This window comes from Danio aesculapii, chromosome 7 (assembly GCF_903798145.1).
Source record: "Danio aesculapii chromosome 7, fDanAes4.1, whole genome shotgun sequence".
Taxonomy (NCBI): Eukaryota; Metazoa; Chordata; class Actinopteri; order Cypriniformes; family Danionidae; genus Danio; species Danio aesculapii.
The window spans coordinates 27,820,274-27,964,452 of record NC_079441.1 but is presented as its reverse complement, the minus strand read 5'-3'; the positions used below and the strand labels follow the sequence as shown (position 1 = coordinate 27,964,452).

General features: G+C 37.2%; 8 protein-coding genes across 8 annotated transcripts; 6 read left to right on the top strand and 2 right to left on the bottom strand.

The window, feature by feature from the left end:
- The first annotated feature begins 30,115 nt into the window (after positions 1 to 30,115).
- LOC130232806 (aurora kinase-like) lies at positions 30,116 to 33,168 on the top strand. Its single transcript, XM_056462792.1, has 10 exons — positions 30,116 to 30,440; positions 30,571 to 30,762; positions 30,935 to 31,066; positions 31,279 to 31,470; positions 31,626 to 31,717; positions 31,924 to 31,974; positions 32,135 to 32,513; positions 32,614 to 32,790; positions 32,934 to 33,044; positions 33,113 to 33,168. The coding sequence occupies exons 1-10, from the start codon at positions 30,116 to 30,118 to the stop codon at positions 33,166 to 33,168; spliced, it is 1,707 nt and encodes a 568-aa protein (XP_056318767.1).
- A 25,949-nt stretch (positions 33,169 to 59,117) lies between these two features.
- LOC130232804 (serine/threonine-protein kinase pim-1-like) lies at positions 59,118 to 61,868 on the top strand. The gene is made up of 9 exons (XM_056462789.1): positions 59,118 to 59,442; positions 59,577 to 59,738; positions 59,958 to 60,149; positions 60,305 to 60,396; positions 60,603 to 60,653; positions 60,813 to 61,191; positions 61,292 to 61,468; positions 61,611 to 61,699; positions 61,787 to 61,868. Exons 1-9 carry the CDS (start codon positions 59,118 to 59,120, stop codon positions 61,859 to 61,861), a joined length of 1,542 nt encoding a protein of 513 aa, XP_056318764.1. The 3' UTR covers positions 61,862 to 61,868.
- Positions 61,869 to 63,848: 1,980 nt separating this feature from the next.
- On the top strand, positions 63,849 to 67,779 carry gtf2a2 (general transcription factor IIA, 2). The gene is made up of 4 exons (XM_056462830.1): positions 63,849 to 64,027; positions 64,632 to 64,736; positions 67,225 to 67,351; positions 67,449 to 67,779. The coding sequence occupies exons 1-4, from the start codon at positions 63,956 to 63,958 to the stop codon at positions 67,472 to 67,474; spliced, it is 330 nt and encodes a 109-aa protein (XP_056318805.1). The 5' UTR covers positions 63,849 to 63,955; the 3' UTR covers positions 67,475 to 67,779.
- A 9,865-nt stretch (positions 67,780 to 77,644) lies between these two features.
- LOC130232847 (transient receptor potential cation channel subfamily M member 1-like) lies at positions 77,645 to 82,308 on the top strand. The gene is made up of 6 exons (XM_056462829.1): positions 77,645 to 77,707; positions 77,845 to 78,058; positions 80,705 to 80,829; positions 81,320 to 81,491; positions 81,790 to 81,964; positions 82,155 to 82,308. The coding sequence occupies exons 1-6, from the start codon at positions 77,645 to 77,647 to the stop codon at positions 82,306 to 82,308; spliced, it is 903 nt and encodes a 300-aa protein (XP_056318804.1).
- An 836-nt stretch (positions 82,309 to 83,144) lies between these two features.
- trpm1a (transient receptor potential cation channel, subfamily M, member 1a) lies at positions 83,145 to 102,303 on the top strand. Its single transcript, XM_056462787.1, has 16 exons — positions 83,145 to 83,172; positions 83,570 to 83,670; positions 84,800 to 84,973; positions 85,785 to 85,919; positions 87,726 to 87,755; positions 87,908 to 88,200; positions 89,681 to 89,909; positions 89,999 to 90,130; positions 91,809 to 91,946; positions 92,028 to 92,156; positions 93,417 to 93,668; positions 94,609 to 94,783; positions 97,871 to 98,015; positions 98,107 to 98,309; positions 98,402 to 98,534; positions 101,088 to 102,303. The coding sequence occupies exons 1-16, from the start codon at positions 83,145 to 83,147 to the stop codon at positions 102,301 to 102,303; spliced, it is 3,513 nt and encodes a 1,170-aa protein (XP_056318762.1).
- A 3,262-nt stretch (positions 102,304 to 105,565) lies between these two features.
- Positions 105,566 to 114,294, bottom strand: rab8b (RAB8B, member RAS oncogene family). The gene is made up of 8 exons (XM_056461521.1): positions 114,023 to 114,294; positions 110,288 to 110,348; positions 109,494 to 109,554; positions 108,848 to 108,925; positions 108,674 to 108,763; positions 108,193 to 108,258; positions 108,061 to 108,111; positions 105,566 to 107,933 (listed from the first exon to the last, which is right to left on the bottom strand). Exons 1-8 carry the CDS (start codon positions 114,144 to 114,146, stop codon positions 107,838 to 107,840), a joined length of 627 nt encoding a protein of 208 aa, XP_056317496.1. The 5' UTR covers positions 114,147 to 114,294; the 3' UTR covers positions 105,566 to 107,837.
- A 2,493-nt stretch (positions 114,295 to 116,787) lies between these two features.
- sh2d7 (SH2 domain containing 7) lies at positions 116,788 to 121,448 on the bottom strand. Its single transcript, XM_056461520.1, has 6 exons — positions 121,189 to 121,448; positions 120,741 to 120,830; positions 120,214 to 120,397; positions 118,685 to 118,876; positions 118,004 to 118,597; positions 116,788 to 117,294 (listed from the first exon to the last, which is right to left on the bottom strand). The coding sequence occupies exons 1-6, from the start codon at positions 121,389 to 121,391 to the stop codon at positions 117,253 to 117,255; spliced, it is 1,305 nt and encodes a 434-aa protein (XP_056317495.1). The 5' UTR covers positions 121,392 to 121,448; the 3' UTR covers positions 116,788 to 117,252.
- On the top strand, positions 120,919 to 139,366 carry dapk2a (death-associated protein kinase 2a). Its single transcript, XM_056461519.1, has 11 exons — positions 120,919 to 121,302; positions 122,851 to 122,980; positions 123,801 to 123,868; positions 125,142 to 125,363; positions 128,130 to 128,268; positions 128,449 to 128,578; positions 134,942 to 134,990; positions 135,086 to 135,112; positions 135,204 to 135,356; positions 135,480 to 135,525; positions 137,254 to 139,366. Exons 3-11 carry the CDS (start codon positions 123,807 to 123,809, stop codon positions 137,878 to 137,880), a joined length of 1,455 nt encoding a protein of 484 aa, XP_056317494.1. The 5' UTR covers positions 120,919 to 121,302; positions 122,851 to 122,980; positions 123,801 to 123,806; the 3' UTR covers positions 137,881 to 139,366.
- The last annotated feature ends 4,813 nt before the right edge of the window (positions 139,367 to 144,179 follow it).

Genomic DNA, 144,179 nt, shown 5'->3' with positions numbered 1-144,179 from the left:
ATAAAAGCGCAATGCGATAAGAGCTGGAGTAAACATTTAAAACGCCTAAAACAGGGCTTATTTACAGTGTATCAGAGTGACTCTTGAGGAGGATCACGTATTTTTAAAATTAACTCGTTAAATATTTTTGTAATGAATGAATTCAGTTAATGGCTTTAAACAAACGTGTTTTTATGTAATAAAGTAATTATGGACTAAGTTAATTCTAATTCGAGGTAATTGTAATGAGGAGAGTTATTAAAGTACATTGGGCTGCATTAAGTTGTTAATATTTGAATAGCATTGTCAGTATGAGAGTATAATTAATTCTTAATTAAATTCCTAAATAAAATAAATTGTACATAATAAGACTGTAGTGTATCAGCTTGTTCTGGCGTTATAACAGATTGAATCGTGTAGTGATAAGAACTGTCATAATTTGGCTGAAGAAAGATTAAATTAGAGAAAGAGCTTACAAAATAGATTTAAAAATTGGGTTTTTAATTGTATTTATTTATTTTTTTACTTTTTTATTTTGGCAAACTAATGTTTCTGAATAAATTGTATGACAAAAAAGACACATCAATGCAATCTCTTAGTAACAATACTATAAGTAGTTTTATGTTTTTAGAATTTACAAATAAAGAAAAAAAAATAGTTTCATTTCTGGTTTCCCCAAAAATAAGTTCATACTTTATAAGTACTAATAAACAGCCAGTATCTTAACAAGCATAATAAACCAGTGGTTTATAGGAATTGGTTCTTAAAGTAAAGTATTATCAAAAATTCTATACAAAACCACAGATGCCAATATAGAACCTTTGATGGTTGTTTTTTGTTTTATATTGTCATTCGGTGTAAATGATTAAAAACAAAAAAACATAATTCTAACTTGTACTTAATAAAACATATAAATTGATTTGTGATTATATGACAATTTATAAGTTTAGAAATCATTTTTTGCTAACTTAAAAAACCTCTTGCTGACAAACGCATGGATAAAATTGTTATGAAATTGTGTATTAAGAATAAAGAATTTAAACTTTGATTAATTTGTATTTAAGATCTTTTAATTCATCGTCAAATGATTTTTTTCTAAATACATTTAGGTGTTAACTATTGTTACACTAACTTTTATGTAAGTTTTTTGTGTTTTTTAAATCAAGGTATGATGTATTATTTTGCTCAATAAATAAATAAATAAATACATGAAATAAAATATATTGTTTTAAAGCTGGTATACATTTTTTTTCATCCTGACATAAATAACAGTTCATTTCTATAGCACAGAACTGTCAATTTATCAGAAATACTGTTATTCTTACACTGCAGATTGTTGTTCTGTAGGTGAGTCCTGACTAGTTGCTGTAATGCTGAGCAGATCTTGACTCTTCATAAACTCTAAATGACCTGTGATTGTCACCCCAAGTTCATTTGTTAAACATATGATCTTATTAGTATTGAGTAATTTACTTTTGAATTCTTGTATTTCAACACCTTTTAACAGAACCTCCAGATTAGGAATTCAACAACAACATAGAAACAGAGCAATTGATAAAGAATGGAGTAGCCAGGGTGCTGGCTGAAAATATACGGTGTCGTCAGAGAGCTGTATTTACAAGCCAGTCTCATCTATCAGACACAAATGGGTCACACGTTCGCTATTAGACTAAATATCATTCATCACGGCATACAGCATCAACCTGCTCCCAGTCTTACCCTCTGCTGTAGTGGTCAAGGGTTAACAGCACCAAACACACGCATACACACACACACACACACACACACAGGCACTCCATCAGAAGCAGTTAGGCTGGAGAATGCTTAATTCCCTCCTGTAGCCTCCTACACCTTTCCAAATGTAATGACAACAACAAAAGTAATGCAGTCATGTACAATATCAGATTGTACAATATCAAACCTATAACAGAGAGATACACATTATTGCACATGCATTTAGATTAAAAGTATAACGTTATTTATTTTAGTATAAAATGTAAAATAAAATTGATGTGTACATCACATTGTGATGTCACATCTTTTGCCTGTAGATGTTTACATGAAACATTTGGGGTCCGTAAGACTTGTTGTTTTAGTATATTCTAATTAAGACTGTATTTATTTGTTTAAAAATGTTAGTTATTTCTGTGATGTAACAACTGTGACTTTTAATTAACCTGATGCGACGTTGCTGAATAAAACCATTATTTCTGTAAAAAAAAACATAAGTAAACTTACAGATTTAAAACTCATGGTGGTAAGCATGTCCGTTATAAAACCTTGTTTATTACTTCTGTGTTCTGTTTTAACAAAGTACAGTTTATAATTAATGTAATTAGAGTACACAAAAAAATGCTGGGCTGGAAAATAACCCAACCCTAACCCAGGCGCTGGGTAACTATGGGACAGAACACGTGCTTGGGTTGTTTTGACCCAAGTGCTGGGTTTACTCATTTAGCCCAGAATGATGGGGTTGTTTATTTGACCTAACCAGTGGGTTAGGTTAACCAAGTTGCTGGGTTAAATATGACTTGAACATTGGGTTATTTGTTGTCTCATCCCTTGCTAGCTTTATATTTTCCAATAATACTAATAACAGTAAATAACATTCACAAATTAATGCAACATTAATATTTTTTTTAATAATTACACAACACAAAATGCTGCAGTAAAATTCAGTTTAATTAGAATTCACACTCTTATATTTTTGACTGGGTTCAACCGTCACACATTTTTATCCATCCCATACAGATATATAAAATCATATCAAACACTCAAAAATGGATTATTGCCACATGAGATTGAGTCCAGACAAAGAACAATAAATATGACAAAAAAATGTAAATTGCAAACAGAAAAAAAAACTGTTGCTTAAAAATTTCACATGTAAAAACGTGTCTATCCATATGCTGGAGAAATCTCCATCTGGGGTGTCATTGCCTCATCAGGAATCACTGGTCTCGGCATCTTGTTGTTGTTTTTCCACCGTGTTGGACCCCACCTGCTAATAACACCAAAACTTTTTGCATTAAAACTATCAATTATCAGTATGATCAGTAGTTTCACATTTGTTCATATCTGAATTTGTTCATGATAAATACAGTGCATCCACATTTTTTATGGTACAGCCTTATTCTAAAATGTATGAAACTAATGTATTTCCTCAAAACTCTACACACAATAGCCCATAATGACAATGTGAGAAAAGATTTTTTGAAATTGCTGCAAATTTATTAAAAATAAAAACCTGAAAAGTCACATGTACATGCGTATTCCCAGCCTTTGCTCAATACTTTGTTGATGCACCTTTGGCGGCAATTACAGCCTCAAGTCTTTTTGAATATGATGCCACAAGCTTGGCACACCCGTCTTTGGGAATTTTTGGCCATTCCTCTTTGCAATAACTCTCAAGCTCTATGAGGTTGAATGGGAAGCGATGGTGTACAGCCATTTTCAGATCTCTGGGCTCTGGCTAGGCCACTCAAGGATATTCACAGAGTTGTTGTAAAGCCCCAGTCTGAGGTCAAGAGCACCCTGAAGCAGGCTTTCATTCAGGATGTCTCCGTACATTGCTGCATTCATCTTTCTCTCTATACTTACTAGTCTTCCAGTTCCTGCTGCTGAAAAAAAATCCCCACAGCATGATGCTGCCACCACCATGCTTCACTGTAGGGATAGTATTAGCCTGGTGATGAGCAGTGCCTGGTTTTCTCCAAATGTAACGCCTGGCATTCACTCCAAAGAGTTCAATTTAAGTCTCATCAGACCAGAGAATTTTGTTTCTTATGGTCTGAGATTCCTTCAGATGCCTTTTGGCAAATTCCAGGCGGGGAGTGACTTCCGTCTGGCCACTCTACTATACAGGCCTGATTGGTGGATTGCTGCACAGATGGTTGTTCTTCTGTAAGGTTCTCTTCTCTCCACAGAAAAACGCTGGCGCTCAGACAGAGTGACCATCGGGTTATTGATCATGTCCCTGACTAAGGCCCTTCTCCCCCAATCACTCAGCTTAGATGGGCGGCCAGCTCTAGGAAGAGTCCTGGTGGTTCCAAACTTTTTCCACATACAGATGATGGAGGCCACTGTGCTTATTGGAACTTTTAGAGCAGCAGAAATTTTTCTGTAACTTTCCCAGCCTTGTGCCTCGAGACAATCCTGTCTCGGAGGTCTACAGACAATTCCTTTGTCTTCATTCTTGGTTTGTGCTTTGACATGTACTGTCAGCCCTGTGACCTTATATAGACAGGTGTATGCCTTTTCAAATCATGCCCAATCAGCTGAATTTACCATAGCTGAACTCCAATTAAGCTGCTGAAATATCTCAAGAATGATCAGTCAAAACAGAATGTACCTGAGCTCAATTTAGAGCTTCACGGCAAAGGCTGTGAATACTTATATACATGTGATTTTTCAGGTTTTGTATTGTTTTTTTAATAATATCAAAAAATCTTTTTTACATTGTCATTATGGGGTATTGTGTGTAGAATTTTGAGGAAATAAATGAATTGAATCAATTTTGGAATAAGGCTGTAACATAAAACAAATGTGGATAAAGTGAAGCGCTATGAATACTTTTCCGGATGCACTGTATGTTTTTGGAGATCTCCACAAATAAAAAAAAATGAATATCATGAACAAGTTCTTAATTTTTTTTCAATGAATTTGAAAAAAGCAATCTTTTCTTGTTACAATTTACAGCTTATGAAAATAAAAAATTCAGTTTCTTAAAAACCTAGAATGGAATAGAAGCATGGGCAACCCAACTGTTTGCTGTACCCCAGACAACCCAGCTGTTTTAACCCTGCCCAATTGTCCCAAAAATGAGTTAACATAATTAACCCTGCATTTTTAGAGTGTAGCTTCCATCAGAAGTATATGTCCAAAAATGTAGGTTTTATGATTGCAAAATTGTATTTCTGTTGCCAAGTCTGTGGATGTTTTGCCATTAAAATGAAAGCCCCAATTTTCTTCAAGAACAGAAGCGAATGTTATTGTAATTAGATTGTAAAGTGTATTATTGACCTCTCAGCCTCTTATTTCTCTCTTAAGAGTCACAGAACATGATATTGATGTTTGTTTATTAATGCTCAAACGCGTCTGCTTAGCGGTGTGTGTTTCTGAGTGAATGTGGCTTTGCTGTGCGACAGAAGAGCATGTGAGTGGCTCTGAAGTGTGATGGTGGATGATGAGCATGTTTGATGCAGAGATGCAGCTCTCTCTACTCTTCTCTGCATCTCTCAGTGGTAATGAGAGCTGAAGACGTGGTTCACCCTCTCAAATGCTGAGATAATGCGTGACCGTGCACAGGTAGTTCATTACAAAGAGATGTATTGCACTTATGATGTGTTGTTCAGATCTTTTTTAAAAATAAAACTAAAACACATATTTTGAATTTTACATTTTTTAATATGCAGTTGAAGACTAAATTATTTCTTATAATTTTTTTTTCTTTTAGTTTGGCATTTAAATAGTTTTTAAATACTTTTCAAGCCAATATTATTAGCCTCTTAAGAATTTTTTCTTAATTGGCTACATTACAAACCACATTTGTCCAATGATTTTCCTAAATATAGTTAAACAAGTTAACCTATAGTTAACCCTTTAAATTGCACTTTAGGCTAATATTAATATTGCCTAATTATATACACTCACAGGCCACTTTATTAGGTATTTCAGAAACTGCTAGTCTACTGGGATTTTCACACACAAGGGTTTACAGAGAATGGTCTGAAAAAAAGAAAATATCTAGTGAGTGGTAGTTCTGTGGGCACAAATGCCTTGTTGATGCCAGAGGTCAGAGAAGAGTGGCCAGACTGGTTTAAACTGATAGAAAGGCACAGTAACTCAAATAACCACTCGTTACAACCGAGGTATGCAGAAGAGCATCTCTGAACACACAACACGTCCAACCTTGAGGTGGATGGGGTACAGCAGCTGAAAACCACAACAGGTGCCACTACTGTCAATTAAGAACAGGAAACTGAGGCTTAAATTTGGCACAGTTTCACCAAAATTGGACAATAGAAGATTGGAAAAACGTTGCCTGGTCTGATGGGTCTCAATTTCTGCTGCAATATTCGGATGGTATATAGGGTCAGAATTTGGCATCAACAACATGAAAGCATTGATCCATCTTGGTGTGGGAGACATTTTCTTGGCACACTTTGCAACATGGATGTGCAGCCAACAAATCTGCAGCCACTGTGCGATGCTGTCATGTCAATATGGACCAAAATCTCTGAGGAATTTTTCCAGTACTTTGTTGAATCTATGCCACAAAGGTTTAAGGCAGTTCTGAAGGCAAAAGGGGGTCCAACCTGGTACAAGTAAGGTGTACCTAATAAAGTGGCCGGTGACTGTACATGTGTTTTTTTTTTTTTTTTTTGCCAACACTGCAAAGTTTACTTATATAAAGTTGTATACTTTTTAATCATGGAATTTCAAACATGTATTAGGAAATACAGACATACAGTGTGTGGTTATGAAGAAGTTGACCTGCAGAAGCTCTGAGATCTTTCATTTTGTTGATTGTCTCCTCCCTTCTAGACTCAGAGGGCATCGTGAATATTCATCATTGCTTTAATTGCCTTGTGAATTAGATGATGAGCAATGTTTTGGGTGGTTCTCATATTCAGACAGCATCACTCTGATCAAAGAGCCAAGTGTGTCTTGCTCATTAATATGCTAATGAGACGCCTCTTTCAGAAAGTATAGTGGGAGGAGCTAGTCTAATGAAGAGGAGTCAGCGTAGCAGCCCTTTCACTTACACTTGCATATTCATTACAGTAAATGCACTCTGCTGGTGTGGTAATGCCCTGTTAATTTATTCAAATTTATCAGAGCAGATTTCAGATTTATTGGAACACTTGTAAAATAGACCACTTTAATTATGGGGCGTCTCAGATAAACCACTCATCTTGATGTGCGTTTGAATCATTGTCAGAGTAAAAAGCTTTTTCCTGTTTTTTGTTTTGATCAATAGTATAAAATATAATAATATAATATAAATCTATTACTATTTTAATTAAATAATATAACATTAATCTTGGGTGGCACTGTGGCTCAGTGGTTAGCACTGTTGCCTCACAGCAAGAAGGTTGCTGGTTCAAGTCCCGGCTGGGACAGTTGGTATTTCTGTGTGGAGTTTGCATGTTCTCCTCGTGTTTGCGGGGGTTTCCTCCGGGTGCTTCGATTTCCGCCACAGTCCAAAGGCATGCACTAGGTGAACTGAATAAGCTAGATTTGTCATAGTGTATGGGTGTTTCCCAATACTGGGCATCCACTGAAAGAAATGAATGAATGGATATTAATCTTAATACTCCATATGGTAAATTAGTATTTTAGAATCGTCTTCTTTTTTTTCTGTGGTTGGTAATGTTTACTGAACTGTAGCACCTTATAGGTTTACTTGATTATACATCACTTTTTGAAAAGTTATTAATTTGCACCCCCAATAAAAACAAAATAATTTTGATTATAAAATTAAGCATATAAATATCGCCTTACTATCTTTCCAATTTTACAAATTGAAATATAGCAAACTGATAAAAATAAGACAGAAATGCTTTTTTCTTGGGGGTGGGGGTGGGTTTAAATAAAATAAATATTTCAGTTAATATTAAACAAGTAATGTAGTACATAAATAACAATGATAGGTGTTTCATACTTTTTAAATATTTAGAATGAATTATTTAATACAAATAAATATAACTTAGGGCAGCACGGTGGCGCAGTGGGAAGCATAATCGCCTCACAGCAAGAAGGTTGCTGGTTCGAGTCCCGGCTGGGTCAGTTGGCATTTCTGTGTGAAGTTTGCATGTTCTCCCCATATTCGCGTGCGTTTCCTCCGGGTGCTCCAGTTTCCCCCACAGTACAAAGACATGTAGTATAGGTGAATTGGGTAAGCTAAAATTGTCCGTAGTCTATATGTGTGAATGAGTGTGTATGGATGTTTTCCAGTAATGGGTTGCAGCTCGAAGGGCATCCGCTGCATAAAACAAATGCTGGATAAGTTGGCTGTTCATTTTGCTGTGGTGACCCCAGATTAATAAAGGGACTAAGCCGGAAAGAAAAAGAATGAATGAAAATATAACTTAAAAATAGATATATGAGCAATATCATACGAGTAGCAGTGCGATATGGTTGTATATCAGCCAAGTGCCTTAGTGTCCCACCAGTGACGATATGCAGCCAAATCACACTGCTACGAGTGTGATATTGCGTTTATACAACAGTTCGACGGCATTATTGTGTGTATAAAAAAACAAAATCAAACGCGGAGAGTCTAAAAATCTTTTTGTGTGAGGAACTACTTTCTTCCACCATTCATTCACATCAGCAGCTGGCATCAGAACAGCAGAAACCGTTGCTACTTCACCAATGTAACTTTAGAGCTAGTATTTGAATGATTCTCTAGCATAATGTCTAAAATGAAGACAAAACAGGTGATTTTGCTTTTAAGATTATAAGGCTGAATGGCATGAAATGCCATTAGTCTACAGAGATTTCCCAGTATTTTTCTGTTGCAATCAGGAGATCACAATAATTAATCCTGAAAAAGCGCCTAACACATGCGGGCATTTCTTCTTTTTTTCTTTTTACTGATCTAGTCTGCAGTAACGAAAACGGGAGATGCATTAACAACCAAAAAGTAACATAGGGTTATACAAAGAGTGGCCAACACAAAATACATATGTTCCTGATATGTGAGTCCCACATTACACTCAATACACCACAATTATATGGTATAAATACTGTCTCTCAGAAATTGTAAATATTTAAAATACTATCCTTATAAATAAACTGCATAATTGCAATCTAAACAACTATTCTCTACTAAAAAGCCTCAAAATTACATTAGGGGATCCGACAGCTGCAATATTTGTCAAACTATAGAGTGTCCTCTGCTTGTCGCTGTATGTGGATGGAATAATACACAAGGGTGAAGTGTTAAGTGGCTGTAGGAGTGCTGTATTTCGTAGAATATTGCACGGCTATCAGCCAATCAGATTCAAGAATCAGACAGAACTGTTGTATAAATATCATTATGCATCACAATATTAAAACTAATTTTAATCAATTATGATAATACTAATATGCTTTTTTATTTATTATTAATATTTTAGATTTGTAGTATTGGAACGGCACCTCAAGTGAATTTCCAAAAAACACACATTGTAAATATAAAAGACTGTAAATAGATTGGCGTCACAGTGGCTCAGTGGGTAGCGTGATCGCCTCACAGCAAGAAGGTTGCTGGTTCCAGCCCCGGCTGGGTCAGTTGGCATTTCTGTGTGGAGTTTGCATGTTCTTCCCGTGTTCGCCTGGGTTTCCTCCGGGTGCTCCAGTACCCCACAGTCCAAAGACATGTGCTATAGGTGAATTGAGTAAGTTAAATTGTCCGTAGTGTATGTGGGTGAATGCAAGGGTGTATGGGTGACCCCTGATTAATAAAGGGACTAACCCAAAAAGAATATGAATGAATGTAAATAGATATTTTTTGGTTTTTGTATTTCATTTTTGGTTCTAAAATAATATTTTCAAACATCTGTGATCGGAATATAAAAGATGTGTGTTCTGATGAGCAAAGGTTTCTTAAGTACACACATAAATACAATCTCTCCATCATTCTCACTCTCTCTCTCTTTCACACACACACCACCCTCTCTCCACCTGCCATATTAGCAGGGTGGATTTATGACATCGTTATCTTAAAGTATTAGATATGCAGGGACAGAGCATGACTTTTATTAATTAGATTAATCTAGAGCTCTCACTCAGAGCGTGATTAACTCTGCAAAGCTCACAGAAACAGATATGTCCCCTTGCTGAGGCTCTGACATGAGTGTCACCAGATGACCTCTACATTCGTACTATCACTGTACAAACCTGCATCTTACTAAAGGTTTATCTTCAACAGTTAGGGGTTGCATTGATAGCATTTTTTCATAATTGGTCTGATTCTGATACCTAAAATTCTGAGTACTGGCCATAGCAGTCTGAAATATGTGATGTATTTTCGTCTACACACATTTAGCTTAATTTTAGTTACCAGAATTACTTTTTTTTTGTTTTATTTTTTGTCATTTTAGTATGTTTTCTTTCTCATTTTAGTTAGTATTTTTGATCATTTTTATTTTAGGTTTTCTTTATTTCTTTAAAATAAATTTGAAAACCAAATATATTTCCTTGAAAAAATAGCCTAAATAAAGTACATTTTTTATTAATTATCCATGTTTGTACTGTGCTGAAAATGATCAGAATAAATAAGTAAATACATTTTTTAAAAATTTAAATTTTTTAATTGAAAAATTATTTGTATTAAATAAACACTATAAAATGAAAAGAAGCTTGTTTTAGATGTTTTGCTGAGATTTAGATGACAAAAAAAGCAAGACTTAAATATATATCAGTGTGTAAAACTATCAAAATAAGAATTCAGTAGCTACAAGACACTGGATCCAAACACTGCACAAGTTAAGCCCCGCCTCTGTAGACATAATGGGTGGAGCTGTACCTGCTCCATTTCAGCTTCATTAAAGAGTATATTCAGCTACATATAAAGAGTTCTTCTCAAGGACATTCATCGAGTTGTTGTGAAGCCACTCCATTGATATTTTGGTGGTGTGCTTTGGGTCATTGTCCTGCTGGAAGATGAACCGTCGCCCCAGTCTGAGGTCAAGAGCACTCTGAAGCAGGTTTTCATTCAGGATGTCTCTGTACATTGCTGCATTCATCTTTTCCTCTATCCTCACTAGTCTTCCAGTTCTTGCTGCTGAAAGCATCCCCACAGCATGATGCTGTCACCACCGTGCTTCACTGTAGGGATGGTATTAGCCTGGTGATGAGCGGTGTCTGGTTTTCTCCAAAGTAATGCCTGGCATTCACTCCAGTTTTAGTATCATCAGACAAGAGAATTTAGTTTCTTAGGGTCTGAGAGTCCTTCAGATGCCTTTTGGCAAATTCCAGGTGAGGATTGGCTTCCGTCTGGCCACTCTACCACACAGGCCTGATTGGTGGATTGCTGCACAGATGGTTGTCCTTATGTAAGGTTCTCCTCTCTCGACAGAAGAACGCTGGAGCTCAGACAGAGGGATCATCGGGTTATTGATCTCCTCCCTGACTAAGGCCCTTCTCCCCCAATCACTCAGCTTAGATGGCCGGCCTCTGTGCTCATAGGAACATTCAGAGCAGCAGAAAATTTTCTGTAACCTTCCCCAGCCTTGTGCAAAACATCAGATCTGGATCTGATTTAATACTACATATGAAAGTGGCACAAATCTGAAGTGAAATGATCAGATTCCATATGGTTTGGGCTGTTTGCACTGTCAAATCAAAAATCAGATTTGCGCCACATTTGATTGCAGTGTGAACGTAGCCATCCACCTTTGTTGATATAATAGCGGAGCATAGAACCACAGAGTTTAGAGCCTCTTGACTTAGTCCAACTTCACCTCCATTGCATAGTAAGCGGGGCTAACAAGTGGAGTTACTTTAGCTCCACTATAGACCTAATGTATGGAGCTTGAAAAAAGTTATCTTTTGGTTTGCTGGATGTAAAGGTTTGCCTGTGGCTATTTAGGAAACACCCTTTAAACCAAAACGTTATAGATGTCTTTAAAACAGGACCAATCCCTGTTCCTGGAGATCTACCTTCCTGCAGATTTCAGTTGCATCCCATATCAAACACACCTGTCTGTAAATATCAAGTGCTGTTCAGGTCCTTATTAATTGGTTCAGGTGTGTTTGGTCAGGGTTGGAGCTGAACTCTGCAGGAAGGTAGATCTCTAGGAACAGGGTTGAGCACCCCTTTACAACGACTTAGCGCGTATTCACACTGTGCCATCCGAAGCATGCCCAGGCCCGTTTCCCAGCTCGTTTGTGAAGTGTGAGTGCTCTGAGTTGGGCTGAGGCACGGTTCATTCAGATGGCTGGCCCTGGGCTGGTTATGCTAGAGCGCGGTTCACTTAGGCTTTGGTGCTGTACGCTTGTAGTGTGAGTGCAAAGCACGCCTGAGCCAGAAACTGAAAATGAGACGTGACATTTAAGGGACATATAAATATAAATTTATTAATCATTCTTACTGTTCATTGAACGCAAACTGTCATAGATTATTAAAGACACAAACCCCTCACTGCACGACAGCTGTACCTTTAATAAACCTCCTAATACCTGCAGCATGAGGACTTTATGGTTGTTTATGAGCGTCAAAAGTGGCTGATCTGTTCGGCGAAATATTTGACTGCGTGTCACTGCATCCCAAAAGACTAAAACGATATAACTAAAGAAATCTCCACTGTGCTGAGCGAGAGCGCTTACTGAACAGCGCATCATCGATGACGGAAGCGTTCTCAGGCATAAATGCAATGTGAGTGCAGGCCGTCGGGGGAGACGGGAGGGGGGACAAGCGTGCTTTGGCCCGGTTCAAGGCAAATGTACATAGTGTGAGTACGCCCTTAAAAGCAACATGGATAGACAGCACAATCCACTGCATAATGAAAAGTTTAATTCGTAACATTTTAGTCTCTAATTTGTATGAATTCGTACAATCTCATTCATATAATTTAGTCCTATTTGCTCATCCCTCAATGATGGTTGGGTTTAGGGGTGGGGTTGGGTGCCACGCCATCCTTTTTATAATTGTACATATTCGTACCACTGAACTTGTATGAATTCTTATGAATTAGCCACTAAACTGACAAAACGTAATATAGTTATGTTTCCTAGTGAGATCAGGCTGGATATTAATATACTAGATAGATATAAAGTAGATATTTATATAATAATCAGATTGGTGTTAAATTTACACTGAATGTCTTGCTGATTTAATAGTAATGTTTGCAGATCTGAAGAACTTCAGTCAAAGAAAAAAACACTTCTTTTGTCCTATACAACTTCGTATTCATCAAAAATAACTGTAATCACTGTATCACACATGGTACAAAAGCAGGCATAAGCACATAACAGACGTAGTTCATTCTTTATCATAATCATGCTGTCTGCATGAAATTGCTTGAGCGACAGAAGCAGTCCACAGTGGAGCCGCAGAGAGAGAGAAGCAGAGAGCCGAGGTGATGGATACACAGCTGTGAACAGGAATAAGTGCGTTTGTGTGCTTGATCAAGACGTGAGAGTGGCGAGAGGTGGAGAACTGAAGCTGATTAAAGGAGGGAGAAGCTCCACTCCATCTTGTCTTGTGTCTTGCGTGTCTTATGATATCTTATCATTAGTTCCCCTGACAGTGATTTAGCAGCTACTATTCTATCTCATTGCCAGGGAACAGTGTTTAAAAGTAACCTTCTTTTAATAATCCTGGCCATTTATCACCTCTGCTACTGTCATGAGTCAAGTGGATTGGTGGTAGTCGGATCCTAGTTTTGTGGTGATTTTTAGGCCTTAAGGTCTCAGAGGGATTAGCGTTAGTCACGAGGACCGCAGGGAAGAAGAATCCATGAAAAATCCAGTTGATCAGATGATGAATAAGGCTAACTCATGGCATACAGACAAACACCAACAAACAAGTGCAATAATTCTGTTGGTGTCTGTGGCTGTTGGTCAGAGTTTGTTTTTACCTACTGAACATGTAGTTGGTGTTGGTTGAATTGTTAAATGTCTGAGCTATGTGATGTGATTTTCCAACAAATGGCAACATTCTAAGCACTACCAACAACTTTTTTGTTGTTTCTTGTGTGGTGTGAATTGGCATTTACACACAAAATTTGCTGCTTGTTTAAACTACCTAAATAAAATGAGCTGAATCAACACCATTCCTATGTTTTTTGGGGGACAACTTAATTGTTTTATGTTCAGTCCACTTAAATCTATAAAAACTATTAAGTGAACTTAATTGATTTGTGTTGGGACAACATGAAACAATCATGTAGAACCCAGCATTTTTAGTGTATGGTTATGGCTGATGTCCTTAACTCAACTCATTAAAAAAAATGCTCAAGACCACATTTTATTTGACAAGCCTTGCAGCATAGACTGAATAAAATGCAGATTTTTAAAAATGGAGGTGAGGTTATCACCTATAAAGGCCCGTGCACACCGAGACATTTTTTGCTAGTGTTTTCCGTCGACGTTTAATCCGTCGTGACTAAATAAAGGGCGTCAATGTGATCGTGCACACCAACGCGCAAAACGGCAGGCGTAAAAGCGTCATTTTTTAAAAACCGCCTCACGCTCGTTTTTTGTTTTTACACGCCGTGTCAAAACCTTCTCCACAAATCAGACTGGCACTTGTGTTCACTTGAACGGAGCTGCTGAAGTTACAGTAAACAGCACTTGGAGGCGCTCAAGAGCAAAACTGTCAAAGTGAGCTCACATTGAAGAAAATGCCCAGAGGCGATATGAACGTGGAGCTGCTAATTGCTCTGGTGAACAATAATAATTTCTTCATCGCTAGAGCTGGAGCTGCTACATTAACCATCCATAACAACAAAGAGAATAGAATCACCAAGAGGCGATAGTCTAGTGCGATTTGGGAAACAGCCACTAGATGGCGTGGCGGCCATTTTGGAATGAAAATTCTAATAGAACAACAGCATATTGTAAGTCTGTATAACTATTAAAAGTGCTGATGATTGTGATAGTAAGTGTTGTATTGTAGTCTTTCAGGTTGTATCTCAGCTTTAATGCATTTTTAAAATAAATAAATAAAAAACAAAGCAGCTGTTTGCCATCGCAACAGCAATATGATCCAATCGATGGCCGATCGCTTTCACTCCAAAATGGTGGAATCGCGGGGCTGTTGCTGGGCGCTGCTGTAGCATGTCAACTTTGTCGTCGTCTTCTGTGTTACAAGCGGGTGTCAGAAGCTTAAAGTTGTGTACACCATCTAACGTCAAGGAGTGATTTTGCATACTCTTCTGCTCGACGGCAGTGAAAATCGATTGGGTTTGAATCCGGAAAAATCTTGGAAAAACGCTGACGTTAAACGCAATCGAAAAGTGTCCCAGTGTGTACGAGCTTTAACTCCCTGAGTATTGAGTATCCATCCCTAATTCACCAAACCCTACGTTATCAGAATATAATAAGAAGGTTTCTCTAAAATGCAGTGAAAATGGCTGTATGAGAGTTCCCTTTCAGTTCAGTAACTTCAACATTATGTTGAACAACATTAGCGCCAGATGACCAATCACTCTAAAGAGTAAGAAAAGGGGCCAATCGATGCCTATGATTGGCAAAGAAGCTCCTTTATAGGTGTGGCTGCTTATAATCAGCTTAGTATATTAGTAGCATCCTTCAAGGAATAAGAGTTATGAGAGTAACCGAGACGTTACCTTTCAGGATGGAGACTCCAACATTATGTTTAAGAACATTATGGTCATCTGGTGATTCCCCATAATGTTGGAGCTTTCTTCTTCAGCAAATAAGGGTTATGAATAGGCCCACACGGTCTCTGCGCACGCAAAAATCCACAGATTTCCACAGATTTTTAGCCCATCATTTATGTATTAACTTGTGTAAATGTATGTACATTTATATTTATTCAGTTTTTTAATTAATTTCAATAATATTATTGTGATGTAATAATAGTAATATAAAAATGTTCATATGATTTATTTACAGTTCAGTAAGTAAAATGTAATTTTTTTTGTCTTGAGAGAGTTGTTTTGTTTACCAAATAAGTGGATCTAATTGGATTTGCTATGTAAACATTAAATAACAGTTAAAAAGGTATTATTTTTTATTTAATATATTACGTTTTTAGTTACGACACTCCCAGAATTATTCCACATAAATCCACAGATTTTTTACAAAATTCTCAGCAGAAATAGCAAAAAATGTCCGCAGATTCTGTCTGGCCCTAGCTATGACAGTATCCGAGACATTTTCATTCTAAAGTAGCATATCAAAATAAAAATGCACTTTTGTAAACACAACTTCTATTTATCTTATAGTCCAGCTCCCGCACCATGTATATGATGGGAACTTGCGACTTGATTCTGGCAGTAGAAGAGGTGATGTATAGCCATCTTTTTTAAAAGAGGGTTACTTTTAAACAATGTTCGCAAGTGAATTTATTGGGTAGAGCTTGACCTAGTCCGGCTCCACCTCTGTAGACATAATTGGTGGGTCTAGAAAGTCTGGCTCCATCTCTGTGGACAAATTTGGCAGGTCTTAGAACAAAAATTGTAAAATGGGTGGAGCTTAATATAGTCAAGCTTCTCCTCCATGGACATAATGGGTGGGGTCAGGAAGTTTAAACTTTTTATTAAGGATTCCTTAAATGTATCAAAAGTGATAGCAAAAGCATTCATAATGGTATGAGATGTTCTAATTTTTTTTAATTATATTCTTTTGAATTTCTATTAATCAAGATTCAATTTTTTAATCAAAATTTCCAGCACTCTTTTTCAAAATTGAGCAACAAATGATTACTGAAGGATCATATGACACTGGATCACTGTTAAAGATTCAGCTGTGCAATTGATTTAGTGTTTAAATATATTTACACAGATAATTGTTAAAATTGCAAAAATATAAAAAATACGTGTTTTACTGCGTTTTGCCTTTGTAAGAGAAGTGTTCCTGAAATACATTATGAATATATTCAAATGTCACTGTAATACATTTCTAAATATATTACTAAAACAATGCAAGTATAAATACATTTTAACAAAACAACTTATATATAACAATATATATAAATATACTACCTTTATACAAATTATAATGTAATTATTAAAAAATCTATTCATTTAGCCTTTAAAATAATATTTTTATAAATTATTTTAACTTTATTACAATGTATGCATGAAAATAAATTACTGTATATGTGAAAATATATAGCTTTTATTTAGGATAAATAGCTTTAATAATTAAAAAATGCTGTGCACTGCAAGATGATCCTGAAATTTATGAGTTTCTTTCATTTAAAATATTTGGAAACCCCCCTGAACCATCATACATGCATTTTTGTGTCCTTGTGTATGTGTGTTAGTGTGTCTATGTCTGTGTGTGCATTTTGCATGGGTTTGCTGTGTTCTTTGTGTGCTTGTGTATGGTAGAGTAGGTTGGTTATATCATGTATCGTCGTTGTATGAGGTCAATAACTCTTCTATAGTATACAGATAAGGTTAATCATGAGCCGCTCTGACAACACTCATTTTTCCTCAGCATGTTTCCACTGGTGTGTGTATTCTCATACTCTACATGCAAGTGTGTGTGTGTACACTTGCTGCACGTTTGAGAAGAGATGAATGAGGCCGTGTTGGATTTGGTGTTGTTGGTGCGAATGTGTTGACATTTCGTCAATACAGTATTGGCATTCCAGTTAAGCTGAGGATTAGTCAGATAAATGTGTAGTAAATGGATTGTTTGCTGTTGTGCGCACCATAAATCAGGCAGCACTACTTACACACACATACATAAGGTTTAGGCTGCTCTTTTTCAAGATATCACTTTTCAATGTCGGAAAGGCCAGTTCTGCAGCATGAAAAGACATTAAGGTGTCAAATATGTCTAATTAGTGCATTAAATTAATTTAAACGCTTTTCAAAACTAGAGAATGTTTCAACGCAAGTGTGAAATCTTAATTTGAAATCTCTCATGAGTAAAATAACACCACTTGTAATGATTTAAGCAAACCCCCAACTTCATATGATGTGTAGTTCTGTAAAAATATTGGACTTCATTCGTCTATGCTCTGCTTGATCACATAATCAGTATGAATTAAAACATTAATGTGGTTTCTGCGGGGTCAGGATGAATGATAATCTACGACACTAATGGAAGTCGTGAATCAAGAGATAACCAGAATGCTTCATGAAAATAAGATCTGCTCGCTGCACACTGTAAATTACAGGAATACTTTAGCCCTTGAATTTTTGGACAGCAAATGGGAATATGGAATCTATCTGTATGCCTGTATCTGTCTATCTGTCTGTTCATTTATCTATCTGTATCTGTCTGTCTGTCCAGCCTGATCTCATGAGGAAACGTAACTATTTTCTGTTTTGTCAGTTTAGTGGCTAGTCAGTTTAGAGTTTAGTCATACGAATATCCATTGAGGGATAAACAAATCATACTAAATTGTACGGATGAGATCAAACAAATTCATACAAATTAGCCACTAAATCAAATAGTTATGAATTGCTGTAAAATTGTGTTGGTCTGTCTATCTGTCCGTCTGTTCATCTATCCGTCTGTCCATCCGTCCGTCCGTCCGTCCGTCCGTCCGTCCGTCCGTCTGTCTGTCTGTCTGTCTCTCTCTCTGTCCGTCCGTCCGTCTGTCCGTCCGTCCTTTCATCTGTCTGTCCGTCTCACCATCATCCATCCATCCGTCCGTCCGTCCGTGAGTTTATCTGTCTGTCCGTCTCACTATCATTCATCCATCCGTCCGTCCATCTGTCTGTCCGTCTCACCGTCATCTGTCTGTCTGTCTGTCTGTCTGTCTGTCCGTCTGTCCGTCCGTCTGTCTGTGGGTTCATCTGTCTGTCCATCTCACCGTCGTCTGTTCGTCCGTCCGTCCGTCTGTCTGTCTGTCAGTTCATCTGTCCGTCCATTCATCTATCCATCCATCTCTCTGTCTGTTTGTCCGTCCATTCATCCGTCTGTCTGTCAGTTCATCTGTCTGTCCGTCTCACCGTTCACCTGTCCATCCATCCATCCATCTATCTGTCTGTCTGTCGGCCCATCCTTCCGTTTCTCTACCTTATTACAGTTTTTCTCAGTGGCTTAGGTGCATTTCTCACAACACTATTTACATTTGCACAACAGTTAATGCATTTCTCAAAACAATTAATAAAAACTGCAAAACCTAGTTGATAACTTGCAAAAGCGTGTCACTTGCTCAAAATGGATAGCTCATTCCTCAAAAGCAAGTATTGATGTCAATGAAAGTGTCAGTGTCATCAAGATGAAAAGTCCTGAGATCATTGTTTATGAACAAGATAGTCAAATGGCTTTGTCATGTTTTCATTATGACAGTTTACTCCGTTATTTTTTTTCCAATGCAAAAAAAGTCAGATTTTGGTGACACTTCCTGAAAATGCTCAAGACAGCACTATGTGAAGTTTCATAAACTAATTTCAAGAGGAGCACGTGATATGATTGAGCACGTCTGGCCGCTCATCTGTAATCAGTAATAATCCAATCAGAGTGATCCTAGTTTACTATAAATGGATCATTTTCTTCCTACTGCTCTATCTTCGTTTGGAAGAATCCCCCCTTCCACCCCATCTCCTCCTTTTCCTCCCTTTTCTAAAGGGGGAGCTCTCGAGACCTACCTGATCTCGGATCTCCTGATATGCTTATCGACCGGGCAGGAGCCCTGGGCTCAAATATCTCTGAGCTCAGGGTTCTCTCCCGGGACAGCATGCCAAACCTGCTTTAAACGCCAAGCATATCTAAGCGGGAACTCTTGAAATACTATTTGCACAGTAGTGATGCGCGGATGGCGGTTATATCCGCGGGCACTGCGGATAATCCGCGGGTCAGTCGGGTAATAAAAAAATACATTATGATTAATTGTGGGTCGGTTGCGGGTGGATCTAGCGGGACATGACAGTGGACCAGCAAAAAAGCAGAGCGTGGGCTTCGCAGAATGGGAAGATAAGACGCCCAAAATAATGGATGAAGTGCAAGAGTAGCCTACTGTTCAAAGTTTCAGGAGTCATCAGAGGAAAATCTGCTATCATTCTGGGAGAAAAAAGATCGCATATTTCCACGACTGCAGCACCTTGCGAGGAGAATCTTATTCATTTCTACAACACGCTGTGCGAGACAATGCTCAATTCAGTGCAGCTGGCTGCATTTTGGAGGCGAGGCGGAATCGCCTGAATCCCGACACAGTAGCTGCTGTTCTGTTTTTGCACAGTGCGAAGAAAAAGGCCAAGTAAACATAACATAGCGGCCGTTTAGGCTAAGGCGGCACCCTTTTTGTTATCTTATTCCTGTATCTGTAAAAGCTAAAATGTCTTATTTTTAATTTCTGTATCTATTTGAAAATGAAAAAAATGTTGTCAAACTTTTTTTATAAATAAATGTTCATTTAAAAACGTTTACATTTAACGTATTATTTTACTATCAGAGATTAAATTATAAAAATGACGATCCGGTGCGGGTCGTGTGCGGATGCATATATCAGATAAAAAATATGTGCGGGCGGGTGGCGGGTGTATGATTAGTATGAAGCCGCAGATTCGGGTGTCATTTTAGCTGATCCATGCATCTCTATTGCGCAGCCATTTTAAAACTACAGTAAAGTTAGACATCACTGCATTTAGTGAGGTATCTGAGTACAAGACACTGATTATGTATGTTTCACATTTTTACTACATATGCTCTTTGCAATTCTAGTTTATTCACAGCATTGTATAAAAGAATAAATTCACCCTTATTTCCAACAAACATACACTTCCTTTGGGTAAAGCTGTGCACAACTGTAAACAATATTGCAGTACATATTGGATCTGAACCTACAACATAAATAGGTCTGTAAATCATTCATGAAGTTGTTCAATTTAGAAGACATTTTCAGGGAAATTTTTTTTTTTTTTTTTTAATGTGTTCTAGATTATGGTCCTGAATTGTTCCTAAACCTGGCTTTAATGTTTTTTCCATGTGTTTTTGCACATCTGATAATGTGCCATTTTTAGTAAAATAAATAATAAATATAATAACATAAAGATATTTAAAGATAGCGGTTCATTCCGCTGTGGCGACCCCAGATTAATAAATGGACTAAGCCGAAAAGAAAATGAGTGAATGAATGTTTAAAGATTGTTTGTCAGCATTCGGTGCAAGTGCAGGACCTTGAACGTATGAGGTTTTTCTGCCGTCACTTTAATTTGTAATAGTTTCTTTGCATGTCATATTTATTTGTCTACAGGCTACTGGGCAGTATTTAGTTGTGTGGTGTATGTACGGTATGGTGCGTAGATGGGTTATCTCCATTGATTATCAGCGTGTATCATTCATTATCTAGGAAGTGCTCTCAAGGTCACAGGGCTGGAAATTTAATTATGCTGCCACTTTATTAAGTGGTCCATTTAAAAATGCTGAATCGCAGTAATTAATTTGGGGGGCAGTATTCCCGTAGGAAATTATTATTTTTCGCTCCTCCCTCCAGATTAAGGGTGAGTGTAAGCGTAAATGAAGGTGTGCGGTATTTCATTTTCTCTATGAGTTGACAGCTGCTTTATTGGTGGGTGGTGGTCTTCATATTTGATGGCAGGGTCTTCAAATATTTCCATGTGTACAAACACTGAGGTCTGTCTAACAGGTTGATCCATCTCCGCTCAACATAACCAGGATTTCGTCACATAAAAGTGCATTTTATTACATTTCTAGTATGCAAAAAAAAAAGAACATATTGCATGGACTATTAATAGATTTCTGTTATGCACAAATGATAAGTTTAGTTATTTATATCTCAGTTGAAGAGTCCGTTTTCAAAAGCAGACACTGTTTTGCAATTATACTCTTTTGGCCTGTTTCCACTGACTGGTACAGTACGGTACGGGTCAGTACGGGTCACCTTTATCAGCCTTGCGTTTCCACTGCCTAAAGGGTACCGATGGTGGGCGTGGTGTACGACACAGAAAGTTTCAGTCTACGTCATTCTCACTCTAGGAAATCTTGCTCAAAGTAAAGCTGTAAAGGTCGTTCACATATCATATGAGAAGCACTTCTCACAAAACAGATGCTTTATACACATAAATACTTGTGTATAAATGTTCATTACTAACCTTTCTATGAACATGATTTGATTATAACTGCAGATCAATGATAGGGCAAATTAGCCTACTGTAATATCTGCAATTCTATAAAATAAATAAATAAATGCAACATACATAAATACATACAGTACAACCCCTTACAGTCTCCGATATGTTACCAGTTACAGAAAAACTACACACAGCATACATTTAGTTCTTATCTGGGTTCAAAAACAACACCAACATATAGCCCACAGTCAGCGCAAACCTCTCATCTGTGTCTGTAATCTTCACCAGCACATCTAACCTCTGTTAGAAAGTAATTCTGTCATTCCGAGTTCATAACAGTTCAAAAGGTGATGATAATAGTTAAACATGGCAGTTTGTTCATGTTTTAGGTTGGTCAAAGAATCTTTCGCTCCTTCGTTTTTTCGGGCTTCCCCTTTGTTTTTATGCACGCCGCTCTCGAGTTTGTCCATTTCTGAAAGGATAAGATGTCAGAAGCATTTTAATAATCACGCACTACTTATTATCATGTGCTCAAGAAGTTCGCTACTTCAATATAGACACGCACATGAGCGATCACGAGCTCTCTGGAGAAAGTGAAACCACTCACACTTTTAGACAGCCTTGTAAAACAAAAACAGGACACGGCAGATTTTGTTCTTCTTGGCTTTGTGTCAGTACATCAAGACAACGACATGGTTTGTTTGAGCTCGGGTCAACCATGGCTCGTTGTTATATGCATATAGTATTACAGTGTAATGTCTCGGCTGTGTTTATTTGTTTTCATTCTTATGCTTGTGTATGCACGAGTGACGTTTCTGTGTAAACCAATAGCGTTCCGCTGCACATCTAGCTCCGCCTTTTTGTACTATTTTATCTTTGCTAGGTACTCTTTGCATAGGGTACCCAAAAAGTGGTGCGGTTAGCTTTTAGGTATCTTTTGACAGTGGAAACGGCCACGGAACCGTACCGTAACACTCAGTGGAAACGGGCCATTTGATACTCCATGTAAGAGTATAATCTCTGAATATAAAAAAAATCCAGTTTTAGTAATTTCCATAAATCATGTTTTTTCTCATTGTGTACTCTTTAATACACAAAACATTATAACTGAAAATTACAAACAAAAATATCTAAAATCTGTTTTGTCAAATAAACTGATTTATGTTCATCAAGATGTGCCATTTTGGGTTCACAAATTCACAACATTTAAAATTGTTTAAATGTTGTATAAAATATAAGACCAGCTGTTTTTTCCAGACACATTAGTTAAATTCAGGAAGGTTGTTTGTAGTATTAATATGATTATTTTACAATGATAATTGTAAATGATAATAAGATGCAACAAACCTAAAGATTAAAAGAAAATATTTTCAATATCATATTGCCGAACACACAGAACACACAAAAATAGTGATCCTAAAATTTTACATAGTGTAAGTATTTCAAATAAGCATCTATTGTGATTGTGTGTCTCTTGTATCATTTCAATTATCACTAAACAGACTTTTCTATTTAACCTTTTGGCATCACGAAAGCAGAATGGCTTACAATGAACCGACGGCACTGAATAAAGGGTGAGGAGTAGAATAAAGGGGACGCTAATCTGTCCTGCTTCAGCTGTGGGGGAAGATGCAGATGCTTTACTGTTTAATTACAGACTGACCAGCATCACAGTGCTTTTAGATGTGGAGGATGAGCTTTGGCCTGTGGGCTGAAAAGAGGAAAGTTGACGGAAAACACTGAGACAATGAGCTGCTATTGAAGTTACATTAAATAAGCAATAACAGCATACAACATTCATATAAAATAAAAGTCTTTCATGAATATCAGCCAATGAAAAAGTATTTTGTTTTATTTGATCTTTTTTATTTTATTGTATATATTTAACAGTATTTTTGTGCAAAACCAAAAATGACAGATTACACATAGTATAATACAGGATAAATATAAACAAAATATGATATTATTTTAGTTTATTTCACTCTACATCACCTGACAACTTATCTTTGTTAATAAGAATGAATGGCCTCAGAATCATTTTGCATTTATATAGCTGAAGCTGTTTGCGAAAATATTCAGTTTGTGGTTAATCATGCTGTTATAGAGCAATGGGGAAATTAATTAAGCTTATCCCAGTCTCTGGGGTATTGTTGTGCTAATTGTTCTCATTGACTTGTGTAATTATTTGTTTGCTGATCACATTTGCATACTCCTGAAAATCGTGCTGATGAATGGTGTAATGATTGGTGATAAGCTGTGCTGTCTGTAGGAGCCTGTGTGCTGTAAAATGCAGCCAGATGTAGCGGAGAGAGAGAGAGAGAGAGAGAGAGAGAGAGAGAGAGAGAGAGAGACTCTTAATGAAAATCTGCTGAACTCAGTAATAGAACTGTATAGGCCTAATTCAACACACTGCACAGGCCGGACAGAGCCTTGTGTCCCATAAAGATGAGAGATACTCTGAACCCATTCAAATCAGACAGAGGTCACAGGTCAGAGGGTGAAAGTTCCCTGCCAACAACATGAGTAAATGAGGTCACGGAGGAACAATGTTGACCTCCATAGACACTCAGTTTTTACTCTGTCTTTCATTTATTATCATCTGTCTGTTCATCTATACACGCATCCCTCCATTTCTATCTACAGGCAAGCCCGAAATTATTCATACCTCTGGTAAGCTCTGATTTAAAGTTACTTTTATTCTATCTATCTATCTATCTATCTATCTATCTATCTATCTATCTATCTATCTATCTATCTATCTATCTGTCTGTCTGTCTGTCTGTCTGTCTGTCTGTCTGTCTGTCTGTCTGTCTGTCTGTCTGTCTGTCTGTCTGTCTGTCTGTCTGTCTGTCTGTCTGTCTGTCTGTCTGTCTCTCTGTCTAATTTTTACATGGGCATTTTACATTGTATTTTAAAAAGTGAGTGAAATCACATAATTACAAAAATGTAAGTCAACTTAACAGCTTCAGGTTACAATGGGTTTACTTACATTATTTTTAAGTAAAGTAAACTTGCTTTTAAGGCAATTGGTTTACTAGCTTTAAATAACTAATCAATTTTTACAGTGTGAGGCAATGTTTAAGGCGGGAAACCATCAAGACACGTCTGAATGCGAATTCTGCCTCACTTCCTGTCTCAGGAAGTATCTTCTGATCAAGTCTCAAAAACATAATAGATCTGTCTTTCACTGCCTTTGATATCCTAGAATTCTGTACGTTACATTTCTGACATTTGAGCTAAAAAATAAAGATGGCATCTGAAAAGTATTTGGATGTTATTGTTTGTGATTAAATGTACATTTTTGACCAAAGTTTTCCACATTTGATGGCAGTTCTAGTGAGAATTTAGCATTGTAGTGAGCAAATGTTCCCCTAGTTTTCACTAAAGTGCTATCTATTTTGTTGTACATGATTAAATTGTTACACTGTCTCTGGCTATATGTTTACACTGCAACAGTGTAGCCAAAACTGAAAAGTTTTTCCATTACATTTTTAAAAAGGTACATGTATACACAACAGCATTTTCAAAATCATCCTCATTTACACATATTTGAAAAGATGGCTAAAAAAGCTGTATTATGTATGCCAACCCAGTATGTGAATCTGTTACTCTACCTTGCAGGTAAACTGTATCTGTAGAGAATTGATGATGTGTCATCAGCAGATCTGTGCTGGTTTGTATTTAGAATTTGTAGAGTGTATCTATTTGGGGCTTGATCATACTTCCCATTAAAATTGACACGTACTACATGTCTAACATGTTCTATGAATGTGCTAGGCATGGGACGATAACCGTTTTCAAGCTATACCGCGGTTTGGAAAAGTCAAGATTTTAAAACTGCCAATATTTTCTGCTATATCATTGCTATGGTGTATATATATATATATATATATATATATATATATATATATATATATATATATATATATATATATATATATATATACCATAGCAGTTTAGTTTTTTTTTTTAGGACAACAGTATCTCCAGCAGAAAAGATGCTGTATTAAATCTGTGTTTGTGAAACTAATGAAGTCAGCAAAAGTTAATGATTCATTTGAATCATTTAGCCTGACATGTTTACTGTTCCAACATAAAATATATTGTGTAAAAATATAAGGGGGAAAAAAGTTTTTTTTTTTTTTTTACCCAGAGATTTAAAAAGAACATATTTTAGAGCAGTGATCACAATACTGTGAAACTGTGATTTAATTTTTTAAATTTTTTTTTTTTTTATCCAAGGTTATCCTAACGTCGGAATCGTATACCGGCCCATGTCTAGAATTTTGCATGTTGTCACCGTTTTCAAAGACATTTGTTTACATGGAAAGGATTACTGCATTTTTAGAAACGTCCACTTTGAAACCCTTTTCTATCCTCAAAAACACCATTATCATATAAATAGGCAAAACAAATAAAAAATTCACGTTTTTGGCTGAAAATATTGTCAAGTAAAGGCCCCGCAGAAGTCTGTCTGACCCGTTCTTTGTGGATAAAAGACATTTTTCATTTTACTAAGTTAGAAAAAAATCAGACACACAATCAAGTGAACTGCTAGCGACTTCTTTAAAACATGGTGTCCTCTCCTAGATCATATAAGAAAGTAAAATATTGCCTTACTTCACACTATAGGTGTAGATTGATAATTGACCGCATTTAGAATTGAATTGTATCTATCTACTTAAACCTGTGATTTTATTGTGCATATTTGTTTGGAAGACCATGTTGTGTTTTTTATTTTACATTTTTTTATTTGCAATTTTTAAATAAATTTATTTATTTTTATTGGTGTTGCTGTATTTTGTATAGAAATTTTATCATTCAGTTTTTTTCTTTATCTGTAAATGTGTTTGTGAATGCTGTTTGTGAGTTAAGTTGGGGGGGGGGGTCAATTTTGCGAGGTGAACAAAGACTGCATCCAGAGTCACTATGTTTTTGAGCAGCAAGGAAACAATCAGTTGCCAAACTTGCGGCCACATCCATGGATTCATTCATATACAATAGTATTTTCATTAAAATCCTATTTAATTAAAGTAAAAAAGGTTACATTTTGCTAAAAAAAAAATGAATAGTTATAAATACTTATTCACTGAGGACCATTGAGACAGCTGAGAGGGATAAATGAATTCACCTTAATCTTGCTCATTTTACAATGCTGTTTGTCTCATTAAAGAGAGTCTTTACACAGTGATACAAGAGTTGTTGAAACAACATTATCCACCAAAAAAAAGTGTTACTAAATAAATGTTAGAATACTCCACACGCCAACAAATAACTAAACAAATGCATTAAACTGAGAGGAAAAGCACAAAGTCCAGCAAGTATGAATAAATCTGTGGCTTAGTGGTGATGTTTTCTGATTTCTAAGGTAATTCAGTTTGACACAGTAATTAAATGAAGGAAGCAGCTCCCATTTCTGCCAGCCTCTCTGTATCCATCATCGTTTAAAGCCCACCATCCTCCACTGCACACAAACACACGCTCAAGAGGAGATGAATAAGCTAAACGAATGCTATTATTCCAACGCAGAGAGAACAGGACCATTGATCAACGTTGATGGTTGGGTTTGTGTTGAGCCCACATTCTCTCATCGTAGCCAAATAATTGCATACCATTTTTTCATCTATTTACCGGGTGCCTTATTTGCATTCTCTTAAAAATGAAATCATTACAGGGATGTGTCGTTTCAAATATCTCTATAAACACTTCTATTCATTAGCAACATCAATTTATGAGGCTGAAGCGCAGTAAGTATTTGACCAAATTCCTTCCAAACTATGATTTATCTGTGGTTTTCCTTGTGTAGATGCTTATTCCAGCATCTGCTGGCATCTTCATTTGTCTGTGTAAAGGGTTACTAATGAAGAGCTGTATTTAGTCTCAGCTTTGGTTATATGTCTGAGCTTTAGCATATCCTTGTTTTTAAAAAGTACCCAATAAATTTAATTAACTGACATCAAATGATTTGGTTTTTAATATATAAATGTTGAAAAAGTTTAATGTGATATTACAAGTAACTATATTGACACGATGCCCAATTTGTACTAATGGGCCCAAAGTGTCCCAAGAAAATGTCCCCCACACCATTACACCACCAACAGCCTGAACCATTGATACAAGGCAGGATAGATCCATGCTTTCATGTTGTTGATGCCAAATTCTGACCCTACCATCCGAATGTTGCAGCAGAAATGGTAAGAGACTTGTCAGACCAGTCCTTTAATTTTTCCAGTCCTCTATTGTCCAATTTTGGTGAGCCTGTGCGAATTGTAGCCTCAGTTTCCTGTTCTTAGCTGACAGTAGTGGCAGTTGGTGTGGTCTTCTGCTGCTGTAGCCTATCTGCCTCAAGGTTTGATGTGTTGTGTGTTCAGAGATGCTCTTCTGCATACCTCGGTTGTAGCGAGTGGTTAATTGAGTTACTGTTGCCTTTCTATCAGTTTGAACCAGTCTGGACACTCTTCTCTGACCTCTGGCATCAACAAGACATTTGCGCCCACAGAACTGCAGCTCACTGGATATTTTCTCTTTTTCAGACCATTCTCTGTAAACCCTAGAGATGGTTGTGCGTGAAAATCCCAGTAGATCAGCAGTTTCTGAAATACTCAGACCAGCCTGTCTGGCAACAACCAACAAACATGCCACGTTCAAAGTCACTTAAATCACCTTTCCTCCCCATTCTGATGCTCGGTTTGAACTGCAGCAGATCGTCTTGAGCATGTATCCATGCCTGAATGCGTTGAGTTGCTGCCATGTGATTGGCTGATTAGAAATTTGTGTTAACGAGCAGTTGGACAGGTGTATCTAATAAAGTGGCCGTTGAATGTTCTATCTATCCAACTATTTAAATATATATATATATATATATATATATATATATATATATATATATATATATATATATATATATATATATATATATATATATATATATATATAAGAGAGAGAGAGAGAGAGTTTTAAATTAAACTATATCAAGAGATAAAATAAAAATATCATTAATGTTTAAATATATATTGAATTTTTTTGTTTGCAGTGTTTCTCGTCCGAGTGACTCTCTTTACTCAGTGTTTTTATATTAAAGGCTTCTGGTTGGATGACCTAGTATATACATCATCATACCTTGTAAGTAGCTAATTGATATGAGCCTAATTTCATAGCAAGTAGGCCTATCAAAACAGCTATACTGTACACTCTCATAAATAAAGGTATGCGAGTTGTCACTGGGGTCGTACTTTTTCAAAAGGTACATATTAATACCTCAAGGGTACATATTAGTACCTAAAAAGTACAAAAGTGTTCCTCTTAAAATTTTTAGGTACTTATATATTTTTAAGGTACCAATATGGACCCTTTAAGTACAAATGTGTACTTCTTTTGAACATTTTTGAGATTGTAAATTTTCCAGCTTGTGACCTTCATATTTTAGTTTAACTCTGTTTTATTGATGCATATTAGACAGGGAGTTACAGTATTAAATACAAAGTATCACAAGACATCAACTGTTCCAATCTATCAGCAGAAAACAGTTAGTTCACATTTTCTTCCAATACAATTATATATTCTTGCATCAAAAACCATATTTAGGACAAAACACAAATAAAAAAATACATAATAATAATAATTTGAATAACATTAGGTGACGCGGTGGCGCAGTGTGTAGCACATTCGCCTCACAGTAAGAAGGTCGCTAGTTCGAGCCTCTGCTGGGTCCGTTGATTGAATTCAGTTTGGAGTTTGCATGTTCTCCCCATGTTCGTGTGGGTTTCCTCCGGGTGCTCCGTTTCCTCCCACAAGTCCAAAGACAAGTGGTACAGGTGAATTGGGTATGCTAAAATTGACCGTAGTGTGTGTGTGTGTATGTGTGTGCAGGGCCGTGCACCTCTGCCCTTATTGGCTGAAGTGCCCCTCTCAGCCTGTACTAAGAAAAAAAAAACATGTATATTTTCTCTGTGCTCTCCATTTTAAACTAAGCCAGGGGCAGGGAAAACAGGTCAGCTATAGGTTTTTGTTTTTTTAAACTCCCACTCGGATCATAAAGTAATGTGGACTATCAGTTCTGTTCAGATACATTGATGTTTGCCGCCCTCAAGAGGTTGAGAAAGGAAATGCCACCATTCAGAAAATATTGGCGACGCAGCATTATACTGAAGCAAGAAGTACGGAATTACAGAATTAAAAATGTATATAAGTGTTTAAACAAGTATTAAAACAAGTAGATTTACGTTTATAATATGATTTACTATGTATTAAAGGCTTATTTTAGGCGTTATTATAGGAATTATCAGGCATTATATAGGCATTATGTAGTTCAGCAAAATTTTAAAACAAAACAAAACGATTTCAAGAACAGACATTCTATTTGATGTCACAATTAGAACGTCAAAGTGGAATGTAAAGGCTTGACAGTGTAATTTAGCTTTTGTGGGTAGTTTGGAGTGACACAGTGCGTTTGTTTTATCATGGGTCAGCAAATTTCTTGTGTGAATATAGCGACAGAGACGGAATGTGTGTACAGTTTCCGTCCAAGTACACCACTTCAGTCCAACAAAGACACGCCTCATCAGGTAAAACATCAGCTTGATGAGAGCCGTGCTGTTACTTGTGAGGAAGATGGAGTATGGAGGGGGGTGAAGGAGCAAAAGAAGTCGAAGAAGAAATCGAGGTTTTGGAGGAAGCTGGCCTGTTTCCGCTTTTCATGCCCAAGAACTGGAAGGGGTGAAAAAGTGGAGCAGGTGGATAGTGAGAAGGTGAAGCAGTACACTGAAGCAGAACCTTCTACTTATGGTAAATCCCTTTATTTTGTGTTACTGGGTAAAAATTTAATAAAAATGATCACCTTAGCTTTAAGCTATTGTCTCTGTGAATATATGTATTTGTAAAAGGATTGAAAAGTTTCTGTGTGTTTTTATTGAAGGAAATGTTGAATGTATATTCCCCTCTTTAGATCAAACCTCTGTAGGGGACATCTCATGCACTGTTGAGGACTGTAATTACCAGCAAGCTCCCAACAGTAGCCTTGAGATTCCTCCCTCCACTGTTGACCTGCAAATACAGGAGCAGTGTGAGAAGGTGGAGCAGGACTCTGAGGCAGAACCTTCTTCTGATGGTAAATCCCTTTACCTTTTGTGTGACTGGGAAAAAAATAAAATGAAAAATGATCACCATAGCTTTAAACTATTGTCTCTGTAAATCATGTGTATAATTTACTTGTAAAAGTATTGAAAAGTTTCTGTGTGTTTTTATTTAAGTCAATGTTGAATGTATATTTCCTTCTTTAGATCAAACCTCTGTAGCGAACATCTCCTGCACTATTAGGGATTATGATTACCAGCAAGCTCCTAACAGCCTTGAGGTTCCCCCCTCCACTGTTGACCTGCAAATCCAGCAGGAGGAAGAACCTTCTACTGATGGTAAATCACTTTACCGTTTGTGTGAACTGAACTGAATCATTAAAAAAGATCATCATAGTGTTAAAATTTGTAGAGTTCAAATGTTCATAGGTTTGTGTATCTAAACTCTTGAGTTTTGTCTCTTTTAATACTATATATGTATTATTTGTTGCAGTATTGAAATGTTTGTGTGTTTATTTATATAAATGTTAAATGTATATTTCCCTCTTTAGATCAAACTTCAGTGGAGACCACATGTAGTGAAGAGAGTTATGGTCCCCAGAACACTCCCAACTATAGCCTTGAGATTCCTTCCTCCGGGGTTGACCAGCAAATCCAGGAGGTTCCAGTTGATCTGTCAGAAGAAGAAACTGTGTGCCCTCTGGCAGAAGACCCAAACCAGAATGTGGTTTTGATTATTGGGAGTAAGTTCATTTATATAATGGGTGCTTGATGCTTTCACTTTTTTAAGGAATAGATGTTTATGCATTATGTATAATCGTATATAAAGTGGTAATAAAGTTTTACTTTTGCATTGTAGAATATGAATCTGTCTCTAAAACTAATTATATTTGAACAGACATGTGCTTGACCTACAACATGGGCGAGCTACTGGGAGAAGGAGGATTCGGTGCAGTATATACTGGTGTTCGTGCCAATGATGGTCTTCCGGTATGTTTATATCTATTTTTGCATCATCTACCTAACAAACTTTATTTATGTGTTATGCTTTGTCTTTTGTAACACAATTAGAGCCCTTGATAAATGGTCAACTTGACCAAACATGCTACAAATTTATGAATAGAATTTCAACAAGGATTAATGAATGGCCTGAAGTAATCCAGTGCTAACTGTCAAAATTCTGTTTTGTTTATCAGGTGGCAATCAAGTTTGCCAGAAAAGCGGAGGGCATGGAATATATCTATGTTGTAAGTAGACTGTCGTCTCTATGTGATCTCCTCTAACTCTCTGTTTTTACTTTTTACAACAATGTTAATCATAGACAGCAAACTATCTCTCAGTAAACAAATTATAAACTTGTTGTGCAAAGCACCTAAATGTATCCATCCTAAAAACTCTTTCCACTAGCCTGGCCTTCCAGAACTTGTACCTCTAGAAATCGGCCTGACACTCCTGGCAAATAAGGGTCCCAGCTCCCCCAACATAATTGAGCTGCTGGATTGGCAGGAACTTCCCGACCATTATGTAATGGTCCTGCAGCGCCCTTCACCATGCCAGAGTCTGTTCAAGCTTTTGGAGAGCTGTGGAAACATCTTCGAGGAAATGTTTGCACGGCATGTGATGCAGCAGGTAATCGAGGCAGCTGAGACCTGCTGCAGACGTGGAGTCCTCCACAGAGATATCAAGTTGGAGAACTTGTTAATAAACACAGACACCATGGATGTCACCCTCATTGACTTCGGCTGCGGGAACCTGTTTCACGAAACAGAGTACCACAGCTTTAGTGGTATGTACAGTATTAAAACTTTAGTTTCATGATGCACAAGCTGCTGAATACAGTAGAAACAAACTGTAGTGTTTCAGACATGCAAATCTCTTTCCTCCAGGCACAGAGATGTACTGCCCTCCTGAATTTTTTGAAACGGGCAAGTATTATGCACGGCCAGCAACTGTGTTTTCACTTGGAGTGCTGCTGTACACTATGGTGTGCGGATATATGCCGGACCACACTGATCTGGAAAAGATACAGCACTGGCTGTGGTATCTGCCATCCTTGTCAAGTGGTAAGAATTAAAAAATATTGTAACAATTATAAATCATACAAAAAAAGTGTCTTACAAAGCCACTTTGCACAGATATCCAAAATGCCATCAGTAAGTGTAAAGGATGTTTAAAGTAATAGTCAAATATTATTCCTGTCTTACAGAATGCAGCCATTTGATAAATGCCTGTCTACATCCTGATCCCAGAGAGAGGATACCTCTAGAGCAGATTCTCCTCCACGACTGGTTTACGGTACCTAAGATCCACAAAACCTGTTTCAAAATGTCTAATTTTTTTTTTTTTTGAAAAATAAACCTGATTTTGTTTCTGTTTTTGCTTTAGATCTGATCATAAGTCGTGGAGCTGAGAGCACCCTGTCCTGGCCATGCAGGAAGTGAAATATATTGTTGAACTGAAATAAAATTGTGTCAATTGAACTCTTGTGTTTGTTATGTATTTGTGTTGTTTGTGCTCTGTTTGTGTGTTTTTTCTCTCTCTCTCTCTCTCTCTCTCTCGCTCTGTTCTCCTGTGTCTGCGTTCATTTTTCTCAGGTTCCGAATATTGGTCGATCCATCCGTTAATAATTTTCTTCCCGCTGACATCATTCTGACATCATATCCAAAAGGCAAAGACCACCCATCATAAAAGCGCGCGCCAGATCCCTCACCAGCCCCTTCCCTTCTTTTTCCTCTTGTATCTGTGTTTGTTTGATGCGTTGCGTTAGAAAGAAAAACCCTGTCTCACTGTGTATTTTGTTGTTGCCCGTTTCTGCATTTGCACGTTTTCCGTCCGTCATTCATATATCATTCCATTTCTCATTTACGTTGTTTACGAGGCTTAGATGAAGCGGACAGGTAAGAAGGTCACGTGACATACATCTTGAAACACGTAGAACTACTCTTGTGTTTAGTTCATCAGGTTAGGGGCGAGCACCACCCCTTGTACTTTTTTGGTAGACAGAGTAGATCGTTAGGACTCGGAAGACTCTTCGCGTGTTTGTTATTTTATATATTTATTTTTTATATTTGTTTAATTTATATATTTAGTTAGTTAAATGCTTCTGGGAAGTTAGATATAGTTTGGGTTTTGTTCTTTTCATTTCTTTAGCACCCCCCACGTCCCTTCTGCCGACTCTCTTGTTTTTCCCCCGTCTTTGTATATGTCTCAGTGTTGTATATATTGTAAATATATTTTTTTGTCTTACTTTATTTTCTTTATCAGGGCTTAAAGTATTCCGGCACCATGCTGGATCTCCGGTGTGTGGCCGTGAGGGAAAAAAAATAAATATTTTAGAGCCTGCGCATGCTGTTTAATTAAGGATGCTCAAAATAATCAATTAATCATTAACTGAAAGGGTGCATTTGTAATCGATTAATGGTATCAGTTAAACGATTCAAAAATATTATTTAATATATTTTTAAAGTTTGGCTGCATAAGGCGAACTTTTAATAATAGAGGAGAGACTTGTCCTCGCTGTTTCAAGTCATCCAGAGCTGTATTACTTTACAGATCTTGAATATCACACTATTATTAAAAATTACAATTATGGTAGGCTTCTGGTTATGGCGGCGGAGTGAGCAGTTGCATTCTGTTACCTCTCCCAGTTCACGCTACTGTTGTTTATTATCTACCTACACCCATCATTTTCTTTTTCAGTATTTTGTTGTTTAACTGCTGTTTGATCATGCCCAAACTGTCAAAACACAACAAGCCAGACCATTCTAGATTTATCACGGAAGACTGTACTGACTCCAGCGAGGCTAGCGTTAGCAGTGACCATGCGGTTAGCTATGAAAGTTCGCTAACTGATTCCTCACATGGGACTCTGTGAGCTTAAACACATCGCCAGCGTTGTTGCTGAAGAGGGACAGCGAACGCAAAAGATGACGAACGACTCCTTTGCCAAACGAATCTGGTCTGGATGTCAAATTCGATAGTATCATTAAACGCATTGACGAGGTCACTGCCATTACCGACTCTCTTTTATCTCGCTTGACCGAGACTGAGTCTCGTATCTCCGCGGTGGAAGATGACATCGGCCCGCTAAAAATGAAATCAGGATCTTAAACCTCAGAGAATCTGTCGAAGAAAGCGACCCATTACAGTTTATTGAATCTTTCATACCAAAACTGCTCGAGTTGCCAGTCCCGTCTATTGCAATAGACCGTGCGCACCGAGGGCTCGGTGCACCTACGGACGGCTGCCCATGTCCTGTCATTATCAAGATTCATCGCTCCAGAGACGTCGCTACAATTTTGTCTGCAGCCAGACGCAAAGGCCAACTTAATTTCGAGGATCAACCCCTTTGTATCGCTCCTGACATCTCACCTGCAGTTCGAGCCGCGAGAACAGCCTTTAACCCGGTCTGCACCGAACTCATTAAAAGAGGCATCTGGTTCCAAATGAACTTTCCTGCTCTTTTGATCTTCAAGGTGAATGGCACTCAGAAATCTTTCAGAGACCCGAAAGATGCTAAAATGTGTTTAGACGGTAACGTTAGTGTGTAAACTCCTTTACTTCCTAATTCTCTTTCTGGTTGATCGGCAGTCATACGAACTGGATCATTTGATGGGTGTTTTAAATATTATAATTGGGAGAGTTTTCCTATGTTTAAATCTTTGTTGGCGAAGCTTTGGTGTTTTCATTAGCTAGGATATTGTGTAATTGCATTTTTTCTCTCTCTTTTTCTGTGTTTTTGTATTTCATACAGTTCCTAGTTCCTTTTTTAGCTCTTAAATGAGGATAGACATGGCTAAATCCAATCTTCTCCTTATTTTATTTATGTTTTTATATGTTTTGAATTTTATCTTATATTGGCCTGGACCAGAGTTCAATGCTTATCTTGACTTTTTATCTTGTTCTCTGCATAGTCTGTTTTTTTATAATTTATTTGCTCCTATTTACTTTTCTAGCATTCCACAAATAGTTGATGGTGTCAAGCTGAATATTCTTACCCTTAATGTTAGGGGCCTTAATAATCCAGTGAAACGTGTTGCAATACTAGAGTAAATGTAGCGTTTTTACAGGAGACCCATCTGGTCAAGAAGGATATTAATCGCATTTCTAATTGCTATTACAGTGTTTTGCCTCTTCCTCAGCTGTAAATAAGTCTAAAGATGTGGGGATTATATGCCACCGCAACTTGCGTTTCAAGCTGTTGGATTCATGGGCTGATAACAAAGACAGAATATCTGTTTCAAAAGTTCAGATAGAAAAAAGAGATATTGCCTTTGTCTCAATTTATGCACCCAACACTTTTGAAAAAACATTTTACGCTCGAATCACCAAAACTCTTCTAGAGCTTTCTGACTTCAAATTGATAATAGGCGCTGATTTTAATGCTTTTGTTGATTGTTCAGTGGATAGGTCTGGTCATTCTGAAATGCTGACCAAAAATATGCGTCAGAGGCCTTACGATCTTTGATTAGTGACACCGGCATAGGCGGAGCGTGTGTAAGGCTGGGGAAGGCTTAGCCTCCCCCTGGCCAGAGACCACGGAGATAGCAGCAAAGAAAAAGTAAATGCATTGGAAACATGTAACAGGTGTAAGGCGTAATATGAATGAAATTTCATGTTAATGATTAACACAACACTTTGGCTATTGTAAGTTTGTCAATCAAATTTCAAGTCCCCGTCTGCACAAAAATTGAACTGTCCAACCCCGCACGTTGCACTGATGAGCGCTGTTTATTACTGGAGTTAGCAGCAGCTCTAAAAACCAAACCAAAATTGCTGGCCAGCGGACTATTCTGATTTGCTGGTCAAGGACATAAGTAATAAAACGACAAATGAGTATAATAATAATAATATATTATAATAATATATACACTGGTTTAACTTGTTTTCAGCATTAAATGAAATTGGTAGTTTCATTGTAACGTAGTCTAGCCTATAATGTAATAATCTTGTTTAGGTAATCTAAAGGTCAAATATTTATTGCTGAATTACAAGTTTGGTTTTCAGTTTCGGTTGGCCTCGTTAAAAAGAGAATGATTTCGTATTCTCAAGGCTGGCGCATCCAGAGGTGACCTAGAATAATGAGGGCTGCATCCTCTCTAATATTAATTATTATTATTATTATTATTATTATTATTAGTAATAAAAGCAACAAGGAGTAATAATTTCATTTGAAACTGCATACAGTAAGTAATAAATAAATATTTAATAAATAAGTATTTAACAATTTTTTAATATTTAATAAATGCCGTCTTGATGAACAGAATTTTAATTCGAATTTTAAAAGTAATAATAATATAAAATAAGTAAACTGACCTTAAACTTTTGAAACTGTGTAGATCAGTGGGTTAGTTTAATAAAATAATTTAATGCGCGTGTTGAATATATTAGACGTTTGTTGATAGGCGGTGCTTTTGTTAAAACCTCTTCTTGCTCGTTCGCAAATCTTTTTAAATGCATTAAAGGGCAGCGCAAATATTAGCCTTACCCTGGAGTTTGTTCACCCTCCGTCTGTGGACACCGGTATGATAGACCTCTGGCGCACACTAAATCCGAATGTTAAAGATTACTCTCACTTATCTTCTAGACACAAAACGTTTTCTTTAATTGATTTTATTTTTTCGTCTATAGGTTTATTTCACAGTATTGTTAGTGCTAGTTTATTGCCAGTAGCATTTTCTGATCACAAAGCAGTAATTGCTTCAGTCCCAACCCAGCTCGAGCCCCTAGATGGCGTTTCAACACCACGCTACTTCGAGATGAAACATTCAGAAAAAAGATTTTAAACGAACTTACAGACTTTGTCAATATAAACAAAAGTTCAGTTGACGACCCAAGGATACTCTGGGATGCTGTGAAGGGTTTTATTAGGAATTTTACAGTATGCTATGCTTCAGGTATAAGGATAGCTCGTTCTTCAAAATCACTTGCACTGCACTTGCAGTCTAAACTTTCTGCCTTGGAGATCAATGACATTATGAAGCAGCGTGCTGAATTTTCAATACACAGGACACATCAGTTGTATTATTTTAATGGGGCAAGACCCAGTCATTTACTTGCACTTAGAGTACGGACCAGCGAACATTTTTCAGATATTAGCTCAATTAAGTCAAAAGACGGTATAACTCTCAATGAACCCTCACAATTACATGCAACTTTTCGCAGTTTTTATGCTGAACTATATAGTTTGCAAATATCTGATAGAATTCTATACTACCTTTTGGGATAATCTGGGGCCTTTACTCTTTGAGATGATCCAAGCTGTTGTTGAAAAAGGGTCCTTTTCCAGTAATGTCAATATTGCAATTATCTCACTTTTGCTAAAAATGGACAAGAATCCTAACGAGTGTACAAGTTGCAGGTCTCTCTCTTTACTTAAAGGGCACATAGGTTACCCCTTTTTTCATATTTAATATAAGTCTTTTGTGTCCCCAGAATGTGTCTGTTAAGTTTCAGCTCAAAAAACCCATCAGATTATTTATTATAGCTGTTTGAATTGTCTATATTATAGCTTTAAGGCTAGTCCTCCCCACCCACCGTTCCCATGTGCCTGTCAGCAATCGCCGCCCTCGGCTGCCTCAGGAAGCAGATCTCACATAACGTGTGTGAGAAATATTAAGAACTTTAACAATCAGTATTTGATGCATTTTTTTGTGGATTTGCAACAATGAGTCACACACAATGTCATTACAAAGTTCACACAAACACATAGCGCACACACATACACACACACAAACGTAGCGCAGACATACGCACACACACATAGCTCAGGCACGCAGACATACACACACACACACACACTTAGCTCAGACAAGCAGACACACACACAGCTCAGACACGAAGACGCACACTCACAGAGAGAGAGAGAGACAGCACGTTAAGCTTTGCATGATTGCAAGATTTTTATGTGTCATGATACTGGTAATATCCACTGCTGTATGGATATCTCTTATATTAATGTACAAAATAAACCTGATTTAACGTCCACAAACCGTGATTGAAGCGTCTTCCTTTATAATTGTTCTGACATGCGGCTGTGCTGATTAAGTGCATCTGAAGTGAATCGCTATACTTTATTACACACATGCTCTGTTTTAAAACATTTTAAACTTGTGAAACTCACTCTTGATCACATTTGATGATGATTAATGATCCTAGCGAACTGAACACACCTTTTATTTCCAGCTGCTTTGCGCTCGTCCTGTCTTGATTATATGATTATACACGTGACTACCGGACATGTTAATGCGCGCAGCTGTCAATCAATATTGGTGGGCGGGGGGACCGCACTCCTACGTAAAGTTGCGGTCGATCTGAAAACAGCTCCAATTGGTCCACCGTTTTTATGTTGTTAAATTTGAAAAAAAAAAGGACTGGGTGTGTTTATTTCACCCCAATATAACAGTTTATACACTATACTTCCACACATTTCTGTCCAAACAGCTTGAAAAGTACATTTTTCACCATAGGTGCCCTTTAACGCTGACCTTAAATTTTATGCTCAACTTCTTGCAAGTAGACTTCAACCCATTATGACCAAGCTTATTAACTGTGACCAGACGGGCTTTATTAAATCTAGGCTTGCATCTGATAATGTCAGAAGATTGCTCCATATTATACATAGTACATCCTCTTCAACACATCCTACCACTGTCCTTTCCCTAGATGCCATGAAAGCTTTTGATCGTCTTGAGTGGCTGTATCTGTGGTCAGTGCTGGAAGTCATGGGTCTGGGGTCCTCTTTTATTGATATGATTAAGGCTCTTTATGCAAATCCTACAGCTATGGTTCTAACTGCTAGCATTTGCTTATCATTGTTTAATATAGCTAGAGGTTCACGACAAGGATGCCCCTTAAGCCCGTTTCTATTTGTGCTTTCACTTGAGCCATTGGAACAGACCATACGCTTGGACAAAGGCATCACCCCGATTACAGTTTGTGGGACTAGCCATCATATTTTACTATACGCAGATGATGTCCTCCTTTATCTAAGTAAACCTTTGCAGTCTATTCCTAATATTTTATCAATTTTTGACAGTTTTGGTAAGATCTCCGGATACAGAATGAACTGGACAAAATCCGCACTTCTTCCACTGAACTGAGCACCCGGAGGAAACCTACGCGAACGCAGGGAGAACATGCAAACTCCACTCTTCATTACAGTATATTATAAAGTCCAGCTATAAGGACATACGATCAAAAATTTCACGTAACTTAGAAAACTGATTATCTCTTCCAAACTGTCTTAGATCATGTGTCTCGATTATTAAAATGAATGTGCTGCACAGAGTTAATTTTGTGAGTTCTATGTTGCCTCTTCCACCTCCTAATCATTACTGGGATAGATTACAGAGAGTAATTACAAAATTTATCTGGAATTGCAAACAACCACATCTTAAACTTTCTATAATGCAACGAGACCGATATGCTGGTGGACTTTCACTCCCAAATTTCAAGCTTTACCACTACAGCTTCGTCCCCTACTTTGCTGGTTTGATAATAAAATTGAAGTTTCCTGGCATTCGCTGGAGGAAAATTTGGTTCTTCCTTTGAAGTTGAATGAAATTTTGTTTGCTAATATACCTAAAAATAAGTGCAAACTCAGTTTTGGCCCCTTAATATCACACGCTCTCTCAGTCTGGAGAGCAGCAGAGAAGGTCTGTAATATTCATTCAAACTGGAATCCTTGTTCTCCTATCTTTAATAACTAATTAATTAATAACTTCACTTAAACTTCATCCATAGGACTTATATTACTCCACGCAAACTTTATAGCATGAAGCCTAAACCTGATCCTAAATGCACTCTTTGTTATACAGGTGAAAGTGGTACATTTTTTCACATGATTTGGGACTGTCCTGGGCTTGGTTATTTTTGGAATATGGTTCAACAAAATTTGTCTTCAATACTAAACGTTTCAATCCCTTTAGCCCCCTATATTTTCATCTTAAATTATTTTTCTGATATCCAACTTGATAAAACTCAAAAGCGAGTGTTTTTAGCTGGCTTGACAGCAGCCAAGTAAATAGTTACGACAAGATGGAAGCCTCCACATTCTCTTAATCATCATTATGGGATTCTTTCTTTTATTGAGATTGTGTATCTGGAAATGTCCACTGCTCACATCCATGGTGCAAGAGAGGACACCATCAGACTTTGGGAATCAATGAGACATCAAAAAGCAGAACTTCTGGTTCCAGGCTCCCCCATAAAAAATATTTATTTTTCTTTTTATTAATTTAATTCTATTTTTTTTCTCCTTTTTATAGTAATTTAAGGTTCCCTGTTTGGGCTTCTAATAACTTTCATTGTCGTAGACCTTTTTCAGCACAGCTTTAAATACCTATATCTATGTGTCTATCACCATTCTTCTATTTATTTATTTTTAATTGGCTTAATTCTAACCTTAACCCTAAATACAGATTTGGCTTATTGCCTTTTTTGGTTTGGAAATTTGTTGTATGTGTATGTATTTATGTGTGCATGTGTATGTGTGTATGTATTTGTATATATATAAATTTCTCTTATTTTATCATTTATATTTGCTTTAGTATGTCCTTGTAATTACTCTTCAGTTTTTCATTTTTACTGACAATATTGTTGTTATTGCTGGCACTATTATTAACACTATTACTTAATCTGTATATTGGTTTATACATGTGTATCTACGCACTTTGCTATATGCTGATTGTCTACGGCATGTTTTTCTGTGTTCGAAAAATACAAAATAAAAGAAAAATTTGATGGGGAAAAAAATTACAGTTATAACATCGACAGCAACAGGACTTGCGCACAATACGGGTCAGCTGATTCAGTCATTTCCTAGTGACATACAAAAGAGCACAGCGCTTCTTTTTTTCTTGTCAACATAAAGGCAGTGTGGTGCGCCTCGCGTTTTTGGAACAGAAAGGCGTGCTCTTTGTGATCGGCCCCTAAATGTGCAACAAATATTTGTTAACTCTTGGGACAGTAACACGTGCAAACACACGTGTCTACAGACGTATTTTGCCAAAGAAGCTAAATTAAAGAAGGATATTTCTGGTCACAGTTTGACACAGATGAGTTGACATAAACCAACGCTGATGCTGATCGCCTCTGTGCTGCATGGAGCCGCGTCATAAACTCAATAAATAGGCTATTGATGATTTAGTGTTCAACCAGCAACCCAACCTTTTTTCCATTTGTAAAATTACAGTTATTAATAGTTCTTATATAATATTATTTTTAAAATAGCCTACATAATCTACCAGTCAAACAAATCCAAAGATTTTCTTGATTTTTGTAAAATGATCTCCTCTTCTGTACCAGCTCCAACTTCTGGTCTAAATGTCTTAAAAAGAAAGAGTTTGTGCAGTACTTCTGAAATGAAGTTTTAAAGAATAAAGAAATAAAACACTGCAGACAAGCGCTCTTGTGACGTCTTTATTTACTCTTCACTTGTATGTATCTATCACAGATTACTCAGTACACAATACATTACATCATGAATAACCAAATGGTTTCCTATAGTAAATGTAATGAAACACACAATTATTATTAACCTGAAAACTACAACTTTACCCTTAAATATGAATCACACTGATCACTCAATGGATCACTTTTTAAACATTCTCACTTTGAAATACACATACTTGGCCTTAACACTATAATACTTAAACTGAAGTGTTGTAATACTTAAACATTCACACAATTAATGAAACATGCATTTACATTAACATTTACTCTTGTGCACTCTTCCTACATACATTACTCAAGTGAAAATCACCGTATGAATTAAAGATGCAACAAAGAATACTAAACACGTGTATATATATATATATATATATATATATATATTTTTTTTTTTTTTTTTTTTTTTTTTTACACATTGCTTACCAAATTGCATTCAACATGCTCCAAATGACATTAAATGAATATGAACTCAATGCATCACTCGCAGTCCACAGAACTAGTAAAGGGTAAATCTACACAGATAAATGCACATATAATTTGATAATCACTAAGTAATTCTAAATAATACACTCTTTTAACATCGATATTTGGCGATCTATGCGCTAATAGCGGGCTATCGCGCTAACCGCGAGGCTTTATGCTAAACACGTGCTCTAGCATGCAAACTGATACCATACATTCATTATTAACTACTAAACACATAACTGTTATAATCTTAAACTTTTTATCTTCTCAACGAAAGTGTTCTTTGTGCATTTTTATGTTTTCAAGTACCTGAAATGAAGTTTTAAAGAATAAAGAAATAAAACACTGCAGACAAGCGCTCTCGTGACGTCTTCATTTACTCTTCACTTGTGTGTATGAAGAGCATCACGGGCGCGCCCGCTACTGGCGCGTGCAGTGACGTCATGACGCAGGTACGGTGACAAAAATAACTCTTTTTTTAGAAACGCACATAACACTTATTTCTGTTCATTTACAATGCCGATAAACAAGTAGATATTTTAACAATATTAGAAAAATAACATTAAACGTTTTTATATAAATCTGAAGAAATAAATGTACAATAATATCTTATTGCATAAAGTAAATGTATAAAATCAGGTTATCACATTTGCAGGACTTTGCTTACCACCCAGAAAAAAAAGTGATAATGGTCTTGATTTCACTTCTAATATTCAGTTTAGCAGTTCAGCTCTTTAGCACTCTAAACACTTGTTATTTAAGCACTTTAAGCTCTGGTTACTTTATTTTTAGTCCTTCTGTGCAGTTTTGTGATTTTTTTATTTTTTTATTTTGTATTTTTTGCTTTAACCTCTGCTTTATTTTTGATTAATTCATTGTTTTTGTTCACTTTTGGGTATTGTAAATAGTCACAATTTTTGGTATTACTTTTGGCAAGTTTCCACTGAGTGGTACAGTATGGTACGGTTCAGTTTGGTACGCTTTTATGGCCGTTTCCACTGTCAAAAGGCGTACCGAACCAAACCGTACCATACCACTTTTTCGGCACCCTTTCGAAAAGGTACCAAACACGAGAAAGGGTACCAAAAGGCAGAGCTATACGTGCAGCTGAATGCTATTGGTTTACAGAGAGGCGTCATTCGCTTACGCAACAAGCCAGAATGAAAACAAAAAACCCGCCATGTTTAAAATACACAGCCGACGAGCCGAGACATTACAGCGGAATCATATATACATATAATAACGAGCCATGGTCGACCTGAGCTAAAACAAACCTTGTTGTTGTCATGATGAACAGCCACAAAGCCAAGAGGAAGAGCAGATTTACCCTGTGCTCTGTAGTTTTTTACGAGGCAGTCTGAGGCGCGAGCGGTTTCGCTTTCTTGCTTACGCTCGCACACATCTATATCTGAAATAACAAACTTCTTAATCTTATGATAATAACGTGCGCTTGATTATTGACGTGCTTTTGAAATCCGATCCTGTCAGACACTGACAAACGCGAGAGTGAAGCACGGAAAAAACAAGGGAGAAGCCGGAAAAAAGGAGCTTCCCGACCTAAAGAGGCAAGGGAATGTTTTTACTGCCATAAACAAGGGCATGTAATTGCAGATTGTCCCACGCTGAAGCGCCAAAATCCGTCCATCCATCTAAAAGTGAGGTTTTGCTCATTTTGTGCTAACTAACAGTAATGATGAGTATACTGATCCGAGTTATAAACCATTCTTGCTCAAGGGTTTAATTTCATTATCTGGCAACCCTGAAGATCAATGCGAAATTGTGCTGCTGCGTGATACAGGTGCTTTGCACTCGTTCATGGTTGAAAATGTATTAGCCCTGCCTAAACACTCATTTTGTGGATCTAATATTTTAGTCCAAGGCATTGAGATGGGTTTTGTAAATGTGCCACTATATCGCGTTCATTTACAGTGCGATTTGTTCACTGGGTTTGTGTCAGTCGGCATTCATCCTTCTCTTCCCGTTAGAGGCTTTTCATTTATTCTAGGCAATGATTTGGCCGGTGGTAAAGTAATGCCTATTTTAGAAGTTACTGATCATCCCAATCTTACCTCTTGTCCAGATAAATTGTCAGTAAATCACCCAGATGCATTCTGATGCCATGTCACGGAAATATGATTTTTATGTTAAAAAGTACCATGATAAGGAGAAAACTCAGACCCCTGTTCTTCCTGCTGTTGCAATTGTGAATGACGTTACGCATTCTGAAGCTGATGATGATGGCCTGGTGTTACGCAATGCTCCTCAGCAGTGCGCTCGTTTATCTAACTCAGAAATTATGAAAAATCTGAATTTACATCTCACGTAGTTATCTGGTTCACAAAAGCAAGATATCATTAATTTAATTCAGAAACTCCTCAATCTTTTTAGTGACACCCCAACGCAAACATCACTAATTAAATATGACATCAATGTTCAAAATTCTTCCCAAATAAAGCAAAATCCGTACAGTGTTAATTCACACAAGCATGCTATTATGAGGAAGGAAGTTGAATATTTGATGAAAATGGTCTTGCAGTTCCTAGTTGCAGTCCATGGAGGTCGCTGTGCGTTCTGGTACCAAACCAGACGGAACATTCAGATTCTGCACAGATTACTGTAAGGTTAATGCGGTCACTGTGCCACATTGTTTCCCTCTCCCCTGAAAGGAAGACTGTATTGACAACCTTGGTTCAGCTCATTTTGTCACAAAACTTGGTGTTAAAGTGGTACTGGCAAGTTCCCTTAACTGCGCAAGCTTCTGCTATCTCTGCCTTCGTTACACCAGATCACTTCATGCAAATTTCAGTTATGGCCTTCGGATTGCGAAACGCACCTGCCACATTTCAAAGACTGGTTAATACTGTTTTATTCGGCATTCCAAATTGCAATGCATATTTGGATGATTTAGTGGTTCACTCATCTAACTGGTCTGAACACATTTCTTTGCTAAACACTGTTTTTGAAAAACTGTCCAATGCCACATTGACATTAAATCTGGCAAAATGTGAATTTGCTAGGGCACATACTTGGTCACATACCTTGGTAAGGAAGTGGATCAACGTCAAGTTCGGCCAGTTGCTGTGAAAGTCTCTGCCAAAGCCAAGTTTTCCGTACCTAAAGCCAGGCGAGAGTTGCTTTAGGTGCTGGCGCCGTACTTATCCAGCAGGACCTTAATGACATTGAGCACCTAGACTGTTATTTTTCCAGGAAATTCAGCTAACACCAAATTAATAACTCCACCATCAAAAAAGAATCACTTGCATTTCTATTGGCATTACAATACTGTAAAGTTTGGCCTTGGTTACAGTTCTTTTCCAATCATTGTTTACACCGATCACAATCTGTTTTTCTCTCCCATATGTACAATCAAAATCAGCACCTCATGCGCTGGGCTTAGACTGTACAAAATTACAACCTGGAAATCTGTCACAAGAAAGGCACCGACAATATAGTGGCCGATGCTCTTTCCAGGTTTGTGTAGTTGATCGTAATTAAATTGCATGGTTTGTTTTGCAAGTTTTTTTCTATTTCACGATTAATTTTTTTTAAACAAACAATATTATATGTTTGTTCTTATGGGTGGGAGTGTTATGTATTTGTGTTGTTTGTGTTCTGTTTGTGTGGGGGTTTTTTTCTCTCTCTCTTTCGTTCTGTTCTCCCGTGTCTGCGTAAATTTTTCTCAGATTCCGTTCATTGGTCGATCCATTCGTCAATCATTTCCTTCCCGCTGACGTCATTCTGACGTCATATCCAAAAGGCACGCCAGACCCAGTGTGCAGCAGACACTTGGATGATGTGATGGCAGCCGCAGGACAATGGCGCCAGTGCGCTCACCACACACCAGCTATTGGTGGAGTGGAGAGACAGTGATAGATAGAGGCAATGCGGTTGATGGGGAGGATTGGGAGTCCATAAAGGGAAGGAATTGATGGAGGGAATTTGGCCAGGTTAAACCCTTACTCTTTATGAGAAGTGTCATGGGATTTATAATGACCACAGAGAGTCAGGACCTTGGATTAACGTCTCAACCGAAAGACAACACTCACTGACCGTATATTGTCTCCTTCACTATACTGGGGCATTAGGACTCACACAGACTGCAAATTGAGCGCCCCTTGCTGGCCTCATTTACTGCCCTTCCAACAGAAGCCTAGTTTTCCCATGTGGTCTCCCATCCAAGTATTCACCAGGTTCAGCCCTGCGTAGCTTCAGTGAGTAACCGGTATTGGGCTGGAGGGTGATATGGCTGTGGCTGTGACATTTCTGAACTATGAATATTTACAAGTGAGAAATTCTGCTTTCTTCCCGATGCCCTGGTTGTGATTTGTGTCACTGAAAGAGACATGTCAGTCTTTAAAATGATGGAAGCATTGATCTATAGATAATTGAATATCTGCATTAGTACAACAACAACAAAAAGCATATTTGGAAGTATTAGCAGGATAATAAAATTGATTTAAAAATAGAAAGGAATGTGGCTGAGAACCAACGCATTAAGCCATAGGGATGAGCCCTTCTAAAAGAAACGTAGTGACCATCTTTCAAGCCAAGATACTGTTTTTATTTCCTTCAGAAAACACAGGGTCGAGTATTTTTGTATGTGGAAGAGCCGTGAAGTCAAAATAAAATATTTGTTAAGGTCTCACGTTTTTAGTTGAAAATGTTTAACACGAAGGTCAGTAAACAAGTGGGGTATATGCACATGCACATGGCCAGCCCCAGGGCTTCCGGTTAATTGCCATCCCATACAAAATCGCTGCGTTTAAGATTAGATTTTTAAATGCAGTTGTCATTTGCTTTATACATTTAACACAAAAGTTTAGTTTATGAATATTGATCTTTGTTTGTTTATTATTCGGTTATCTATATTTAAGTTAACTATAGCGTTGGCTGGTTTGAGAGATATATTATGAGAGTTATATTATGAGGTGTTGAAAACATGGTTGCTTTATTAGGTAAGGCTTAAGTGCTGGTAATAAAGCTCGTTGGTAGCTTTGTCAGTTTTATCCTCAAATGTCAGGGGAATTCATGAATTGATGAAAAGTAAAGCAATTTTTCAGTTTTTTTCTGAAATTTAACTGTTATTTTTATTTTATCCAAGACACGCATGCAACGTTGTCAGACTATAACTTTTGGAAAAGCCAGTGGGGGATGATTTATGGATGTCATATGGGAGTAATCGCGCAGCAGGTGTTGCAATTTTGAGAGGTTTATTCAATAGGAAAATTGTTCCGATAAAAATACACAATTCAGGTCGATGGATAATATTGGCCATTTAAAAGAATGCTGAATTAATTGTATTAGGAAATATTTATGCAAGTAATAGTAGCACAAAAAACAAGTCGGTAACACTTTATAATAACTTTACACTATGAACCATTTATTAAGCATTAGCAAATAGTGAATTCATTATCTGTTAAGCATTAACTCTAAATTAATAAACGTTAGTGAGCAGTTTATAACTGAAGCTACAAATGCTCTTTAAGCATAGTTGTTGGTTTTTTAAAGATCATTCAGAATGAGTTAGTAAATGATTAATAAACTATTGAAATTATCATTTATAATTCTTATTATTTAGGCATATAAGAGTTAATTAGTATGTTAATAAAAGCTTTACTAACTCAACTTCATCCAGACCTAATCTAAAGTGAGGACTATTTATAATTCCCTTATAAATGACAATTAAAGGCTCAGTTAAATTCTAAACAGGCAAAAAAGAACATAAACAACATTATTAATTTCTATTCATTTGAAGATACACAAATGAAACTGTATCAAATAAAAAATAAATCTTTGCAACCTTATCTAAAATAAAATTACTGCACAGTTTTAACATTGCATCCTATTATATTGTTAAATCATTATATTGTTGTTGTTCTATGCAATTTTATGTCATATTTTGACCCTCCTGTTATTCAGCAATGTTTTAAACTTTAAATAAAGTTTAATTTTACTTTTTTGATAAGATTTGTTGTTCACTGGATACTGAGCCTTTAATTGCCATTTATAAGGGATTTATAAAGCATATATAGTCCTCACTTTAGATTAGGTCACAAAACTGCATGAAGTTGAGTTAATAAACCATTTATTAACAGACAAAGTAACCATTACTAATGCCTGAATAATAATATATATAAATGTTAATTTCAATAGTTTATTAATCATTTACTAACTCATTCTGAATGATCTTAAAAACCATCAACTACTCTTAAATACAAATGGATTGTAAATAATGTAATACTTAATTTAGTAATGAAAAATCAACCAGTCACAAATTATGAAAATACAATTATTAAGCACATTATAAATGTGGTTATAAGTCAATAATCCAGCATTTGTAGCTGCAGTTATAAACTGCTTACTAACGTTTATTAATGTAGAGTTAATGCTTAATAAATAATGAATTCACTAGATGCTAATGCTTAATATAAATGATTCATAGTGTGTAGTTATTATTAAAAAGTGTTACCGTTGTAGGGGACTTCAACACAATATGGGATTCTGTAAAAGATTGTTTGTCGCCTTGTCCTAATCGGTCTGTTCTTCCAGAATTGAACAGTTTATGTTCTACCTTTGACCTGATTGATATACGGAGACCACAGTATCCTGAAAAAATTCAGTTTACTTGGTGTAATAAAAGTCTGTCTCAACAGTCACATATCGACTGTTGACTATTTTAATAAATTTAATAAAGTGTGTTAATGAGGTCTCTATAATGCCCTCTGTTCTTACAGACCACAAAGCTATTTTTCTGTCGTTAAATTCAACTACACACAACAATAAAAAAAGGTTTTCATACTGGAAAATGAACAAAAATATATTGACAAATGTAAAGTTTAGAGAGAAAGCAAAATATATAATAATAAATAGCTGGAATGAGGCAAATGTAACTAATAGTTTTGGTAATAATTGGGAACTAATGAAGTTTAATATTATAAGGAACGGAATAAAAATATTGGAGCAAATAGAAGAGAAAAAGAAGAAATAATTACAAGTGATATTATAAGCCTCTCTGGATATTATAACATAAATCAAGAAGGAAAAACAAATTAATGCAAATACAATTAGAATTAGATAAAATATATGAATATAAAGCAAAGCGCGCCTTCATTAGATCAAGGAGAAAATGGTTAGAGGAAGGAGAAAAGAATACAAAGTATTTTTTTAATATTGAAAAAAGAAATGCAGAATTAACAGCTATGGTCAAATTGAATATCAATGAAAAGTTAATCGAAAATGTTAAAGAAATATCATGATATGTCATGGCAGACTTTTAAGAGAAATTATATTCAAATAATAACCAATTAATTAATGCTCAGTCATTAAAAACTAAAAAAAGTGTCTAGACCCTATTATTGATACATGTCTATCAGGATTTATGAAAGGGCGACACATTTCCAATAATATAAGACTCATTTTAGATTTGATTGATTACAATGAATTAATTTAGGATAATAGCTTTATTTATTTGTTGATTTCTTTAAAGCATTTGATACATTTGATCATAGTTTTATGTTGGAGACTCTTAATTTTTTTGGCTTTGAAGATCATTTTAAAAAGGCTATTCAAACTTTATACAGAGACTGTAACAGCTCAATTAAATTATCACATGGAACAACATCAAGATTTGAAATCAATAGGGGCATACGTCAAGGTTGTTCTATTTCACCCTTTCTTTTTTTACTGGTAACACAAACATTTTGTTCAATTTGATATGGAGGAACAGACCACTTTATTTAAAAAAGGATTTTGTGCAATTCAGTTGAAGATGGTGGTCTCAATGTTCTTGACTTCAGCACTTCTAATTGTGTATTTAAAAACAAATGGATTAAGAATTACCTGAATTACCAAATTTGGAGCATCATCCCCAAAGTAGTTTTTTCCAAGTGGGGAGTTCAGAATTTTTTTAAGTCATTTTGTGATTAACCAGGTGCCGATAAAACTTTTCATAAACAGGTATGCTTACTATTGATGCTTATTTATAAGCATATTTTTTCTCCACATAAATCAGTAATATGGGACAACTAATGTTTGACTTTTAAAAACAACAATAGTGATATTATATTGGTGAGACAGTTATTCAAAAGTAATGGACAACTTTCTAATTATTGTGAATTTCTCAATTATTACAAGATCCCCATAACTGCTAAAGAATTTTCAATAATATTTGATGTAATTCCTACTGGACTTGTTCAGCTCTTATCCGGTAACTTATCCTCTGAATTAAATCTTTTACATACTAATCAGTTAAGTATCAATGGTGTAAAATTATAGACAATAAATTTAATAACTGTTACATTAAAAAGTTATGCAGAACCACATTGTTGCCTAAATGCAAATCTTTTTGGAATTGCTTATTTGAGCAGATTGAGTGGGAAAAAGTTTGGAACTTACCTAGTAAATACTGTCTCACCAATAAAGTTAAAGAAGTGACATATAAACTAATTCATTTAATTTATCCAGTGACACAAGTTGTTAAATTTTTTAGAGGCATGGAATCTACGTGTACTTTCTGTGAATTAGAGGAGGAATCGATAACACCTGTTTTCTGAATGCTCATTTACCCAGACGTTTTGGTTTGATGTTATATATCTTATATTTAAACTTACAAAATTAAAAATTCTGTTTTCTTGTAAAGATATTTTTTGATGTACAATAATAATAATAAAACTTTGGAGCAACTTTGGTCCAATGATAAGCCTAATATTTATTTGTTTAAAAATGATCTTAAACATTATATCGAAACCCTAAAAGACATAAAATATAAGGACGTATGCAATTTTGGAATCCCTTTCTTATGCAAATTTTTTGTAGTTTGTATATCCCCTGTAATTTATTGTTTGTTTGTTTGTTTTTTATTCTCTACCGATTTGTTCCTTTGATGTGAAAAAATGTAAGCATTGTATTCCTCATTTTTTGTTTGCTATTATTCTTGTTATTCAGTAAAAAATAAAAGTAAAAATAGATCTGATTTCTTTAAAAAAACAGCGATCTTCACTGCCTGGCTGAGATACAACATAAAGTGGGTATTAGACCAAACAAGAAGCACTGCATTAAACTATATTTTTCCGCGCCATGTCTTTACAATATGGAAATTAATTTTACCCCAGTATATTCAATGGAATTTCTGCGCTCGCCTGTTGCTAATGACGGCGCCTGCATTTAAACTGTCTTTTGTCTCTTTATGCTGCGATAAAAAGAACCTTATGAAATTGAAAATAGTCACATAAACCTTTCACCAGAAGTTCATCATTGGCTGAAAAACACTAGCTGTGTATATAGCCTATTGGCCACATAATGGATGCAGTTTTCTGGTGTTCAGCTCAAGCAATGTGTGCATACCTGTTATGAAGCGGACAGGAGACAGAGGTAAGGAAACGTTAGGGTGTTTATTGAATGACAACAAGGAGCACATGAAGGATAGCCAGGAGGATCAGGAATGATGTTGGGGTCTTTTCCTCCGTGGCTGGGTAACAGGAATACACGAGGATGGACAGCACACACCAGATACAGCTGACAGAGGATGACACAGACTTGGAAGGACTGGAAGACAGGACGATTCGGGAGGACCAGGAAGACTAGGAGGAATACAAAGAGAACAGGTAAGTAAATCGTTTGTTTAGCTGAGGATGACTACGCTGAGTGGTCGCTCAGTTGTCCGCTTTCGTCGAGACGAGCCCGGACAATGAGCGACTGGAGTGCTGTGCTTTTATCTGGTGCTCGTGAATGTGATGCAGCTGTGTGCTCATTAGAAGTCAGGTGATGGTGATCTTCGTGAGTGGGGGTCGTGAGAGCCTGACCAATCCATGACAGTACCCCCCTCCCCAGGGCCCGCTCCTGAGGGCCGACACCTCCGACGCCGTGGTGGTCTCCCTCTGCCTCTAGGCGCTGGGAACTCAGGGTGGCTCTCATGAAACTCCACCATGAGACTAGGATCGAGAATATCAGCTCTGGGAACCCATGTCCTTTCTTCGGGGCCGTACCCTTCCCAGTCCACCAGGTACTCCAACTGGCCACCACGACGTCGGGAACGCAAGATCTCCTTCACTGCGTAGACGGCTCCTTCTTCTAGGAGCAGTGGAGGAGGGGGTTCCTCTTCGTGGTCAGGCTCTGTGGAGGGAAGAACAGGATCGTGATAGGGTTTCAGGAGTGATACGTGGAATGTAGGGTGAATACGGTAGTGAGAGGGTAATTGTAGTTTGTAGGTGACGGGGTTAACCTGTTCCACGATGGTGAAGGGACCAACAAATCGGGGACTTAACTTGCGAGAGGGCAGTCGCATGCGTATGTCCCGGGTGGATAGCCACACCTTTTGTCCGGGTGTGTATCTGGGTTCTTCAGACCTTCTTCTATCGGCGGTTACCTTGCTTCGACGGACTGCCCTCTGCAGATGTTGATGAGCCTCGTCCCAGACTCTCTCGCTCTCCCGGAACCAGTGATCCACTGCGGGGACATCAGATGGTTCGCCATCCCAGGGAAAGAGCGGTGGTTGGAAGCCCAGGACGCACTGGAATGGCGTGAGTCCGGTGGAGGGTTGCCGCAGTGAATTTTGGGCATATTCTGCCCAGCCCAAATACTGGCTCCAGGAGCTCTGGTGACCACTGCAGAAGGTCCTCAGGAACCGTCCCACCTCCTGAATCTTCCTCTCTGTCTGCCCGTTGGTTTGGGGATGATATCCAGAAGAGAGGCTGACGGCCACACCTAGGAGCTTGAAGAAGGCTTTCCATAGACGTGAGATGAACTGTGGACCTCTGTCCGACACAATATCTTCTGGAATACCAAATGACCTGAAGACTTGATTAAAGATATTGTCGGCTGTTTCAAAGGCTGTGGGAAGACCTTTCAGAGGGATTAGTTTGACAAACTTTGAGAATCTATCTACTATGACTAGAATACAGGTATTACCTTCTGACGAAGGGAGATCAGTGATAAAGTCCACTCCTAGGTGTGACCAGGGACGGTTCGGAATCGGCAAGGGATGGAGCTTTCCAGCGGGTAGATGACGTGGGCTCTTGGATTGGGCACAGTCCTTACAGCCCTGAACATATTGCCTCACATCCCTTGCCATGTTTGGCCACCAGAATCGTTGGGATACTAGCGAGAGAGTATTGTTGATCCCTGGATGTCCAGTGCCTAGCGAGGTATGTAAGGAGTGGATCAGATCTACCCGGTGTTCAGGTGGTATGAACTGCCGATGAGGAGGGCATCCCGGCGGAGCAGGGGCTTCCGGAGTGGCAACGACTGGAGGAGCGTTCCAGGTGATCGGACAAATGGAGATGTGTTCGGGAAGAATCTTCGTTGGGAGTTCTTCATGATCGTGATGCTCGTGTAAACGAGAGAGAGCGTCTGCTCTTAGATTCTTGGGTCCTGGACGATAGGAAATGGAGAAATCAAAACGTGAGAAGAAAAGTGACCATCTGGCTTGACGTGGACATAGTCTCTTGGCCTCTTTGATATATTGGAGGTTTTTGTGATCTGTGATCACCTGGAACGGATGTTTGGCTCCCTCCAACCAGTGACGCCACTCCTCCAAGGCTAGCTTGATTGCTAGCAGCTCCCTGTCTCCTATGCTGTAATTCTGCTCCGCCGGGCTCAACTTCCGAGAGAAATAGGCACAGGGATGCAGTCGGGGCGGTGTATCATGATGTTGAGATAATACTGCCCCGACGCCGGTGGTGGATGCGTCCACTTCCACCACGAAAGGAAGATTTGGGTCAGGATGAGTCAGGAGTGGGGCCCTTGTGAACTCCTTCTTAAGAAGGCGGAAGGCTGCGGCTGCTTCTTTGGTCCACTCCAGTCCTTTGGGTTTACCCTTGAGGAGATTAGTGAGAGGTGATGTAATCCTGCTGTAGTCCTTGATAAACCGTCTATAAAAGTTAGCAAACCCAAGAAACCTCTGGAGCTCCTTAATGGAAGTGGGTTCTGACCAGGATAGAACAGCCTCAATTTTCTTCCCATCCATACGTATACCGGTTTGATCAATGATGTATCCCAAGAAATGAATCGACTTCTGGTGGAATGAGCATTTCTCCGCTTTGAGGTAGAGGTGATGTTCTCTCAATGTGTGTAGGACCTCCGCAACGTGTTGGCGATGTTCGGCCTCACTCCGGGAGTAAATGAGGATGTCATCTATGTACACTATTACAAAGTGGTGAAGAAACTCCCGGAGGACTTCATGAATGAAGTTTTGGAATACGGAGGGGGCGTTGACCAGACCGTAAGGCATGACCTCATATTCATAGTGGCCAGTAGGGGTCACGAATGCTGTCTTCCATTGGTCCCCCTCACGTATTCTTATCAGATTATACGCGCTGCGGAGGTCCAATTTAGTGAAGACTTTAGCTTCTCGGAGCTGTTCCAAAGCGGCTGGTACCAGAGGAAGGGGATATCGGTATTTTACTGTACCGTTATTTAGGACCCTGTAGTCGATGCATGGACGCAGCCCTCCGTCCTTCTTGGCCACAAAGAAGAAGCTTGAGGCGGCGGGTGATTTTGAGTGACGTATGTACCCCTGACTCAGAGCCTCCCTTATGTAATCTTCCATTGCCTGATTCTCTGGAAGCGAGAGCGGGTAGATCCTACCTCTTGGCAACTGGGCATCTGGAACTAGGTCGATCGCGCAGTCCCATGGCCGATGCGGCGGTAGCTGGGAAGCTCTCTTGGGGCAGAAGACATCATGAAAGGAGCTGTACTCCTTAGGAATGTGGATAGACTGCTTCTCAGGAGGGCTCTCGACCGATGTTGCAAACAAAGAAATGGGGTTCCGACCTTGAAGAGGGAGATTTGGAAAACAGGTAGGTGTACATCCAGATCCCCATTTCTTTATCTCTCCTGTGCCCCAAGAGATGATGGGATCGTGCTTCACCAGCCACGGGCGCCCTAGAATGATGTCCATATTTGCACCCTCCAGAACCAGAAATTGAATCCTCTCTTGATGTAACAGCCCCACTTGAAGAAGGATGTCTTCGCATTGTCGATGGATACGGGTCGAAGATCGAGTGCACTGGGTTATCGGTTGTATCTGGTATATATGCGAGGACGCCTCAGTACGGAGGTGGAGTTGACGACAGAGGGATTGGGAGATGAAGTTCCCTGCTGACCCGGAGTCGATGAGGGCTGTGACAAGGAGAGAAATAGAGGCAGTAGTTATTTGTACGGTGGTAGTAAGTGGTTTACATTGTTCAATATTCGTACTGAATACACTCACTGAAGTCCGAATGGGACGAAGGGGACACTCCATACGGGTGTGTCCACTGACACCGCAGTATAGACACAGACCCCGGGTCAGCCTCCTCTGTCGTTCCGCTGATGTCAGTCTTCCAGACTCTATTATCATGGGTTCTGGTTCTGGAGAGGCTGTTGACTCAGGCGATTGGAGGAGTGCAGACGAGGGGGTGATGGTGTCCTGTTGATAGGAACGGAGACGATCGGAACATCGGAGAGAATGTTGGATGAATCTCTCCAGACCCATTGTATCATCTAATGTGGCCAGCTGGATTCGGAGAGTGGGTTCCAAGCCGAGCCGGTACGTGGTCAACAACGATCTCTCATTCCATCCACTTGCAGCTGCTAGAGTGCGAAACCGGAGAGCATATTCCTGTGTAGATAGAGTACCTTGCTTTAGATGATACAGCTGCTCTCCAGCGGCTACTTCCCCATCAGAACGTCCAAACACCTCTTTGAAATACTCCGTGAAGGTAGTGATGGAATTCATGACCGGCCCGGCTTGGTTCCAGATCGTCTCAGCCCATTTAAGTGCAGGTCCAGAGAGTAGTGATACGATGTAGGCGATCTTTGACTTATCTGTGGGATATAGAGAAGGTTGCATTTCGAATATGAGGGAACATTGTAACAGAAAACCATTGCACTCCCCCGCTCCGCCTGAGTAGGGCGCTGGTCGGGCCATGGGACTGGAAGGAAGGGCCGAAGAAGAAACTGTGGAGGCGGAAGTGCTCGGTGCTGGTGGTGCGTTGGAAAGTGGAGCTGGTGGCTGTAGAATCCGCTTCAACTGGTCCACCAGCTCTTGAAAGTGATCGAGGGTGCTCATGTTGTCGTCGTTATGGGTCCGGGCTTCTGTTATGAAGCGGACAGGAGACAGAGGTAAGGAAACGTTAGGGTGTTTATTGAATGACAACAAGGAGCACATGAAGGATAGCCAGGAGGATCAGGAATGATGTTGGGGTCTTTTCCTCCGTGGCTGGGTAACAGGAATACACGAGGATGGACAGCACACACCAGATACAGCTGACAGAGGATGACACAGACTTGGAAGGACTGGAAGACAGGACGATTCGGGAGGACCAGGAAGACTAGGAGGAATACAAAGAGAACAGGTAAGTAAATCGTTTGTTTAGCTGAGGATGACTACGCTGAGTGGTCGCTCAGTTGTCCGCTTTCGTCGAGACGAGCCCGGACAATGAGCGACTGGAGTGCTGTGCTTTTATCTGGTGCTCGTGAATGTGATGCAGCTGTGTGCTCATTAGAAGTCAGGTGATGGTGATCTTCGTGAGTGGGGGTCGTGAGAGCCTGACCAATCCATGACAATACCAACCATTTATTTACTCATACATAAAAATATAAAGGAATGTTCAAACATCTGTCAGTGTAATAAGATGTAATCCCTTCCAATACGTTATTTTTCAGTAGCGCAATGTATTTTTTTCTGATCCTCTAGATAGAATAACCTTTTAAGGGATAGTTCACACGTAAATTACAATTTACACTCTCTTTGCTCACCCTCAAGTGGTTTCAAACCTTTACAAGATTCTTCATTCTGTTGAACACTAAAGACTATTTTGAAGAAAGCTGAAACCTGTAGTTACCAGTGGTTAGCACTGTCCCCTCACAGCAAGAAGGTAGCTGGTTTGAGTCCCTGCTGGGCCTGTTGGCATTTCTGTGTGGAGTTTGCATGTTCTCCCCTTGTTCGTATGGGTTTCCTCCAGGGGCTCCAGTACCCCACAGTCCAAAGACATATGCTATAGGTGAATTGAATGAAATAAATAGGCCTTCATGTGTGTGTGTGTGTGTGTGTGTGTGTGTGTGTGTGTGTGTGTGTGTGTGTGTGTGTGTGTGTGTGTGAGAGAGAATGAGTGTGTATGGGTGTTTCCCAGTACTGGGTTGTGGCTGAAAGGGCATTTACAGTGTAAAACATATACTGTAATAGTTGGCTCATTCTGCTGTGGTGACCCCTGATGAATAAAAGACTAAGCCAAAGGAATGAATAAATGAAAACCTGTACACATTGACTTCTATAGCAAGAAAAACATATGGCATTAAGGGTTACAAGTTTCCTGCCTTCTTCAAAATATCTTCATTTCTGCTCAACAGAAGAGAAGAAGTCAAACAGGTCTGCAGCACGTAAAGTGTGAATACATTATGACAGAATTTTCAGTCTTGGGTAAGAAAACGCTGCTTACAATACAGCAGAATTTTTAACGGAAAAAAGAAACTGCTGCAGAGTGTAGTTCCAAGATTAATTAAACAAACATGAAACATGAACTTGATAACTAAATAAATGACAAATACAAATCCATAGTGTTTTGAGCACTTAGAGATGAAATCAAAAATTCAAGTGTCTATTTAAGAGAGAGAGTGTGCTCTGTGGACACGGTGTGTGTTTTCAGTAGAGGTTGAAAAATGGGCTAAATGCAATCATGGTCTTATATCAGAAAACATTCAGAAATAGATTTCAAAATTGATGACCAGCAAGTGCTTAATGCTGGACAAAGCCAGAAAGTGTGAAAAAGAGTGGCTGGAGATTGTTGACACAGATCACACGTTGGATCAAAACCAGGCTGACCTTCATTTTTAAACAAACATTTTAAAATATATTATGTTTAATTAAAGTTGTTTTCTGGAAAACACAAGTCCTCTAAACTAAATGGAAAATGAGAGGAAAATACCAAACTCCCGCTACTTTTAAAAAGTAGATTCAGATTTTTATATGTTTTTAAATCCCATCCACACATCCTCACCCTCATTCATTTCTGACTTCAATACCTTATACTTCAAATATACAAAAACAAATGAAACTCATCAAGTAGACTACTCCCATTGGGATCATGAAGTAATGTGGACTATCAGTTCTGTTCAGATACCATGATGTTTGCCGTTCTCAAGAGGTTGAGAAAGGAAATGCAACCATCTAGAAAATGTTGGCGACGCAGCATTATACTGTAGCAAGAAGTACGGAATTAAACATTTATATAAATGTTTGAACAAGTATTAACACAAGTAGATTCATGATATGATTTAATATTTAATACAGGCTTATTTTAGGCGTTATTATAGGAATTATCAGGCATTATATAGGCATTATGTAGTTCAGCAAAATTTTAAAACAAAACAAAACGATTTCAAGAACAGACATTCTATTTGATGTCACAATTAGAACGTCAAAGTGGAATGTAAAGGCTTGACAGTGTAATTTAGCTTTTGTGGGTAGTTTGGAGTGACACAGTGCGTTTGTTTTATCATGGGTCAGCAAATTTCTTGTGTGAATATAGCGACAGAGACGGAGTGTGTGTACAGTTTCCCTCCAAGTACACCACTTCAGTCCAACAAAGACACGCCTCATCAGGTAAAACATCAGCTTGATGAGACCCGTGCTGTTACTTGTGAGGAAGATGGAGTATGGAAGGGGGTGAAGGAGCAAAAGAAGTCGAAGAAGAAATCGAGGTTTTGGAGGAAGCTGGCCTGTTTCCGCTTTTCACGCCCAAGAACTGGAAGGGGTGAAAAAGTGGAGCAGGTGGATAGTGAGAAGGTGAAGCAGTACACCAAAGCAGAACCTTGTACTGATGGTAAATCCCTTTATTTTGTGTTACTGGGTAAAAATTCAATAAAAATGATCACCTTAGCTTTAAGCTATTGTCTCTGTGAATATATGTATTTGTAAAAGGATTGAAAAAAAAGTTTCTGTGTGTTTTTATTTAAGTCAATGTTGAATGTATATTTCCTTCTTTAGATCAAACCTCTGTAGCGAACATCTCCTGCACTGTTGAGGATTATGATTACCAGCAAGCTTTTAACAGCCTTGAGGTTCTCCCCTCCACTGTTGACCTGCAAATCCAGCAGGAGGAAGAACCTTCTACTGATGGTAAATCACTATACCGTTTGTGTGTACTGAACTGAATCATTAAAAAAGATCATCATAGTGTTAAAAATTTGTGGAGTTCAAATGTTCAGATGTGCAGAGGTTTGTGTATCTGAACTCTTGAGTTTTGTCTCTTTTAATACTATATATGTATTATTTGTTGCAGTATTGAAATGTTTGTGTTTATTTATATAAATGTTAAATGTATATTTCCCTCTTTAGATCAAACTTTAGTGGAGACCACATGTAGTGAAGAGAGTTATGGTCCCCAGAACACTCCCAACTATAGCCTTGAGATTCCTTCCTCCGGTGTTGACCAGCAAATCCAGGAGCTTCCAGTTAATCTGTCAGAAGAAGAAACTGTGTGCCCTCTGGCAGAAGCCCCAAACCAGAACATGGTCTTGATTATTGGGAGTAAGTTCATTTTAATAATGGCTGCTTGATGCTTTCACTTTTTTAAGGAATAGATGTTTATGCATTATGTATAATGATATATAAAGTGGTAATAAAGTTTTACTTTTGCATTGTAGAATATGAATCTGTCTCTAAAACTAATTATATTTGAACAGACATGTGCTTGACCTACAACATGGGCGAGCTACTGGGAGAAGGAGGATTCGGTGCAGTATATACTGGTGTTCGTGCCAATGATGGTCTTCCGGTATGTTTATATCTATTTTTGCATCATCTACCTAACAAACTTTATTTATGTGTTATGCTTTGTCTTTTGTAACACAATTAGAGCCCTTGATAAATGGTCAACTTGACCAAACATGCTACAAATTTATGAATAGAATTTCAACAAAGACTAATAAATGGCCTGAAGTAATCCAGTGCTAACTGTCAAAATTCTGTTTTGTTTATCAGGTGGCAATCAAGTTTGCCAGAAAAGCGGAGGGCATGGAATATCTCTATGTTGTAAGTAGACTGTCGTCTCTATGTGATCTTCTCTAACTCTCTGTTTTTCTTTTTTTAACAATGTTAATCATAGACAGCAAACTATCTCTCAGTAAACAAATTATAAACTTGTTGTGCAAAGCACCTAAATGCATCCATCCTAAAAACTCTTTCCACTAGCCTGGCCTTCCAGAACTTGTACCTCTAGAAATCGGCCTGACACTCCTGGCAAATAAGGGTCCCAGCTCACCCAACATAATTGAGCTGCTGGATTGGCAGGAACTTCCCGACCATTATGTAATGGTCCTGCAGCGCCCTTCACCATGCCAGAGTCTGTTCAAACTTTTGGAGAGCTGTGGAAACATCTTTGAGGAAATGTTTGCACGGCATGTGATGCGGCAGGTAATCGAGGCAGCTGAGACCTGCTGCAGACGTGGAGTTCTCCACAGAGATATCAAGTTGGAGAACTTGTTAATAAACACAGACACCATGGATGTTACCCTCATTGACTTCGGCTGCGGGAACCTGTTTCACGAAACAGAGTACCACAGCTTTAGTGGTATGTACAGTATTAAAACTTTAGTTTCATGATGCACAAGCTGCTGAATACAGTAGAAACAAACTGTAGTGTTTCAGACATGCAAATCTCTTTCCTCCAGGCACAGAGATGTACTGCCCTCCTGAATTTTTTGAAACGGGCAAGTATTATGCACGGTCAGCAACTGTGTTTTCACTTGGAGTGCTGCTGTACACTATGGTGTGCGGATATATGCCGGACCACACTGATCTGGAAAAGATACAGCACTGGCTGTGGTATCTGCCATCCTTGTCAAGTGGTAAGAATTAAAAAATATTGTAACAATTATAAATCATACAAAAAAAGTGTTTTACAAAGCCACTTTGCACAGATATCCAAAATGCCATCAGTAAGTGTAAGGATGTTTAAAGTAATAGTCAAATATTATTCCTGTCTTTCAGAATGCAGCCATTTGATAAATGCCTGTCTACATCCTGATCCCAGAGAGAGGATACCTCTAGAGCAGATTCTCCTCCACGACTGGTTTACGGTACCCAAGATCCACAAAACCTGTTTCAAAATGTCTAATTCTGTTTTTCAGACAATAAACCTGATTTTGTTTCTGTTTTTGCTTTAGATCATGCCATCAGTCGTGGAGGATGAGCATCCTGTCCTGGCCACGCAGGAAGTGCTCTTTAGCCTGGCATGCTAAGCCTCACCACCCCTCCAGTCCTTTGCGTCTTGCAAGGCTGGAAAGCTCTGCTAACGTCTGGTGCCAGAGCTTGAGGCAGCAATATTTGTGTCTTGCGGTGTTGCTGCCAAAAATATATTGTTGAATTGAAATAAAATTGTGTCAATTGAACTGTTGTGTTTGTCAAATGGTTTTCCAATTTTTTGCTGAACTTTGATCTGCAGTTTGCATTAAGCCTAGTAAGACCATGATTAACTGGTACAGGTGTATTTAATAATGGAAGAAGCTAAAAAACACTCAGAATATTGTGGTCCTCCAGGAGCTGGATTGGACATAGTAAGTAAGTAATGTGTATTTATAAAGCGCATTTATTGTGTATGTCCATACACCCAAAGTGCTTCACAAACATGGGGGGGGGGTTTCTCCACACCACCACCAGTGTGCATCATACACTAGGATGATGCGATGGCAGCCGCAGGACAACGGTGCCAGTGCGCTCACCACACACCAGCTGTAGGTGGAGTGAAGAAACAGTGATATATACAGGCAATGCGGTTGATCGGGGATGATTGGAAGGCCATGATGGAGGGACGGTGGCCAGTTTACACCCCTACTCTTTACGAGAAGTGTCATGGAATTTATAATGATCACTGAGAGTCAGGACCTCGGTTTAACCTTTCATCCGAAAGACGACGCTCACTGACAGTATTGTGTCCCCTTTACTGTACTAGTGCATTAGGACTCACATAGCCTGCAAATTCAGCGTCTCCTGCTGGCCTCACTAACACCTCTTCCAACAGCACATAGTTTTCCCATGTGGTCTTCCATCCAGGAATTGACCAGGCTCAGCCCTGCGTAGCTTCAGTGAGTAACCGGTATTGGGCTGGAGGGTGATATGGCTGTGGCTGTGACATTTCTGAACTAAAAATATTTACAAGTGAGAAACTCTGCATTCTTCCCGATGCACTGGTTGCTGATTTGTGTCACTGAAAGAAACATGTCTTTAAAATGATGGAAGCATTGATCTATAGATAATTGAATATCTGCATCAGTACAACAACAACAAAAAGCATATTTGAAAGCATTAGCAGAATAATAAAAATAATTTAAAAATAGAAAGGAATGTGGTTGAGAACCAGTGCATTAAGCCATAGGGATGAGCCCTTCTAAAAGAAACGTAGTGACAATCTTTCAAGCCAAGATACTGTTTTTATTTCCTTCAGAAAACACAGGGAAAGGTGAGTTTGAGTATTCATGTATGTGGTAGAGCCGTGAAGTCTCTCATAAAATAAAACATTTGTAATGGTGTTACGTTTTAGTTGAAAACGTTTAACACAAAGGTCAGTTAATAAGTTGGCCACATAATGGATGCAATTGTCTGGTGTTTAGCTCAAACAGTGTGAGCATACCAACCATTTCTTTATTCATACATAAAATATTAAGTACTGTTCAAACATCTGTCTGTGTTATAACTGTTGTAGTTAGTCATCAACACATTGTACGGAGTTTATTTTGTTTCACGCGTTGTAACCTGGTTGTAAAATTCTCAATAACAGAATGTAAAACATTCTCCGTTTGCAGAAACAATGGCTGGGCTCTTCTACTGCCATCTGCTGGCGCCACACAAGTCTTAAAATCTTTCAATTTCTGTATGCATATTCCGTGCCAAATTATGACTTTACGTTTTTGATGTAACACGAAGGTTAAACAAAATAATGATAATTAATAAGGTTGGATGATATAATCTTTGCAACTATAAGACATTTCTCTTTCTTTTTATTTTAAAATGAAGGCTGTCTAAAGCTATAATAATATAATGCCAATTACCCTAAAAGTTCTCTTTAAAACAGAATTAGTTTTTTAAAAAATCTATAAAGTTATCAAATAAATGTATTTTTATTTTCCAAGTCGACGAGGAATTGAACGAGCAATGATTTATTATCATCGTAGGACTCGCAGGATAGGAGATTTATGTCCCTCTCGTGTTTCCGTAGCGCGATCGGTCTAAGATTGGGTTTTGAGGAAGTGCTCAGCCAGCGGGCAAATCACAAAGCAACAGCGGCGGCCCTACGGTTATTTTAAACAGAACATTCGCCTTCGCGCTGACAATACACTATGGCATATCAACTCTACAGAAACACGACGCTCGGAAACAGCCTACAGGAGAGTCTTGATGAACTTATTCAGGTGAGACTGCTGGATCTAAGAGATGTTATTTAGCCTGATTGCTAGCCAGCGCAGAATGATGCGATTTAGAGACTGTAGATAACGGGATAAAGACGACGACTTTATATTCAGTCATTCAGCCAAACCTTTAATGGTTTATCATTTTATATGTTAGTTTTAAATCTATTATTAGTTATCTATCTGTTTAGCAATTAAATGTAAAGTAACTGAGTGTTAGCAAACACCAGCTGTGTTTGAGACTGAGCTGCTTTTTATAACAGTCATGAATGAACTGCTCTAGTGAAGGATTTTTGTGTTTACTTGAGCTTTACGTGCAATTTGGGTCTAGTTTTGTTTTTAAATTGTCATATTTTAGAACATAAGAGTCTTATATTATTACAGAGGCAACATGTGTTGTTTATTACTAAACAACACAAAGTTTGTTTTGTGCTTTGTTAAATTACAAAGTTTGTTTATATCTAAACATATTGACTCTATAAGGTTAAAGACTAATGCAAGCAGGAAAGTCTTTTATTGTTTATTTTGACTTACTGAATACAATGAAGATTAAACTTGCACACAACTACATGCATCTTTCAATGAGGTAACTTTTCTCTTTCCACAGACTCAACAGATCACACCACAGTTAGCTCTCCAAGTGCTTTTACAGTTTGATAAAGCTATCAACACAGCGCTGGCCAACCGGGTCCGCAACAGGGTCAATTTTAGGGTGAGTCAAGTGAATTACTTATATTTTTAAAAGGAAAATTCTGAAATTGTTTTCTCAACATTGACTTGACATGTTTTGTTTAACACAAAAGGAGATATCCTGAGAAATCCTGGAAACCTGTGGTCATAGACTTCCATTTATATGATTTGTTTTTTCAACCATTAAAGTCATTGGTTAGAGGTTTCCAGCATTCTTCAGTATTCAGGATATCTGCGGGGTCTTAATGTCTTCAATCTCAAAAGCTAAATTTTAGGCCCTAAAAAGTCTTAAATCTACTGAAGTATTGTGTTGTAGATCTTAAATCATTTTATTACAGGCCTTAATTATCCTTTGTGCATGTATAGCTTACCCAGTCTGGCCATTCACAGTCAAAGAATCACCAACAATCTCAATAAAACTTTTTATTTAAAAATAGCATTTTAACCGCAATGGTTTAATTACTTTCCTTACAGTAACACTTGTTTAAAAGTTCTCCCTGTATATACTTCTAAGGAAACCGACATTACCTTATTGTTAGTGTATTATTAAATGTACTAAATTATTATCATGTTTTGATAGGGAAAGTGAAAGTCTTTTCCAACTCGGATATTTAAAAAAAAAAATCCTTAGCATTTAGTCTTGTATAAGTCTAAAATTTCAGTCATAATGCTGTTAAAAAGTCCTAAATTTAACTTGTTGAAACCTACAGAAACCCTGTTATACCTTCTTTTGTGTTCAGCCTAACTCAAACTGGTTTGGAACAAGTGAAGGGTGAGTAAATGATGACCGAATTTTCAGGTTAGGGTGAACTATTCCTTTACGAGGAATTTTCAGAATTGTATTATATTACAGCATTTGTCAGGATGTCTGAGATATTTAATAAGTTAATCTGGACTCAGTTGTTTACCAGTTAGTAGTGTGTTGTTCACACTTGATTTGATTAAATCAGACAGTCTTTCATCTGCTTGGTAAGCGCAGTTTATTTAAACAAGTGTCAACACTGCCTTTTAAACCCTAGTTGTCACTTAACAAGTAGACAGAGACCACTAAAATGATGGGTCTTGATTTGAATAAATTATGAAACCAACATGGAACAGAGAATTTGTCTAAACAAAAAAAAAAACAGGCAAGTAGATAACTTTAAAGCATAGATTCCTCATGTCTACCAGTTTTTTTTTCTCATTATATGTGCTGTGCAATGACCATTAAAATTTTATTGGCTCAGCAGCGATAGGAATAACGGCACTATAAATAAAGGGCATTGCATCTTTCAGTTACCGTTTCCCCCGTTACAACGCTTACAAGTTTACCGTTACTAACAATAAAATGCTTATCACTATAATTCAGAACACCAAAGTGGTTTTCATGCGAGTGGCGTCTCTCTCAGCCATAGAACCTCTCTTTCTCTGGTGTGTGTGTGTGTGGGTGGCTGCGGCGGGATACATAACCAACCAGAGATGATGATTGGTGTGTCTGTAATGTGGTGTAACTGAGAACATGATGATTGGCTTAGAGTACATTTCCATTGTTTGCCAATCACAGGCAGAGTAGTGCAGGTGTTTGCACATGCACAATCAGTCGCACACACCAACAACCAGGATTCAGAACTATGGCAAATCCAACAAGTTCAAAGGTAGCTTTTGCAAACTGGAAATATAAGCACTACTTTTCCCTCGTATCATGCAACTTATGCCCAGAAAAAAAAGAGTCTCTCTGCGTCAGTGACGAGTAATTGTGATCTAATGAAGCACCTCATGTTGTCACATGCCTACGCAGGTGATGACGTGAGCTCTACTGCCAAAGGAGGAGATGGTGCCACGACGTCAAAGAAAATAAAGCTTAATTTTTCTCCACCACAAACACTTATTGCTCAGACAGAATTAAACAAAATAATATCTAGATATATAGTTGAGGACATGCTGCTGTTGTCTTTCACATTGTCCCACAACACCATTAAAATAGTGTAGATTAGTGTACAAAGTTTTATTTATTTTATAGTCATTTGACGAATTAGATTTTTATTAAAGTAACACAATAGTTACTTTCCTTGGTAATTAGTTACTTTTATAATCATGTAACTCAGTTACTGTTTGTGAGAAGTGACTATTAACTATAATTAATTACTCTTTTAAAGGGACATGCCTAACACTGCTCATTAGAAGCAAAATAAGATCTGCAGCAGATCTTCATTAGTGTGTGATAGAGAAGTTTCCGGTACTGTTTTGACTATTTACACATTTACAAGCTCATCACAAGTGTTTGGATGATTAAAAGTACCATCACATGGACCAACATCAAACAATTAGCCCTGATAGATCAGTTGAGTCACAAAATAGACATTATAGATGCTGTTATGTTTTTGTGTCTTTAGGTATGGCTTTAAATAACATCATAAATGTGAAGTAAACCAGGACTTGGTGTATCATTATCTATTTTGGTACAGACCAAAATCACTGCCATTTAACTGAACATAAAGTGTAAAAATCACTCCTCTTTGCTTCATTTGCAGGGATCTCTGAACACATACAGGTTCTGTGATAACGTCTGGACGTTTGTTTTGAATGACGTTGAATTCCGGGAAGTGACAGATCTGGTCAAGGTGGACAAAGTGAAAATTGTAGCATGTGATGGCAAAAGTAAGATAGAAAAATGTTGATTTATTATTTTCTGCTTTGACATACTTTGAGGTATTGTAAAGAAATCCATCTAATCCTGTGTGTTTCTGTTTCATAGACACTGGGTCTAATGCAGCAGAGTGAAATCATGGGGGAGGACGAAAACGGAATAGAATTGCTGGTTGATGGGAAAGGTGAAAAGAATTGAAGACGGGGCACACAGCAAGGAGGACTGTGTATATATTATTTATTACAAGAAACAGTTCTCCAGCCTTCATACATTAACCTGCTCAGTGGAGGACTGACACGCGTATGGAGCACACAAGGCCTTGGATGTCACATGAAAGTTTTCTTTTTATAAATAAATATATATAATTTTCATAGAAATGCCAATTCTTTTCAGTTTGTTACTATTTAGCGTATTCTCTAATAAACTTGTTTTAAAGGTTTTTGCTTGCTGTTGTTATGGAGAATGTTTTTAAAAGTTTTCTTCCAAATTAACAGGACTATAGAGCTGGATTGGAATCATAATTTCCAAAATCATACACACCGCCACTTAATGTCCACTACTAGCTGTCACCTGAATTTATTGATGAAACAATCTCCCGGTGCTAAAAACTGAACATTATTCACAACTTTATTACCTGTTATTCATAGGGTTGGGTAATGAAACCCGGTGCCGTTATCGGCATATGAATTTCACGGCCTAATTTTGGTGCCACAGGTGCTGAAACAAGGATGTAAGAAGCATCAAGGGGTACATCAAAGGCACGCACAGGTACGTGTCACCCCATCTCGAAGTGAAGTTTTATAAATTAATTTCTAGAGGAGCACATGATACGATTGAGCACGGCTGGCTTCTCATTCGTAATCAGTAATAATCCAATCAGATTGATCCAAGTTTACAATAAATAGAACAATTTCACTTCTCTTCGATTTTGTAAGAATCCCCTCTTTCACTCCATCTCCTCCTTTTCCTCCCTTTTTCAGAGGGAGCTCTCGATACTTACCTGATCTCGATCCCCTTTATATGCTTATTGACCAGGTGGGAGACTTGGGCTCAATTATCTGTGAGCTCAGGGTTCTCTCCTGGGACAGCATGCCAAATCTGTTAAAGCCAAGCATATCGTGTGGGCAGTGGGTTGCACAATCGCCTTACAGCAAGAAGATCGCTGGTTCGAACCTCGGCTGGATCAATTGGCATTTCGGTGTGGAGTTTGCATGTTCTCCCGGTGTTTGCATGGGTTTTCTCCGGGTGCTCTCGTATCCCACACAAGTCCAAGGACATGCGCTATAGGTGAATTGGGAAGGCAAAATTGTCCATAGTGTATGTGTGTGAATGGGTATGCATGCATGCATGGATGGTTGCTGCTGGAAGAGCATCCGCTGTGTAAAACATGCTGGATAAGTTGGTTGTTCATTCCACTGTGGTGACCCCAGATTAATAAAGGGACCAAGCCAAAATGAAATGAAATATTTAAGTGTGAACTCTTGACACATTTAAATTCTAAACAACTTTGAGGGAGTCCGTTTTGTAGCTCAAAAGCATCCGTTTTATCACCAGTATCATTTTAAAAGTATTGATTTAGCATTGGTATCCAAATAACTCCAAACAATACCCAACCCTAGTTATATCCTTGGCAATAACGTTTTGAATAAGGTTCATTTTGGTCCACCGATAATTTTGCTTCACTGACACCAGCTAAAATCTCCTTTACTGTTCTACAAAAAAGTCACCTAGATCTTGGATGGCCTAAGGGTGAGTAAATTAACTAACATTTTTGGGTTATTGGGTTATATAAATTCTACCTTTATATAAAGCAAAATCATTTGAATAGATTAAACTGTGTAGGAGTTTTTGCTCATAATTTAATGATTCTGAACTTTAAATTAGGCAGAATTATCAGAAGTGCAATTTTAAAAATGCAATTTTTTATAAATTCCTTAATTTCTTATCTGTCAAGCATAGGAACGGCTTGGTGTTAGCCACCTTTTTTCATTCTAAGCCATCCGGAAACGGTTTTATAATTTTAAAATCAATTGTGGAAAAAATAGTTAATAGCAGACTGCATTTTGTCAACTGTTTGACGGTGACCTGAATATTGGAACACGAGTGATTATGCTACCCTGTCCTATTCACAGCTAAGCCCTGCATTTCTGTTTCCTAATACATTCCAAGTCATGACCTAACCATGTGTTTTTTTATTTAGCATTAGAGCCATTTTTGGTTTGACTTTTACCCAAAGTAGATTTACCTTCAATCACCATTTATTAAATCTCCTGCATTAAAGAGCATCACTCATAGGGCAACTCCATTAAGCCTGATTACACACACACACACATACAGACCGTCGCTGAGTAAGGGGGTCTTTGTGTCAGCCTCATACTATTCACATCTCTCTGTATATTAATCAGTCTTTGCTGTGGGATGCTGAAAGTGGACATCAGTGTTTTCAGCTGTTGCTCATTTTGTCTGCTGGTCATGGAGGCTCATAGAGACTGGATAGTAATGGCTGGACTATAGGAGAAGTTTTGTTATTGATATGGATAGCAGGGGCTTTGGAGCGAAAAAGGCCAAAGAGGGCTCCTTTAAGCGTGCCTCTATTAAACGCACATCCTCTGGCTCTCAGAAGGTAAGAGACCTCAACAAACTTCTGAATTTTACTCAATTTTTCTTCTACTGCAATTGACAGAGTTGATTTGAGTCCCGACTGGGTCAGTTGGCATTTCTGTGTGGAGTTTACATGTTCTCCTCGTGTTGGTGTGGGTTTCCTCCGGGTGCCCCGGTTTCCCCCACAGTCCAAAGACATTTGGTATGGGTGAATTGAATAAGCTAAATTGGCCGTAGTGTATGTGTGTGAATGAGAAAGTGTAAGAATGTTTCCCGATACTGGGTTGCAGCTGGAAAGGCATGCGCTGTGTAAAACATATGCTATATGAGTTGGCGGTTCATTCCGCTGTGGCGACCACTGATGAATAAAGGGATTAAGCTGAAGGAAAATGAATGAATTTGAGTTGGTTTAGAAACTAGATCGAATTAAATAATGCTTGAGAGCCACTTCATATTTAGGATTCTTGGCCCTCTGTCCTGTTTAAAACAATCTATAAATTGTTGTGGGTCCCCTGTAATCTAATGTTTTGGCTCACAGGAATTATTCAATCTCTTAGAACTTTTGTTTTAGCATTTTGTGTGTCTCTCTTTTCTGAAACAGTTCAGAAAATTGAATGCTCTTCAAGTGTATTGGTACAATATGTTTTGCAGAGTACTGTGTCCCCAGGACTGGAGTTGAGATTTACTGAGTTTGGTTAGGAATGGCTAATACTAAAGTGACTTCATCTCATGCAATGAATATTGAATCTGCTCTAACCGAAGTGTTGAAGTTTTGACCGGTTTTGCACTGTAAGATGCACGCACTTGCCATTTTATTAGGTACAACTGGTACAGAGTTTGATCCCTTTGCCTTCAGAATGTTGCTGGATGGAACTTTTTCTTATGAAGGGCCAAAAACCAAACTTGATTTAGGGTGGTGAGCCAAAGGTATTACATTAAAGTTGCCAAGGTAATTTACTAATTTATTATTATTTAAAAAAGTAAATGTGTGTGTGTGTGTGCGTGTGTGTATATATATATGTATATATATATATATATATATATATATATATATATATATATATATATATATATATATATATATACTCTTACAGTAAAAGCAAACATCTCATTTATACCATAATGGAGTTCGATGCATTGTCTTCTATCTGTCAAGTAACAGTATTTAAATTACATTTCTTTTTACAAAATCTGATTCATTTAATTGAAACATTTCATGCTTTTTGTAGTTCAACAGTTTAATAAACAATCAAACAAATAGTTATGTAAACTTAGAACTGACGATCTCTGTTGAAGGCATTTGCCCCAACCTTTCCCATCATTTCCCATCCTCTTCTCAGATGGGATGGTGGGCCAAATCAAAGGTTACCATGGGCTAACCTACGGGCCCTAGCTTGGGCATCTCTGATTTAGATGTTCCTGGTCCATTCCTTACACAATGGCATCAGCAGAGTTGTTGAAGATTTGTCAGTTGCACATGCCAGTCTCCCATTGCACCATACCCAATAGGAAGCACTGAGGGAAACAAAGAGAGAAAGTCTTTACCTCTTAACCTTATGAAACCTACATACATACATCTTATTTGATATAATCAAAATAAACAAAACTTAAATTCTCTTCTCAATAATAGCATTAGAAATGTCATGTTCAAACTTCTTATTTTAGCAATCGATACAACAAACCTATGCTGAATTCGAATTTAGATGAAGTCACATGACACATTTAAAGTTGGTCACACAACTAAGGAGAAGTGAGGGTCATGCTGAGTCTGACAACTCAAGAAATCACACACCCGATGAGGACTTTCTATACTTATAGAAGTAATATAATATAATTGTTGTGTATAATACTATGATATAAAACAATGCAGATGGTGCAAAATTCTCCTGGCTGGTTAAAATTTGCAAGAAATCTGCAGCAATTAAAAAAATGTGCAAGCTCCTCTAAATTTTCTGTTATTTGCTTGATTTTGTGTTAAATTCAGAAATCACAGAATCACTCAATTCTGGAGGGACTACTGAACACATCAGCTGCCTGTTTTTTTCTTTTTTAGTATAGGTCAAGGAAACTCAGCCTTTTAGTCAGTGAAGGTCAGGGGAAAGTCATGGAATTTGGGTTAGAGTGGAAGCCCTGCACATCCCTAAAGTGCTGTACTGGATTGAGATCTGGTGACTGTGTAGGTTATTTAAGTTTATAACTCGCTTTCATGTTTAAAAAAACGTATTGAGATTTGAGCTAGGGCTGGACAATTAATCTAAAAGTATTCAAAATCGAAATTTAGAACCTATAATCGATCAATTTTCCAGGACGATTTTTTCAATTACTTTCCCTACGTGTCACATGACCCCGCTCTGTTAAAGGCTATGGCTGATTTCTTCTACTTTGGCCACTTTGCTGCCACATTTGATCTCTGGTCAAGTAGGACGATGCACTCTTTCTAGAACATTACTTTGCACTACATTGACGATGATTAGAAGCTGTGCCAGAGATGCCTTTAGAAAACTTGTCAGTAAACTATGAGGGCAAAAAAAGTTTTAAATAAATAAAATAATCATTTATTAAGCATAATCAAGTTAAAATGTTCAATTAATCGAGATTTAGATTTTAGGCCATATCGCCCAGCCCTAAATTAGGGTTAGAATTACTGCTGGTTAGACCTAAACTGCATTTTGTTGCCTTGTACTTGTACATGTGTAATGCCAATAAAGTTGAATCTAATCTAATCTAATCTAAATTGAGCTGTTTGGAGTTAGCCATCATAAGAAGAGTACACTGTGGTCAAAAAGAGTGGAGATGGTCAGAACAAAATGTGCTAAGAAAATTTCCCCTTCAGTTTGCTGTTATTAATGTGCTGCTCTTCTGCTGCTGTAGCACATCTGCTTCAAGGTTTTATGTGTTGTGTGTTCAGAGAGGCTCTCCTGCAGACCACAGTTGTTGTTCGAATTACTGTAGACTTTCTGTCAGCTTGAACTAGTCTGGTCTGACCGCAACAAGGCCTACATAACTGCTGCTCACTGGATATTTTATTTTATGACCATTTTCCTGCAAATCCTATAGACTTTTGTGTGTGTGAATCCCTGCAGATAAGCAGTTTCTGAAACACTCTGACCTGCCTGTCTGGCATCAACAATCAAGCCATGTTTAAAGTCACTTAAATCACCTTTCTTCCTTATTTTAATGCTCCAATTGAACTTCATTAGATCTTCTTGACCACATCTCTAGATGAATTGCCTGCTAAGTGATTGGCTAATAGCCTTGATATGCAGTTGAACCCAAATATTTCTGTTGGTTTTTTCGTTCGATTTTTGGATGGTCAGATATGTGTGTGTAAACTCATTTCCTGAGTGCACTGATTCTTACAGTGATCCTGATCTCTGAATGTGTGTTGCACACATGCACACACATATGTACAGTACAAAACCTATTTTTTTCTTCAGCATTGTCCTCTAATCTCTGATAATGGCCCAGTAAAGAGCACTGGCCCTGGTGGCTTAAACCGCTGTTCTCTCTAATTCTCAATCTTATGTGATTAATGCAGAGTTCTGTGGAAAGAGTCCAAACGCAAGTGGACAAAAGCACACTTTAGTGGGCTTACAATGGACCTCAAATGATTTCAAATCAGCTTGTGTTTTCAAGGGATAGGAAAACAATGTACTGGAGTTTATGAAAATGCATGGCTGCATTAAAAATTCCAGCACTTGCATGATTTACATGACCTTCCATTTCTGTAAATGGACTAAAACCTTTTATCCTTGTCTTTACAAAAACGCTTATGCAAATTGACATGGTAACACAATGTTTGTTAACTAACAGAACTAACAGACTTGAACACTTGAATGGTAAAGATTATAGCAAATAATCCCTACTTAAATAACCACTATTATCAATATCAGTCTATAAAAATAATAGTAATAATACAACTTTTGGGGTAAGCATATTTTTTTCTTCAGTAGAAATGGCTGGTTAAATCTGAACAAGGACTAAATCACTTTTGCAAGCAAATTGTGTTGCGTTGTAGTATAGTGCCTGTTGTATTTTTCTTTCTTGTAAACATCATAAAAATGCTAGTCTTCATTTACTACTGGCAGACAGAGTTGATTTGCTTTTTGCTTGATTTGCTTAGATGAGGATTATCTGAGCTGAGCTTCTCACAGAGCTCCTTTATGTAGCTGCTCACGGGGTAGACATGTGTTAATGTGAGAGCTTTGAGGGACTAAATTGTAATTATGGATCAGCGGGAGCAGATTTTTCTGGTTTTCTATTTCTGTTTAATTTACCAGTCAATCTGTTTTAGGAAGCTCATCTGAGGACATACTGGTTATGTTTCTGTGTGCACCTTTATTTCGATAACAGCTTCAGAGAGATCAAGAGTAAAATATTGATATTTTTATATTAACTGCATCTATCCATTTTCTGAATTGGTATGTTTGGTGAATAATTTGTGTAAGATTGAAAATGTGGTGGGTCATTCGCTGTGGCGACCCCTAATAAATGAGGGACTAAGCAGAAGGAAAATGAATGAACATTGAACAGCACAGTGTGAATAGTAAGAGTCTTTTTACTGAGCTTTGTGGTACTCCCACAGGCCCGTAGCCAGCTTGGTGAAAGAGCTGGGGTTTTTTTCTCAAAAAGTCAACCTTTTTGCAGTTATATACCTAATTTTTTTTAATTATGAGATTTAAACACATTTTAAACACTATTTTTAGCTGGATTAGCTTGTCGGATGGTCATCATAACCACACTTTTTCATGTACCAAAAATATTTCCTAAATATATAATAAAAATAATAAAAAAATACTTATTTTTAAAATACAAATTTATTACATCATATACCATTAAAAATGAAACCGTATTAAATTAAAACTATTGTCCTTTATTAGGTAAATTATAAATAACAAACTGGCCAGCATACTCAAATTTCCTCAGTCAGAATTTGAGTTTGAATAATAATTACAAAAAAAAAATAATAAGGGTAATGTAGAGCTTCACAATTTTTCTAGTCGCTCGTAAAAAGGTGCATTTTGAAAATTCATGGATAACAATAATTGTATTTAAATTCACTTTAATTTTATGGGTTTCTGGTGGATTATTTTCACTATTTATCATGGCATAGCACTAAAAATAGGACAAAAGAGCTCATTTATGGGACACATTCTGGAGCTTTGTCAGTGAGGGGCGGGTCTTTCGAACTACCCAAACCCCCCTTGGCTACGGGCCTGTTCCAATAAGCATGATTTAACAGTGTCATTGCATTTCAACTAATGGCAAGATCATTTTCGAACCTATTTAGAAGAATGTTGTGGTTGATAATATCAAATGCAGAACTAAGGTCCAGTAACACTCATAGAGGGATGAAAAGAGCCCATCACTATTAACTCTAATGTGAATTATTTCAGTAAATCCTCACTGGAATTCTTTACAAATACCATTTTTATCTATAATACAATTATTCTGCAAAATAATTATTTTATTTGTACCTATTCGACCAACTAATGTGCAAATTCACCTCTGTAAATTAACATACATTTTTCTATGACCAAACCATTTAGGATTTGAGAGAAATGAAGCTCTAAAATGATAAAATCCAAAGATGTCAAAAGCTGACGCCAGATGTCTGAACACAAATCTCACATGTACTTGGGACAGAGCCAGATTATGTTTCAGCGATACTGCTCTTTGTGAATGAGAGCACTTATGCTTTATTTGGTTTCAGTATGGGGTTATTTTTGCTATGGCGCAGATCACCTTTCCCAAACAGTTACTTATTCACTGTTTCCAAAATAATAATTTAATGGCAAGACTTTAGTATCTTTCATGTTGATTTCATCTTTCCCTAGTTTGCCTCAACAAACATCAAGAAGAGGTGTAAAGGGGTTAATGGGTGAGATTAGCATGTTGACCAATAGAACAGATTAGAGAACCCCTTGGTCTTAGACTGGGCTTTAGTTTGTGTTGTTCCAGTGTATCGGTCATGAGGTTCGAGTAGGATTATCTTCAGCACTAGTCATGGGACTCTGAGACCAGGGTCAAGACACGTGGTCAAGGGCAAAATAAAGACCACTGCACCATGAATGAAGGCCACTGGCTGTTGAAGGAGACTAGAGGAAGACTTCATGACAAGCCTGGCTTCATGTAAGCCTTTGGTCTCTCTGTTTAACTTCAAGGGTAAGTTCTAGAGTAGTATTTTGCTTTGCTGAGAGCTTGTTCTATTATAGACTTTTTTTTCTGTGATAAGATATTGGCAGTTTTTTTGGTATAATATTTCTATAAGTAATCTTGTTCTAAACAAACAACATAGGCTGATTTCCAAATATGTGACATTTTTATGTTTCAAATATTATTGTGCTAAATACCATATGCAATTAAAAAGGTTTGCATTTATTTATAGAAAAAAATGATTGTGAGTGGAAAAGCAATATTACATATGTACTGTATATGGCTGTGCACTGACCTAGAAGAACTGTTTTCATAATTTTAATATGACTTAAGGGATTTCATTTACCTAGAGTGCTTTACAGCTACATTCACCATAGCTCACTCCAGATATACTTTATGCACACTAACACACATATCTATCTATCTATCTATCTATCTATCTATCTATCTATCTATCTATCTATCTATCTATCTATCTATCTATCTATCTATCTATCTATCTATCTATCTATCTATCTATCTATCTATCTATCTATCTATCTATCTATCTATCTATCTATCTATCTATCTATCTATCTATCTATCTATCTATCTATCTATCTATCTATCTATCTATCTGTATATCTATCTGTATATCTATGTGTGTATACATTACTGCTGTGATTTTATTTCCTTTCTCGTCAGTAGTCAGAAATATGTTAAACAGATGAGCCACAGAACAGCTTGTTCAGTTTTGTAGCTACTGAAATGGATTACAAAAGAGATTAAAGCATAGGTATTATGTGGAAGAGGCATTTCCATCTGCAGTAAGTGAGAACAAATATACTGAATTTTCCTGTTTCGTGTCTTGCAGGCTCAGAGGGCATGGATTGAAAGGACATTTCTAAAAAGAGAGTGCAATCATATATTCCCCAGCAAAGAGCCCAACAAGTTAGTAGCAATGTTTTAATTTTATTGTCCATATTCCTGGGGTATGAATAATTTTGGGATTGATTGTGTATATACAGTATATAGATAATTACTAAAACTATAATCACTGAAAGACATGCTGAATGACAAACAACATGCTTGTAGATTAAAACACAATATCGTTTTTAAACTACACTTAAAAATGACCTTTGCTGCTTGTTCAAACTACTTGTTTAAAATAAGCTGAAAGAATACATTTCTTTAGTTTTTTGGGGGGACAATTTAATTGTTTTATGTTTAATCATTTAAATTCGTAAAAATCTATATGTTGACTTAATTTCTTCCTGTTGTCCTAACATAAATCAATTGTGTGGAGCCCAGCATTTTTAACAGTGTATGAACATTCTCGATTAATCCGCATTAAAGAAAAAGTTGACAAACTGTTTATAAAACATGCGCTGATGGTTAATAGTGCTTTTTCCTTCTTTGCTAACTCTGTTAGATGCTGTTGCGGTCAGCTGGTTAACCAACATGTGGCTATTCTTCCCGGTTCCACCAATAAGAATGCGGAAGAAGGTCAGGGGGTGCAGATTGAGCCCCCACAAGAGAAATGGTCGGTTGCGAAGCACACACAAGCCATGCCCACTGATTCATATGGCATCATTGAGTTCCAGGGAGGAGGTCATATCAACAAGGCCATGGTATGTTTTTCAGACAAACATACAATTCAATTGTTTTTCATTGCAAGTAAAGTTATTAATGTACTTTAGAATCAGCCAAAAATCTCTTAACATTTGATCAATTAAAATCTTATCATCACTTTCTTTCTTCTTATTAGTATATCCGTGTGTCCTACGATACGAAACCAGATAACCTTCTGCATCTGATGGTGAAAGACTGGCAACTAGAGCTGCCCACCCTGCTGATCTCTGTGCACGGCGGCCTGCAGAACTTTGACCTGCAGCCCAAACTCAAGCAAGTGTTCGGAAAGGGTCTGATAAAAGCAGCGGTCACCACTGGGGCCTGGATCTTCACCGGGGGAGTTAGTACAGGTGGGTGTTTGACTATTCAAACTGTCAGTAATCCTTTTATTTGTGCATTCCATTGGAATCTGTCTAAATAATTGACTGTCTACGCTGTGTATCAAATATCTTCAAACCCATTTTGTTTGCCTTATATTGATATTGTTTTTGACCTAATTATCTTGGTTTCTTGTGTTTATATGGGTATTGATTACATTCACATTGGTTACCATGACAGCAATATTGTGTTGGCATGACTGTGCCAAACAGCAATTAACAATATGACAACAGGTTGCCATTGCACTGCAATAATAATGCTTTATGAGGGACATGATGACCATTATGTCAACCCATACTGTGAATTTGAGCGTTCATTTTAAAGTGAACATACACCAGTGAGCAGTGAGAACTAGGCACAGTACAATAACCGTTTTCAAGGTTTAGAAAGGTCAAGGTTTTAAAACCGCCAACATTTGCTGTTAAACCGTTCCAACAGTCCAGAATAAATTATATTGTGTTCAGTAAGGGAAAAGTTGTTGTTTTTCACCCAGACATTTAAAATGAATATGTTTTAGAACAGTGATTACAATACTGTGAAACTGTGATATTTTTATCCAAGGTTATCAAACCATCAGAATCTTATACCAGCCCATCCCTAGTGAGAACACACAACCAAAACAGTGGGCAGCCATTTGCTGTGGTGCTTAGGAGAAATTGTGTGTCCAGTGCCCTGATTAGAGTCACCCGACTGTCATGAGTATTGAAGATGAAAGTAATGTTGAGCATGTAAACCTACTTTCCAGGCCTCAAAAGCAACAATGCTGGTGAGAGTATAACATTTACCCCCCATGAATCTCCTGGTGGGTTTCGGCACCTACATAACCGATCTGTTTCTACTTGCCCTGCTTGAAGAAGGATGGTTATCGCAACAATAAAACCTTGTTTCTGTGAAAAAGTCTAATGGAGATTTTTAGCAAATTAAATGAATAGTTAACTCAAAAACGTTATCACCATTAGCTCAAACTCAAGTGGTTCTAAACTTTGATGACTTCCTTTCCACTATTGAACACAAAGCAATATATTAGTTCTAGAGAATGTGTAATGATGTTCTAGCTATGGTCATCCATAGAAGGAACAAAAACACCATGGAAGTCAGTGTCTGTTGCTTTCCAACCGTCTTCAAAATATTTTCTTTTGTGTTCAGCAGAAAAATGGGTTACACTTTACAATAACAGTACATGAATAATGATGTTTTAATATGTGAACAAAACATTACTTCATTATGAACTAATGATGAGTTAATGCATGTGCTAATCATGAACTAACTTTAACTACAACATGAGTCACTTGAGTTCATGTGTGAATAACAGCTACCTTAATTACTTGTTAGTACCTGTGTATGTTAATGTATAATTATATCATGACTTTACTTGGAGGGGCACATCATCATTAACCCATTGTAACTACTTAGGAACTCCTTATGCACATCCGTCTAGTACGTTTACACTGAAACCATAGAAAAGGGTTCAGTCAACATCAACATGAACAGTTTAAACACAGGAGTTCATGAGTAGTTAAAGATGAGTTGATGATGTGCCCCTCCAAGTAAAGTCATGACATAATTATACATTAACAGCTTGTGACCTCATGTTGGTTACGTTAAGCTTAAACTTAAATGTTAATTAATACATTAACTAATAAACGTGTACTAATAAGTAATTAAGGTAGCCCTATTCACACATGAACTCTTGTGACACATGTTGTAGTTAAAGGTAGTTCATGATTAGTGCATGCATTAACTCATCACAAGGCCCACAAGGAATCTGCACGCGCAGAATTCAGCAGATTTTTAGCCCATCATTAATTCTGTTTATTTACTTGAGTAAATGTGTGTAAATCTATATTTATTCCTTTTTTTAATTAATTACAGTAATATTATTGACTAATATGAAAATGTTCATCTGATTTATGTGCAATGCAGTTTGTTCAGTAATATTTTCTGTCTTTTAGTAGATATGAGAGACTTGCTTAGTTTACCAAATAAAGTGAATCTAATTGGATTTGCATTATAAACAATAAATAAAAGTTAAAAGATATTATTTTTTATTTCACATATTAAGGTTTTAGTTATGATACTCCCAAAATAATTCCGCTGAAATCCACAGATTTTTACCAAAATTCTCTGCAGAAATAGCAAAAAAATGTCTGCAGATTCCGTCTGGCCCTACTCATCACCAGCTCATATTGAAGTAATTTTTAATTTGCATATTAACACATCATTATTTATGTACTGTTATGGTAAAGTGTTACAGAAGATTGTAACTCAAACAGGTTTAAAAAAGTAGAGGGTGATAAAATTGACAGAATTTTTATTTTTGGGGGGTGAACTATCCTTTTATTGTAGCTTTTGAAATTGATTCATAAAATAGTTTCATTTTAAATATTACAGGTTTCTATTCAAATTCAGATGTAAAAATTGGATTTGGTTAGTCTGAACAAGACTTCAATGAAGTGTAATTAAAATAAGAAGGACTAACTTACATCATTTAAGTGGTCATCTGTTCCCATATCAGCTGCTAAATCATTTGCTTTCCTGTTGAGTAATAAACTCAGTATGACTCCACCACACGACACATTAATGATTTAACATTTAATTTCTCTTTTCACATATCAAAGGAGTGATTCGTCATGTAGGAGACGCATTGAAGGACCACTCCTCCAAGTCTCGTGGGAAGGTGTGCGCCATCGGTATCGCACCATGGGGTATCGTGGAAAATAAAGAGGATTTGATTGGACGAGATGTAAGTCACCTGTTTGATTTCACAAGACAGCATATATTAAGTTTAATATGATGATGTTTGATGGTGTTCAGTAATGCACCTCACACGGGTGATTGGGCTTGACAAACCACCTGTAAGAGATGCACTCTTCTCCTCTCCATATGCACCAGACATTTTTTTTATTAGCACCCTGTAATTTTTTCCATTAAAAAAACCTAAGACTTAGTTATAGCAGTGTTTCTCAACCACGTTCCAGGAGGACCACCAGCTCTGTTCATTTGCCATGTCTCCTTAACCAAACAATTCAGATCATCAGCTCATTAGCAGAGACTAAAAGACCTGTAATGGGTGTGACAGACAAAGAGACATCCAAGCATTTATATTCTGTGCTTCTACTCTTTCATAGTTTGAAGTGCTTCTTTTATCCTTACTTGTAAATCGCTTTGGATAAAAGTGTCTGCTAAATTAGTAAATGTTTGAGTAATTCTAGCCGTGTTTTTGCATTTACCAGGTGACACGACCCTACCAAACCATGTCCAATCCCCTCAGCAAACTTTCCGTGCTTAACAACAGCCATTCTCACTTCATTCTGGCTGACAACGGCACTCACGGAAAGTATGGCGCTGAGGTGCGTCTGCGCAGGCAGCTGGAGAAACACATCTCTCTGCAGAAGATCAACACACGTAAGTCAATTCAGAGAACAACCACTAGTAGCTAAAAAAAGAGAAACAAACACTGTTGGAGTTCATCAGTGTTGCTCCAATGATGGAAAGCCCAGTTTGTGACCTCCTGGGTTTCCCTTTGTCATCCTATGCCTGCCGTTCCTGATGAGGCTGGGACAGCAAAGGGAGGTTCAGATGTCGACCTGTACTACAGTCAATACAACCATCTTAATATTGCTTAAACACATCTATTCATGTTGGAGCACTGCTAGTTTTGTGCTTTGATGTATATGAGTTTGTTTGATGTCTGTTTGGACAGGTCTGGGTCAGGGGGTCCCTTTGGTGTGTCTGATTCTCGAAGGCGGGCCGAATGTAATCTCCATTGTGCTGGAGAGTCTGCGAGAGGATCCTCCTGTGCCTGTGGTGGTGTGTGACGGCAGTGGGCGAGCATCTGATATAATTTCATTCGCTCACAAATACTCCGAGGAGGATGGGTGAGGAAAATATTAGTGATTATTTGAGTGATTTAATGAATCTTAAAGGTACAATTCTGGAAATGCTTTTTTCTAAGGTAGAATAGAACAGAATTGTTGTACTGACAGGTAGCTGAATAAACACATTTGTGACTTTTATATTAAAACCCCTTTTATACCTCTAGATTTAAAAACGCTTGTTATTTTGCAGGTTGGTTAATGACAGTGTTAGAGACCAGCTTCTAGTAACCATACAGAAGACGTTCAATTATAACCGTAATCAAGCACAGCAGATTTATCTCATGGTGATGGAGTGCATGAAGAAACGAGAGCTGGTAAGTAAAAAAAAAAGAATAACAAAATAGGAAAGATATGTTCCATATTTTACCCTATTTTACTTTTTATGTGCTGTATATTTATGATTAACATTTTGCTTGATTATGTCATGCAGATGTGATAATAAACATGACTCTTGATCATTCATTTGGACTCATTTTTTTCATTATTATTCTCTTATTCATGTTCTTTTTTTCGTGTCATGAATCTCAAAAGATCCATCTCAACTTTTTCATTGTTTCCATGTCATTGCATTGAATGTTATTGTCCTTCATGTACATATAGACATGAAATTTCCTTGAGACCCTGAGACATGTGAAGAGCATGTTTTAACTATGAGAACATTTAAAAACGTAATAAAGTTTTAGCGTCTTTACTGTACTGTGTGGTAATTTATCTTAACTGTTTTTATGTTTAAGAAATTAGTATAGTGATAAAACATATATTGTAAATATGTTGTGAATCACTGTGCAAACTTTGTATAATGTAATACATAAATCCAAGTTTTAAATAGGGATCACTTGAGTTGTCACCCAATGTCATTCCATTGATCGACCAATACAAGTCAAGGACTCTGTTACACTATGTGATAGTGCTGAAGAATAAATGGCCTTTGAAAATTAAGCTTTGCATTTAGAAGGGTAAAATATATTTTTTAAAATATTAAAATAGAAAAACAGCTGTTTTAAATATAAATGAGCAGTTTTCTATTTTCTGATCCCAAACGTTTACATGCTTGTGCAATTGTAAAATAGTTTTATTCAGCATACTATGTTTTTACATGCATCCCACACAGTGTTTACCTTTTGTGCTGAAACAGATCACAGTTTTTCGCACGGCATCAGAAGGTCAGCAGGATATTGAGATGGCCATCTTAACTGCTCTGCTGAAAGGTGAATTCATGTTCAGACCACAGTCAGCACTGATCCTGAACTTCCATGAAACATCCTGGAAAAAGAGTTGTTTTATATTAGAATATTACTATTGTTAATGTTCATATTTTCCAAAATCAATTGTTTATCTTGCTTTTTCTCTCTAATTCCATAAACAATCGTAAACATTTGGTTTTGACAAGAAAGTTCACCCAAACAAGACATTTCTGTCATCAACTACTCACCCTTGACTTGTTCCAAACCAGTTAGAGTTTTTTTTTTTTTGGAGTTCTGTTAAACATAAAAGATAGTTTCAAGATAATTTGAGAAATGTTGGAATCCGGTAACAAAAAAATGCAATGTAAGTCAGTGGTTACCAGTTAAATTATGAAATTATTATTTTTTCTGGGTTTGCCAGGCACAAATGCCTCCGCTCCAGATCAGCTGAGTTTGGCTTTGGCCTGGAACCGTGTGGATATTGCTCGAAGTCAGATCTTTGTTCATGGACAACACTGGCCTGTAAGTGATGCCATACACAATGGGCAATATGGGCCACATACAGTGCATCCGGAAAGTATTCATAGCACTTTTTCCACTTTTTTATGTTACAGCCTTATTCCAAAATGGATTAAATTCATTTATTTTCTCAAAATTCTACACACAATAGCCCATAATGACAATGTGAAACAAGATTTTTTTGAAATTGTTGCAAATTCATAAAAAATAAAAAACCTGAAAAACCACATGTATATAAGTATTCACAGACTTTGCCGTGAAGCTCTAAATTGAGCTCAGGTACATTCTGTTTCCACTGATCATTCTTGAGATGTTTCAGCAGCTTAGCTGGAATTCACCCGTGGTAAATTCAGATGATTGGGCATGATTTGAAAAGGCATACACCTGTCTATATAAGGTCCCAGGGTTGACAGTGCATGTTAAAGCACAAACCAAGCATGAAGACAGAGGAATTGTCTGTAGACCTCCGAGACAGGATTGTCTCGAGGCACAAGGCTGAGTGATCAATCATCTTCCAGCAGGATAATGACCCAAAGCACACTGCCAAAATACCAATGGAGTGGCTTCACAACAACTGTCATTGAGTGGCCCAGCCAGAGCCCAGATCTAAATCCTATTGAGCAGCTCTGGAGAGATCTGAAAATGGCTGTACACCGTTGCTTCTCATCCATCCAGATAGAGCTTAAGAGGTACTGCAAAGAAGAATGGGCAAACATTTCCAAAGACAGGTGTGCCAAGCTTGTGGCATCATATTCAAAAAGACTTGAGGCTGTAATTGTGTAATGCAAAGGTGCATCAACAAAGTATTGAGCAAAGGCTGTGAATACTTCTGTAAATGTGATTTTTCAGGTTTTTTATTTTTAATAAATTTGCAACAATTTAAAAAAATCTTTTTTTCACATTGTCATTATAAGGTATTGTGTGTAGAATTTTGAGGAAATAAATTAATTTAATCCATTTTTTGGAATAAGGCTGTAACATAAAAAAAATTTGAAAAAAAGTGAAGGGATACGAATACTTTCCGGATGCATGTAGCACACAGATTGCCTATACAGATGAAAACAAATAATGTTAATTAAAAAAAATAATACACAATGGCGCTTCCATTAAATTCATTTCTCTATATTGTCAGCCTGCTGGGTCTCTGCCCACCTCATCCACAGGTCAGCAGGACAAACCAAAGAGCCCCATTGCCACTCGTGTCAGCAAAGGTAAACCTGCCAGGGGCAAGAAGGGCAAAGGTGCCAAATCAAAACCTGAGCCACCGGAGGAGACAGACCCTAGAAAACTAGAGCTGCTGAACTGGGTGAGATTTACTCTTGAATAGTCTTATAAAAATATCAGTACAAATTTAACATAGAATCCAATGATAGGCAACTACTTTTAAACTCTATTCTGTTTACATTTGCATGATTAAACAAGGGCGCCAGATGTTTGTATCCAAAATGTTTTTTCCCGTATTATAGCCTAGTCTTGAATAGCTGCACCTCACACTGTTTCAAATATTCTGGACTCCATAAGGATGTTTGGAATCACAATGGCTTTGGGAATACATTCAACCAATCAGATGATGACGTCAAAACTCCCAAAGTACCATCATGTGTACTTTATGTATCAGATCATCAGACAACAGTTTGTGCATATGATATCTGAGACCGAGTGTAATTGTAGCCATTCACAGACAGGCTGAGCGCATGAACCTATTAGCCAACTACTAGAAGCATTTAAGTCAGAATTTAATTCAGCATAAGCTCTGTGCTTCTGCAAATAGTTACAATGTCTAACAAAATATGAACACAATGTAAAAAAGAGTTTTGTTTTGAGTGTATAGAAGTATTTTCTGGTAAAACTTTAATTCAGATAATGATTACATTAATATGCAAGATTTAATCTGAAATTCCAGAGTTTAAATAAAAGTTGCTATGGTTTCTGAAATCAGAAATTGTGTTAAAATGATACTATAAGTCCTGAAATTTAGTTAATTCGACAACAGTTTTAGCACTGAGCACATGCTTTACTCACATGTGAATATACAGGGATTTGTATTAATTCATTTTATATATGTGCGCATGTTCTTGCTAGGGATTTAAAATGTCATATTTTTATGTGTTAAACAGGTTAATTCTCTGGAGCAGGCCATGATGGATGCACTCGTGCTTGACAGAGTGGATTTTGTGAAGCTCCTCATTGAAAATGGCGTCAACATCCACCATTTCCTCACAATCCCACGGCTTGAAGAGCTTTATAACACAGTCAGCACACAATCATCAATTAATGCAATATTAAAGGGTCACACAGCTCTGTTTTTACAGTGCTCTCTATTTTACAGAGCACCGTTTATGCTTTAATAACAGAGATGAGGATGAATATGACCCACATGTCCAGTTATCTGAGCTTTCACTGTTGTCATCCTCTCTTTCTGTGCAATATGGTTAGAAAATGTCAGTTGTGTGTTCAGGATGTCCATTATCATCTCATCTAATGTAATCTGTTGTTGAGGAGAAAGCACTTAGCCCACAGACATCTGTGTGTTTTACAGATGATGGGCTTTTTTTTTAACTGTGTTTTTTTTTTTTTTTTTTGCTTGAAGAGGTTAGGGCCGATCAACACACTACATTTTGTGGTCAGAGATGTAAAAAAGGTAAAGTTCATTGTTCATATTTTGTGTTATTTTTGACATTTAGATTATTGGAATTGGTTAAAACATAAACTGCATTTGTTTTAGCCGATTTGAATGTTGTCACTCAATTGAATGGGTAATATCAGTGGTTATCAGCTGATAGATATGGGCCAGTAGGGGCCTTCTGCGCCTACTGGTAGGCTCAGAAGGCTGTTATCATCCATCCAAATGGTTAATCAGCTATAGATCACATACGGTTGCGGCCGGAAGTTGAAAAGAATTATTTATATTATTTATTAAATTTTTCCCAATTGTTTTTTATTAACGTCTACCCCTAAACCAACCCTAAACCCAACTGTCATAGTAATGTAAAAACAGATCTGGATCTGGAGTTTTGTCTATTAGTATAGCTGATTAAACATGAGAATTATTTATTAAATTTCCCATCAATTGTTTTTATTAACTTCTACCCCCACCCCAACCCTAAACCCTACCATCACTTCTCTATTAATATAGCTGATTAACCATGCCTACCAGTCGGTGCAGAAGGCCCTACTGGCCCATATCTATCAGCTGAAAGCCATTCAAACGAATGATAACATTCGAAGCGGGTGTTATCTATAGCCTAGTAGTTTCATTTTACTCAGCTGCAAAATACAGAAATACATTATTATTATTATTATTTTATAGTTTTATGGCATTCATATTTCTAGGGAAACCTACCGCCAGATTACCAGATCACCCTGATTGACATTGGACTGGTTTTGGAGTATCTCATGGGAGGGGCGTATCGCTGTAACTACACTAGGAAAAGTTTTCGCACTCTTTATAATAACCTCTATGGACTGAAACGAGTGAGTTATCACCAAGCCCTTATACAGTACATGCATGTACATCTGAAAATGCACAAGCAAAGTTTCCTGCAAACATAACTAACAACATAACACCCACACAAGTGGGTTCATAATAATTAATTTACCCATCCTAAAACCATCCAAGATGCAGAAAAAAATTTGTTTCAGTTTTTTTTTTTTTTTTTTTGCAGGGTTTTGTTTTGCCAGTGTGTTTTTGGTCAATAGCTATTGACCACAGTTTCAGCCAAATTTTTCTTTAAACGTCTACTGAAGAAAAACAGCCACCTACTTCTTGGGTGTCCTGATGGAGAGAAAATTAACACAATAAATAAAATATTTTTTTAAAAATTAAATAAAAATAAGACATATAGACATATTACCATTGCTGTGCAGCTTGTGTATATATATATATATATATATATATATATATATATATATATATATATATATATATATATATATATATATATATATATATATATATATAATTATTATTATTTATTTTTTTATTTGTCTACATTTAGCTTTAAATATTCAAACAAATCTAAACACATGTGACTGTGCCTCTTTCTGTTTTCTTGTAGCCCAAAGCCTTGAAACTTCTGGGTATGGAGGTAAGCCATTTTTAAAACATTTAATAAAACAGGTTTTAAAAGAATTCAGAATGTATATCTCAAATAAACATGAACACACAAAAGAAATGTAACCGGTACCTCAAACCTGCAGTATTTACAGTCGCGTTGCTCGTTTTAATTTCCCCCGAGAGGACGATGACCCAAGACCTAAAGGCAAAAAAAAGATGAAGAAGAAGAAAGAGGAGGAGATCGACATCGATGTTGATGATCCCGAGGTCAGTCGCTTCCAGTACCCTTTCCATGAGCTGATGGTGTGGGCAGTGCTGATGAAGCGGCAGAAGATGGCGCTGTTTCTCTGGCAGAGGGGCGAGGAGGCCATGGCCAAAGCTCTGGTGGCCTGCAAACTCTACAAAGCCATGGCGCACGAATCCTCACGGAGCGAGCTGGTGGATGACATCTCGCAGGATCTGGACAATAACTCAAAGTCAGAAACTATTCTATTCTATTCTATTCTATTCTATTCTATTCTATTCTATTCTATTCTATTCTATTCTATTCTATTATATTATATTATATTATATTATATTATATTATATTATATTATATTATATTGTGGTGGTGGAAAGAGTACCATTACTTGCCCAAAAATGTAGTGCAAGTAGAGTAAAAATATCTGTTGTAAATATTACTCAAAGTATGAGTAAAATGTAGCTATATTAAAAGTACGCAAGAGTAGTGAGTAGTGAGTATTAGCCTACGCTGGGAATGGTTGATGCGTTTACATGTAATTTCTGCATGTGTCTGTGTAAACGTAACATTCTGTAGTGCATTAAGTTATTGTGTAAGGCCTCATAATACAGTCTCTGAGTCATTGCGCGTAAAGTATCTTCTTGACACCTTTATTGCTTCCAAACAGTTTTCTGCATGTTGAAAGAATGTAGCAGAGTAAAAGTACAATACAGTGCTAAAAATGTACTCAAGTGAAAGTAAAAGTACACATTTTTACTCAGTAAATACTCAGTAAATTACACTCAGTAAATTACAATTCCTGAGGAAAAACTACTCAATTAATTTGAGTAATTTGAGTATTTGTAATTTGTTTCTTTACACCACTGATTATATTATATTATATTATATTATATTATATTATATTATATTATATTATATTATATTATATTATATTATATTATATTATATTAAGAGGCGGATTTAGTGATTTGGGGGGCCCTAAGCAATTCCAGCCATTGGGCCAATCAGTCGCACTTGGAATTTATTTATTTTTATTTGTCATTTTCTCAGAACACTTAATCATCTTTTCTTAAATAAAGGTAAAAAAAATACATTTATTTGTTAGAACCTCAACAAACTAAATATAATAGAAAACTATGTTATATAAAAAATTATAGAAATTTGTAGAGACTAATCTGAAGGAAAGTGAGTGAATGATTATTTTATTTATTATCATTGCTAATTTTCTTTACAACATATAGGTCTGTAACATCCTCTTACGAAAAGTATAACCTTGATTTGGTTACACTAACCCACTGATCTAGTTTTGTGATTTGTGATTTGGTTACACTAACCCACTGGTCTAGTTGTTACTACATTAAACCATTATACTACATTATACTTCACCATGGTAAATTTTTGTCTTAACAGTCAAAATTTCGGATTGGAAAGGTTTATTTAAGTTTTTGAAGGAGGTTAACGAGTAATGATCTGGACTTGAAATACCAAACTTAAGCAAACAAACTTTGATGTATTGATAGTTAAAAATACTGATAGATGCATTTATTTAGTAAATTATAAATGGCTAAAAAATCAACTGCAAACTATTTAATTCAATGGATTTAACACATTTATTTGCAAAGGGCAAAACAGTAATTTTTAAAATCGTTTATTTCTAAATGAATGTCTCTTACAGTGTTACCTCTCACACAAAACCTTTTCTCTCTTATGCTCAGGGATTTTGGTCAGTTAGCCTATGAGCTGCTTGATCAGTCATATAAGCATGATGAGCACATGGCCATGAAGCTGCTGACATACGAGCTGAAGAACTGGAGCAACTCCACCTGTCTGAAGCTGGCTGTAGCTGCCAAACACAGAGACTTCATAGCTCACACCTGCTCACAGATGCTGCTCACTGACATGTGGATGGGCTGCCTGCGGGTCGGCAAGAGCAATGGACTCAAGGTCTGCAACTCAAAATAATCAATGCATTATTACACCACTGACCCTTAACCTTATTCATTAACTATGTCATAAATTCATGTCATTCCCAGGTGATCCTCGGAATCATTTTCCCTCCAGCCATCCTTCTTCTCGACTTCCGAACTGGAGATGATCTGTCTTATCAGAACTCTAAAGACAAAGAGGAGATTAAAGACAAAGACGACGATACCAAATCGACCAAGGTAAAATCCTAGTTTGTAAGTGCCAAGTAACAAATTTTAAGAAAATAGTAATTTTATAGTGTGGCGCGGTGGCTCAGTGGTTAGCACTGTCTCCTCACAGCAAGAAGGTCGCTGGTTTGAGTCCTGGCTGGACCAGTTGGCATTTCTGTGTGGAGTTTGCATGTTCTCCCCGTGTTCCTGTGGGTTTCTGCCGGGTGCTGCGGTTTCCCCCACAGTCCAAAGACATGCGCAATAGGTGTATTGAATAAACTAAATTGGCCGTAGTGTATGTGTGTGTTTGAATGAGTGCCTATGGGTGTTTCTCTCTGTTAAACGTGCTTGAATAGTTGGCAGTTCATTCCTCTGTGGCGACCTCTGAAATAGAGACTAAGATTTAGAGGTAAATTAGGTAAATATTACTTTATCGCACAATTCAGATTTTGTTTAAGTTGCGAGTTTTTGTTTTGCATTCCTCCTTCACTTTCAATAAAATCCACAATTCATGCTTAATTTTACAATTGCGAGTTCTATTTCTGCCGTGGAAAGGCTATTATCTTACGGTTGCATAATAAACTAACAATTCTGACTTTATAACCCACAACTGCAAATTTATTTCACCGTTCTGAGAAAATAAAACCAGAACTGCGTGTTTATATCTCATTATTAGGACTATAAGATGCAATTTTGAGGTTATTTCTCACAATCCTGAGAATAAAGACACAATTTTAAGATGTAAAAATAGAATTGCAAGAAAAAAAAAATAAGTCAGAGTTGTGAGATAATTAAGACATTTTTCTATTTCAGTGGCATGGAAAAAATCTTACCATTACACCTTGCTTCAATTAAAAAAAAAATTTTGTCCCAGCCAGTTCCATTTTATAATTGTAAATGTTATTCATGTGTAATATGCCTTTTATTAGATTTTTTTATAAACCTTCCGCAACCATTTTGATCAATGTTAGATGGGTGGGGTGGGAGGTAGGGTTTTGAATTCCTTTTTGTAGTAAGCTAAATTTACTGTGATAGAGTACTTCCAAGACTCTAACTTGGAAGCCGGCAGCTAGCTCTCTGCAACTCTCACATGGTCGCCCACTGTAGCTTAGCAGGGCTGTGCCTGGTCAGTACCTGGATGGGAGACCACATGGGAAAACTAGGTTTCTGTCGGAAATTGTGTTAGTCAGACCAGCAGGGGGTGCTCAACCTGCGATCTGTGTGGGTTCTAACGCCCCAGTATATTGATGGGGAACTCTGTAATGCTCAGTGATTGCTTTTGATCTTTTGGATGAGACGTTAAAGCGAGGTCCTGACTCTCTGTGGTCATTAAAAATCCCAGGATGTCCTTCAAAAAAGAGCATCCTGGCCAAATTTGTCCACTGGCCTCTGTCCATCATGGCCTCCTAACCATCCCCATACAATAATTGGCTTCATCACTCTGTCTCCTCTCCACCAATCAGCTGGTGTGTGGTGTGCAGTCTGGTGCAATATGGCTGCCATCTTCCAGGTGGTTACTGCAAAAATGCGTAAAGAGCTTTGAGTGTTCAGAAAAGCAGTATATAAATGTAAGAAATTATTATTATTAAGAGATATGGTCCATCTCTTTCTTGTAAGGATATGACTGTATGTATGTAAAAATTAAAATAAAGAGGAAAGAAATAATAAAAATCTTACCTTACTCTCATGCTGCATATTCAATTTTCAGGATGGCACCGTGAGCATGGATGCAACATCCAAGAAAGGTGATGAGGAAGATGGTAAAAAGAATCAGAAGAGACTGCCTGTTGGAAAGAAAATTTACTATTTCTTTAACGCTCCGTATACCAAGTTCTGGTTCAATACGGTATGTGACACTTTAAAAACAAATGCTAAAAAAAAGTCACAGCACTCATCTTTAACTGATTATGAACATGTTTCTTCTCAGACTGCCTACCTAGTATACCTGATGCTGTATAACTACATCATCCTGGTGAAAATGGAGAGATGGCCGTCATTGCAGGAATGGATCGTCATTTCCTACATCATCACTCTTGGACTAGAGAAAGTTAGACAGGTGATGCATACAAGCGAAATACTATGTTGTTATATTATTATGATGTGTCAATCAATTAATTATTTAGCCTAGTCTAATTAATTACACAGTGTAGCATTTAATCAATGGAATTTATTTCAAATGAATCACGTATTAAATCTGACTGAGAAATTTGGGAGCTTTCGGCCTGAATTCATAAAGTCAATTCAATTTTACTTTTTTACACAAGTTGGAGGTTGGAGTATTAATTGCAAAAAAAAAAAAGTGTGTTGCAATTATCCTATTTCAAGGTTCTCTGTTACAGATAAAGTGTTTGAGTCTATAGTAAATGAACAATTAAAGTGCTATTTGTCAGCAAATAATATTTTATGTCAAACTCAGTTAGGTTTTAGACATGGCACAGCACTATAACTGCTGCAGTGTCACTTACTAATGATATAATCACTGCACTGAATGCTAAAAATCATGTGCTGCACTTTTTATAGATTTATCAAAAGCATTTGATTCTGTGAATCATAATATGCTATTGCAAAGGCTAAGATGGATAGGGTTTAGTACAAAAGTGTTGAAATTGTTCCATAATTATTTGACTGGAAGAGCGTGTTTCTATAGAAAATCATATCTCTACTCCTTTAACAGTAAAGACAGGTGTTCCTCAAGGTTCAATTTTGCGGCCAATTTTATTCTCTATTTTTATAAATGAACTTGGTAAAGCTGTTGAGTCGGCAGATATACACTTTTATGCAGACAACACAATTATTTACACTATATAATTTGTTGGAGTACTATTCAAATACTTACAATACCAGATCAGCAGATATACTCTTAATTAAGATGCCATTTTTTTACACAGAGTTAGATCGATCTGCATTCTTTAAGTGAGCTCTATATGTGTGGAATGAGTTTCAAGATATACTACATATAAAATCTGTACCATCTATCGCTATATTTCAAATTAATTAAATGTCTGTCAATTTATAACAGTGCACATGTTTTAACAATTGATTATGGTTTATACAATTTTTGTGTGTGTCTGTGTGTTGTGACATGTTTTTAATATTTTTTTTTATCTCTGTCCTATGCTGCCAGGACTCCCTAGTAGAAGAGATGTTGTGTCTCAATGGGACATTCCTGGTTAAATAATTAAATAAATAAAATTACATTTGCAATTGCAAAGAAAAACACAAGTTTTCCACACTAATTAACTCATTAAATAGGCAGGCCCAGTGATTATGTTTACACATTTCTTTTTTCATTTAATACTCATTTTTTTGTGTGCAGATCCTGATGTCAGAGCCAGGAAAGCTGAAACAGAAGATAAACGTTTGGCTTGAGGAGTACTGGAACATCACTGATCTGGCTGCCATAACCACCTTCCTCATGGGCCTGTTGCTGCGCTTGCAGAACGAGCCCTACATGGGCTATGGTCGCGTCATCTACTGCGTGGACATCATTTTCTGGTACATCCGTGTACTTGACATCTTCGGAGTAAACAAATATCTGGGACCGTACGTCATGATGATTGGAAAAATGGTGAGTGCAAACAGAAAAACCCAACTATTACTGTGTTTTGACCTATAGGGGTAGTAAGCCATAACAGAAATGGATATTTGGTATGAGAAAGAAAAAAATATGAATTGAATGAAATATAAATGAATGCATCAGAATGAGAAAGTTTTTAGTGTAGGAATCTCTTCAGGGACTGACAAGGTCAAAATAATAAAGAAAACATGCCTTTTTACTTGACTAAATAACTTTACGTATAAACAAAATAATATAAAATTGAAAGATACATTTGTAAAGAAAATAAACATTAAACAATACAAATGGGTACAAAATAAAATGGCGTCAGGTTCTCTACTTTCCTTTAAAGTGGCAAAAACAAAGTATACACTGTAAACTTATAAACACTGTAAAAAAGTTGAGACTACTCAAATCATTTGAGGAAAGTGATTCCTTCAGTTCATTTGAGTAATGGGAAATCAATCAACTCAATTAATTGAGTTGACCAAATGTGGTCTCATTAAATTAGCTTAAATGTTTAATTACAGATAACCTAAAATGGCTAATATAAACATCCAACCCACACGGAAAGAACCTTTATAAACATGTATGTTTTAATATAGGTTTTGATATAGGTTTTTAATATATGTGACAAATGAAATTGGCTGTTTTCCTATAATATATGTACATATTTGTTTTTTTCTACATGAATGTTATGCAACTATTCCCTTCTGATTTTGGGAGTAATTTAGAGTTATGGTTGGGTTTAAGGGTAGGGAATAGGTATAGATTACATTTTCAAACAAAAATGATGTTCCAGGATTAACATAGATGTTAATCCAGGATCGCATATAGTACGATCCAAAGTATCAAACTCATCACATCCTCTTAGTACACAGTAACAAACAGTCTAACAGTAAGATCTCAAAACAGAAAACAGTAATGATGTTTTTTTTTAATGTGTGTGCAGATGATCGACATGCTGTATTTTGTGGTGATCATGCTGGTGGTCCTCATGAGCTTCGGCGTGGCGCGTCAGGCCATCCTGCACCCGGACGAGGAGCCGACGTGGCGTCTGGCGAGGAACATCTTCTACATGCCATACTGGATGATCTATGGAGAAGTGTTTGCTGACTCGATAGACCGTAAGACTAGAATTCATAGTAAGATTCTGTTTCCTGATTCATGTGTGGTTGATCCCGTGGTCTCGTCTTCATTCCACCCGCTCTGTCTCTGTGAGCTCTGCAGAAAAAACCTGTGTCTCATCTGTTGATCATGTGCTGAATCATGTGTGATGGACTGAGTGTGTGATAGTGCTGGTCTTTACCTGCCCCGCTTGTGAGGTTTGTAGATGTGTTTTCGACCTGTGCTTAGTTGTCGATTGATGAACTTATTGCAATATTTTTTGTTTCTGTTGTATACTTTCTCACTTATATAAATAATAATATTACATAGTAAATTATTACATTTAAAACTTCTGTTTTGATCAGCTTAACCTTTTTTTCCTGATATACAGCGGTGAAAATAAGTATTAAACACGTCATGTTTTTTCTTGGGAATAATATTTCTAAAGGAGCTGTTGACATGGAATTGAACCCGATTTTGATAAAAACCCAAACATTACAAACATAAAATTTAAAAATAAAACAAAAAGAATCTGTAAAATTAGTTATGTGTAATAACAATGAAATGACACAAGGATAATGTACTGAACTACTGAAACATTTAATACTTTATATAAAAGGCTTTTTTGGTGATGGCAGCATAAAGACGACTCTCGTATGGAGAATGAAGTCACATGAATTGCTCAGGTGTGATTTCAACAGTGTAAAAGTCTTGATGGTTCTGTGGATCTCATCTGCCAAATCTGATCTTTAATTTGTATTTTATATTGGGTTTAAGTCAGGTGATTGGCTGGGCCATTCTTCAGCTTGATTTTATTTCTCTGAAACCATTTGAGTTTCCTTGGCTGTGTTTTGGATCATTGTCTTGCTGAAATGTCCACCCTGGTTTCATCTTCATCATCCTGATAATGTGGATGTAGGACTGAAGGAGCTAACATTAATTTACAATGACGAAAGGCAGAGGGTTGCTGAAGAACTACTGAGATATTTCAGCTGCTGTCTGGGCTTTCACTGCCTTTTTACAACTCCCTTTCTTCATGTGTTCAATTCTTTTTCCCTGTGTCATTTCATTTTATTATGCATAACTGAATTTGTTTATTATGAAACTGTTTGTTTTCTTTGCATATATGGATTTCTTTGGTTGTTATCAACATCCAGGGACAATTTCAAGTCAATAGCACTTTTAGAAATATGTTTTCTGAAAAAATGTGACCTGTTCAGTACTTAATTTCTCTGCAGTATAAGGTCTGAAAACATAACATGGAATATTTTATATTGACCTCTATTATCAATTTCTGCAAATAAATGCTCTAAATGATCATGTTCTTATTCGAAACATTGAAGACATGCTTATGAGCAGTTTATAAAATGAAAAAGGAATGTTTCATTCAAAACATGACCTATTAATGGCAAATTAATAAATTAATGGCAAATTAATGGCCACAGTATTAATAATAGTTGTATTTTTTAAAAACGAATTGGTAGTTGGAGTACACCAGAGTACACTACTGTTCAAAGGTTTGGGGGTTGGTTAGACTTTTTTTGGACTTTCTTTCTCATGCTCACAGCAAGTCTACATTTATTTTAGCAAACTTACTATAAAACAGCAATATTGTGAGTTATATATTAATATAACTTTTCTGTTTTTAATAAAAATGTAAGTGTAAAAATGTATGTATGTATGTAAAAGTAAATTATTTTTTGTTGTGATAAAGCTACATTTTTAGGGAGTCATTACTTTAGTGTTCAGTCATTTGGTCCTTTAGAAATTATTGTAATATCAGCCTTGTAGCCAGCCTGGTAAAAGGGGTGGTGGTTCTCTTTTCTCAAAAAGTGGACATTTTTTGCAGTTATATGCCTCATTAACTATTTAATAATGACATTTAAATACTGCATTTTAGTGACCTTATAAGCACTATTTTTATCTGCATTAGCTTGTTGGATGGTCATCATAACCACACTTTTTTATGCACCAAGATATTTTCTAAAGATTTAGAATAAAGAAGTATGAAACAAATACTTATTTTTAATAAACAGTTTTATTACATCATATATCATCAAAAAAAATAGGAATCTGTTAAAGGTTTACATTAAAAACTGTAGCCTATTGTCATTTATTAGGCAAATAACAAACTGGCCAGCACATTCAGCTTTCCTCAGTCAGAATTTGTCCATTTGAATAATAAAAAATTAAAACATTTAAATAATAATAATAGTAATGTAGAGCTTCACAATTTTATAGCCTCTTTTGTAAAAAAAAAAAAAAAGTACATTTAAAAAACTTATAGAACAATAGGCAAAATAGTTTGATAACTACAATAGCCAAAATAGTATTCAAATAGATTTTTATTATCGGCCGATTATCACACCTTTTTATTGGTGATGTTCTTGTCAAGAATAAGCTCCAAGATTTAAAATAAAAGTCACTTGTAAAATGTTTTCTCTTCTTAAAAACAATACAGTAGCAAAAGACGACTTATCTTACGTATTGTATGTTTTCTTGCACAGCTGGGTGTTGGCAAAAACTGATTAGCTGAAGCCACACCAATGTAACGGTCAACAGAGTATTTGGCTTGGTCTTAAAGCCTTTTTCTCGATGGATTATTTTCATTATTTATGATGGCATAGCAGTCAAAATAGGACAGATGAGCTAATGTACAGGACAAATTCTGGACCTTTGTCAGTGAGGGATGGGTCTTTCGAACCACCTGAACCCCCCCTGGCTACAGGCCTAAATATGATTACAAATTGTTGATAAATAAACTGCACGATATTTTTACTTAGTCATTTTTTAAAAGAAATCTTACTGACCCCTAAACATTTAAACTGTTTTCTTTCTACACTTAAAATGAAAAATCTTGAACTATTTGCTCATAATTCACTGTAAGATGACTAGCTGATTATGAAATGCAAAAAAAGTTCTCCATAAACTGTACTCTCTCTCTCTTTTACATTTTTACATACTACTAGTCTATGCGATGGAGATTAACCGTGAGTTTACAGTCATTTTCTTCAACTACACCCATAAATTCAATGTAATTATCTAAAACTATACAGTAGAATCGTGTCATGCTTTTGTCAAAACCACTGTTGTATGATGTATAACAGCGCCCTGTGGAGAAAACATGTATGATGAAGATGGAAAAAAGCTTCCTCCGTGTATACCTGGTGCATGGCTCACACCTGCCATCATGGCCTGTTATCTACTAGTAGCCAACATCCTACTAGTCAACCTGCTCATCGCTGTGTTCAAGTGAGACTGCACGCAATATATTATAAAGTATTGAATTTTGACTTTCACATATATTCAGTATCAGCACTGATCAAACCTATTCCCTTCACAGTAACACATTCTTTGAAGTAAAATCCATCTCCAACCAGATCTGGAAGTTTCAACGCTACCAGCTCATCATGACGTTTCACGACAGACCAGTTCTTCCTCCTCCACTCATCATCTTCAGCCATATTTACATCGTGTTGAAGCGCCTATGCTGCCGCTGCCTGAAGAAACAAGAAGGAGAGCTGGATGACAGAGACCACGGCTTGAGTATTTACTGCTTTTGTTCATTTTTAATGCTTGTAGTTTATCAGTGAAAGAGCAAACTGTTTTAACTGGCTGTGATGATGTTTTTTCTTCAGAGCTGACTCTGAGTGCTGAGGAGCTGAAGAGTCTGTATGAGTTTGAGGAGCAGAATGTGGAGGAGTATTTCAGAGAGAAGGAGGACGAGGTGCAGTCTTCCAATGATGAGCGCATCCGAATCACTTCCCAGAGGTACTGGATTGAAAACGCTAGCGCAACTGCTATTGTTATTTCAGAACTTGACAATAGGAGTTTTTCTAATGTTTAGAATGATGCGTTTTTTAGGAATGAGTTTTCCGTTTTTTGGTTTATTTATTAAATTTTTTTAGAGAAAAACTATTGCAGCAAGGTGAAATTTTACTTTATACATTCATGAACAGTTTATTAGTTTGTAAAATTTTATATTTTAAAGGGCCCATATAATGAAAATCCTCTTTTGTAAGCTGTTTGGACAGTACTGTGTGCAGTTGAAGTGTGTCCACAGTCATATTGAGGTGATATAAAGACATTAAGTCTTTTTTTAAAAGTTCTTGACATTAAAATAAGATCCAAATCCCTCCCATTTTGAGGCCCACCGCAACGAGACGTAGGAGTGCGGTTTCCCTGACCACCAAATTGATTGACAGCCGCATATTAACATGTCTCCGGAGTAACGCGTATAATCATATCAACAAAACAGGACGTGCGCAAAGCAACTGGGATTAAAAGATCTGTTCAGCTCTCTGTGATCATCAATCATCATCAAATGTGATCAAGAATGAGTTTTACAAGTTTAACATGTTTTTAAAAAAGTTAAACGCTCACGCTGTGTGTGAGTCTGTGTGTTTGTGCGTGAACTTTTTAACGACATTGTGTGTGACTCATTTGATTGCAACTCCACAACAAATACATCAAATAATCATTGGGAAAATTCTTACTTTAGTATTTCTCACAAATGTTACGTGAGATCTGCTTCCTCCATGTCTGTCACTGTGCTGTTTATCTGACGCAACTGAGGCGGAGATTGAGGCACACTCTGACAGGCACGTGGGAAGGGTGGGCGGGGAGAACTAGCATTAAAGGCACAGGCAAAAAAACATTGTGTTTAGAGAAGAAAATGTCAACATTCTGAAAGGTATAATAAATAATCTGATGGGTGTTTTGAGCTGAAACTTTACAGACAAGGCACAAAAGACTTCTCTTAAATCTTGAAAAAGGGGTACAATAGGTGCCCTTTAAAGGTGCCATAGAGTGCTTTGATTCAATAAGTTAAACTGTCCTCTGATATCTAAATAGTAGGTATGTGACTAGGTATGGTCAGTGCAAAAATGATCTATAAACGACAAATTCCCCTAGATTGAAAACTTTGAATTTGTCCATATATTTGGAATAGTTGTAAATATTAATGAGCTTTGTACTGATATCACGCAGTTCATGTAAGTACCTGATGCTCTCTCGCACAAACACACAGAATCATCATGTACTCTGAAGTACAAACATGCAAAATAATTATACTTGAGTTGTCAAAAACTGTTTTCACAAATTGAGTAGATTCCTTGTTAAATTACTTAACATGTGTTCACTGAAGTGGTAGATTTATTTTAGTTAGAAACTGTGCAGTGAGTGAATTAAATTAAATTAAAGTTTTAGTTGTGTTGTAGATAAAAACCAGCACTCAGCATAATTGAGGACAGCCCATTTTGAAAATGAATATTGTTATCCATTTCTCAGTGAATATAGGCAATGTATTTTGGTGCATTTAAACAAAACAGATTTATTAAACAGATATATTTATTAAACATATTTAATTGAGAGATAATAGAATTAAATTCAAGTTATACATTGCAAAAAAAATTACAACCTACAAAATTTCAACTAAATTTGTCATTTTTTGCTTTTCTTGATTTTTCCTTTTTTTAATTTGTATTTAATCTTTTTCTATAACATATAAGTGTGGGTATACTAGTTTTTGGACCATTATCGTAAGTTATTTTATTAGAAAAGCGCCAGATTTGGCTTAGTACTGACTAATCTAATAGATATGCAAAAATATAATATTGTATAGCTTCCTATTAAAGATACGAATTTAAAAGATAAATTTGTGGCGGTGTACTTATATATGCTGAACACTGTATAGGGGGCAACAGAGATGTATTTTAGAGTTTTAATTTGTGGTTTTAATGTATAAGAAAACAGAGGCATTCATATCAACTTCTGTATCAACGGAAGTTTTGAGAAATACAGAAAAGACTATTGGCACCTTTTTACTCCAGAATCACAGTAAGAGCTGTGTGATATGACACCATGCATAAAACTCTTATATTCAGCAGTCTACATGTGTTTGTTGCCTCATTACAAATATATGCAGTAAATGTTTACAGTACACATTTAACTAATAAAAGATACAGTTAAACAGTTCTTTTGCCTCTTCAGGAGGAACCAAATACATTTATAATTCGTCTTTCAAAAATTTTGCTTTCTGATGATGGCTGTGATGACATGAGATGCCACATGCCTGGTTTCATTACCTGAGAGCTCTATAATGCTCATTTAAAATATATATTATAATACAAGCTTAGATAAACTTAAAAATAACAAAGGGAAATGATCATTGTTGTAATAGTGTGGCCAGTCAAACACTACCTGGGACATGGACATCAATGATCCTGTGTATAATGTGTAGTAAGGTTATATCACACAAGCGATAATTACATTTTCCTGCATATTTATTGAATTGAAAGTGACACTAGCTATTTGCTTTCACAGGGTGGAGAACATGTCGATGCGCCTGGAGGAAGTAAATGAGCGGGAGCACACTATGAAAGCCTCTCTGCAGACAGTAGACCTGCGCTTGGCTCAGCTCGAGGAGTTCTCCGGCCGCATGATGCACGCGCTGGAGCGACTGGCTGGCATCGACCGATGCGATCTGGTACGGACTCGATCTGGGAGTTCAATGGCCGTCGATCAGTCCGGTTTGCTTCGTCGGGGAAGCGTCACCAGTGCTGATGGGTACAGTTTGTACCGCTGGCACCTGGATGCCGAAGAACGTGGTGATGAGGTCAGGGGGCAGGGAACAGAGAGACGAGGCAGTATTGGCATCACTGACCTCCAAAACCCACAGCACGTCTCTTCCTATGGTCCCACATTGGACGTCTTGCCACTTCGACAAAGGACACATTCCAGCTCTAGTGTGGACATCCTGATCTCTCCTTGCGAATCATTCCCGCCACAAGACGGAGGCCAGAACTTTCAATCCCCAACACGCTCCTCTTCTCAGCTCACAAAAGATGCACACGCTCTGCTAGAATCTAGAATAGACACAGCAGTTTCACATCCTCTTGAAAGGGCGCAGTCCTTGAGGCAGTACCCGAATGAAGCTCAAAATAACTCGCTTTCACATGAAAATAGATCCCAAAGCGGTACCTTGTATGTATCGATGGCGCAATCAAAATTGAGCAGTCCTGGAAACACTTGGGCTTCAGAGCCTTATGGCCTACAGGATCAAGCAAACAGATCCCCAACACTGGGTCGATGGCCTCCACGCTTTGATTACAAAGTTCATCCCTCCCCTTTCGGCCATTCACCCAAGACATCTTCAGAGAAATTGAGACAGGTGGAGGACCAAGATAGAGAAGATTCTTCTAAGGAGAGCAAGAGGACAAACAGCCAACAAGTGGGAAGTGAGGAGAAGAACAAAGACGAGGATGAGATACAGGCGAATAACGAAAGCACCAAAACAGAGGAAGTAGACGATAAGAGAGAGGAGCTGACAGACTCGGATCGCTTGTATGTAGCAGAGGACAGGATGTACCCCGCACTCAGATCCAAGAGTCTGAACGCTAACCCACGAAAGGTGAAGGCCACAGGGGACATCCTGGATAAACCTCGAGCTGCTAGTAGTGTGAGAGACCTGGCAGGGGCCTTTGAAGTTAACACCAATGACCATAGACCCTCCAGAGAGAGGAGTGGCACACAGACATGATTCTTGTCTAAAGCCCGGGTCACACTGTGCGATTTTGACCACAATTTGGTCATCTTAGACAAATTTGATAAATCCTGAAAGATTTTTAGACTCCTAGGCTAAAATCTGCATTTTCTTGCCAAATTTAGGCAGTGTCAGAAAGTTGCAGACATTTTACTGCAGTGTGAATTCTCTTACAAGCATCAAACCAAGAACCAATGTACGTGCTGAACCTGATGATGCAGTCAGCATGACAACTTCAAAACACCCCGGGGAAATGTTGAAGCATGAATGTTTTTCCTGGATTTATTATAAAGGCTCGTTATGAGCAAGATTAGTGTTTGTGTTTGTTGTGTTGTATCATTTCAGAACACAGGTTACTAAATGTGTCATGGATTGGTGACATCACACTTCAGATGAGTCTTACGTGTGTCTGTGTTTGTCCTACAGTCTTACATTATGACAACTGAGATCTTATAGTGCTACATATGGATCATGTTCATTCAGTCTGACGTCTAAAATTCTTACAATGGGAGCCGAGTTTAACGTGACATGCAGTACTGTTAGTATAAAGTTGATACATGGTTGACTTTCAGTTAAAAAAATATTTTAACTATTTTATACTTTCATACATCTTCTTCTAAATGCCCTTTCACACCGAGTGGGATTGAAAACAGTAGATACATATTGAGGTATTCACATCAGAAGCAATAAATCACAGCCCGATAAAGCAAGGATTTTTATTAACAGTGTATAATGTTTTCCCCAATGACCTTGAAGCATAGGTCTCAAACTCCATTCCTGGATGGCTGCAGCTCTGCACAGTTTTGCTCCAATCCTAATCAAACACAGCTGATCTAGTAGTCTTGAACACCTTGATTATTTGGATCAGCTGTGTTTGATTAGGGTTGGAGCAAAACTGTGCAGAGCTGCAACCATCCAGGAATGGAGTTTGAGACCTATGCTTTGGGTTAGTACACCCAAAAATGAAAACTCTGTTATTAATTACTTACCTTCATGCTGTTCCAATTCTATGCAAGACAAAATAAGAATTTTTTAGATAAAAATCAAAAGCTCTCTCATCCTTCATGGACAGCAATGGTCCCCCCTCATTCAGAATTTAGAAAAGGAACCAAAAACATTGTCAAAACAATCCATGTGACTTCAGTGGTTCAACTGCAACCATACGAAGCTCAACAAACACTTTTGTACACCAAAGTAAATGTCTAATACGGCTCAACCATATAATCTTTATAGCATCTGCAGCACAAGACACAATCTTTGGACTTTCAATAGGAAAGACATTGGAGAACAAAAAGCATTGTCAAATATTGTTACCGTTTTATTGGCACTCAATAGAGCTTCAGTGTCCTTGGAGATTCAGATGGTTATGGGTTGAACCACTGAAGTCACAGGGATGTTTTTGGTTCTTTTTCTGGACTTTGAAGGAGTCTGTACATTTGTGGTCTATGAAGGATGAGGGAGCTCTTAAATGTGTTCCGAAAATGAACAAACGTCTCAGGTTTCAAAATGAGGGTGAGTAATTAATAACAGGATTTTCGTTTTTGGTTTAACTATTCCTATATGTTGCATTTGAACTTTAGACCAGGTGCTGGAGTTAAATGTTGCCAGACGTACGATAATTATCGTATTTGGACGATAATTTTAACCTCTGTACGATCAATAATGAGAAAAATCGATAATTTCAGATTTTTATGACATTTAAAAGTAATTTCATTGTAATCTTCGGGGTTCTTTACTTATTGATATAGCTGCATATTTCTGTACTGTCTGTGAGAAGGTGGAGTTAGGCATCTCATCTTATGTTACCTCTTCTACCTCTTACCTCTTCTCAATTCAGCCAATCAACGTGGAGAATGGCTCTCTCTCATGAGTTAACGCTCCTGCTGTGCGTGCCCGTGGTTAGGTCAGTAGTTTTCAGTTTGAGGTCGATCTTTTAAGCAATAATGTTAAAACAATTAGTGCTGTAAAGGAAGGTCAGAAGAACAGGTGAGTTTTCACTTGAGGTTCTCGTTTTTTCCCATTCAAATGCGTCATGTGAACGTGTTTTTTTCCAAAGGTAATCTCATCGAAACATAGCATGCACACCTCAGAGTGTGTTAAAAATTCGGGAGGGTGCATTCAAGCCAACCAGCCCTATTTTGCAGGCCATGACGGCATCCAATTTGTACAGCAAAATGAATCCCTCAACATCTGGCAACATGCAACATTCGATGACAGCAACTTAGAGGTGGAGTTTGAACCTTCCCACTAATGTATGTAGGCGCATAGCATTAGGCGCGGGGGGCAGGGGGGATACGTCCCCCGCACTTTTAGAGACAGACCATTTAGAAACAGGTGATTAGGAATGTAAATCTTTGGATTTCAAACAGCTGTCCCCCCCACTTTTAAAATGTCCACTACACCCCTGAATGTATGCCTAGTTTTTTTACGTATTGTGGTAATTTGCACGTTGTGTCAAAACGCTATGTGTCTAGATAATAGCTGTATACGCTCTGTTTGACTCGTGTACGATAATTTTCCTCCAAATACGATAATTTTGAGGTTCTGGTACGATACTTCGACATTTCCAATCTGGCAACACTGCTGCAGTTGTACAAAGGGAAAGACTGGTGGCGCTAGAGCACAGAAAGCTAATCTGAAAACCAACTAAACAAGACACTGAAGAAACGTTTTTCAGAAGATCATTGATGTCAAGTGTTTGTCAACTTTTGTGTTTGAGAACTTAGTCACAGCGACATCAAAAACATCAACAAAATTCATTATGTGGCAAGGTATTCCAGAGAAAATGGGTAAGTTGATATTTTTTTTACTTCGTAAGCAAATTTCAGGATCGTTGTGAGCGGGCTGCCTAAAAAATACATTGTTATGGTCAGCGCCATCTTACGTTCAGGCAAGGCATGAATTAGCTCAGAAGTTTCGTGTTCAGTGTGAAAGCACTTTTTGCTTGAGATTCACAGCACTTCACTGCATCCAGTTCAGTCTAAAAAAGCCTTAGTGTTACCTGTTATGCTAATATGATTGTGTCCTTGCATCTTAGCTAGCATACTTCATATATACTTATGAGGAATTATTAATATATTTGTGATTAGAATAAATAACGTTAAATCTAATCATAAATCCAGGTATTGAAAAGGTAGTCTACTGCATTTAATTTAAAATAACTATTACAAATGACCATATTTTATTGTGTGCAATTGTATATATACTATATAAAAATATATATTATGCCATTTATAAAAATAAACTGGACACATGTAAATAACTTAGAAAAGATATTTTATTTTTTTATATAATCAGTTAACTCTTGACATATTACCGAACAGACAAGAAAATCAAGGAAGACATTATAAAATAAGACATAAAAGCTTGCATCGAATGGTCAGTAAGACTTTATGCTCAGTATGAGAGTGCTGTCACTGTTTCATTGAAAAATATGCAAATGTGCCTGCAAGCATATTCAACAAACATGACTTCAAGGCCATTAAAGGGATGGTTCACCCAAAAAATCTATTCTGTCATCATTTATTCCTCCATGTACTCAAACCGGTTTGACTTTCCTTCTTCTGCAGAACACAAAAGAAGATATTTTGAAGAATGCTGATAACCAAACAGTTTATGGTACCACTGACGACTACAGAATGGACAAAAAAAGGACAATGAAAACACAGACATACAGGTTTTGGAACAACAGTTTGGTGAGTAAATGATGAGAGAATTACATTTTATGGTGAACAATCCATTTAAGTGGGATTTGCACACCTCTGAGCAGGGATTCGATCAATCAGATGCACAATGCCAATGGAACTCAAGCAATCATATACCCTTGAACAGAATAGCAGAATTAATCATTCATTGAATTACTTAAATTAAGTCTTCTAAAATATCCCGGCATTTCAGTTTGAATTCTACACACACAGTTAACAGGCCCACATGGAATCTGTAGATAGAAAACAATAAGCAGATTTACACAAAACTGGAATATCTGCCATGCAAAAAGCTGGCAATAAAAAAAGTCTAGAACTTCTAGCTTTGGTTGGCAAATCTGACAAAATCGAAATCCTTTCAGCAGAATTGCAAGTTTTTTTTTCCTCCTACCAAAATCATTCCATATGGGCCTAATAATCTCATTCAAGCTAGAACAATCTTCCACTTTTTGAGTGGTTTATGAAGTGGTTTACACGCATGACATCAGTGCATAACAAAAACAAAAGATGCTGCAGTGGTATTGTAAACACTATACGACTTCACACTCACAGGAGTCTTATAAAAGAGGGTATTACAAAAAGACAATGTACAGTATACTGTGACGACATTTAAATGAGTTAAAAAAATAAGTATTAACAAATGAGTCGATCTCACAGGTTAACATGCTTTAGGTGCTTATGCAGTGGTAAGTAAAAGATGTCGGTAGAGTATAAAAATATAATACCATTAGTAAATGTAATACTGTATATACTAATATACAGGGCCTAGCCGGCTGCTGCTTCAACAAGCTTGATTCTTTTCTCTCTCAGTATATGACATAACAACCAAAAGTCAAAGAAAAGGATTTTTTTTTTTAACTGTTAATACCAATAACCGATTTGGTCTACATTAAAATGAAAGGTAATAACATAAAAGGGGGAAGATTATAACCTGTGAAATTTAGATTTCCACAAATTATTGCAGCTTTGGGTCAGTAACTAAAAATGAAAGTAAAGAGATAGTTCACTCAAAACTGAAGATTCTGTGCTCATTTAAATGTCCCAAACCTGTTTGAGTTTCTTCCCTCTGTTAAACACAAAAGAAGATGGAAAGCTGGAAACCTGTAACTATTCACTTCCATTGGATTTGTTTCTCCTGCTGTGGAAATCAATGTTATCAGCTTTCTTCAAAATATCTTCTCTTGTGTTTACAGAATATTCATAAATAGTACTCATAAAGGTGTGTAACCACTTTGGAGTGATTAAATGGTATGTAAACCTTCAATTTCTGGTGAACTATCCTTTTAAGTAGATATAAAAGGAGTGACTTTAAATATAACAAAACAAATACGTTTAACAACCACAGAAACTATATATTTATATCGCATGTCCTTCAGTTTGACCAACGTTTAACTGTCAACCCATTAGGTTCTTCAGTCGCTACTTTAGGTCTTTATTGCCAAAACCTGCCTTAAAGCAGGAGTTTGATTTCTTTAATCTCTTCACGCATTTTCCTTCATTAAATTCTAGCTGAATAAAGCACTTTGAAATCAATGGAACTATAAACTGACTATATGTAATTAACTGAAAGAAATTAAAATCGGGCTACACTAAACTGGTGGTTATGAATATTTTGGTTTAAAGGGAATGTTTTGGGAACAGCTCAACAGTCCTTTATCTAGCACAGTCTTCAAGCCTTCAGTATGTATGGATGAGGCAGGCTGAAGTCCAGAGCTCTCAGCAGCAGCTAACAGCTGAAAGTCCAGTGGAACTGTAAACGCTCACACAAACACCACACACACATAGAGAAATGAAATCATTCACACTGAGGCTGCGGGAGTTGATGGGTTAGAGCAGAACGCAGCGGAAGAAGCTTGGCTTCTTGGATCGACTCTCTGTGATTTTCACTGCTCCTCCTCCTCCCCCTGAAGGGTTATTCTCATTCTGAACACAAAGATATGGTGGACATATTCAATATTATTTACAAATTATAGTTCTGTATTTGAGTAGTACAAAGCTCATCAATGTTATTAAATAAGGTTATGAACATCTCCACCATCAACATCCTCACCATTTTCCTGTTTAATCTCGTCATGATGTCTCTAGCAAGAGTGACAAACGCCTAGCAATGAAGAAAACATTACACTTGATCACTTGAAACATGCAAATCGAAGCAAAAACTCATTTTAGTGGTTCAACCCACCTCTTCAACATTTGTGCTAGATTTTGCACTGGTTTCCAAGAACTTGATTCCGTAATCAATAGCTAGCTGTAGCAACACAAAAGGGAAAAAAGGAACTGTTTATTAAAAACATCAGCGTTTTCACATACCACATAGTTTCTTGGTTTTCTGGATATGTCATTTTCATTCATTAATTGTCCTTTGGCTTAGTCCCTTATTTATCAGGGGTTGCCACAGCGGAATGAACTGCTAACTATTCCGGCCTATGTTTTATGCAGCAGATGCCCTTGTCACAACCCATTTTTGTTTTTAGATTGTGGGGGAAACCGGAGCACTCGGAGGAAACCCACTCGAACATGGGGAAAACATGCAAACTCCACACAGAAATGGCAACTGGCCATCTGGGACTCGAACCAGAGACCTTCTTGCTGGGTTGTGACAGTGCTAACCACTGAGCCAACGTATGTCATTTTAATTATTATTATTTTTATATTAAGCATACCTTCTCTCCTCTTTCTTTTGAAACTTGTCTCTTGTCGTTCATGTCACACTTGTTACCCAATATCATTCGCTCCACATCTGACGACGCGTGCTGATAAAACAGAAAAGTCAACTCATCTGACTCACTGAATGAAGTGAAAACTTGCTTATCTTGCATTAGCAAGCTGTTTCTCACCTCCTCAATGTTCCTGATCCAGTTCTTGATGTTGTCAAATGATTTCTCATTTGTGATATCATACACCAGCATAATTCCCTGTAAAATGACAGAAAAAAACATGGCTTATGTAAAACAAAACAAAAAAAACATACAGAACTAGAGCTTGAATAGCTTTATTTTTTACAGTTTTCTGATGAGTCTAACAATACTCAGGTACAGATATTAAATAATCACAATGGGAAATGCTTTTATACTTTGCTTTGTCTCATTTCTAATCCAAATATCTAAAAAATTTTTAGATCAAGTAAAAGTTGTTTTGTTTTTAACTTAAAACTAGAAATATTTCCTTAAAATAAGCTAAATTATCTGCCAGTGGGGTAAGTAAAATAATCTTGTTTTTGTTTTGAAATGTGGATATTTTGGACTGATGTAAGAAAAATTGGATTTTTTTTCCCTAAATCGTATAAATTCCATATAAATACTTTAATTAAATCAATTTTAAAACAATTCTGTAGTTCCTGGTCAACAATAATCAAGACTCAACATTGCATATCTTGCGATATGACTATTGCAGATGCGTACGTTGTGATTTTGATGCTGAATCGATATATTGTGCAGCCCTATGCAGAAGCATATCTCAAGAAAATAAAGCAACATGTCTCACCATTGCTCCTCTGTAATATGCAGTGGTGATGGTTCTGAACCTCTCCTGTCCCGCTGTATCCCTTCACAGCAAAATAAGAACACATTAACAATATTTTATGTATACAGTGCTCAGCATATACAGGTACACTCCTCACAAATCTCTTTTAAATTCATATTTTTAATAGGAAGATATACAATATTATATTTGTGCAGATACATTAGAGTAGTCAGTACTAAAGCCATATCTGGAACTTACCTAACAAAATAACATGATAATGGTCCAAAAACTAGTATACTCAAATTTAGGTTATAGAAAAAATATTATATACAAATAAAAAAAAAAAGGAAAAATCAAGAAGCAAAAAAAAAAAGAAATGGTTGTCATTTATTTTTGCAATATTTTGTTTGAATTTCATTGTATTTTCTGCATATTAAATTCACTGAGAAATAGATAAAAATATTCATTTTCAAAATTGGGTGTACTTAATTATGTTGATCACTGTACGTTGATACTTTGTTCCTTGCCCAAAGTACAGTATAATAACCTGCCCAAACTTTTACCTTGATGGACACCTGTGGCCTGAAAGTAAATAATGTACAATATCCAACAATATTACATCTTAGATCCTTTTTCATTCACTTACATTGTCTGCATTTCATCTGAAAAGTAACATTATAAAATCATAAATATAGATGCTTAAATGGCACGTTTTCCCATATTTCCCCTTTATTTTGTAATGTGCCAAGATGAGCAAACTTTCCACAGGTTTGGGGATTTCTGCTTGACAATGACTCTATATGGCAAACTCTTACCAGATTTGAAGCTTGATCTTTTTCCCATCCAGCTCAATTGTTCTGATTTTGAAGTCGATTCCTGCAATAACATGTAGATAAAAGCAATGTTAAATCCTGTAATTGTAGTATTTATACAATGCAAATGAATCCTATGATGACATGTTACAAAAATGGACTCATCTCACAACTTATCACAACTCTTTCCGCTGAAAAGGGAATCACCACATTGGCACGTTTTCACAGCACCACAACCATGGGGATGGAATGTGTAGAAAGGTCAGAATGAAGTAACATACAGTATGCCTGACCAAATAAATGGCTGCAGTGTTGCAATAGGCTTCACACGTGACGTGTATGAAGCTTTTGCATTAGCATAAGAACGTGATTCCGGTTTATGACATCTATTAAAAAAAAAAGTTTGTATTAAGGCATACACTCCTGCCAGCAGCGAAAGCTCGGACAGGACATGGGACGGGAAGTGACACAGCAGCGTTGTCCATGGCAATAGGGGAAGTCTGTGGCATAACAATGACAAAAGGTCAAGGAACTCTCGCATCGGCTTACCACAGGAAATGACATACTGGACAACGCTAAAGATTGGCCTACCTAAAGTTGTCAAAAATATCATGACCAGCAGTAGTATGAAGTATAAGTGACCCAGTCCATGTATCTTAGAATAGAGACTACAATTGGATTTTGTGGATGTCATATACTGTAATAAGTGCTTTAGTACTGCTGACTAAAAACTGACTAATAACTGTTTTCAATGTATACAGCGAATTGGAAAAGTCAAGGTTTTAAAGGACCATGAAACACCCCTATTTCAGTTCAAGCCTACCTCAGAATTTTTTCAAAAAATGCTTCATGATGGGCGTGGAGAGCTGCGAGCAGAGGGAGGGGAGTGGGTGTGGTCAGCAGAGCAGGGGAGTGAACAAATGTTGTTAGTTGGCTCACAAAATGAGACAAACCGTGAGGAGACTCATGATTTTAAAGTTTACACAACGTTAAAATGCATAGAAATAAACAGTAATTTAATGCCCTGCTACATTTGTTAATTGTAATTTCATATACACATAACCACAATTTGTTATATCATTATAAAGATAATCAAGATTATATAAACACTATAAATGAGGACGACTTCTCTCCTCCTAAATCCCCGGGTCTGAATACAGACACCGCGGATAGCAGCGCAGCAGGTCTCTTTCCCTGTCTATACCATTAGCCCTGATTTTAAATACAGGTGAACACAGCAGCACAGATATAGGCAATGTGTCTGAATAGTAACAAACTCAACTGATAAAAGACAAACTCCAACATTCTCCAATTCTCGAACAGCTCTGCCGACAAAAATGCTTGCTGCAAACTAGCAGCTTTGCTGTATCGGCCCTTACAGCATTGCAGGGAAAAACATGCGACAAACCCTGTGAATCATGGAAACAAACACATACAACTCTTCATAAACGGCTAAATAGTGCTTGTCGTGCGGACGTGGTCTCATTCAGTCATTGGGTCTCACAGCTTGGCAGGTCTGCCTTGCCTTCGGAAAGCACGTGCTCCCATGAACAATTAAGAAGCAGGATCTTCTCATAAGATAAGAAAACTCTGCTATGAATATTAATAAGAAACTGACGCGTCATCACTCCACTAGCAAATTCTCTCTAAGTCACCAATTTTGATCCCACCCCAAAAATGATTTTAAACCCGGAAGATGAAATTAGCTGACAAAAGCTCATATTATCCAGTTTTCCCCAAAATTAAACCTGACAGGTGCTAATATTTTCTTAACTGATGTTTAACATGCACAAATCTGTTTTAAAAAAATACTCCAGGTTGTCTCAAACCTTTAAAACCGCCAAAATATTCTGTTCCGTTCCTACGGTATATGTAAGATTTTCTTTTTTAGTTTTTTTTTTTCGTCTTTAGAACAAGAGTATCTCCAGCAGAAAATATATCCAATGATGACGTTTTAACATGTAAAAGAAATCTGTGCTTTTGAAACTACATTCAGCCTGACATGTTTACTGTTCCAAAATATTTCTCAAAATAAAATATATTGTGATCAAAGTGGAAAAAAGTTTAGTTTTTTCCCCCAAATATTTAAAAAGAATATATTTTAGATCAATATTCACAATACTGTCAAACCATCATACTTTTATCCAAGGTTATCATACTGTCAGAATCATATACCGGCCCATGCCTAATGCTGAATGCTAAAGAACAAATCGTATTGAAGTAGCTTTACATATTTTCTTCTACTGTGACACATCTGAGTGCAACAGATCATCATCACAAAAAAGGTTTTCCCATTGATTGTTTGCATTTTGAAATGTGGGTGTTGCACTCAAAATTGCAAACAGATGAACGTGAGTTGGGAAGTTTAAGGGTGTGTTCACACTTGACAGATTTGGTTCAATCAAACTATGGAGCAGTTGTTCTGTTAGTGTGGTTCATCTGAATGAAACAATGCCATTTAAAACCTGGTGAGCAACAAGCAACTGGACAAAGACTGTTGAAAAAAAGGGTCTCGCTCTACTTCCAAATAAGCTTTGGTTTGACAGATATGTTTGTTTGTATACTTTATTGTCCCTCAAGGGGAAATTTTCTATGGACTCACACAGCACTTCACCAGGTTCTGACATAATAACAATTAAAAATAAGCCAACATGCAAAAGAATTACATACACTATCGATCAGTGTTCAACAGTCTGATTGACACTGAAATAAAAGATGAACGCAACATGGACCAAAGGATTAAGTCAGATGTGACCATAAAAAGGATAGAGGTAAAGTTGGTTTTATATTCGCACATTCAGGCTTTCCCTTTAATAATATAATTTTATAAAAGTATTATTTGCTAACTCTAAATAGCGAAATCATATTAGCAGCCAAAGACTATCAAAGTACAACATTGTTCATAGCCAAATAAACAGTGTTGGTGTTGTTTTCAAGTCACACTTGCAGGTTATTTGTTTTTACTGTTTGGTAAATTCTGTCATAAAATATAAGTCATAGAGCCTTTTTTGTTTTTATGTAAGTTTAGTTTGTCTTAAAAATGATTGAACACTAAGTAAACATAGACTAAATGTATAAATGTTTAATTTTCTTGTTTCTTTTTAATGAATCACAAAAACTAAGTGTGTGAACTCACTCTAAGAGGACTTAATGACTGGAGAAGTCCTGTAAAAATCACTAGAGAAGTGTGTCATTTTCACTGGAAGGTGACATTTGGGTTAAACCCTACGATCACAACACACTTAAAGAATAAACAAGCGGATGAATATAGTTTGTAATACGGTCTATAACATGAATTAAGAAAATGTACAATGGCGTAAATTAACTTGAAGTCCCGTTTAGTTGTGAAATGTGAATCTAAACAACTCTTTAGCCACAGTGCAGCTGAAAGTGCAGTCCAGCCCACTATGCTAGCGCACAGCTAATCAGGCTGAGATCATGCTAGCTCTATAAATGCAGCGTACTGTCACGTCTTATTCATGTTACACGTAACAGTAGTCTATACTAACTAATCCTGACGTTTAAATACGGAAAATGTGTCGTTTGTCATTTAAAAAACACGTCGACGAACAGTTTAGTGAACGAGCTGTCACATCCACGGCCTCTTCCTGTCACTCCAACAGACAGTCACATGTACGTAAATCTCCATGCACCTCTATAACAGCTCACGCAGTACTACCCAGTAAACATCCATGTTGTGTATGCACAGTATACAAGCAGTTCTAATGTGAAACTGACCTATGGTGGAGATAAAAGTGGTGTTGAAGGCGTCCTCGCTGAATCGAAACAGCAGACAGGTCTTTCCCACACCGCTGTCTCCGATAAGCAGTAATTTGAACAGATAGTCGTACGTTTTCGCCATCTTTTCTTGTTTCTCCCCCGTCTGGCTACCTTCTTTCGGCTCGGTAGCAGAGTAACGGTGTTTGATTAACGGTACATAAGAGATGCGGTTCAACTTGTGTTTCCGACTTTACTGCACGCAGCAGCAGTGAAAGACTGGGCGGGTCTGCCGGGACGTCACCACGAAGGCATAAACGTCAAGAGCGTCAGGCGGCACTGAAAGCCCCTTTCCGTCATATTGGAGCAGGGGTGCCCAAAACTTTTTCTTATTAAGTGTCAAAAACCAAACCTGACTGACGGCTGTGGACAGAAGGGAAGTATACCAAACTATTACACCAAAGTTTCCATGAGTAAGTTTCTCACTTATTTCCTAATTTAATAACTAATGCAGTATATTTTAAAAAAGTAAAGAACTTATTACAGTAAAAACATAAACAATTCCATTAATAAAACAATGCCGTTCGATGCTTAATGCACTAAGCTGCCACCTGCCTTTGCCTTGATTTGCTTGCTGATATCTTGTGCATTGCCCTCTGTCTGTTGCGTGTCAGTATTTACATTTTTAGCAAATCTGATTCATTTACAAAAACAAAAAAAAAAACAAAAAATGTTACATTAAATTCAAAACGACTAACTTTTGTCAAAAATATTCACTCCAACCACCTCCCCATCATTCTCCCTCTCTAATCACATTTATAACATAGTGGAGTTCAATGCCAAATACACCAGTCAAGCAGATTCTGCCTTTGACTTGATTTGTTAGCCAATGTCTCTGCATTGTCAGGTGTATAGGACGGTATAGATTTAAGGAAAATCTGCTTAATTTACACCATTTATTTAAAACATTTAATTTCAATCAGCTTTTTACAAACAAATAAAGCTTAAAACATACAAAGGCTTACATTAAATCTGAATTGACAATCTTTAAACCACCCCCCTCATTCTCCCTCTCTTCTCAGATGGCATTGTGGACCAAATCAAGGGTTACCATGGGCCAATTTTGGCCCGCAGGCCCTAGTTTGCCCGTCTCTGCATTAGAGAGGGGAAAAAAATGCAAAATTCATTTGACGGTTTGATAAATAAAAAAATAGTTATAATGAGGGGGGAAAATGTATCTGAAATTATGATATACTAGGTCATAGGGAATAAAATCATTTATAAATCAATTACGAGATGATACTTAATCAAAATTATGGACAGTAAATCATAATTGACATACAAAATAATAGTTATGAAAGTGTGATGTCGTGGTAATTTCCCTCATAGTTTTGACTTATATAATTCACTATTTGATGATTTTCATTATAATAATTTGCCTACAAATATGCAATAATTATGATGTAGTGTCTAATAATAGATGCTTATTAGACATGCAAAAATGTAATAACTGATGGAGCTGAAAATTGATGCCTTAATGTTTGGCAACAGCTGTAGACTTTTCTCTTTTCATGACTTTGTTATGGAAGTACCCTCTGCTCTTATAGCCTCACTTTAATTGATTTTTGCAGGTCGGAGGAGTGATCAGCATCAGTTTGGCACACATAACCTGTTACTTTCACTTACATCTGTGGAAATACCTAACCTTTTGAATGATTCATGGTGTTGTCACAATGTTCATAGCCATTAGGTTTCTGAATACTTTAGGCACAACTGTTCATTACAAATTTCCCTTATTTGCTAATATGCCTCTATTGCTATTGTAAAGTCACACTTGATTAATATGGCATTTGTTTATTTATTTATTAAATGTTTTGTTTTATTTCATTAGCTGCTAGCCTGTTAGACGGGGTGTAATTTCATAATATATTTCATAATATTTCAAAAGAAAAAGAAACCATTACTTTAAATCGTATTAACTAAAACTGTATAACTTTTTAAATGACAACTTATTATAATAAAACCAATCACATTTATAACACAGTGGAGTTCAATGCTGAATACACTAGTCAAGCAGAATCTACCTTTTGACTTGATTTGCCCAACAAAGTCTCTGCATTGTCAGCTGACAGTATAAAGATTTAAACTAAATCTGCTTAATTTTAATTAAAGTATTTAATTTCAGTTTGCTTTAAACAAACAAACAAAGCTTTAAACCAACAAAAGGTTACATTAGATTTAAATTGACAATCTTTAAACCATCCTCCTCGTTCTCCCTCTCTTCAAAGGTTACCATGGGCCAACTTTGGCCCGCAGGCCCTGTTTGCCCTATTTGGGCATTTCTGGACTAAATTAACTTTGGTTGTGCCATGTCACCGCCTGCAGGAGGACACTGGTACTACCCGCCGTACAGTTGCTGAGACATTTGCACTTCGCATGGTCACAGCTCGACTGATCCCGAGTGAACGTATTTGCATTTAATCTACCTGTAATGTTAAGTAGTTTACACAACAGATTAAAACATTACGTATATGGGCATTTGGAGAACATTTAAAGATGAACAACATGAAGAATGTAATGAATTTTGAAATGCAATATTGTTTATTTCAACTGATTAAAAAGCTGATAGGCTCAGGTTCAGGTCATTTTTAATTGCTTAAATTATTCTCTTTCTACTGTTTATATTTATAAACTCCTTTTTAAAATTCAGTTCATAAACGCTTCATAACAAAATGTTGCAGTATAATGAATTATTTGTTAAAGCAAAGGGTTGCTAATCACACTGTAAAAGACTGGTGGAGGATTTTAGCTTGTTTTTTCTCCTTTTTTATGACCTGTGTACATGTTTTCAATCTTCAGTGAAGGAAGGAGCAGGCGGGTTGACCAGAAGGTACAAAAGGAGGCAGGCCTGGATATTAATGACATGTATTGCATCGAAAAAATGGTATGGACCTGCTGGACTGTATTTACACGAAGGTGAAACTGCATTGAGTGGAAAACAGGAAGTGCAATGATAACAATAGATACAATCAGAGTAGTTATTCAAATACATTTTTAAAATCATAATCAACTCATTGTGCCAATGTCCTTGCATGATATCCATCATGTTGTGAAGCCACACTGAAGTTATTTATATAATGTACAGTCCAACATGAATATTACAAAGTTAAATGATTTGCAAACAATAATACAATACATTATTTTCTCAGCTTATGGGTTACTGTGGCGTCCTTCAAATATCATGATGACGGTCACTTCTTGTTCTCCAGACGAAGTTTCCACCACTTATGATTCTGTAAAAAAACAAAACAGTTTCAGCATGTTCATTTATTCATTTTCCTTCAGCTTAGTCCCTTTATTCATCTGGGGTCGCCACAGCGGAATGAACCACCAACATATCCAGCATATGTTTTACACAGTGGATGCCCTTCCAGCTGCAACCCAGTACTGGGAAACACATACACACTTATTCATACACACATACACTATGGACAATTTAGCCTATCCAATGCACCTGTCCCGCATGTCTTTGGACTGTGGTGGAAAAAGGAGCACCTGGAGGTAACCCACGCAAACATAGGGAGTACATGCAAGCTCCACACAGAAACGGCAACTGACCCAGCCTAGGCTCGAACCAGCAACCTTCTTGCTGTGAGGCGACAGCACTACCTACTGCGCCACTGCGTCGCCCCCTCATGTATTATCATATATGTGCATATATACTGCATATATACACTCATACACTACAGCCAATTTAGTTTATTCACTTATACTGCATGTCTTTGGACTGTGAGGGAAACGGGAGCACCCGGAGGAAACCCACGCCAACACGGGGAGAACATGCAAACTCCACACAAAAACGCCAACTGGCCCAGCCAGGACTCGAACATGCGACCTTTTTGCTGTGAGGTGACAATGCTAACCACTGAGCCACCATGTCACTCAGTTTCAGCATGTTTTACTCATAATTAATATATTTGTTTTAATCATAACAGGTCTCACCTTCTTCCCCAACGCATTCGGTGTTTGAGTCTGAATCTCATCTAGGCTTGCGTACATGTTGCTGACCGTCACTGGGATGTCCTCGTAGGTGTTGCTCTCAGGTATGTGTTCATAGGTATTGTAGTCACGCTCTTCAGGTACGTCTTGATAAAGATTTTCTGCCAAAAGGGCGTTGGCATTGGGATTTGCACGGTTGTCGTACTCAACCTCAGGTTGATTCTTCAGCCCAGCATACGCAACAGTTGAGGCCTGGTAGAGTGGATTGGGCTGTAGTTCTGTTTCTTCCGTTTGTGCCATTCGACCAGCTCCAGAATGCATTTTTTTAGGGTCAAGAACAGCGTAAGAACAGGAGGCTGTTATCAATGGAGCTGAAGGAGATTGTTGAGGGATGGAGGGCATAGGATTATAAGAGTTGGAAGTTAAAGACTGATCGTTTTCATTGTGGGTAGGCCATAACTGAGAGCTGTAGTGCTCAGATGTCCGTGATTCTGTAATGCTGTGTTGTTCATGTGAAGGATTCGTACCAGGAAGACTGGCACTTAAGGAATTCCGAAGTGGTGCGTTTTTCTTTGGCAGAGGTGGGATTTTCATTGCCTAATGATTTTGCACATGAATGAATCTTAACACTGGATATGTAAAAAGCATAGATATTGCATCCTAGGAAGGAGTTGACATTGTTACCTGAGACAGGCTGTTCCTGTCAATAGAGGTGGAGGTTGTGAGCTTCCGGTTGCTTTTAGAAGGCAGGACAGGAGCCATGTTGTGTGGGTAGCTGGTAGCTTGTTCCCATAAACTTGTTAGAGCCTTAACACTCACTCCTGATTTAACTATAGGGGTATTTTGAACCACATCATAAAGCTCATTTTCATCATCCTAGAAAAATAACACAAAAGAACATTAGCAACATAAAACATTTCTGGATATGATAGTATTCTGTTTGCTTTTATGTATTTGCAAGTACATTTAATAGTTTTTCATGTTGTGCTGATCAGTATGTAAGTTAAAAGTACCTATTGGTAATGTTTTTTTGCAAGATAATATAACAATTACTTACAAAAACTTATAATACATAATTACACGAGTTGTGTGAACAAGTGAAATACTGTAGATGCTAATAGAATTTTTGAATAAATAAACACAAAATGAGTGTAAATGCAATATAACAAAACGCATAAAATAGAACAAAATGTCTTAATATAATAAGAAGAATATGTGACCAGTGTAGTTTAGTATCTGTGCTACAGCATTCATCTGTTTGGGCTATCAGTCGAGAGGATCTCCCATTTTGATCTCTTTGGAATCAGTTGGTCAGTTCAGTGAATCATTTACTGGAGACACACTTTGGATGGATCATTTGAATCAGTGAGTCGTTAGTTGTACACTCACTCTGATTGGATCGCAGATCAATCCAATTTCTGAAATAATTGTTCAGTGTAATTTGTGAACCAATTTAAGAGGTTAACTGTCAAGATTCAGCTCTTTCATAAATCAGACCGCCAACCTGATTTTACCAAGTATACATGTTCCTGGATTAACATCTATGTTGATCCTGGAACAACATTCCAATCAGACAATCAGAATTAAGGGATGCATTTACAGTTTTTGTTAAGTTTAGGGTTTTGGTTAGATTTATATACTTTTACATGATCCTATTATCCTATTATTATTTGATTTTGGGAATAATTTAGAGTTATGGTTGGGTTTAGGGGTAGGAAACAGGTATGGATTACATTTTCAAACAAAAATGATTTTCCAGGATCAACATCGTACTTGGTAAAATCATGACGTGCCAAATCAGACACTGCTATCACATCTCTGAGCCAGCAATGATTTCTCTGTGCATTGATTATTCCAGTGCAGTGTAACAAAAAGTAACATTTTGTTTTGAAATGTACTGAAGTAAAGATAAACTTTTCCTAAAATAAAAAAAAAATCCAAAAACACAGCAGTGACCTAAAAAGAAACGCTTAGTTACTGTCCACCACTGCTTTATTTACAACCATAATATTTTTTGCCCCAATGAGTGAATCATCCAGTGAAGGTAAAATATCAAGATAAAGCTTGTCTGATTTGGCGGTCATGTGATCTCATCATGATTGCTCAATGTTCCACTGTTAAGTAAAACTCTATTGAGTCAACATGATTTTATGAATATATTTTTCAAAAGTACTGTCTTTTCTATTTTTTGAAAGTGAAAGAATTGACTCTACCTCTTCCACGGCGTCCATCTCAGTGCTGTATGAAGTCAGGTACTCTCCAAAAGGCTGGATCGGTGTGATTTTAAAGTGGTCAATCAGCTCTGCGAGGCTGTTATGAGTGGTGGAATCACCAGAAACGACAAACAGGCCAGTCTTCGTTTGATTTATGACAAAATGCCGACAACGATCCTGACCTCTGTCAACATTAAACATTGAAGAACTGTTTTAAACTGTTAAAACCAGTTTTGACACAATATAGAATATAAAATGATTATTTTATGTATCACACATTCAAAGTCCAGTTTGATATTACATTAAAGTGAACCATTAAGGAAAAATATTTGTACAGGTAATTATATAGCTTAGTAACAACAATTTTTCAACATTAAAAAAAAAAAAAAAAAAACTTTTTTTGGGGTTGACATTAGTTATTGTGCTCAGACCAGACGACCAATAATTGTATTATGTGAACTAACATTAAAGACAATTATTAAATGCTGCGCAACATGATATTGCTGACTGTTAGTTCTCATTCTTACTTGTATGAAAGAATATATCCAATGGCTTTCTCGCTGAGTCTGATAAGGAAGCATCCAACATCCCTGTCTCTGAGCTGATCTTCTGCTTCCCTGCAAACAGCGATAGTTACTGTACCACACCACTCTAAGAAATAACACTGTCACTGAGATGCTACCCTTTCAAAAGGCTCTTTTTTATTCTTTTTAGATGCAAAATCATCTTTATGGCACTTTAAGGTTCTAATATATAACTTTAAAGCATTAATATGAATCCTAACATTAACCCATTAAATACAAAATGGTGCCTTTTGAACGGGTAAAGTCCTAGTGACGGCTTAACTGCCTCAATTTTCAAACAAACATTTGCATTATAAGTCACCTGCAGCCAAATATAGACGTTCATAATGTTTTACAGCTCACAATGAAACAGTTACGGTTACCGAACCTCTCGTCTCTTATTAGTTCTTACTGCCTGGAGATGAAGCCTTGGAACCACGGTGGAAAGTTTCCGTCTGACAGGATGAACATGGCCTGAGTCTCCACGAACCACTGGAGGATCTGCTCTCTCTGACCTCCCTCCATGGTGAATCCTTCCATTTTCTCCTCATTTAGTCTGTCCGACTTCTTCATCTTCTGGTACATGGCTGCCTCTATTTGCTCCATTGTGAGCATCTCCTTCTCTACACAAATCCGATACACCTGGCTTTCCGTTTTCAAACCTACATAACATCACACATTCACTGCGCCAGGAAGACTGGCACACTTCATTTGCCTAGCTTCCTCATACGTAAATATGTGCTCCTACATATATAAAAGGTTCTATTGTTTAAGTTTATCTGCCCATAGTCGGTAATGGCTTACTGGTTCAGTGTGATTTTGTTGTACTATCTTTTGGATGAATCTTCCACTTGAGGTGCAGACCTGTATGAATATCAAAGATGAAAAATCTAGATTGGATCAGGAAGTAGGTCAACCACTGCACATTGTCCTGAAACATACCGTGCAAAAATAGCTTGTGACTATCTGGGAAAGCATTGAAGAAGTTCATTATAGGAAATAATGTTTTAAAATTTAATATATTTTGATTTTGTCTCAAAATATAAAGGGCAGTAGTGTGTGTACCTTGGGGGTATCGTCATGGGGACATTTTGGTCCCCATGAAGTAAATGGCTCATAAATTACACAGAATTAAATATTTTGAAAATGTAAAAATGCTGAACATTTCCTGTGAGGGTTGGGTTACATGGATAGAAGTTGGTACAGTGTAAAATTACTTTAATGGGAAATTCCCATAAAGGTAACTGTGTGTGTGTGTGTGTGTGTGTGTGTGTGTGTGTGTGTGTGTGTGTGTGTGTGTGTGTGTGTGTGTGTGTGTGTGTGTGTGTGTGTGTGTGCGTGCATGCGTGTGTGTGTGTGTGTGTGTGTGTGTGTAAAATGATTCCAATTATGTCTTGGCTATTTGTGCATTTCAAAGCAAGATTAGCCTTCATTTGCAGCTAAATATTTATTAAATACATTTTCAATTAATTTTAATCCTGATTAGTCATGAATTTATGCAGCAGACATGCAAATAACCTGAATCTGCCTCTTTATATGATGGTCAAGCTCTGAAATAAACATTGTTATATTTCCCCTCTGAACACTAACAATGGTTTTATTATAATAAAGGTCTTGTAACCTTTAACTTTTTCCGACCCACTGATTTGCATTTGTGTGACCAGTTTTACAGAAAATGCCTTGGTTAAACTGTGCTTAGTGAAGCAAGACCAAGGTTGATTTTTTTTACCAGTTTAACTACAAGAACCGTGCCTATTTTATATTACTTTTTGGTTTTATTTGTTGTAAAAAATTTATGATTAATTTGTCTAGAATAATTAAAAATACTAGTCACTATTGGCCATTAGTCGTTATTATTTCATTACCTCAACAAAATCTTAATCAACTGTTTTTCACTTTAAAAAGCGATGATAAGCTCAGGAGTAATCAGAACAGAGCATGAGGCAACGGGGCAACATTGATTATTCTGATTGAAACTATCTGCAAAACAGCCTTATATTTTGCTTTTATTTGGTGTTGTTTATCAGTCATGGGACAATAAAGCTTCAGTGCGTGTTGTCGTTTTTCCGTGCAGGCATGAGTTCAACAGGTGGCGTGTCCACTTTTAGAAACACGCTGCTGGACGCGTGCGCGTTCATGAGGAAACACTCGTGAGCGCATGAAAGCGCACAGAAACGCTACAGTGTTGTCGTCGGTGATGAAAGGTAAATATCTTGTGTTTTTACCATTTTCTTAAACACCATATACGAGCAAATACCAGCTCTTGTGTTAATCCTTAAGATCGTTAAGATTTCGGCAGTAGTTTATGTCTATTTTACGTCGAAACCTAAAGTTATCTGATGTTTCCACAATTGTATACATGAAAAAATACTAGTCTATAGTTTTTTATAATAAATATTACAGTGTTTTTGAAGTCACTATAGTAAATAGTCTACTGTAATATTAACTAGTGAAATGATAAACTCATAATAAAAACTGTAGTGCACTTTAGTCTTTACTTCAGTTAACTGGGGTGTATTGGAGAATAATATTATAGAACTAGAATTACTACAACTGATTACCACAGTCATTCATGAATTACCACAATTCAAGTATTTTACTATGGAATGGTTCAAAAACACTAGTATATTATAGTATTCTTTCATGGCAAGGTGACTACTGTCATTGTTAATGCTTCTTTCCCAAGGCTATATCCACTACTCTTAGCAGCAGATTGAAGTGTATTTGCTAAAACATACACATTACCTGTCTATTTGTGCAGTTTTTTATTAATATTGTAGATATGTGAATGAATTAGAGTTAAATATAGGCTAGGCCTCATCCTTATCTTGCACACTTAAGTAAAATCTAAATTTATCCCACCATCACGAATGAAATATTTAGGTCAAAACAAACTACATAAAACTTTATGATCAGCTTTACATATAAATGGCTATTTTAATTGACATGCACAGTTTTAGATATTCTGAAAATGTTTGTTGTGAGTCCATTCATTTAATTTTATCTAATTACATTTTTTATAAGATCACGATGGCTCTGTTCAAACAGCAGCAGGTCGAGGATTTCTTTGAGATTGGAGAGGAACTTGGGAGGTAAGAATTTAGCTGTTTACTTACTGGTTGCTCCATTACTTAATAATTTAGCAGTTGCACTTACAGATGCCACCTGCAGGGGTCCACCATTAAAGGGATAGTTCACCCAAGACTGCAAATCCTATCATTTGCTCTTTCGTGTTTTTTTTTTTTTTCATCAGTTAAACACAAGATTTGTTTTTGAAAAAGGTTGAAAACAGGTAACCATTGATGTCCATAGTATTTATTTTTCCTACTATAGATGTCAGTGGTTACTTATTTTCTTCAAAATATTTTTGTTTGTGTTCAAAAAAAAAGAATAAATGTCAGGGAGTGTAAATAGTGAGTAAATCTCTACCTTTAAGTACAAGAATATTAACATTATTTTATTTGGGTTGTTGAACAGAATTAGTAACAGCAATATGTAGTGTGAAACCTTATTTTTAATGGTATATAATATGTTATGAATTTATTATTGATGTTAATTAAAATATATATTTATATGATTAATAGTAATAACATTTAAAATGTTTTATTCACTGAGACATGCACTAAAAGCATGCATTATAGTGTGTTGTTTATATTAAGTCCTAAAGGGATTGTTCACCCAAAAATGAAAATTCTGCCATCATTTACCCATCATTTGTTTAAAATCTATTTGACTTTGGCTATCATAAAAAAGATATTTAAAAAAAAAATGCTGGTTGCTGGCACCCATTGACTTCTATAGTAATTTGTTTCCTACTTTGGATGTCTATAGTTACAGGTTTTCAGCTTTCTCCAAATCTTTGTGTTCAACAAAAGAAAAAATTCAGTTTTAAATCTACGAGAAGTAATAAATGATTAGATCTTTTTAATTTTTGGGTAAACAGTCGCTTTCATTTAAATCTGAAATGCCTTTATATATACTTAAGTATATGATTGTTTATTTACATTTCTACAGCTGTAACATTAAAGCCCTTGAAGATTTTTTCTAAAATACATCGGGGTTTTTTTCTGTTTTTTTTTTTCTGTTTTTTTTTAAATACATCGGTTTTGTTTTAACCTTGGTGATAATTTTGCTGTTAGTTATTTAATTTTTCTAACTTTATAGTAAGTTAAAATTCTGTGGTTTATGCTGTTGAACAAAACATCAAAGTGTCAGGTTATGCTTAAAAAATACCAAAGACTTTAACTCATTAATGGAAAAACCTCATTATTAAAAACCAATACGAATACTGGATTTTAATTTCACAGCTGCAGATTATTCTCAGCCTTAATGTGTTTTTATAACTACTACTCGTGTATTTTTCAGTGGGCAGTTTGCAATTGTAAAGCAGTGTCGTGAAAAGAGTTCAGGCCGGGATTTTGCAGCCAAGTTTATAAAGAAGCGTCAGAGTAATGCTAGCCGCCGAGGTGTGCTGCGAGAAGAGATCGAGCGAGAGGTCAACATCCTACAGCAGATCCACCATCCCAATATTGTCATGCTGCACGACGTGTTTGAGAACAAAACAGACGTGGTGCTGATTTTGGAGCTGTAAGTCAAACTTTTAGTAGTATAGACTTGATTTTTTTTTTAAGTTTGTTTTTTAATGTAAGCTATTTTTAATGATTCACCTGAAAACCCACAAAGAAAGCGGATAAATGGCAATATACACAAATTGCATATACAGTATGTCATATATGCAACATATATTTCTAAATAATGCAAAAAAATTGCTACTTTTGTGTTTATTTTTTTATTTTATCATTTTCAGCCATGGAATTACACATATGTACAGTGCTGAGCATATACTGTATGAATACACCCCTCACAAATCTATCTTTTAAATTCATATTTTCTAAGATGCTATACAATATTATATTTGTGCATACAGTATACAGTGCAGCCGGAAAGTATTCATAGCGCTTCACTTTTTCCACATTTTTTATGTTACAGCCTTATTCCAAATTCATTTATTTCCTCAAAATTCTACACACAATAGCCCATAATGACAATGTGAAAAAAGATTTTTTTGAAATTGTTGCAAAAAAAAAAAAAAAAAAAAAAAATCACATGTATATAAGTATTCACAGCCTTTGCCGTGAAGCTCTAAATTGAGCTCAGGTACATTCTGTTTCCACTGATCATTCTTCAGATGTTTCAGCAGCTTAATTGGAGTTCAGCTGTGGTAAATTCAGCTGATTGGACATGATTTGAAAAGGCATACACCTGTCTATATAAGGTCACAGGGTTGACAGTGCATGTCAAAGCACAAACCAAGCATGAGGACAAAGGAATTGTCTGTAGACCTTCAAGACAGGATTGTCTCGAGGCACAAGGTTGGGAAAGTTACAGAAAAAATTCTGCTGCTTTGAAAGTTTCAGTGAGCACAGTGGCCTCTATCATTTATAAGTGGAAGAAGTTTGGAACCACCAGGACTCTTCCTAGAGCTGGCCGGCCATCTAAGCTGAGTGATCGGGGGGGGAAGAGCCTTAGCCAGGGAGGTGATCAATAACCCGATGGTCACTCTGTCTGAGTTCCAGCGTTCTTTTGTGGAGGGAAGAGAACCTTACAGAAGAACAACCATCTGTGCAACAATCCACCAATCAGGCCTGTATGGTAGAGTGGCCAGACGGAAGCCAATTCTCGCCTGGAATTTGCCAAAAGGCATCTGAAGGACTCTCAGACCATAAGAAACAAAATTCTCTGGTCTGATGAGACTTAAATTTAACTCTTTGGAGTGAAAACCAGGCACTGCTTATCACCAGGCTAATACCATCCCTACAGCCCACCCAGAACCCAGATCTAAATCCTATTGAACATCTCTGTACAGATCTGAAAATGGCTGTACACCATCACTTCCCATGCAACCTTATAGAGCTTAAGAGGTACTGCAAAGAGGAATGGGCTAAAATTCCCAAAGACAGGTATGCCAAGCTTGTGGAATCATATTCAAAAAACTCAAGGCTGTAATTGCACATTGTCATTATGGGGTATTGTGAGTAGAATTTTGAGGAAATAATTTTTTTATCCATTTTGGGATCCAAATGAAAAAGTGAAGCCCTATGAATGCTTTTTTTTTTTTCATTTTTGTTTTTTTATTAATTTTTTGTTACAAAACTCCCATGAACATTACAGGAAATCAATTTTTATATCATCACAAAATAGACTTTCCCACCCCTACACCCCCCTCCTCCTCCCCTCCCAAAAAGTAAAAAATTAAAATAAAGATAAAAAAATAAAATAAAAATAAAATAAAAATAAATAAAATAAAATAATATATACAAATACAGAAAAATAAAGTAAAACTACAGATTGCAGAATGTCCTTCACAAATGTAAATCAAAATTAAATAAAAATATTGGAATCCAAATAACAGTCATTTTTACATACCAATGAATGCTTTCTGCATGCACTATATATTAGATTAGTCAGTACAAATCTGGAGCTAATCTAACAAAATAACTTACAATAACAATGCAGAAATAAGTACACCCAACAATTTGTTAGAGTAAATATTAAATAATAATTAAAAAAGTGGTAAAATCAAGAGAAAAAAGTAATTTAGTTGTAATTTTTTAATTTGTCATTTTTTTTTGCAATATTTAGTTTGAATTTAATTGTATTATCTTTCTATTTCTAAAGATGTTTGTGACTAAAATATGCAACCATTATTTTAATAAATATATCTGTTTAATAAATCTGTTTTGTTCCAATGCACCAAAATATATTATTAATATAAACATAATAGTTTTAGTAACTCATTTCTAATAACTGATTTATTTTATCTTTGCCATGATGACAGTAAATAATATTTCACTAGATATTTTTCAAGACACTTCTATACAGCTTAAAGTGACATTTAAAGGCTTAAATAGGTTAATTAGGTTAACTAGGCAGGTTAGGGTAATTAGGCAAGTTATTGTATAATGATGTTTTGTTCTGTAGACTATCTAGAATATATATATATATATATATATATATATATATATATATATATATATATATATATATATATATATATATATATATATATATATACACACACTATAATTTTATATATGTGTTGATGTATGAACACACACTAAGATACACACAGTATAATAGAAACATATGTACAAATAATAGTATAATAGAACACATATGTACATATTTGTAATTCCAATGGAGCATTCATTTTTGCAATATTTAAAAACATATGTTGTATATAAGACATGTTTTATATATGTGAAATGCAAATATGAACTTGAACGTCACATATGTAATTTGCATATTTTTCCGTGTATCAGATTTCTATATGGGAATTCTGTATTTTTGTAGGGTGTCTGGAGGAGAGCTTTTTGACTTTCTGGCACAGAAAGAGTCTTTAAGCGAGGAGGAAGCCACACAGTTTATCAAACAGATTTTAGAGGGCGTGCACTATTTACACACAAGGAATATTGCTCACTTTGACCTGAAGGTACAGTAAACCCACCGGGCTCATAACACTACCCAGAACATTACAGTACAGTATATTTGCTCTGACAGATGTGAATTACTAAAGAATGCTCTGTCTGAATAACAGAGTGTCTTTGTGTGCGTATAAATGTGGGTGTGTGTGTGTTCATGTGTGTGTAATAATTTATTTTCTGCTTTGCAGCCTGAAAACATCATGCTTCTGGATAAGAACGCGCCTCTGCCTCGGATCAAGCTCATTGATTTTGGCTTAGCGCACAAGATTGCTGAAGGGGTTGAATTTAAAAACATCTTTGGAACTCCAGAGTTTGTCGGTATGATGAGTTTTGTAACTTTGTAACTGAGCCTGCAACTTTCAACATGCACACCAATGTACCAGTCAAATATTAATTGGACATTTTTTCATTTTTTGGAAATTGTAAAAATGTCAAGCACTCCATTTTGAGAACATGGGCTTGATTTGATAAACGGGTCAAATTAGCGTGAGAGTGCAAAGTTTGGATGGGGAGTGCAAAGTTTTGCAAGTGACCTACTGTCCGTGTGCAAATGTAAAAACCCATGCATGACAGCTCATTTCCATAATATCCACAACTGTGTCAATATTGAAAGGTCAGGTCACTTTTCCAGTTTTAATGATTAAGCAGTTTTTTAAAAATATTTTCTAGCATGGCCTAGAACAAAGATGTGTATACGTATGAATGTGTATATATAAAATGCCCATGTGTTTTATTAATTTATGTGGATTTTTTAGAAATTTCTAGAAATCTTTCAGGGCAGTTGGAACCTTAGATATTTAAGAAGAAAAAAGCATTAGTAGAGAGGTGTGTATATATATATATATATTTTAGATTACTCTAAATAATTTAAAAAATTCAAGAATTAAAATGACACAAATAAACATAATAGATAATTATTCATAATATTATAAATTCACCTCTCTAACTTTCACAGTATGTCTGATAATATTTTTTTCTTCTAGAGAAAGTCTTATTTGTTTTATTTCAGCTAGAATAAAAGCAGTTTTAAATTTTTTTCTTAAACCATTTTAATGTCTAAATTATTAGCCCCCTTTAGCTATATATTTTTTCGATAGTCTACAGAACAAACCATTGTTATACAATAACTTACACAATTATTTATATATATATATATATATATATATATATATATATATATATATATATATATATATATATATATATATATATATATATATATATATATTGTTATGAAGCGGACAGGAGACAGAGGTAAGGAAACGTTAGGGTGTTTATTAAATGACAACAAGGAGCACATGAAGGATAGCCAGGAGGATCAGGAATGATGTTGGGGTCTTTTCCTCCGTGGCTGGGTAACAGGAATACACGAGGATGGACAGCACACACCAGATACAGCTGACAGAGGATGACACAGACTTGGAAGGACTGGAAGACAGGACGATTCGGGAGGACCAGGAAGACTAGGAGGAATACAAAGAGAACAGGTAAGTAAATCGTTTGTTTTAGCTGAGGATGACTACGCTGAGTGGTCGCTCAGTTGTCCGCTTTCGTCGAGACGAGCCCGGACAATGAGCGACTGGAGTGCTGTGCTTTTATCTGGTGCTCGTGAATGTGATGCAGCTGTGTGCTCATTAGAAGTCAGGTGATGGTGATCTTCGTGAGTGGGGGTCGTGAGAGCCTGACCAATCCATGACAGTACCCCCCTCCCCAGGGCCCGCTCCTGAGGGCCGACACCTCCGACGCCGTGGTGGTCTCCCTCTGCCTCTAGGCGCTGGGAACTCAGGGTGGCTCTCATGAAACTCCACCATGAGACTAGGATCGAGAATATCAGCTCTGGGAACCCATGTCCTTTCTTCGGGGCCGTACCCTTCCCAGTCCACCAGGTACTCCAACTGGCCACCACGACGTCGGGAACGCAAGATCTCCTTCACTGCGTAGACGGCTCCTTCTTCTAGGAGCAGTGGAGGAGGGGGTTCCTCTTCGTGGTCAGGCTCTGTGGAGGGAAGAACAGGATCGTGATAGGGTTTCAGGAGTGATACGTGGAATGTAGGGTGAATACGGTAGTGAGAGGGTAATTGTAGTTTGTAGGTGACGGGGTTAACCTGTTCCACGATGGTGAAGGGACCAACAAATCGGGGACTTAACTTGCGAGAGGGCAGTCGCATGCGTATGTCCCGGGTGGATAGCCACACCTTTTGTCCGGGTGTGTATCTGGGTTCTTCAGACCTTCTCCTATCGGCGGTTACCTTGCTTCGACGGACTGCCCTCTGCAGATGTTGATGAGCCTCGTCCCAGACTCTCTCGCTCTCCCGGAACCAGTGATCCACTGCGGGGACATCAGATGGTTCGCCATCCCAGGGAAAGAGCGGTGGTTGGAAGCCCAGGACGCACTGGAATGGCGTGAGTCCGGTGGAGGGTTGCCGCAGTGAATTTTGGGCATATTCTGCCCAGCCCAAATACTGGCTCCAGGAGTTCTGGTGACCACTGCAGAAGGTCCTCAGGAACCGTCCCACCTCCTGAATCTTCCTCTCTGTCTGCCCGTTGGTTTGGGGATGATATCCAGAAGAGAGGCTGACGGCCACACCTAGGAGCTTGAAGAAGGCTTTCCATAGACGTGAGATGAACTGTGGACCTCTGTCCGACACAATATCTTCTGGAATACCAAATGACCTGAAGACTTGATTAAAGATATTGTCGGCAGTTTCAAAGGCTGTGGGAAGACCTTTCAGAGGGATTAGTTTGACAAACTTTGAGAATCTATCTACTATGACTAGAATACAGGTATTACCTTCTGACGAAGGGAGGTCAGTGATAAAGTCCACTCCTAGGTGTGACCAGGGACGGTTCGGAATCGGCAAGGGATGGAGCTTTCCAGCGGGTAGATGACGTGGGCTCTTGGATTGGGCACAGTCCTTACAGCCCTGAACATATTGCCTCACATCCCTTGCCATGTTTGGCCACCAGAATCGTTGGGATACTAGCGAGAGAGTATTGTTGATCCCTGGATGTCCAGTGCCTAGCGAGGTATGTAAGGAGTGGATCAGATCTACCCGGTGTTCAGGTGGTATGAACTGCCGATGAGGAGGGCATCCCGGCGGAGCAGGGGCTTCCGGAGTGGCAACGACTGGAGGGGCGTTCCAGGTGATCGGACAAATGGAGATGTGTTCGGGAAGAATCTTCGTTGGGAGTTCTTCATGATCGTGATGCTCGTGTAAACGAGAGAGAGCGTCTGCTCTTAGATTCTTGGGTCCTGGACGATAGGAAATGGAGAAATCAAAACGTGAGAAGAAAAGTGACCATCTGGCTTGACGTGGACATAGTCTCTTGGCCTCTTTGATGTATTGGAGGTTTTTGTGATCTGTGATCACCTGGAACGGATGTTTGGCTCCCTCCAACCAGTGACGCCACTCCTCCAAGGCTAGCTTGATTGCTAGAAGCTCCCTGTCTCCTATGCTGTAATTCTGCTCCGCCGGGCTCAACTTCCGAGAGAAATAGGCACAGGGATGCAGTCGGGGCGGTGTATCATGATGTTGAGATAATACTGCCCCGACGCCGGTGGTGGATGCGTCCACTTCCACCACGAAAGGAAGATTTGGGTCAGGATGAGTCAGGAGTGGGGCCCTTGTGAACTCCTTCTTAAGAAGGCGGAAGGCTGCGGCTGCTTCTTTGGTCCACTCCAGTCCTTTGGGTTTACCCTTGAGGAGATTAGTGAGAGGTGATGTAATCCTGCTGTAGTCCTTGATAAACCGTCTATAAAAGTTAGCAAACCCAAGAAACCTCTGGAGCTCCTTAATGGAAGTGGGTTCTGACCAGGATAGAACAGCCTCAATTTTCTTCCCATCCATACGTATACCGGTTTGGTCAATGATGTATCCCAAGAAATGAATCGACTTCTGGTGGAATGAGCATTTCTCCGCTTTGAGGTAGAGGTGATGTTCTCTCAATGTGTGTAGGACCTCCGCAACGTGTTGGCGATGTTCGGCCTCACTCCGGGAGTAAATGAGGATGTCATCTATGTACACTATTACACAGTGGTGAAGAAACTCCCGGAGGACTTCATGAATGAAGTTTTGGAATACGGAGGGGGCGTTGACCAGACCGTAAGGCATGACCTCATATTCATAGTGGCCAGTAGGGGTCACGAATGCTGTCTTCCATTGGTCCCCCTCACGTATTCTTATCAGATTATACGCGCTGCGGAGGTCCAATTTAGTGAAGACTTTAGCTTCTCGGAGCTGTTCCAAAGCGGCTGGTACCAGAGGAAGGGGATATCGGTATTTTACTGTACCGTTATTTAGGACCCTGTAGTCGATGCATGGACGCAGCCCTCCGTCCTTCTTGGCCACAAAGAAGAAGCTTGAGGCGGCTGGTGATTTTGAGTGACGTATGTACCCCTGACTCAGAGCCTCCCTTATGTAATCTTCCATTGCCTGATTCTCTGGAAGCGAGAGCGGGTAGATCCTACCTCTTGGCAACTGGGCATCTGGAACTAGGTCGATCGCGCAGTCCCATGGCCGATGCGGCGGTAGCTGGGAAGCTCTCTTGGGGCAGAAGACATCATGAAAGGAGCTGTACTCCTTAGGAATGTGGATAGACTGCTTCTCAGGAGGGCTCTCGACCGATGTTGCAAACAAAGAAATGGGGTTCCGACCTTGAAGAGGGAGATTTGGAAAACAGGCAGGTGTACATCCAGATCCCCATTTCTTTATCTCTCCTGTGCCCCAAGAGATGATGGGATCGTGCTTCACCAGCCACGGGCGCCCTAGAATGATGTCCATATTTGCACCCTCCAGAACCAGAAATTGAATCCTCTCTTGATGTAACAACCCCACTTGAAGAAGGATGTCTTCGCATTGTCGATGGATACGGGTCGAAGATCGAGTGCACTGGGTTATCGGTTGTATCTGGTATATATGCGAGGACGCCTCAGTACGGAGGTGGAGTTGACGACAGAGGGATTGGGAGATGAAGTTCCCTGCTGACCCGGAGTCGATGAGGGCTGTGACAAGGAGAGAAATAGAGGCAGTAGTTATTTGTACGGTGGTAGTAAGTGGTTTACATTGTTCAATATTCGTACTGAATACACTCACTGAAGTCCGAATGGGACGAAGGGGACACTCCATACGGGTGTGTCCACTGACACCGCAGTATAGACACAGACCCCGGGTCAGCCTCCTCTGTCGTTCCGCTGATGTCAGTCTTCCAGACTCTATTATCATGGGTTCTGGTTCTGGAGAGGCTGTTGACTCAGGCGATTGGAGGAGTGCAGACGAGGGGGTGATGGTGTCCTGTTGATAGGAACGGAGACGATCGGAACATCGGAGAGAATGTTGGATGAATCTCTCCAGACCCATTGTATCATCTAATGTGGCCAGTTGGATTCGGAGAGTGGGTTCCAAGCCGAGCCGGTACGTGGTCAACAACGATCTCTCATTCCATCCACTTGCAGCTGCTAGAGTGCGAAACCGGAGAGCATATTCCTGTGTAGATAGAGTACCTTGCTTTAGATGATACAGCTGCTCTCCAGCGGCTACTTCCCCATCAGAACGTCCAAACACCTCTTTGAAATACTCCGTGAAGGTAGTGATGGAATTCATGACCGGCCCGGCTTGGTTCCAGATCGTCTCAGCCCATTTAAGTGCAGGTCCAGAGAGTAGAGATACGATGTAGGCGATCTTCGACTTATCTGTGGGATATAGAGAAGGTTGCATTTCGAATATGAGGGAACATTGTAACAGAAAACCATTGCACTCCCCCGCTCCGCCTGAGTAGGGCGCTGGTCGGGCCATGGGACTGGAAGGAAGGGCCGAAGAAGAAACTGTGGAGGCGGAAGTGCTCGGTGCTGGTGGTGCGTTGGAAAGTGGAGCTGGTGGCTGTAGAATCCGCTTCAACTGATCCACCAGCTCTTGAAGGTGATCGGGGGTGCTCATGTTGTCGTCGTTATGGGTCCGGGCTTCTGTTATGAAGCGGACAGGAGACAGAGGTAAGGAAACGTTAGGGTGTTTATTAAATGACAACAAGGAGCACATGAAGGATAGCCAGGAGGATCAGGAATGATGTTGGGGTCTTTTCCTCCGTGGCTGGGTAACAGGAATACACGAGGATGGACAGCACACACCAGATACAGCTGACAGAGGATGACACAGACTTGGAAGGACTGGAAGACAGGACGATTCGGGAGGACCAGGAAGACTAGGAGGAATACAAAGAGAACAGGTAAGTAAATCGTTTGTTTTAGCTGAGGATGACTACGCTGAGTGGTCGCTCAGTTGTCCGCTTTCGTCGAGACGAGCCCGGACAATGAGCGACTGGAGTGCTGTGCTTTTATCTGGTGCTCGTGAATGTGATGCAGCTGTGTGCTCATTAGAAGTCAGGTGATGGTGATCTTCGTGAGTGGGGGTCGTGAGAGCCTGACCAATCCATGACATATATACACATACATATATATATATACACATACATATATATATACATATATATTCCGATTGTGATTTAAAAGTATAACATCGCTTTGTAAATGTTTATTAGTACCATTTGTTGAGTCTCCCCATACAGTTTGATAAAGCTCTTGGAAGCTGTTTCTTGTGACGTCACACTTAACAAGCAGATAACACACTTAACAAGCAGATTGTTTTTGAATACAATATTTATGCTACATATAAATGTTTCATTTCTCAGCTCCAGAAATTGTGAATTATGAACCACTGGGTCTGGAAGCAGATATGTGGTAAGATTCATTTTTAATGCACAGGAAATATCAAAATGAAAAAATTTCATGACTTTGATTTTTATTTTAAATAATGAAATGCTTTGATTTTATAGGAGTGTTGGTGTCATCACGTATATTCTGTAAGTACTCAAAACTGTTATTTCTTCAGACTATCGATTTAATGATATGTACATTTTAACAATGTTATGCTGATAATTTATCTAAATGTAGGTTGAGTGGTGCGTCTCCTTTCTTAGGAGAAACAAAACAGGACACCCTGGGAAACATCTCTGCTATGAACTATGAGTTTGATGATGAATTCTTTGGCCATACCAGTGAGCTCGCCAAGAATTTTATACGACAACTGCTGGAAAAAGACACCAAGTAAGCTGCAGAATGCTGAGATCATCTGAAGCCAGATCATCTGTGTATTTGAGTGTGAGCTTTATATTTGTTGCCTATTGGAAGTGAAGTTGCGTAATTGACCATGCCAACTGTGTTTTTCAGAAAAAGGCTCACAATTCAAGATGCCTTAAACCATGCTTGGATCAAGGTGAGTTATTCTACTGGGCATCCGAAAAGGGTTCAAAGCACTTCACTTTTGCATAAAAGTTATGTTGCAGCATTATTCCAATAAATAGAATAAATGCTCAAAATTCTACAAATAATTCACCATAATGACAATATAAAAGTAGTTTGAAATTTTTAAACAAAAAAATAATTCCACACACTATCAATACTTGCTCAGAGATTTATAAATGTGCAACGCTTCGATCTCTTGACCTTAATCACACATACATACAAAGAAAGTCACAGCATTTTAACCAATGTAAAAAATATATCTGTTGCTTAACAGTTTCCGTATTTTGTGATTCACATGTGTTTTCTTTTCATTAACGGTTTTGAATTGAATTATGGGAGCTTGATCTCTGCTCTGTTGACTTTTGATGTTGAAAAAGTGACCATTAGTAATTTGAAATAATATAATGTGTAAGAAATAATATATAGAGAAATAAGTCTGTAAAATAACAGAAAATGTACAGGCAGTAATAAACAGTAATAAATGTACAGGCACTTATTTCTAGTTTATTACAAGGTGTTGTATCGTAATATACAACACCAACCCAGGCAATATATCGTTATAAACTATTAAGAATGTTAATATAAGTCACTTTTTAAAACTTTTTAATGTTAAAAGTTGTTGGACGAAACAAAGTTCCATAATGAAATTCAAAAGCAGAAATTAATAGGTAAAGTAATATTTATATATGTATGACAAAATACAGACATTTTTTTAATTCACGGATATTTTTTACAGTGCACCATTACCATTCATAATACGTATAACAAGCAATCATGACTCATAACACAAAACACCTTTCATCGATCATGGGGAAAATAAATAAATAATAAAAACATTTATAAAAACTCAATAATCATGCTAATCATTCCATTAATCATTCCATTTATATCATTAAATTTAATAATGCTTCATCATTTAATGCCAAGATGCTACAATTTTAAACTCACAATCCATAACAATTTGTATCTAAATAAAACAATAGCCACATTACATTAAATAATTTGTCATCATTTAATCCCTTTTGAATGAAAGGGAACCTATTTACCCCTTTTACAAGATGTAAAATACGTCTTTGGTGTCTCCACAATGTGTCTTTATAGTTTCAGCTCAAAAAACCTATCAGATAATTTACTATACAATGCAGAATATGCCTATTTTGGTCTCAAAGCAGTGTAGCTGTTTTTGTAGCCTGTGCCTTTAAATGCAAATGAGCTGGTTTTCCCACCTGGGATTTGGACCCTATTTTAACAATCAGGAAATAAAAAAAGAGAGACTTGTGTTTATATCACTCTAATATGCCAGTGGACACACTACCTGCACATAGCTCTGTCCAAACAGCTTCCAAAAGTTGATTTTGCATCATAGGTGCCCTTTAAAACTCCTGTGTTTAAAACTCTGGAGTAGGAGTTTGTGAAATCACAGTCCAGAACAGTACATTACAAAATACAGTACAAAAATTATCAAAATGTGTAAAGGAATGATAGTGTGCATGATTATTTATTTGCTTTTTGCACATTTTTACCTGTTGATTTTCTCCTGCACACCTATCATTACTTCAGATTTAGAGTTTGAACTGATGCAGTTTATTGTTGAAGCACCCTTAGCACAAATTACAGCCTCAAGTCTTGTTGAGTATGTTGCTACAAGACTTAAATATCTTTCTCAATCATAACTCAATCTCCATTTGTCCATTCGCAGTCTAACGAGCATAAGGAAGATCGTAATAAAGCCCCAGAGAGGAAGAGAGAGCGCAGGCAGCTGAAGACGAAGCGTCTCAAAGAGTACACCATCAAGTCCCACTCCAGCATGCCTCCGAACAACACCTACATCAACTTTGAGCGCTTCGCACAAGTGGAAGAGGACGTGTCGGCCATGGAGGGTACGTTCTGCCAGTTGGCATCAGCTCACGACTCCCTGCAGGAGGACATCGATGCGCTTGTGTCCATCTACAATGAGAAGGAGATGTGGTACAAAGAAGAAAGTGAAAGCATCAGGCATGAGTTGTCCCAGCTGCGATATGAGTTTCGTAAAGTGGAAGCTCAGAGACGTGGCGTTCACGAAGACATGAGAAGCGTGGATGCTAGTGTTAGCCGTGTGAGCGAGAGATATAAGGAAAGGCAGAGCCGTTTCGAGGCTCTACAGAAGGAACTGTGCGCTGAGCTGCAATGGGTTCAGGAGTTGGTGGGTTCCTTTCAGGTCAGCTTCCCTAACTGTAGCTTTAGCAGCGTGTTTAATACTGATGTCAATGAGGCTCTGAAAGAGCTGTTGAACAGATCCTGTGGAGGAGACCTGCTGACAGGCAGCAACCTGGACCAGCAGAGATGACCACTGTTATTGGTCACACGTATAAGGAATAATCGATAATGAGATTATTTATTAGAAAAATGCTCTACTGAGGTGGAAATGCAGGCACAGAGTAAAGCGGGTTTTAAAAATGCATTATATTCCAATAATTCAACAGACCACAGTCAATTATGCTAGGGTTATCACATCTAAACACTGTTCTGATGTTGTATTTCAAGACATTTGTGTGTTGTTTTTTTTTCTTCTCAAATAGCTCAAGCTCAGGATCAAGCATTCAACAGATACATATACACTGAAAAAAAACTATTCAAAGATGATTCCTTAGATTTACTAAATTTAAAGTGGTTGCAGTGGTGTAAAGTAAATAAATACAAGTACTCAAATTACTGTAATTGAGTAGTTTTTCTCAGGAATTGTAATTTACTAAGTAGTTTTAAACATGTGTACTTTTACTTTCCCTTGAGAACATTTTTAGTGCCGTATTGGTACTTTTACTCCACTACTTTCCTTTAACCTGCTGTCACTGCTTTTATTTTTTCTTGTCTACGAAAATTAGAAAAATCAATCCTGTAATTCATGTTCAATATAACGCCTCATAATGAATTACCTCTAGACATGGGCAAATTATAAACGCAATAAATTGTTTAGAGGCATTAAAAGTGTCCAAGAAGATGTTCAAAATGTTTACACGCATTGACCTTGAGACTGTTTAGATGCATGTCACTGATGAGAAGATGACGGATGTTTACTGTATGATGACCGAAATGGCCTTAAACACCCAGCAGGCACAAAACGTCAACATGACATCAAATTGACGTTGTACCCCAGCGTTGTCGAGACATTGCATTTTGTTTGGAAATGAAAATCTTTTTGACATCAGAACTCATTGTCAGGCCAACGTTAATGTCCAGCATGCAACCTAAAACCAACCAAATATCAACATCTAATGATGTTACAGCTTGATGCTGTGTGGATGTTACCACTATGTCTATCAGATGTTGGATTTTAATTGCCATACCTGACGAATAAATATCAGTACTTGACGTCAATATGACGTTGGTTTAAGACTATTTTGGTCACTTTCTAACACAACTTAAAATCAACCAATTATCAATGTAATTTTACGTCATTATTGGACATCAAAATAATGTTGTCTTTAGACACTGGCTAGACATTGAATTTTGGTCACCTGACATCACAACCTAAATCTAACCTAATATTAACGTCTCATAACGTTGTGTGCCTGCTGGGCAATAACTAGATGCACTACAGAATATTACGTTTACCCACATCCACAAATGACATGTAAATGCATCAGCTTTTTACAGCGTAATATTCTCGCTACTCTTGTGTACTATTAAAAGGGCTACTTTTTACTCCTACTTTGAGTAATATAAACAACAGATACTTTTACTCTACTTGCACTACATTTTTTTAGGCAAGTGATGGTAATTTTACTTTATGATTTATACTCTTTCCACCACTGAATGGTTGTAAACTATTTATTTGGGCTGAATTTAAACAAACAAAGTTGAACATTACTAAATTTATTTAGTTTGTTTAAATTCAGCCCATATAAATTGCAACAATTTTGAAGAAATAATTTTTTTTCAGTGTACTTAAAAAACCTTCTCATTTAAAGTGAAATTAATCAACACAATACTTGTTCTTTGGGACAACTTAATTGTTTTTTAAATAAATGTTTAATACGTTTAAATTGACATAAAACAATTAAGTTAACTTAATTGATTTGTGTTGGGACAACATGAAGGAAATGTGTGAAACCTAGCATTTTTACAGAGCTGTACAAAGCTATTTATTTTAAAGAGCTGTTGAATGCTGGATTTTGATTGGTTGATGAACATTCTAAGGTGTTTAGGATTATTATCAGGGACATTATTATCACACACAGGTTAAAGGGCTGTTCACACTAGTAATGGTGAATATAAATATACCAACAAATTATATTTGTGTCCAAAATGGCAAAAGATAAAAATGTGTTTATTTATTTAAAGTTTATGATAATCTATTTGCATGACACCCTTGTAACCAACAAGTGTCCTCAGTGTTTTATGTTTCTAGTGAATCTGACCAGTGAATCCAGCTTGTGTAATCTATCTATTCTAACAGGGAATTTAGCTATAACAGTCAGTGTAGTGGAATATTAAATTATTTCCCCCCAGCAATTTAAAAGCGGGCAACAGACCATTGCTAAATACTGAATACTAGTAGTAGCTTTCATGTAACTGCTAAATACTGAATACCTGAGGTAGCTTTCATGTAACTGCTAAATACTGAATACCTGAGGTAGCTTCCATGTAGCTTTTTAGAATTTGTGAAACAAAACAAAACAAAAAACTTCAAGACAGTCATTATCTTTAAATAAGCTTTGAAGAGAAGGCTTAACATCAAGAGTTTTTTCACAATACCGTCTTAGGTTTAAATTGCTCGAGCCATTTATATTTCAGTGGATTCTGATTGGCTGTCGATGTTTTATTGTTTATTAGCTGAAAAAAATTATCTAAAATGATCCCAACTCTATAGTTGCTCCTAATTGTTGTGGTCTGATTGTTACCTTTATATTTAATGTGCTTGCGGTAAATGTCCCTTAAGCACACTGAAAAAAGTGATTGATTGCAAACCATTTATATGGGCGGAATTTAAACAAACAATTTGAATTTAGCAATGTTTAACTTAATTTGTTTATTTAAATTCAGCCAAAATAAATTGTTTACAACCGCTTAACTTAATTTTTTTTAGTAAATTCAATTAATATTTTTTTTCAGTGTAGTTATGGGCAGATTTTGACTTCATTACAGTTCCATATCGCATGATTTTATATCAAAGTTAAGTCCGTTAAGTTAACAGTAAAAATATCAGATAGTAAAACAAGCAGGTTTATTTTGCTAATTGTCATTACACAACAGAACTTCTTTTTAAAGTAAAAATCATAAAGCCAAATGTTATGTTTTTATTTTTAATAATGTATCCTTCTTTTCTTTCTATTTCCCAATCAGCTGTAATTTGTTCAGACAGTGTACACAGAACATGGTGTCCACCTTTGGTTACTTGTTTACCAGATCTGATTACGTAAGGTTAAAAAGGCAAGTGAACTCCACTTATTTGATTAAACCCAGCTAATGCATTTAATATGCTTTTCCAGGGTTTCCCCCCTTTTTTCCATGGCTGCCTTCTGTGGCGTTTCAGAGGAACTATTTTAATTTATATTGTATTCAATAAGCACAGAAAGGGCCTATTGTTATGTCTACATGACACAAGTTGCTATCCTTAGTGGGATGATGCTTCCTCTAGCATGAACTGGTAGACCTATCAGAGTGTAGACTCTTTTAAACAGTTGACTACACTACTGGAACAACTGCAAAGTAATGTAGATTCACAGAGTCTACTGTTTTGGAAAGCACTAAACTCTAAAAGGAGGTTATGCCACATATACTTTATGATTGTTCTGCTGTATTTTGGGGAGTAATGTATTTAAACTCTAGCTTTATCTATCGCTGCTATTGTCTTGTTAAAAAATCCTGTGATTTATATACATTGTCTTTGTCATCATTACATTGCATTCAATCTTTGGCATTCCTTTCCTCAGAGAATCCTTTTAAGGACTAAGTTTTACATTCAAATGCATGCTGTAGGGTACACATAGTTTTTACTAATGGTCTTGCATCATCTTATGTTAGTTTCCCTCCAAATCTATTAGTCTTTGTCACGTGCTGTCAGAAAGATGTGGTTATGCAAGCTCAACTCTATAGCTCACTGAGCAGAATCCTTAAGCGACACCGTCATGCAGATTTGACTTGTTTTTCTCTTCTGCGTCACACAGAGCTCTTCATTCATATGCAACCATCTTAATAACAATTTGTGGATAGTTTCAGCAGCGAGGAAAACCCCTAGAAGGCATGTTTGTCAGCTCTAAGAAAATGCATTTAGAAAGCTAAAAAAAACTTGTGTTCTCAGACATCAACACAATTCATCGTTCGTTCTGCTGCAATAAGGGCTGTGTTTTTCACTTCTCTATACTGCATACCTTAAAGCAGGGGTGTCAAAGTCAATTCCTAGAGGGCCGGAGCCCTGCAGAGTTTAGTTCCAGCCCTGCTTCAACACACCAATCTGTAGGTATTAAACGAGCTTAAAGCAGTCAATTAGTTTGATCAGGTGTGTTTAATTAGGGTTGGAACTAAACTGTGCAGAGCTGCGGCCCTCCAGGAACTGGCTTTGACACATGTGCCTTAAAGCATTGTGGAAACATTGTTTTTGCATTACACTTTCAGTTCTATAGGGGTCAGTGTTCACCTTATGTACTCTGGCACCCACGGGCATGTTGTCTATTACAGGAACTGGTTTTAGATGAAAGGCCTCATATGTGAGTGTTGTTGGGTAACTGATGGCAGTGACTCACTGGTGTTTGGCTGCTGGGCTTAATAAATGTTGGACGGGTCAGGGATGGTTGTGTTTATTGCAATGCAATGTAAAAAAAGATGTGTTTGAGGACATGTAAGTTCTTGCAACCACAATAATTTATTCTTGTAAAATCAGCTTGCTTTTTTTTAAATTACGTTCTTCAGTCCCGCAGCTACAATTATACTATCTTTTATTAGACGCTTGTATGTGCACACACTTCTGTTTTGGAGAATGTTTATCTGGACGTGTGCAGCACTACTGATTAGGTATTAGTTTTATCAAACCATTATTTTTGTTGTTCACTCTATAGACATTTTATACTACTACTAAAAACCTTAATGGCTTATTTAATTATTTCTGTAAATTGAGCTAAAATCACATTGTTGTGATGTGTGTAGACACAGCGAGGGAAGAAAAATCTAAACTAGAAGCTAGTAGTTCTCGTTTGGTTTATTTTTTTTTAAAGTATATAAAGGAGGAATGTTCTTTTTAGGTTATGAACTCTTTTAAGTTATGAAATGTCATTCCTAGAATGTTGCAGGGTAGTTAATTTTAAATAACTTATACAGAATGTTTCATTGTTATTATGCAAATTTACAACATTCCCAGAACATTCTGGGAAGCAAAACATTTTAGCTGGATCATAATGTTTACATTTTTACAGTGCACAAATAACTAACTAGGCAGGTTAGGGTAATTAGGCAAGTTATTGTATAATGATGGTTTGTTCTGTAGACAATCAGGAAAAAATATAGCTTAAAGGGGCTAATAATTTTGACCTTAAAATGTTTTTTAAAAAATTAAAAACTGCTTTTATTCTTGCCGAAATAAAACAAATAAGACTTTCTCCAGAAGAAAAAATATTATCAGACACTGTATATGTATATGTACACTGAAAAAAGTGTTGCATGCAAAACTGTTGCAAACAATTTATTTGTGTTGAATTTTAACAAACAAATTAAATTGAGCAATGTTCAACTTAATTTGTTTGTTTAAATTCAGCCCAAATAAATTGTTTACAACTACTTAACGTAAAAAATTGAGTAAATCCAAGGAATAAGGAAAATAAGGAAAATTTCTACACTGTAAAACCCAACAGTCAACTTTATCAAATGAAATGAGTGTAGTTAACTCAAAATTGACTGAAAGTTAATTCTACTCATTTGAAAAGAGTTTTGAACTCAGTGTTGAAGGTAATGAGTTCATTAAATACCTCATTACTTCAACTTAAATGGAGTAAGTTCACAGTACTCGTATAGATTAGTTTTTTAACTCAGATGGTTTGTAGAAATCAGTTTCCTCAAACAGTTTGAGTTGCTTTAACTTATTGAGTTTTACAATACTAAGTTGATTTGAGTTCTCTTCATTTATTGGGTTTTACTGTGCTCAACTTGCTTCGTTTACTCAAATGGCTTAAGTCCACGTTACTCATTAGGATTGGTTTTTGAGCTTAAATGGTTTGTTGCAAACTGTTTCCTCAAATGGTTTGAGTTACCTTAACTCTTTGAGTTTTACAGATCTAAAACAGGTTGCTAAGTGAGGAAAAAACATAACAGTGCAATCTCTTACAGTGTATCGAATGTTTTTTAAGGTCAGATGCTGTAGAAGTTCATAAGCCATTGCTTAAAGGTTGGAGGAAATATTTCCTTCCATTTGAACAATATTAACCTACTAGCTAAAAGCATAGCAAAGGCAATCACATTTATCTTACTTTTATTAAAACACAAGGAATGTGGTGTGATACCAAATATTGAAGTTATGGCCTCAGGTTCTTTATGAGTATTTAATTATCAGAGAGAATTTTAAATATTAACTGCCAGAAATCCTTTAATTTTGAACAAGCCCAAAACATGAGATAGTGTAGCTGGCTCAATATTACATCCGTCACAATTAGGCTTGGT

Bases quoted from the DNA above. Each gene is read 5' to 3' on its own strand.
- LOC130232806 (XM_056462792.1), top strand. From the start codon at position 30,116: ATGGGTCAGCAAATTTCTTGTGTGAATATAGCGACAGAGACGGAATGT. The intron at 30,763-30,934 runs GTAAATCCCTTT...TTCCTTCTTTAG, and splicing joins GGCAGAACCTTCTTCTGATG to ATCAAACCTCTGTAGCGAAC. The intron at 31,471-31,625 runs GTAAGTTCATTT...ATATTTGAACAG, and splicing joins TGTGGTTTTGATTATTGGGA to ACATGTGCTTGACCTACAAC.
- trpm1a (XM_056462787.1), top strand. From the start codon at position 83,145: ATGGCCATCTTAACTGCTCTGCTGAAAG. The intron at 87,756-87,907 runs GTAAGCCATTTT...TTCCCCCGAGAG, and splicing joins TGAAACTTCTGGGTATGGAG to GACGATGACCCAAGACCTAA. The intron at 92,157-93,416 runs GTGATGCATACA...TTTTGTGTGCAG, and splicing joins GACTAGAGAAAGTTAGACAG to ATCCTGATGTCAGAGCCAGG.
- dapk2a (XM_056461519.1), top strand. From the start codon at position 123,807: ATGGCTCTGTTCAAACAGCAGCAGGTCGAGGATTTCTTTGAGATTGGA. The intron at 135,113-135,203 runs GTAAGTACTCAA...ATCTAAATGTAG, and splicing joins GGTGTCATCACGTATATTCT to GTTGAGTGGTGCGTCTCCTT. The intron at 135,526-137,253 runs GTGAGTTATTCT...GTCCATTCGCAG, and splicing joins TAAACCATGCTTGGATCAAG to TCTAACGAGCATAAGGAAGA.
- LOC130232847 (XM_056462829.1), top strand. From the start codon at position 77,645: ATGCCCACTGATTCATATGGCATCATTGAGTTCCAGGGAGGAGGTCAT. The intron at 80,830-81,319 runs GTAAGTCACCTG...TGCATTTACCAG, and splicing joins AGGATTTGATTGGACGAGAT to GTGACACGACCCTACCAAAC. The intron at 81,965-82,154 runs GTGAGGAAAATA...GTTATTTTGCAG, and splicing joins AAATACTCCGAGGAGGATGG to GTTGGTTAATGACAGTGTTA.
- sh2d7 (XM_056461520.1), bottom strand. From the start codon at position 121,391: ATGCTCACAATGGAGCAAATAGAGGCAGCCATGTACCAGAAGATGAAG. The intron at 120,831-121,188 runs GTAAGAACTAAT...CGCTGTTTGCAG, and splicing joins CAAGGCTTCATCTCCAGGCA to GGAAGCAGAAGATCAGCTCA. The intron at 120,398-120,740 runs GTAAGAATGAGA...TAATGTTGACAG, and splicing joins GGATATATTCTTTCATACAA to AGGTCAGGATCGTTGTCGGC.
- rab8b (XM_056461521.1), bottom strand. From the start codon at position 114,146: ATGGCGAAAACGTACGACTATCTGTTCAAATTACTGCTTATCGGAGAC. The intron at 108,926-109,493 runs GTGAGACATGTT...GTCATTTTACAG, and splicing joins CATATTACAGAGGAGCAATG to GGAATTATGCTGGTGTATGA. The intron at 107,934-108,060 runs GTGAGGATGTTG...CTTTGTGTTCAG, and splicing joins CGAGATTAAACAGGAAAATG to AATGAGAATAACCCTTCAGG.
- LOC130232804 (XM_056462789.1), top strand. From the start codon at position 59,118: ATGGGTCAGCAAATTTCTTGTGTGAATATAGCGACAGAGACGGAGTGT. The intron at 61,192-61,291 runs GTATGTACAGTA...TCTTTCCTCCAG, and splicing joins AGAGTACCACAGCTTTAGTG to GCACAGAGATGTACTGCCCT. The intron at 61,700-61,786 runs GTACCCAAGATC...TTTTTGCTTTAG, and splicing joins TCCTCCACGACTGGTTTACG to ATCATGCCATCAGTCGTGGA.
- gtf2a2 (XM_056462830.1), top strand. From the start codon at position 63,956: ATGGCATATCAACTCTACAGAAACACGACGCTCGGAAACAGCCTACAG. The intron at 64,028-64,631 runs GTGAGACTGCTG...CTCTTTCCACAG, and splicing joins GTCTTGATGAACTTATTCAG to ACTCAACAGATCACACCACA. The intron at 64,737-67,224 runs GTGAGTCAAGTG...CTTCATTTGCAG, and splicing joins GCAACAGGGTCAATTTTAGG to GGATCTCTGAACACATACAG.